This window comes from Muntiacus reevesi, chromosome 1 (genome assembly GCF_963930625.1).
Source record: "Muntiacus reevesi chromosome 1, mMunRee1.1, whole genome shotgun sequence".
Classification (NCBI taxonomy): Eukaryota; Metazoa; Chordata; class Mammalia; order Artiodactyla; family Cervidae; genus Muntiacus; species Muntiacus reevesi.
The window spans coordinates 274,938,671-275,082,849 of record NC_089249.1 but is presented as its reverse complement, the minus strand read 5'-3'; positions in this window follow the sequence as shown (position 1 = coordinate 275,082,849).

The following is a 144,179-nucleotide window of genomic DNA, read 5'->3' as shown; positions in this document are numbered from 1 at the left end:
GACCTGGGTTTGATTCCTGGGTTGGGAAGATACTCTGGACAAGGAAATTGCAACCCATTGATATTCCAGTATTGCCTGGAGAATTCCATGGACAGAGGAACCTGGCAGACTCCTCCATGGGGTTGCAGAGTAGGGCGTGAGTGAGCGACTAACACCTACACTGCATTTCGGAGTCTTTTGTTGACTATGCGGGCTACTCCATTTCTTCTAATGGATTCTTGTCCACAGTAGAAGATATAATGATCATCTGAATTAAATTCACTCATTCCTCTACATTTGAGTTCACTGATTCCTAAAATGTGGACGTTCACTCTTGCCATCTCCTGCTTGACCACATTCGATTTACAGTGATTCACAGACCTAACTGGAGAAGGAAATGGCAACCCACTCCAGTATTCTTGCCTGGAGAACCCCAGGGACGGCGGAGCCAGGTGGGCTGCCATCTATGGGGTCGCACAGAGTCAGACACAACTGAAGTGACTTAGCAGCAGCAACAGCAGCATAGACCTAACATTCCAGGTTCCTATGAAATAAGTGTTCTTTACGGCATCAGACTTTCCTGTTACCACCAGAGACATCCACAACTGAGCACTGTTTCCCTCTTTGGCTCAGCCCCTTAAATCTTCCGGGAGATATTTCTCCACTTTCCTCCAGTAGAATATTAGACACTTTTGACCTGGGAGACTCATACTCTGGAGTCATATCTTTGTCTTTTCATATTGTTCATGGGGTTTTTGAGGCAAGAGCAGTGAAATGGCTTGCCATTCCCTTCTGCAGTGGGCCACGTTTGGTCAGAACTCTCCACCATGACTCGTCGTCCTTCTTGGGGGGCCCTGCGTGGTATACATGGCTCATAGTCTCATTGAGTTACACAAGGCTTTGATTTGTGTGATCAGTTTGGTTAGTTTTCTGTGACTGTGATTTTCATTTTGGAGGCTGTGTGGTCATAGTTCTGTTTCTTCTGTCTGCCCTCTGATGGATGAGGATAAGAGGCCTGTACAAGCTTCTTGGCGGGAGGGACTGACTGTAGGGAAAACTGGGGCTTGCTCTGGTGGGCAGGGCCATTTTCAGTAAATCTTTAATCCAGGTTTCTTCTGAAGGGTGGTGGTGGTGCTGGTGGAGGGTGCTGTGGTCCCTCCCTGTTGGTTTATTGGCCTGAGGAGGCCCTGACCTGCAGTCTACAGGCTCCATGGTATGGATGGACTTGACCTCTAAAAGGACTGATGCCTCTGCATGGCCCCCAGGACCGCTGATATCAGTGCCCCGTCCCCCTGGCAGGCCGCTGCTGGCCCACGACTCCGCGGGAGACCCTCAGACATGCACAGGCGGGTCTGGTTCGCTCTCCTGTGGCTCACTGCTCCTTTCCCCTGGGCCCTGCTTCACACAAGGTTTTGTCTGTGACCTCCAAGTGTCTGTTTCCTCCAGTCCTGTGGAAGTTCTGTAATCAAATCCCACTGCCCTTCAAAGTCAGATTTCCTGGGTATGCCTGATATTAAATTTTTTGTTTGCTTTTCTCTTATTAAGCTGTCTTATGTCAAATTAATTCTTAGACCAACCAGAAGAAACCAGAGAGAAAGAGGAGAATTCCTTCCTTCCTGACAGAATCATCCACAAATTCAAGTATAATCAATAAATCTGTCCTAAATACTATAATGCCAAAAGGTAGATGGTTTCCACCTAACAAAACATGTAATAATCATTGAATTACTGTCTTCATTCTAATTCCAAGAATTAATCTAACTCAAATTACCTCCAAATGCTGCTTTTATTTTAGCATATGTAGAAAACTTGTAGCAATTTAACAAAGTCCAATTTGAAGAAATATTTGAATTTTAAAAGGGAGGCAACATCTGGAAGAGTCAAAAACAAGGAGAAACCTTACAAATTAGATGTCTGCAACTGGAAGACTTTCTTTTGGCCAATATTTTTAAATGTTTAAAAGAAATCATAGGCTAATATTAGATGTATTCTGGAAAGTAAAACATCACATATGCTTTTATGTACAGAAAATTTAGAATTACATGTTTCATGAAGACCTTGTCTGTAGAGTTGGAAGCTGATGTTTATGTGTTCCAGTGGTCTATATGTCCAGAGTAGTTTTACATTTATAAGGAAAGGAGATATTTTTCATACATAAATCCATACTGGAGACAAGTCAACCATATGAATTTCAAGTTAATGTTTGTAATGAACATAGTTTTTTTGCCTCATATTATTTGCACTGTATCTGTTTTGGATTATATATTATATTTGTATACTTATATAATGATTCTTTACATTACAGAGTTCATTTGCATTACTCACAAAATATAATTTTAAAAAGAAGCAGCTGAGAAATGGAAATAATATACTGAGATAAATTTGCGACATACTTGACAGATAAATGCTTGCACTATTAAAGATATTTTTAGAATCGGAAATAAGCACATCTTGAATACCTAAGTTGTGAGACAGGCCAAGATCACAGATAGAAATTAAAAATTAAGTATTAATGTCAAAAGAGAATTTGGAAACATTATTCTTCTAGACAACAAAGAAAGCTAAATGAGAACTGTAAAATATCATTTTTTATCCATCATGTCTGAAAATATTCTAACTCAGTAATTATACCAGTATCTGTAAAAATGCTATAAAACTGGAATTTCCAGACATTTTTGATGAGAGTGTGAAAAGACAGAACTTTTGATGAGGAAAATTCAAATATATGCATCAAAAATATAAAGTTGCTTTTCTCCTTTCATTCAATTATATACCCCTAATAATTTCCCCCCAAGATAAAAAGGTATATGATACATTTTTGAAAAGTATGTTTACTAAAAATATCTTTTAATAAAAGGAAACTTTAGAAATACAACAGGGGATTGAATAAGAGTATTTTTGCCACTTTACGGTAAACAGAGCTAAAATTACAAATGCTTTTCTTTTTAATAGTTGTTGATATTCCAATATTTAATTTAAAATTACAACAGAAGAGTACTTCATTGTGGAGGTAGCATTCATCAGTTCTCTGTTGAGGATCAATTTATGTTACTTTTGTAGGGAACAAAATGTGCCACCTCAAAATGTATCTCTTTGACATGTAAATGAAAAATTATCACTAGTTGATTTTAGAAATGGAAAGTTTTGTTTAAGTGAACTTGAGGATTATAACCCAAGAGACAGCCTTCCACAAACGTCTAAGGACCATGCTGCCAATTAGAAGTCCATGGACATGAATTTGAGCAAACTCCAGGAGATAGTGAAGGACAGGGAAGCCTAGCATGCTGCAGTCCATGGGGTCACAAAGAGTTGGACTCGACTTGGTGACTGAACAACAAGATTAAGAAGGAAAGTTATCTTGGAGGCATAATACATTCTAAAAGGGAGAGAGGAGGCCCAAGAGGGCAGCAAAAAATTCTGTGTTTAAACTTTTCTCCTCTTCCCATAAAATAAGACTTGATTTCATCATGCATTAAGAGTATTTCAAGTTGAAAACAATCAGGCTCCAAAAGACTCAAGAAGAATCTTTGGCTTTCTCACTAATTGCCTAAAAGAATTCAAAGGCCCTGTCTGGAGAACAGAGGTATCACCAGAGGTATCAGCAAAGAATATGGGTCAGGTGCAGTGAGAGTGGAATTTCAGAAGGGCCTAGAAAGGCCCTATGAATGATAATTACCCAAGATCAAAAGAACTGCAGGTGAATGCAGGGGTCTCAAGAACTAAGGGACGTACGTTCCTGCCCTGGTTAGGCGCTCCTTCTAGGCGGTGGCACAGGCCTACAGTGGTACCTGGAGTGACAATCTCTGAGCAGTCAGCTCTGCCTGCCAACGCCAGGAACTTGGCTCCCTAGCAACATGCTCTAGCAACAGGGAACTTTAATTTTGTTCCAGCAGCTCAGCCAGCTCCGGGTTGGTAAAGCCTACTCACCTGAGAAACCAGCCTTGTATAAAAGGCACACCTCAACTTAATTTGCACTTTGCTTCTGTCATCTCCTCTTGCCTAGAACAATAGAGTAATTAATACATCGGTGGTTTTGATGTTGTTTCTTTATTGGCTTAATAAGAGACAATTTCCCTATAAGCTATTGGCTTGTAAAATTCCCACTCTGAACCTGTGTTAAATAAAAATATTGGCAAGGACCAAAAAGAAAAAAAGAAAAGAAACTGCAGCTGAATGTTTCCCAGTGTTGAGCATAGGTGAATGAGTCTCCAAAGTTATTTGAAAGCCCAAAACTTGATAGAGCACCAGCAGTAAGCACTTGATAAGTGCTGACGAATACATACAGTCCAATAACCACTACTACAGACACAGAAACTTCCAGTCATCCCCATCCCTCAGTGGCCTTTGCGATCAGTCTTTCCTAAACTGTGGCCCTAAGCTGCTAATGATCTGGTTTCTCTAAACTTAGATTGTTTCTGCCTATTCTAAAGCTTTGTATAATAGAAGCCTGCTAGATTCTCAGTCAAAAGAAATCTAAATTGTGTAGCAATCCACTGTCTCCAAGACTTGAGGCTTGCATGGGGGGAAATGAAATGCACAAGACAAAGATTCTATCAGTCTAGGTGTTGTGAGAGAATGAACAGTAAATGTGTGTGCAGACCTTACACATAGTGACATGCCAGGTATATTGAGACACAACATGCCCAAACTGTTGGACATAAGAAACTTTCTTAACATTTTAGTTACATAAATGATTCTTTCACCTATTTGCTAAAATACATCCACCTTCTGGACTTCACTTCTTCCTGAGTTTCACCTCCCATGGCACTCATATAAATATAGGATAAATAAAAATAGTATATTTGCATCAGGCATGATCTAATTCGCTGATTAAGTTCAACAAAGATTTAGAACATAGTATACTATAAAAAGAGACAAACTGGGGTATAAATTATTTATGTATTCAAGATGAGTCCTTTGTTACACACAAGGTTTGCAAGTATTTTCTCCATGTCTGTAGCTTGTCTTTTCATCTCTTAATTTGGTCTTTTGCAGAAAAAATGTTTTGATGCAGTTCAATTTAATGATTTTTTTTTCTTTTATGAATCAGTCCTTTGATGTACTAAGAACTGTTCATCAAGCCCTGGATCCAGGAGATTTTCTCCTATGTTATCTTCCATAAGCTTCAAAGTTTCATTTTGTGCATTTGAATCTATAACACATTTTGAAGTCCTTTTTTTCCCCATGGATAGCTAATTACTCCAGCCCCATTTGTTGAAAAATGCTTTTCTTTCTTTCTTTTCATTAAATTGCACATGCATTTTTATCAGAAATCAACTGACCACACTGCAGTTCAGTCCAGTTGCTCAGTCATGTCCGACTCTTTGCAACCCCATGGACTGCAGCACGCCAGGCTTCCCTGTCCGTCACCAACTCCCAAAGCTCGTTTAAACTCATGTCAATTGAGTTGGTGAAGCCATCCAATCATTCTGTTCCCCTCATCTACCTTTCTATCCCTCTGCCGATATCATATTATTTGGCTTTATAAGTCTTGGGATAAGATACAGTAATCTTACTAATTTATTCTTCCTTTTCAAAGTTGTCTTGCTGTTCTAGTTCGCGTAAATTTCTGTATGAATTTTAGAATGACCTAGGCTACATCTGGGCTTCTGTGGCAGCTCAGTAGTAAAGAATTCATCTGTGATGCTGACATGGATTTGATCATTGGGCCAGGAAGATCCCTTGGAGAAGGAAATGCTAGCCATCTTCACTGTTCTTGCTGGAAAAATCCCAAGGACAGGAGTCTGGCAGACTACAGTTCATGGCGTTGCAAAACTGTCTGGCAGGGCTTATCTACTAAACAACAACAACAGACCATATCTACAAAAATGGTGGAATTTTGATAGGAATTGCATTCAAATTTTATCATTTGAGAATTGACTTTTTAGTATGTTGACTCTTTCAAACCGTTTACATGATTTTTCTCTCAAATTCAGTTCAGTTCAGTTCAGTCGGTCAGTTGTGTCCGACTCTTTGCGACCCCATGAACCGCAGCACGCCGGGCCTCCCTGTCCATCACCAACTCCCGGAGTTTACTCAAACTCGTGTCCATTGAGTCGGTGATGCCATTCAACCATCTCATCCTCTGTCATCCCCTTCTCCTCCTGCCTTCAATCTTTCACAGCATCAGGGTCTTTTCCAATGAGTCAGCTCTTCGCATCAGGTGGCCAAAGTATTGGAGTTTCAGCTTCAGCATCAGTCCTTCCAATGAACACCCAGGACTGATCTCCTTCAGGATGGACTGCTTGGATTTCCTTGCAGTCCAAGGGACTCTTGAGAGTCTTCTCCAACACAACAGTTCAAAAGCATCAATTATTCGGCGCTCAGCTTTCTTTATAGTCCAACTCTCACATCCATACATGACATACATTTCACTAGTATCTTATAATTTTCAATATGCAGTCCTGCATGTGTCTTGCTAAATTTACCAAAAATATTTCATATTTTTTGAATTATTTTAAATGATAATATATTAAGATCGTGGATGTCAGCTGGCCGCTGAATGCCCCACTCCCCCTCAGACCTCACAGCAGCACCCCAGGCAGCTCCGCCTGGCTGCCCCAAGGGCATCAGCGCCTTGCTCCCACTGATGAGAACATGTACACTCACACTCAGGGCACTGACGCGCCTCGTGGTCGGTTCCAGGGAGCTCTGGAAGGCACCACCTCCAGGTAAGATGCTGGCGCTCACACTGATATCTCTAGAAAGCCCCTCCACGGGACCTTGGGTGTGCTGGGACTTGCCTTCTATGCTCAGGATGCTTCGGTCTGCTTCTTACTCTTCTCCTCCCACCCAGCGATGAAGGTACTTTCTCATTCATTAAATATTCATTTATAGGATCTGGAAATTTGACAGATTTTTGTATGTTGATCTTGTATAATACAGATTTGCTGAATACTTATTAGTGTTAGGAGGTTGTTTATAGATTCTTTGGAATTTTCTACATAGATTATATCATCTGCAAATTGAGGTTGGGGTTTATTTCATCTTCTCTGATTTGTTGGCATGTTATTTCCTTTCCTAGGCTTGTTGTGCTGGTTAGAATTCCCACAAGTCTCCTAAAGGCAAGTGGTGATTGAGGGCACTTGCTTTCTTCCTGATCATTGGTGGACAATTTTAAGTGTGATATTTGCTATTATTTTTTGTTTGTTTGTTTTTTGTTTTTGGTAGATGTTTGTTATCACTATGCAGCAGTTCCTCTATATCCTTATTTCTGTGAGGTTTTATCAAGAATGGGTGTTGATTTCTTCCAAATGCTTTGTCTGCATCACTTAATACTGTCATGTTATTTTTCTCCTTTTTCCTGTTGATATGATGGATGACGGGGTTTCCCAGGTTGTGCACTGGTAAAGAATCCACCTGCCGATGCAGGAGACTCAGAAGACAGGGGTTCAATCCCTAGATTGGGGAGATCCTATAGAGTAAGAAATGGAAACCCACTCTAGTATTCTTGCTTTGCCTGGTGTTGGGTAGCTGCAGTCCATGGGTTTGCAAAGAGTTGAACACGAGTGAGCACACACACGCTGTTACAAACAGTGTGTGTGATGTAAACATAATGGATTACATTAGTTTTGCAACTTTGGACTGGTTTTGTGTACCTGTATTGAAAACCACTTGGTCATCATGTATACTTTTAAAACATATTTTTGAATTATATTTGCTAACATCTTTAGAATTTTTAATCTTGGTTAATGAGAGATGTGGGCTGTACTTTTCTTTTTATGTTGACTTTTTTAGATTTTGATAAATAATACTGGCTTTAAAATAGGAAAGTGTTTCCTGTTATCTTTGAAAAGATTGTGTAGAATTTATGTAATTCTTTAAATCTTTGGAGGAATTTGTGACTGAAATTATGTGGACCTGGAAGTCTCTTTTTGAGAGTGTTTAAAGTAAAATTTCAATTTCCTGAATAGTTATAGTACCTTCAAACTATCTATTTTAAATTGGGTGCATTGTGGTAGTTTGTACTTTTCCAGAAATTGGCCCATTATGGTTAAGTTGTCAGTTGTGAGTATTTGTTTGTATATTGTCATGTGCTTTTGTTGTGTGTAGGGTCTATAGTGGTAATCCTCTGTTTTATTCATTTTCTTTATTACCCTTTTCCTTTTCCTTTTCAGTTCCATTGCTTTCTGCTCTTACTATTATTGTTGCCTACTTTCTGCTTGCTTTGTATTTTTAATTTACTCTTCTTGTTCTAGTTTATTGAGTGAATTAGATGTTTTAATTTTTTGTTTTCTAATGAAAGCATTTAATGCTATAGATTTCTTTCTCAGAATTATTTTAGCTGCCTTTGAGAAATATTATTATTTTCCATTGTCATTGAGTTCCATATATTTTTTAAATGTTTTTCTTTAGACTTTATCTTTGACCCTTTAGTGTGTGTGTTGTTTAGTTTCCAAGCAACTGGAGATTTTCCTGTTATCTCTTTCCTGTTTGATTTCACTGTGGTCAGAGAATACATTCTACGTGACTTTAATTCTTTGAAATTTGTTGAGTTTGCTTTAGAGCTCAGTTTATCTTGATATTTGTGTCTTGGATTCTTGCAAAGCATATGTAGTATTGTGTTGTTCATTAGATTTATCTAATATAGATATATATAGAGAGATACATTTATATTAAATTTATAAATATATTAGATCTATAAATCTGTAAATTTATAAATCTGTAAATCTATAAATATGATTTCATCTTGCTGGTTGATGATATTGTTGAGATAGTCTATATCCTTGCTGATTTTCTGTCTTTTGTTCTAACAATTACTGAGATAAGGGTTTTAAAGTCTCCAAATATAACTGTGGAATTGTTTACTTGTCCTCTAAGTTCTGTGAGTTTTTCCTTTATATATTTTTTCAGTACTGAATGCACATTTGTGATTGCTTATATGGATTAACACTTTTATTATTAATGCCTGTCTGTCCTATTAGATTTCTTTATTTGGAAATACACTATTATCTCTTAAAAATATGCCCATTCCTTATTTATTTGATTAATGCTTTCCTGGTATAGTTTTTCCCATCTTTCTATTTTTAACCTGTCTCAGCCTATATCTATCATTATATTTGAAGAGAATTTCTTGTAGACACTGTATAGTTGGGTGATTTTTAATAATTAGTTTGGCAAATCTCTGTCTTTTGCTTTACCTGGTTTATTTTAATATGATTTTGATAGGTTAGGGCCTATTTGGGCTTCCCTGGTAGCTCATCTGGTAAAGAATCTACCTGTGGTGCAAGAAACCTTGGTTCAATTCCTGGGTTGGGAAGGTCCCTGGAGAAGGGATAGGTTACTCACTCCAATATTCTTGGGCTTCCCTGGTGGCTCAGATGATAAAGAGTCCATCTGCAATGAGAGAGACCCGGGTTTGATCTGTGGGTTGGGAAGATCCCCTGGATGAGGGCATGGCAACCCACCCCAGTGTTCTTGCCTGGAGAATCCTCATGGACAGAGCTAAGTGGCGTACTACGGTCCATGGGGTCACAAAGAGTCAGACACATCTGAGTGGCTAAGCACAGCATAACACAAAGGGCCTAAATCTGCTATTTTATTTTATTTTCTGTTTCTTTTTGTGTTTTTTCTTTCTTGGTTTTTTTTTTTTTTCCTATATCCTTTTATGTTTATGGAACATATGTTTAGATTTTTGATTTTTTGATTCCATTTTGATTTTTTTCATTTTGGTCCATAGTATTTTAATGTGTATCTCTCTTTATATAAGGGCTTCCCTCATAGCTCAGTTGGTGAAGAATCCACCTGCAATACAGGGGATCCCAGTTGGATTCCTGGGTTGGGAAGATCCACTGGAGAAGAGATAGGCTGCCCACTCCAGTATTCTTGGGGCTTCCCTTGTGGCTCAGCTGGTAGAGAATCCACCTGCAGTGAGGGAGACCTGAGTTTGATCCCTGGGTTGGGAAGATCCCCAGGAGAAGGGAAAGGCTACCCACTCCAGTATTCTGGCCTGGAGAATTCCATGGGCTACAGTCCATGGGTTTGCAAGGAGTTGGACACGACTGAGCAACTTTCACTTTCACTCTTTATATATGTTTTTGTTGTTTAGTTGTTAAGCTGTGTCTGATTTTTTTTGTGACTCCATGGGCTGTATACCACCAGGCTCCTCTGTTCATAGGATTTTCCAGGCAAGAATTCTGGAGTATATATATATATATATACATATAGTATTGGCTGCTTACCCCAAGTCACTGGAGTCAGTATTTTAAAAGTTCAAGTGAAGCATACAGATTTTTCCTTTCTTATGGCCTTTTATCCTTCACCATCTGCAATCTAATTGTCTTAAATATTTTATTTGTATACATTGAGATACATGTTGAAGAGTTGTAATTTTTGCTTCAGTCATCAAACATAATTTAGAAACCTCAAAGGGAGGAGGAATGTCTCTTGTATTTCTGCATGCTTTGCTCTCTTCCTTAATTTCTCTATTTTTCCAAGTGTTATACTTGTATTGTTTCCTTTTTGTTTAGAGAATTTCTGTAAGACATTTTTTTTAGTATGAGTCTCTAGGCCAGCATTTCTTTAGGTTTTCTTCACCTGAGAATATCTTAATTTACTCTTTTCTTCCTTTTTTTTGGTAGCCTTTTCCAATATTTCTCTAACCTCCTCTTCCCCTCACAACTACCATTCTGTTTCCATGCATTCAGCTTTTTTTAGATTCTACATATAAGTAATATCATATAGTGTTTGAGGTTTTTTTTTTTTTTTTTGGTCTGTCTTCTTTCAGTTATTTCCCACATTAAGCCTATACATGTTCTTGCAAATGACAAGATTTCCTTCTTTCTCATGGCTGAATTCTATTCCACTGTGTTTGTGCGTATGTTTGTATATATGCACATATATTCCATTGTGTGCATATGTGTGTATATGTGTGTGTGTGTGTGTGTGTGTGTGTGTGTTCTTTATCCATTTATCCATTGATGGACATTTTGGCTATTTCAATATTTTGGCTATTGTGAATAATATTGCAGTGAACATGAGTGAAGGGTAAAATTCCTTTGACATACTGTTTTCATATCCTTCAGGGTTCTCTCTGCTATATAGTTTATTTTTAACTTTTCCAAGATTGGGGAATTTTCAACCATTGTTTCTTCCAACATTTTTCAGGTGCACTATCTTTCTCTTACTCTTCTGGAACTCTGATAATATGAATGGTAGATCTTTATATATATATATATATATATATATATACCCACATGTCCCTGAGCCTCTGTTCATCTTTTTTTTTAAATCTACTTTCTCAGTTGTTCAAGTTGGATAATTTTTATCGTTTTACCTCGTTCATTAACTTTTTCATCTTTCTTGTCTTTTCTGATGCTGAGTGCATTCATCGAGTTTTAATCGATGTATTTAATCACTGTAATCTTCACTGTAAAGTTTCTGCTTGCATCTTGTTTCTACCTTCAAATTGTTGCAGAGATTTTCTATTGTTTATTTGTTTCAAGGATATTTGTAACTACTTGTGGAAGCATTGTCATAATGGCTGCTTTAAAACCCTTGTCAGTTCTCATATTGGTGCCAACCTGTTGTTGCCAGTTGCTGGTTATTTTTACTCACTGACATTGGGAATCTCCCTTATTCTTGGCATGATGAGTGATTTTTTTTTTTTTTCAAACTTCTACATTTGGAGCATTATATGCAGACCGTAGATGCCATTTAAATCCTGTGGTTTAGCAGACTTCTTGTGATACAATTCCGAGTAAAGGAAAACAAAGACAGTGTCTCACTACTGGATGTGGTTAGAATCGAGGTTTCCTGCCTCCCTTCCTCGATAACCAGGATCGCGCAGAAAAAGATTCCTCTTGAAACATGTATATTACCATAAGTGGGGGGGGAGGGAACTACATGGAAGTCTGGTAGTTTATGGCTCAGTTTATCCATGTCTGTTATAAATTGTATGAGATAAGGAGGCAGACTTTTAGATCTTACTAGCTTTTGGAAGTGGGTACAAGCCCAAATAAAACATGTTTTAAATGTAGTTAATTTATTAACTTTTCACCATTGATTAAAAAAAAAGAAAGATTCCTCCTTCTCACGGCTGGCGGGTGGCTGGATAGGCTACTGTGCTGATTTGCTAATCCAGGCTTTCTGCTAGACGACCGCTGATAGTATCCTCTATGAGGACAGGAGGTTACTCATTACTGCTGAGCACTGCTGGAAGTCCTGATTTTCCCCAGGCCTCCTCTGAAATGGCCCTTTTGGAGTAAGGAAGGACACCTCCTTGCTGATGCATGGGGATAGGAGCATGAGCTCCCGAGGTGATCTCCACTGACTTCACAGAGGGAGCGCATCGCCACCCATCTGGGAGGGAAGTTTCAACTCCACACTGTGATACCACCCTGGCAGAAATTTGGAGTGAGCCATTATTTTCTGATTAGTGTGCATGTCTGGACTCTACATTTAGAGTTTCTGGAAGACTGGTATGGGGTCACAGTTCTTTCTTTGGTTCATTCCTGAAGTAGAGTGTTTATTGTTTAAAGTTTTCTGTGTTGTTGCTAGCCTGCCCATCTTCTGGCTCTTGCACTAGAGAGAAGCTTTTCTTGTTGTCTGTCTTGTTTTGCTTTTGTTTTGTTTTTTGATCTACACTCACCTAGAGAGCATATTAAAAAGCTGAGATATTACTTTGTTGACAAAGGTCCATATAGTCAAAGCTATGGGCTTCCCTCATAGCTCAGTTGGTAAAGAATCTGCCTGCAATGCAAGAGACCCCAGTTCGATCCCTGGGTTGGGAAGATCCCCTCGAGAAGGGAAAGGCTACCCACTCCAATATTTTGGGCTGGAGAATTCCATCAAGTCTACAGTCCATGGGGTTGCAAAGAGTCAGACACAACTGAGCGACTTTCACTTTCATGGTTTTTCCAATAGTCATGTATGGATGTGAGAGTTGGACCATAAAGAAGGCTGAGTACCAAAGAATTGATGCTTTTGAACTGTGGTGTTGGAGAAGACTCTTGCGAGTCCCTTAGGCTGAAAGGAGGTCAAACCAGTTAATCCTAAAGGAAATCCCTCCAAATCATTGGAGGGACTGATGCTGAAGTTGAAGCTCCAATATTTTGGCTACCTGATGAGAAGAGCTGACTCATTGGAAAAGCCCCTGATGCTGGGAAAGGTTGAACACAGGAGGAGAAGGGAATGACAGAATATGAGATGGTAGGATGGCACCACTGACTCAATGGACATGAGTTTGAGCAAGCTCCAGGAGATGGTGAAAGAGAGGGAAGCCTGGTGTGCTGCAGTTCATGGGGTCACAAGGAATCAAACATGACTGAGCAACTGAACCACAGCAGCACTGACGTTTCTGGTTTGGAGGATTTGATCTAGTCTTATCTCTCCACCTTTGTTATGATTCTTCAAGAACAAACAAAAATAGGAAAAACAAGAAGACATAAAAACAACATCAGTTCATTAGAGAACGGGCAAAGGATTTGAGATTTTACTGAAGAGGATATACAGATGGAAAATAAGCACGTGAAAGGATATTCAACATTACTAGCCATTAGAGAAATGCAAATTAAGGACCACAACGAGATACGATTACACATCTATTGCAACAATTAAAATAAAACATAATGGCAGTACCAACCACTGGCAACGATGTAGAGAAACTGGCTCTCTAATATATTGCTGGTTAGAATGTGAAATGGTATAGTCATTCTAAAAAAATAGTTTTCAAGTTTTTAAAAAAGTATATAAACATATACTTACCATAGGACCCAGCTCATGCTCCTGAACAATTATCCCTGAGAAATTCAAGCACTTAATAGCCTATCCATGAGTGTTCAGAGCAGATCTGTTTGTAATAGCCAAAATCTGGAAGCAGTCAAAATGTTCCTGAGTAGGTGAATGATTAAACCTCCACCACAGCTACACCATGACTACTATTCCATGATAAAAAGGGGAGAGCTATTGATACATGCAACGGCTTGGATGGATCTCAAAAGTATTACTCTGAGTGAGGTAGTCCATTTCTAAATGTCACATACTGTTTGATTTTATTAATATAGCATTCTCTAAATGACAAAACTGTAGGCATGGAGAACAATCAGTAGTAGTCAAGATTTAAGAATGATTTATTTAGTACAAACCAGGTGCTTAAAACAAGTTGATGCTCACAGGTCTAGAGGTAGAAGTCTGCAATCACAGCGCCATCGGGATTTGCTCTGGAGCCTCTGAGAGTCATTGCTCATGCTTCTCATGGCTTCTGGTGGCTGCCATCAACCCTTGGGTTTCCTTGGCTTGTTGTGTAACTCTGGGCTCTGTTCTCATGTGACTTCTCCATGGGTTTGTGTGTCCCTTTCTCATGAGGACACAAATCACTGGACCTAGGTTTCACTCTAATATAGGATGAATTCATCTCATAATCCTTAACTAACTCTTTCTGCAAAGACCATATTCTTTTATGCAAAGACCAAAGGCATATCCAGATAAGCCCATATTCTTAGGTTCTGGGAAGAAACAAATGTTGAGGGAATGTCATTTAACTCTCTACATATGGTGAGAAGGAATGAGTTGGATGTGGCTAGAGCAGAGTAGAACTAGGGAGGTATTAATGGAGATGAAACAGAGCTGTGTCTTGATTGTATTTAGGTTCCATTAGTCTACATTTGATAAATGGCATAAAACTTTAAACATAAATTGTACCAATATCAATTTTCTGGTTTTGATAATGTATTATAACCATGGAAGATGCAACCATTGGCAAAAAAGAGTTTAAAGAGTACACATGACCTATTTTTACTGTCTTTGTAACTTCTTATGAATCTATTATCATTTAAAGTAAAACTTAGAGAGAACCTGCTAATTTTCTTATAGATGACAACTTTTCCTCTAATTATGTACAAGTATTCCTTGCTTTTCTTTGTGTTTAATATAAGAAAGACTTTTTTTCATCTTCAGAATGGGAGAAATTTATAATTGCTAAAGTGTATCATGCCTCTTGTGTTTAATATTATAACAGATTGCTTATGGTGTCACAGAGTTTATATATCTGCTCAGAGTTCTGTAAGAATGAGATCCAATAATTGCCTTACTGTTTGCTTCTGAACTGAATATCAGGCCTAGAGTGTCATTTTCTTTTCTCTCTCTCTTTTTTCCCTACATAATGAAGGTAAATTAAAACCCAAATTAACAGTAAAATGTCACATTGCATCTTATGTATTCAAATTCCTTTCTACCCTCAAACTGATTTATGTATATTTAATGGGTTTTGTTGAAAAGAAGATGATAGAACAATTAAAGATTTTTAAAAGAACAGAAGCTTTTCCCTAAAGGTAAAAGGGGAACATAAGCAATCTCTGTATTTGCATAAACCTTTTACAAAATAGATGAAATGGATGATGTTCAGAGGAAGTCATTAGCACTGGAAATTTACAAAGAATAGTAAAAGAAAAAAGAAAAGACAATCTTTGGTGGTAAATGTGTCATTTAAAGTGATTTAATTGTTATTACTAAAAGTTACTTGAACGTCATTTTCCTACTAAACTTTTTTGAATTTATAGAATATACAGAAGAATTTCTTCGGGGCTTAAAGCCTTGTGATAGTTATAATTAGGTAACTGACTGGCAGGTGTCTGTTATTGAAAATGAGTTTCCTCCTCCTCTGTCCATCTCAAATTTAACACACAATATGTTGCCAAGTAGAATTTAGACCTGATTAGGAATGGCACTACTTTTCAGAGAAAACTTCCATAAGTGAAATAAAAATGTCATAAGGGAAATAAACCTGTAACAGAACAGAACTGCAAAGAAATGAAAAAAAAAAAAAAAAACAATCACAGCTCAGTTTATGGATCATTTGTAGGAATGATGATTCTAAATTCTAATTAGACTTGACTTTCAAATTTTCTATTTGCAGATAGAAATGAGCCATGAATTATTACTTTGAACCATCATTCTTGATCTCAATGATAGCAGGCTTACAATGAATTTTTAAAATGATACTTTCTCCTACTTAGTATCATAGCATAAATATTAATATCAAGAACAGTAACCTACACTTATCTACTACCTTCAGTGTCAGGACATCCAAAGATATTTTAAAGATTAAGTGCTTCACCTTTGTGGTAGAATTCACCAGGAGTTAAAAAGCAGTTTCAGTACATTGCAAACTGGTCTCATGTGAGGTGAAGTATATAATTTATTTTTCAAAATTGAATCAAGATTAAATAATTAGATAAAGAAGAGTGCTAAATGTATTTTATGACAAAATGTTGAACCAGGTATGAGAATCATTACATTAAATAAACCCTTCAATGTTATCAGGATGTTTGTCAGGATTCACTTACTGTTTTAGTGCCCTTATTATACAAACTTATTGGCTGTCTTGGTCAGCTCAGGCTGCTGTAACAAAATACCATAGATTGGCCTGTGGCTTAAATGATGGACATTTGTTTCTCCTATTTCTAGAGCCTGGGGAGTCCAAGAACAAGGTGCTGGCAAGTCCAGTTCTTGGTGGGGGCCATGTTCCTGGTTTATAGGGAGCCAGCTCCTTGCTCTGGCCTCATATGGCTTTCCTCAGTGCTTGTACTTAGGGAGAGAGAGAGAGAAAGAGAGAGAGCTCTACCTTCTCCTTCGTTCTTGTTGAGTCACTCAGTCATGTCCGACTCTTTGGGACCCTATGGACGGCAGCATGGTAAGCTTCCCAGTCCTTCACTGTCTCAGAGTTTGCTTTAACTCATGTCCATTGCATCGGTGATGCCATCCAACCATCTCATCCTCTGTCATCCCCTTCTCTTCCCGCCTTCAATCTTTCCCATCATCAGGGTCTTTTCCAGTGAGTCAGCTCTTCACATCAGGTGGCCAAAGAATTGGAGCTTCAGCTTCAGCATCAATTGTTCCAATGAATATTCCAGGTTGATTTTCTTTAGGATGGACTGGTTGGATCTTCTTGCAGGCCAAGGGGCCCTCAAGAGTCTTCTCCAACACCACAGTTCAAAAGCATCTATTCTTCAGCGCTCAGCTTTCTTTATGATCCAACTCTCACATCCAAACTTGACTACTGGAAAAACCATAGCTTTGACTATACCCACATTTGTTGCCAAAGTGATGCCTCTGCCTTTTAATACACTGCCTAGATTTGTCACAGCTTTTCTTTCAAGGAGTAAGCATCTTTTAATTTCATGGCTGCAATCACTATCCACAGTGGTTTTGGAGCCCAAGAAAATAGTCTGTCACTGATTGCACTGCTTCTCCATCTATTTACTGTGAAGTGATGGGACCAGATACCATGGTCTTAGTTTTCTGAATGTTGAGTTTTAAGCAGCTTTTTCACCCTCCTCTTTCAACTTCACCAAGAGGCTCTTTAGTTCTTCTTTGCTTTCTTCCATAAGAGTGGTGTCATCTGCATATCTGAGACTATTGATATTTCTCCCAGCAACCTTGATTCCAGCTTGTGCTTCATCCGGCCCAGTGTTTCTCATGATGTACTCTGCATATAAGTTAAATAAGTAGGGTGACAATATACAGCCTTAACGTACTCCTTTCTCAATTTGGAACCAGTCTGTTGTTCCATATTTGGTTTTAACTGTTGCTTCTTGACCTTAATGCAAGTTTCTCAGGAGGCAGGTCAGGTGGTCTGGGATTCCCATCTTTTGAAGAATTCTCAACAGTTTATTGTGATCCACAGTCCAAGGCTTATGCATAGTCAATGAAGCAAAAGTAGATGCTTTTCTGGAATTCTCTTGCTTTTTCTATGATCTGGTGGATGTTGGCAATTTGGTCTGTGGTTCCTCTGCCTTTTCTAAATCCAGCTTGTACATCTGGAAGTTCTCGAATGACATACTTTGAAGCCTAGCTTGAAGGATTTTGAGCATTACCTTGCTGGCATATGAAATCAGTGCAACTGAATGGTAATTTCAGCATTCTTTGGCATTGCCCTTCTTTGGGATTGGAATGAAAACTGACCATTCCCAGACCTGTGGCCACTGCTGAGTTTTCCAAATTTTCTGGCATATTGAGTGCAGCACTTTAACAGCACCTTCTTCTTTAAGGGTGCTCATCCTATCGTGAAGTCCCATTCTTGTGACCTAATCTAAGCTAATTCCACCTTCAATAACTGCCACAGTTGAGGTTAGAGCCTCACCTTATGGATTTTGAGGGGAATACAGATATTTAGTTTATAACATTGACACTCCACAGTGTGATGCTGAAAGCAAATGGTAATGAGTTGATCAATAAAGTGATCTCCTAGTGCCATAGCTTTTGTAAGCACTTTTCCCTCATGAGTCATGTTGTAAAACAATAAGCAGGGAGTTCATTTTTAAAAACGTGCTTTTATGATGCATGTGCCTGCTAAATTTCACATTGCTCCAAGCCATAGAACCAGTTAGAGGCAGAATCCATAGTATATCAGAATGAGACTGTTTCTGTTGTATCATCTCGGCGCTCATGTTTCTTCCTAGTTATTTCTGCTTTGTTCCTAAAAGACAGCCCAGAGTGCTCTCTTGTCTAAAGTCTTCCCTGATTTACTTGTCAGGATATGTAATCTCTTAATTCACAGTGGTTCTGTTTAACACTTGTTTTATTGAAGTAAAACAGCTTAATATTGGTTCTCCCTCTCTAGTCAGTTAGCTCTTTGAGAATAAAGATGATAAATCACTCATGTCCTTCTCCACCTGCCTAGTGCAAGGCCTGCTTCCAGACTACCTCCTGAAGGATACTTTTGTAGCAAACAACCTTGGATGATAGAGGTAGTATCTACTTTCAGAGAAAGGACTTTTTTTTTTTTTTTTTTTTTTTATACTGTTCAAGATAATAAAGATAGTGTCTCCTTCCAGGGCAAAGGACAGATTTACTTGAGGTCCTTTCTAGTTCCTTAGCAATGATTCAGACCCACTGCTGGCATAGTACCTATTTGGCCACTTCATGTCCTCCCTGGGGGATTTGGGGTTAAAGGAAAAAAATGATACAAATGTGAACTTCACATAGTTCCTTATATCCATGAGTCATAGTCTTTTGGTTTTGTCCGAAGAATTTTTTGTGACTTCTGACAACATCCATGGAACCATGTCAGGTTAGCTTCTTAGCTTTCAAGGAGAGTAAAATCTCAGACCCTGCATATTTATTGATATTAGGTACTCAGTAGATATATGTTAAATGCTTTTCATTGAATTATGGATGGCAAAATCAATCATCTAGTCTACATTTCTCTTCACCTACTTAACATATCAGGAATTGAGGTTCAAATAAGTTAAATGACTTGGTATCCAAGATGACTGAAACATATTTTTGTGAACACTTCATCTATGGTTAATTAAAAATTTTGTCATTTTTATTTTCTTTAGAATATCTAATGAATTTTATGATCATGTTCAAAATGGCTGTTAAAACGTTTTTGCCATGTGAAGTCAGTGCTGGTGTTCATTATTTGCATTTACAATCAGATTGGCAGCGATGAGAAATTAAAAAGGAGACTTAATATATACATAATGAATTCTTGATGAGGCCAATTTTCTAGTAGTTTAATTAGAGAAAAATGAAACAACTTTTCACATGGTCCACGGAAAAATAATCATACATAGTTTGGCAAATCTGTATTATCCAATATATTAAATCAATGCTATTGATTTAATTTTTATTGATTTTTAAATTATAATCACATTCAATTGGCAATTTTGATTTTTAAACTTGTGTCAATTATGAACATGATATATCTATAGTTATTTTTACATAAGTATAAGAAATATTCTAAGTAATATTATATTTTAATAATCTGAATTAACAGAGTAGATATGTAATTAAGTTTTCTAAAGAAATCTGTACAGGTTCAAATTAACTTAGATTTCAGAAACAACTCCAAGACATAGAGAAAATATAGATTAACAAGAAGATCTTTCCATTGTGTCATTCTGATTGCCTTATTGTTTACTACTTTTCAAAGAAGAACAATAGAAAAATTTCCCTCTCGTCAGTTAAACATTGATGAAATGAAACTTAATTTCAGAATCTAAAGTTATTTGGGTTTAAAGACTACTGATCTATTGGTCTAGTAAATGACCTATTAGTTATGATTGAAATGTTTCAGTTTCATTCACAAAATGCAAATATAAAGCACTGCCACATTGTTATTTATTTATATTGCAATGCACTTGAATGTAGATCTGTGAAAATCAACATTTAGCTTAATTTTATACAATATTTTCATTTTCTTTTAAGATTATAACTTAAACACATAATAGATATTCTCTGCTGTTCTGGAGCATTCAAAATATTTCAAGTTTTAAGTGATCATTTTAGATAAAATCCCCCCTTGTAGTAATCTTAGTATGTTTTTTCCTTTGGTTTGTTTATTTAAACTGTTGTTTCTCTTGTATGTGGTTAATTATGCCATACTCTTTCTTTGTGATGCAAGATATTTATCTTCAGATTTCTTCTCACATATGTCTATTGTGCTCTTCCTACGTTCTATTGCTATTATGATTTTGACATGACAGAATAAAGTAAGTGAGTCTTAGTTTATGTAAAAATGCATAAAAACATATTTTTAAGTTATGCATGTTTTAAATTGACTTTACATTTTAAATTTAATTCATGGCTTGTGTTAGCATAACTTACCCCACAACAGGGATGACTTTCAGTAGCAGAGTCAGAAATAACTGATCTTTGTCTGCAAATGTTAAACTTTAAAATTTACTTTTCTTAAATGTAGTGACCTTTCATCACCCATAATTAAAATGAAATTCCCTTTTAAACAATATAAATCTCAGCAACAGAACCCAAACAGAGGGGTCTGGATTGGCTTAATGTTGTGTGAAGAATTATTCTGACATTTTTGGGCTAAATTTGGGTTTCTTAAGCCAGATTCTTACTTATTGGTAAGAATCAGAAGACATTTAAGAGGAACCAAAAACCTAATTATGCCTTTGACTAATAATAATATAATAATTAGTAACCAAAAATTCTAATTTTTTGACTTAAAATCTATTTATTTCTCCTTATTGATTATGGAACTCCTGAATCCCAGGGTGAGTAGAAATGTTAGGAATAGTATTTACCAATCCCCAAGATTTGGGAGGTGGCTGGAGGAAAGAAGTGAATGGCTCTGAGGCATCATTTCTCTCATCACCTTGAGAGTTTAGTGGAAAACCCATTCAGTAGATCTGAGTTAGCTCCAGACAAGAACAGGCTGATACCTGTAGCTGTGTTCTAGAGACTGACCCAGTCTAACCAGACCATTTCCTTTACAAGGAATCCTGCATTATCACAATTCACAGAGATTTCTCTCCTCCATCTTGTTTCTACAAAATGTAAATCATGTGGACCCTGTTCCTATAAATATGTAAAACATGGACCTTGTTCCTATGAATATGTAAAGCAGTATGGAACAATATACTCATATAAATAAGTAAAACAGTATGGATTTTTCTCCAATCGGATATTGGCCTTGATACATGTGAATTATTTTTGCCCAGCATAAGATTCAAGATAATTACATTTCCTGAATATATACTTTATACTTCTCCACTGGCTAGTTTGAGCTTCCCTAGTAGCTCAAACAGTAAAGCATCTGCCTGCAATGCAGGAGATCTGGGTTTGATCCCTAGGTTGGGAAGATCCCCTGAAGAAGGAATGGCAACCCACTCCAGTATTCTTGCCTGGAGAATCCCATGGACAGGGAGCCTGGTGGGCTACAGCCCATGGGGTCACAGAATTGGACATGACTGAGTGACTAACCCATACACACACTGTCTGTTTTAATATAATAAAACTCTCATTTCTACACAATATACAAACACATTACCACCATTACCACTGCCATCACCACCAACAATTAATGGTAATTGGTGTCAAAACAGGAAAATGCTGTAAATATAATCTTAATATCCATGATTGAAATTATATGTTGGCTTTATCTAAGCTTAAGTGAGGCATAGCTGATAGGTAGACAGATATAAGTGTATATATACACACACACTATTAAGGGCTTCCCTAGTTGCTCGGTTGGTAAAGAATCCACCTGCAATGCAGGAGACCCTGGTTTGAATCCTGGGTCAGGAAGATCCCCTGGAGAAGGGATAGGCTTCCCACTCCAGTATTGTTGGGCTTCCCTGGTGGCTGAGCTAATAAGGAATCTGACTCCAATGCAGGAGACCTGGGTTCTATCCCAGGTTGGGAAGATCCCCTGGAGAAGGAAACAGATACCCACTCCAGTATTCTGGCCTGAAGAATTACATGGACTGTATAGCCCATGGAGTCACAAAGAGTTTGACACAACTGTGTGACTTTCATTTTTACTTTCACATTCTTGGTTTTGTCTCTCTGGAGATTTTGGTGATGAGAGTGGTTCTGGAGAAACAGAATTTTTTAAAAATAAGTTTTATGAATTAATTTTGAAGTTTAAATTAGTTTTGAGGAAATGGCTCTTTAACCTGAGTATATTTAAAGATCTTAATGACACTGTTGATCCATAGCCTGAACTTGTAATAGAGATACACAAAATGTCTACATTGGATACTTCTAATCAACCACTTACAAGACACAGGAGCTGGTTGGCTATGTATGGTACTTTCAAACATCTGTGGGAAACTAATGAATATGAGACAAAGTGATTGATCCTAATGTGGACAAGGTGGTGAAAGGAAAGGAAGACCTCAGGGATTTTAATTTCTAGCTCAAGCACCACATGTGTGATCCTAAAGTTTCTATTGCTCTCTGAAGGACCCTTTCCTTCTATAGCTTCAGGGCTGAGATTGCTAAAAGTAAATGCAGAATCTCCTTCTGCACTGGCTAAGATACAAGTTGAATTTACAGTCTCAAAGGGTGTTTATGGTTAAAGTGAAGGCAATGATTAGTAAAGAATGAGGCCTTGCAGACAGTAGTATGGGATTTGCAGGAAGATCCTGGCGAAGTTGGAGACATCGAGTCTCTATATTCTGATAAGTTCAGTTGCCAGTGAACAAGGCCTCCCTACCCCCACTAGAAGAGGTCTCCTCATCCTCAGTAGAAGTGGCCTCTTTACCATCAGTGGCATCAAACTCTCCATCCCCATCATATGAGGTGTGAGGGAGTTAGCACTGCGTTGTCTGAGGAAACTGTCCTGACCTCACTCGAAGCATTAGTGTGACCTATGAGAAGGCACAGTACACTTCCAAAAGAACTACTTGAGTTTTCAAATGTATACAGATGAAAACCAAGGGGATATGTATGGGTATAGATACTAAGGGTGTGGGATAACGGTAAAAGAATATAAAATTGGGTTAGTGAAAGTGAAAGTCGCTCAGTTCGGTCCAACTCTTTGTGACCCCATGGACTATACAGTCCATGGAATTCTCCAGGCCAGAATGATGGAGTGGGTAGCCTTTCCCTTCTCCAGGGGATCTTCCCAACCCAGGGATCAAACCCAGGTCTCCCGCACTGCAGGCGGACTTTTTTTTACCAGTTGAGCCATAAAGGGTTAGGTAGAATTTATTGATGTAGGTACACTAAGCAGAAATTCTGCATTTCATGTTGCAACTTAGGGAGTTATAAAGGTCACTAACACTCTGGCTGAAACATGGACTGCTAAATGCCAACAGTCTAATTCTAATAAATTAGAATTGTTGGATCTGTCTTGCTTTAACCCAAAGGAAGGGATTAAAAAACTTAGAGGGTATTGAGTGTTACAGTAGGTTTGTCATTACAGGTCTACTCACCCACACTGAGAGGGTCCAGAAGACATACTTTTCACTTGTGCTGTGAGAGATTAATTTGTGATGGTGCGTCCTGGCATCCTTGAAGAGCTCTGTAATTGCTCTTCTCTGTAGGTCAGACCTCACTGAAGATCCTGACCTGGGAACCCTAAATGCACTGGGAGAATGAGCAAGTTTTTGTAAGCTTTATCAAGTGGTGATTCCAATTGCACCTGCTCTATGATTTCTTTGCTTTAGCAAAGTAATACATACCCTGGTATCTGACATGCACCTCTTGACCTGGAAAATGTCTTTTTGTGCTTCCCTGTCAATGAACTCCACCAGCGGTTTGCTATCTGACAGCAAGGTCAGCAAAACAGAGGTTTATCAATGATCCAGTCCTGTTTCGTCATTTAGTTTGCAGAAATACTGGTCTCCTTTCCCTTCTACAAGAGATCACACTGGTCCATAAAGTTGATCATGTATGCTCATTGGACCTCATGAGCAAGAAGTAGCAACTACTATAGACGTTTTTGTGCCACAGAGTGGGGGATTAACCTGAGCAAAATTCAGAAGCCTTGGTGTGATTTTTAGGGTTCCAGTGGTGTGTGGCATGTCCATTTGCTCCTTCCAATGTAAAAACATAAGCTGCTTTATTTGGCCCCTCTACAACCATAAAACTAGAGATTTCTTCAAGAAAATTCAAGATACCAAGGGAATATTTCATGCAAAGATGGGATCAATAAAGGACAGAAATGGTATGGACCTAATTGAAGTAGAAGATATTGAGAAGAGGTGGCAAGAATATACAGAAGAACTGTACAAAAAAGATCTTCAAGACCCAGATAATCACGATGGTGTGATCACTCACCTAGAGCCAGACATCCTGGAATGTGAAGTCAAGTGGGCCTTAGGAAGCATCACTACAAACAAAGCTAGTGGAGGTGATGGAATTCCAGTTGAGCTATTTCAAATCCTGAAAGATGATGCTGTGAAAGTGCTGCACTCAATATGCCAGCAAATTGGGAAGACTCAGCAGTGGCCACAGGACTGGAAAGGGTCAGTTTTCATTCTTATCCCTAATAAAATCAATGCCAAAGAATGCTCAAACTACCACACAATTGCATTCATCTTACACGCTACCAAAGTAATTCTTAAAATTCTCCAAGCCAGGCTTCAACAATATGTGAACCATGAACTTCCAGATGTTCAAGCTGGTTTTAGAAAAGGCAGAGGAAATAAAGATCAAATTGCCAACATCTGTTGGATCATCATAAAAGCAAAAGAGTTCCAGAAAAACATCTATTTCTGCTTTAGTGACTATGCCAAACCCATTGACTGTGTGGATCATAATAAACTGTGGAAAATTCTGAAAGAGATGGGAATACCAGACCACCTGACCTGTCTCTTGAGAAACCTGTATGCAGGTCAGGAAGCAGCAGTTAGAACTGCACATGGAACAACAGACTAGTTCTGAATAGAAAAAGGAGTACCTCAAGGCTGTATATTGTCACCCTGCTTATTTAACTTATATGCAGAGTATATCATGAGAAATGCTGGGCTGGATGAAGCACAAGCTGGAATCAAGATTGCTGGGAGAAATATCAATAATCTCAGATATGCAGATGATACTACCGTTATGTCAGAAAGTGAAGAAGAACTAAAGAGCCTCTTGATGAAAGTGAAAGAGGAGAGTGAAAAAGTTGGCTTAAAGCTCAACATTCAGAAAACTAAGATCATGACATACAGTCCCACCACTTCATGGCAGATAGATGGAGAAATAGTAGCAGACTTTTTGGGGGGTGGCTCTAAAATCACTGCAGATGGTGACTGCAGTCATGGAATAAAAAGATGCTTATTCCTTGGAAGGAAAGTTATGACCAACCTAGATAGCATATTAAAAAGCAGAGACATCACTTTGTCAACAAAGATCTGTCTAGTCAAGGCTATGATTTTCCCAGTAGTCATGTATGGATATGAGAGTTTGACTATAAAGAAAGGTGAGTGCCAAAGAATTGATGCTTTTGAACTGTGGTTTTGGAGAAGACTCTTGAGAGTCTCTTGGACTGCAAGTAGATCTAACCAGTTCATCCTAAAGAAAATTAGCCCTGAATATTCATTGGAAGGACTGATGTTGAAGCTGAAACTCCAATATTTTGGTCACCTGATGCGAAGAGCTGACTCAATTGAAAAGACCCTGATTCTGGGAAAGATTGAAGGCAAGAGGAAAAGGGGATGACCGAGGATGTGATGGCTGAATGGCATCACCGACTCAATGGACACGAGTCTGAGTAAACTCCAGGAGTTGGTGATGGACAGGGAGGTCTGGCACGCTGTGGTCCGTGGGGTCTCAAAGAGTCAGACACGACTGAGCGACTGAACTCAACTGAATAACCATAAGAGAGGCACGGCAGCTAGTTCGCCTTTTTGTTTTTTTGGAGACAATATCTGGTTTTGTCACTTTAGCCCACTTACCAAGTGACCTGAATAGTTGTTTGTTTTGAGTGAGGCTCAAGCCAGGAGAAAAAGTTTTATGTCAGGTCCAGGATGCTGTGGAAGCTGTTTGGACCACATAAATAGATCCGATGGTGCTTGAAGTGTCGGTGACAGATGCGGATGCTATTGACGGCTTTTGGCAGACACATATACGTGAATCATATTGCAGGTCTTTAGGATATTGGAGCATAGCCTTACCACCCTCTGCATATCACTGTTCTCTTTTGAGGACACATTTCTTGGCCTGATACTGCGACTTAGTAGAGATAGAATACTTAACCGTGGGCTCATTACTATATGACCTCAGCCTGTCCATTATGAACTGTGCTGTTTGGTCTATGAAGCCACAAAATTGGGCATGCACATCCTTATCGAATGGAAGTGGTATACACGTGACTGGGCCTGAGCTAGCTCTGAAGGAACAATGAGCACCATGAAAAAGTGGCCCAGATGCTTTTGGTCCTCACTCCACTGCCCCACACTCTTCCTTCCTGCATTCGTGGCCTCATGGGGAGTTTCCTACAATCAGTTGACAGAAGAAGCAGAGACTTGGGCCTGGTTTGCTGATTCCGCATGATAGTCTGGCACCACCCAAAAGTGGCCAGCTGCAGCACCGCCGCCCCTTTCCGGACATCCTATGGAAAGGGTTTGCTTCTGACATAGCATTTTCATTCTCTGATGAGGGTTTCTTGGTCAACATTAAATAGTGTGAGCTGAGAAATCAAGCTTACTGATTAAAAGGCAAAACAAAAAAACATACACACATTCATTGACAAATATCTAGAAGTATTACTACCTTTATACATATAAACTGTTTCATAAAATGTGGGCTTGATTTTTTACATGGACTTACATCTACAAAGTTACTTATTAATTTCCCATTAGTCCCTCTTTCTGCACAATTATTCCTAACTTAGAGTAGCAATTTACAATTATTCTTCATATAATTTCAATTGAAACTGAAATCCTACAACAACAACAAAATCAGTAAATGTTTTATTGAAACATAGAATACAACTATGGCACTTTCAGTGTTACTAGGAAAGGAATAAAATTCCCACTGTAATTTATACTGAAATTTTTTTGTTATAACTACTAGAGGAAGGATGGTCATACATTTAATGGAACTGGAAAACTGTATGAGTGATTTATCTGGCCAAGAAGGTGTCAAATGATATAACAATTCTCTGTAAAAAATAAAAAACAAAACAAACATGGTAGAGATTCAAACTTTTTGTTTCTTTTCAAATTCTGCAAAAAATGTAATATTTGCATTTTAACTACTATTCTTTCCTTTATCTGATTAAGAAGTTGGGTATTAGCACATTAATCTCAGCCTTCCCTCTTCCAAGAGTGGCGGACACTCATGAATTTAGGAGAGAATAGCAATCAGAAGAAATCTTCAGAAATATATATTTTCTTCTCCCAAATATGCAAAACCTCAGTATCTTTTGTGCCTCACCTTACATCATCTATATGTGGTCAAGGGGCAAGGAGAATGCAACATCAGGCATGCGTGAGTAGTAGTTTGTTCCTTACATTATATGCAAGGTAAACTTCCAAAACCAAATAAAAAATTGGTGTAACACCATGTATAACTTATGAAACATGATACCACCCTAGGAATGTTAAAACTGGGATTTCATTTAATTGATCTTGGGTATTGTCTGGGCATCAGGATATATAAAAGCCTTCCAGGTTACTCTACTCTTCATCCAAGGATGAGAACCACTGAAGTTATATTTATTTTAGATTATTTCAGTTTCAATTCAAATATTTTAGATGAAAGATAAGTAGTTAATTGTAAATAGAACATATCTCAGTTTCACATGTACTTCAACTGGGACCTAAAATATGATTAAAAATAAAGCCTCCAATGAAAATGTAATGTTGTGTCTGTACAAATGAAATGTATTTGATATAACTTCACAGATCCTCAAATTTTAAAATATTGATTTCTACATGAAAACAAATGTGATCCTATTTGAGATTATTTCTTCCTAAGGGTTGAATATCGATGGTTACTAATTCATAATTCTTCAGATACAAAGATATTTGTGACACACAATGGTAAAAAAGAATATAAAACAAAAGAAGCAGCAAGTTTAAATTGGTTAGTATTGAGCATTTTCAAAGAGCTATTCTTTGTACTTTTTTAAAGCAGTGTATATACTAGCTAAGCCCTCTATCAGAGAGAGAGGTCAGTAAAATACCATGAATTTTAATTTTGATTTTATTAAAACAAATTGGGTTATTTCCTTACAGCTTTCCCTGCACATATAGGCTGTTTTACTTGATTGAAATTATATGCTACGTACAATTTGCATCCTGATAGAATAGTATTAATATATATTACACAATACATTTAATTCTCCAAAAAAAATGCAGCATTTTATTGAAAAGATTGGGTCATAATTGTATACGTAATTTTTCACCTACAGGTTCCCGTAGGCTAAACTACTTGTAGATAACTTTATGTATAAAAGGCTTTGTGTGTGTGCGAAGTTGCTTCAGTCGTGCCTAGCTCTTTGTGACCCCGTGGACTGTAGCCCACCAGGCTCCTCTGCCCATGGGAGTTTCCAGACAAGAATACTAGAGTGGGTTGCCATTTTCTTCTCCAGGGGATCTTCTCAACCCAGGAACTGAACCTGCCCCTCTCACATCTCCTGCATTGGCCTTGGCAGGCAGGTTCTTTACCACTAGTGCCGCCTGGGTTTTATCAAAGGGTATTTTCAGAAAGTTCTCTTTCTATTGCTTCTCATATATTTACTACTGTTTTCTTTATCATTAGAACAGAAGTAAGTGGCCAACAGAAGAGAAGAAATAACGTTGCAGAAAGAATGTATTTACTTAGCTCTTAATGATCCACGAACCACACCAAGTGACTTAGATGTCTATATTACGAGTGTATTTTCCTTGAATGGGTAGCTTCCTGTCACCTGTCTTCTGGCAAAAATGTGAAAGATAAATGTGTGAGTAAGCTAGTGTGTGTTTGCATTTTTGAATTTTGCCTTAAAATAGAACATGAATAGCATTGTGTGGAGAATAATACTTTGATGCCAGCAGACATATAATATTTTAAATAGGTTCAGTTCAGTTCAGTTCAGTCGCACAGTCGTGTCCGACTCTTTGCAACCCCATGAATCACAACACTCCAGGCTTCCCTGTCCATCACCAACTCCCGGAGTTTACTCAAACTCATGTTCATCCAGTCGGTAATGCCATCCAACCATCTCACCCTCTGTCATCCCCTTCTCTTCCTGCCCCCAATCCCTCCCAGCATCAGGGTCTTTTCCATTGAGTCAGCTCTTCGCATCAGGTGGCCAAAGTATTGGAGTTTCAGCTTCAGCATCAGTCCTTCCAATGAACACCCAGGACTGATTTCCTTTAGGATGGACTGGTTGGATCTTCTTGCGGTCCAAGGGACTCTCAAGAGTCTTCTCCAACACCACACTTCAAAAGCATCAATTTTTCGGTGCTCAGCTTTCTTCACACTCTAACTCTCACATCCATACATGACCACTGGAAGCTGGCACTAAAATAAGCATGACTTACAGGCTATAATGATAAAGTAGCTTAGGGGGGCAGTAACTTCACTGATCATTTTTAGGGCATGTAAAGTTTTGTACTTAGTTACTATTACAAAACACATTGATTAGGAAATTAAATTATTAATTCCACATCATAATCAAAATATCAAACATAATTTTAAAACACACACTTTCACCCCACCAGGTTAATGGTGTTTAAATTAAGGAGCTTTCCGTTGGGAAGGAAATGTTTTGTTATTCATTTCAGAATCTTCTTGTCTTGGGGGAAGTCCTGGCATTATTTTTGCTTGTAGAATGTTTTTAAATGTACTTAGCGAACTTCTCTTGCACACAGATAACTAAGATACTGACTGAGTCTTAGATATTTACCTTTCAACGTACCTCTTTTCATCTGTAGGTCTATAGATCAATCTATTTATAAGCTTTTTTATGTTTTAGCTCACTTGAAATAGAATTTTTGTTGATTTGAATAAATAACAAATTAGGAAGATAAAATAATTAGTATAACAAAGAGATCATCCAACTGTTAATAAATGAATGGATCAATAAATATATAAGAAAGAGATTTTAGTACCAGTATATGTGCTAATAATTTGTGCATGCCTAAGGACATGCTAAATATTTGGCTTTCACTTTTTGAGAGGACAAAGCAAAGAGGTGAGTGGAGTATGTTCAATGCCTATAGGACGAAAACAGATGGTTTAATTAGGAAAAGCAAATAACTGCTTGAAAAAATTTTATCTTCTAAGACCTTATAATATTAGCTAAAGTTAAGGAAAATGTTCTTAATGTTAAAGTGCAATATTCAGAGTGAAATATGAATGTCACACAAACATAATATTAAAAAGTCAAATATCTTATCCCCAAATTAATTTATGGAGAACGAATAACATGTTATGATGGCTTGAAAGACCATTTGAAATGCTAGGCATTGATATGTATTGTTAGGTTAAGATTTCTCAGTTAGGTACAAAACTGGATAATATCCTATGCATCTCTACCATGCTATCTATTTCTTCCCCTGAAGAGAAAGTGTTTGCATCTCTATCAGACAGATTCTACAAGTTAATCATAAGTTGAAAAGGTGTGAAATAACCCAGGAGATAGAAAAGTCAAGATTGTCACTGCACTGAAAATACATCCAGCAATCTCTTAATAAATTGTTAAGGCTCAAGAGACTACCACTGAAAAATTAAAGAATAAAAGGGAAAAAGTGCTGAAATATAAATAATCTATAGCAAGATAAATAAAGAAAAATAATATAAAGTGTTGAAGTTAAAAAAGAAAAAAAATATTTTCAAAAAAATTTGAAGTTTCTTTCCCTTAGTTGAAAATTGCTTTAATTGTAAATTTTTCTGTATTTAATATAGCCTATTAAAACAAACTATGCTGTAAATATTATAGAGGAATTTGTTTAATTAAAGGCAGCTTCTCATACATAAAATCATTTTCCATAAGAATGAAGAGAACTCTGTGTTTAAAAACACAGAGTTTTGTTTTTATTTTAATCTAACAATTTAAACTCCCTTCAGTAGTTTGAAAGTTCTAATCTCCAGTTGTATTTACCTCATTATTCTTAGAACTTTGTTTCTGTAATTGACCTCTGTTTCGTAAATAGGACAGAGTTTCACATGGATATGTTTGAGGATATATTTCATGGATAGGCACTCAGTTGGTATTCTTTAACACTGGAGTACTAATAACAGTATAACTCATATAAGCTCTGTTCCCTCCCAATTTTTAGTAAAATGGTCTTTTGAGAGAATAAATTATTTCCTCTTATTTCTGCAAATTGTAAATATGTCACTGACTGATGACTTAAGTTAGATCTGAACTGAAGACCTTGAGCTAAAAGGTTTAACATGCCATTATAAATCAACCCCTTGAGTCTTCTTGCTTCCCATTTGTGTTTTGTTGTCATGCGCATGCCTGAATACTGTTATTTAGAGATGCATTAGTGCTCTTAAGCACATTCTGCTAAGTAACTATATATTAAATATTTATCATCGGAATAGCAAAAACTACTTACATTATAATTGTGATTATCCCCAAATAATTCTTATCACACAGGAGTACTTAACCATGTGTCAGCACTCAGAGATTTACCTCCAGATTAAAAACAAAATTGTTAATATAGTAGCATTTTTTTAATATGATTTCATTCAAAGAACAAGATTTTGTGCTGGAGAGAGTATGGAGAAAAGGGAACCTTCCTAAACTGTGTATGGTGTATCCACTGTGGAAGACAGCATGGAGAATCTTCAACAATCTAAAAATACAGTTGTCATGAGTGAGTGAGTGAAGTCGCTTAGTCGTGTCCCACTCTGTGGGACCCCATGGACTGTAGCCCACCAGGCTCTGCCATCCATGAAATATTCTAGACAAGAGTACTGGAGTGGGTTGCCCTTTCCTTCTCCAGGGGATCTTCCCGACCCAGGGATCGAACCCGGGTCTCCCACATCATGGGCAGATGCTTTACCGTCTGAGCCACCAGGGAATCCCAGAGTTGTCATATGACCCTGCAATCCCATTCCTGGGCATATGTCTGTATAAAACTATACTTCAAAAAGATACACACACCCCTATGTTCATAGCAGCACTGGTCACAATATTCAAGGCATTGAAACAACTTAAATGTCCATCAACAGATGAATGGATAAAGAAGGCGTGGTGCATATACACAATGGGATATTACCCAGCCATATAGAAGGATGAAATAAAGTATATAAATGTTGCTATTTACAGCAACATGAGAGACAAATACTGTATTACATCACTTATATGTGGAGTCTAAAATATAACACAAATGAACCTATTTATGAAACATAAATGGACTCGTAGAACAGAGTTGTGGTTACCAAGGGGGAGGGGTGGATCAGGAGTTTAGGATTAAGAGATGCAAATATATATATATATCAGGTCAGTTTAGTCACTCAGTCGTGTCTGACTGTCTGTGACTCCGTGGACCGCAGTACGCCAGGCCTCTCTGGCCATCTCCAACTCCCAGAGTTTACTCAAACTCATGTCCATTGAGTCGGTGATGCCATCCAACCATCTCATCCTCTGCCGCCCCTTTCTCCTCCTGCCTTAAATCTCTCCCAGTATCAGGGTCTTTTCAAATGAGTCAGCTCTTCCCATCAGGTGGCCAAAGTATTGGAGTTTCAGCTTCAACATCAGTCCTTCCAATGAACATCCAGGACTGATTGCCTTTAGGATGGACTGGTTGGATCTCGTTGCAGTCCAGAGGACTCTCAAGAGTCTTCTCCAAAACCACAGTTCAAAAGCGTCAATTCTTTGGTGCTCAGCTTTCTTTACAGTCCAACTCTCATATCCAAACATGACTACTGGAAAAACCATAGCCTTGACTAGACGGACCTTTGTTGCCAAAGTAATGTCTCTCCTTTTTAATTTGCTGTCTAGGTTGGTCATAACTTTCCTTCAAAGGAGTAAGCGTCTTTTAATTTCATGGCTGCAGTCACCATCTGCAGTGATTTTGGAGCCCCCACAATAACGGCAGCCTCTGTTTCCATTGTCTCCCCATCTATTTGTCATGAAGTGATGGTACTGGATGCCATGATGTTTGTTTTCTGAATGTTGAGCTTTAAACCAACTTTTTCACTCTCCTCTTTCAGTTTCATCAAGAGGCTCTTTAGTTCTTCTTCACTTTCTGCCATAACTGTGGTGTCATCTGCATATCTGAGGTTATTGATATTTCTCCCAGCAATCTTGATTCCAGCTTTTGCTTAATCCAGCCCACCGTTTCTCATGATATACTCTGCATATAATTTAAATAAGCAAGGTGGCCAATATATAGCCTTGACGTACTCCTTTTCCTGTTTGGAACCAGTCTGTTGTTCCACATCTTTTTCTAGCTATTGCTTCCTGACCTTCATACAGTTTTCTCAAGAGGCAGGTCAGGTGGTCTGGTATTCCCATCTCTTTCAGAATTTTCCATAGTTTATTGTGATCCACACAGTCAATGGGTTTGGCATAGTCAATAAAGCAGAAGTAGATGTTTTTCTGGAACTCTTGCTTTTTCGATGATCTAGCGGATGTTGGCAATTTGATCTCTGGTTCCTCTGCCTTTTCTAAAACCAGCTTGAGCATCTGGAAGTTCATGGTTCACGTATTATTGAAGTGTGACTTGGAGAATTTTGAGCATTACTTTGCTAGCGTGTGAGATGAGTGCAATTGTGCAATAGTTTGAGCATTCTTTGGCATTGGCTGTCTTAGGGATTGGAATGAAAACTGACCTTTTCCAGTCCCATGGCCACTGCTGAGTTTTCCAAATTTGCTGGCATATTGAGTGCAGCACTTTCATAGCACCATCTCTTAGGATTAGAAATAGCTCAACTGGAATTCCATCACCTCCACTAGCTTTGTAGTGATGCTTCCTAAGGCCCACTTGACTTCACATTCCAGCATATCTGACTCTAAGTAAGTGATCACACCACTTGTGATTATCTGGGTCTTGAAGATCTTTTTTGTACAGTTCTTCTGTGTATTCTTGCCACCTCTTCTTAATATTTTCTGTTTCTGTTAGGTCCATACCATTTCTGTCTTTTATTGACCCGATTTTTGCATGAAATGTTCCCTTGGTATCTTGAATTTTCTTGAAGAGATCTCTAGTCTTTCCTATTCTATTATATTCCTCTATTTTTTTGCACTGATCACTGAGGAAGGCTTTTTTTAGCTCTTCTTGCTATTCTTTGGAACTCTGCATTCAAATGGGTGTATCTTTCCTTTTTTCCTTTGCTTTTTATTTCTCTTCTTTTCACAGCTATTTGTAAGGCCTCTTCAGATGTATATAATGATAAGGTCTTACTTGTATAGTATAGGAAACTATATTCAATATCCTGGAATAAACCATAATAGAAACAAATATAAAAAGAAATATTTATATGTGTATTAGTGAACCATTTTGCTATACAGGAGAAGTTAGTAGAACATTAAAAAAAAAAAAGGAACAATATTTTGTCATTCTTTAGACATTCTCAAGAAAAATTATGAAAATGTTCATTTTCTGAAGAGTAAAGTCAGATCATATAAAATTTTATTTTTAAGAGAATCTATCCATTTGTTCATCCATTATCCATCTGTCCATCATTCATCTATACATCTGTTCGAGAAGTATTTGCTGAAACCTGTGTGTGTGTGTGTGTGAAAGTCACTCAGTCATGTCTGACTCTCTGTGTCCCCATGGACTGTACAGTCCACGGAATTCTCCAGGCCAGAATACTGGAGTGGGCAGCCTTTCCCTTCTCCAGGGGATCTTCCCATCCCAGAGATCAAACCCAGGTCTCCTGCATTGTGGGCAGATTATTTACCAGCTGAGCCACAACGGAAGCCCTACCATGTCCCAGATCCAGTTCCAAGTCCAGAAATAAAACAAACCTCCATTTGTATGGGAACATTATACTTCCTATAAATTTAAATTCTGATTCATTAGAGTAGACTTCTGTTCCTTTTAATATATAAAATGCTATCTGACACACAAGGGTATTGAACATTCAAGATTTGGTTTATATTTTTATCTTTGCTGTCTCCTCTCACTCTCCTCCTAAGTTACACTTTATTATTTATTTATTTACTTCTTACTTTCCAAATATTTATTTCTGATAAGAAAAGGACAGTGAAACAAAGAATGGAATACATTCCCACATTAAAACCCATGTTACAATTTTTATCATTTTCATATGCCTTCTATTTGTATGCCTTTAACTCACTTCCTATTATGCTGATTTATTTTACTATTCACATCATGAGCAATCGTGTTTCTCTTGCCACACAAAAATTTCCTTATTTCAAATTTTTTTGTTGTAATTTGAATTCATTTTGTTGGAAGTATAAATACTCCCATTAAAGTATTTTTATTTTAAAGCTTATATGAAAGTATAATGAATACACTTTAAACAAATTCTCCTTTTATATTTTTTTCACTGTTTTGCCTTCACTTCAAAGTATTTTCTCTAATTTCCCTAGGTCTCTATTTTTCAGTTGTTCATTCTCTTTATTTGTCAGTGTTAATTTTTAAAGTTGTCTACTTATATTAATAGAACATGATATGCACTATCTGGTGTTAGTCGTTAGTATGGACTCTTGACACCAAAATTTTTTTTTCAAAATTTGATTTTGAAATCATGATTACATCATGCTCGCTTTTGCTCTCCAAGCAGTGGACTGTTGGGCACCTTCTATAAGTCAGTATCAAGGTGCTGCTCCTAAGTGGAAGGAAAAAAAATGGCCTTAAAGAGAGCCTACTCTTCAGCTCAGCTGGAGGCTGCAGGGTTTGACAGACAGAACCTTCAGTAATCCTCTTCTGACAGCAGAAAGGTGGTTAATAACTTCTTTTTGAGCACATTAATTAAAGTAAAAAGCAATAAGTCTCCTTAGCATGGGGAAATGGATGCAGAGATTTCAAGCCTGGGCACAGAGCAGATTCTTTCGTAACTCTTTCATTAGCACCTCTTGAATTTCTAGGTGGGGCTGATACTTTCCTTTTGCATTGGCCACTCAGGAAAGTTAGGGTAAAGGGGCATGTTCATATGCTTAGGTCACCTTCTCAACCCTTTCTTACTATAGCTGCTAATTTTCAGAGTTCTTTCTAACATTAAAAAAAAAGAAACTATAATAAAAAAATACTGTACATTTTTAGTTTTAAAAAATAAGGACAGAGAAATAGAGTGGTAAAAAGTGTCTAGAGGAGTACGTTTCTTAACAATATTTTATTGTTAAGCATGGCGCGAGATTTTCTCCAATTTATATACTGCTATCAGATAGCTATGTGTTTCAGAACAGTGAACTCATGTGTCTTTGCAATTGGCCTTGAAGGCAGGCCTATTAAGAATGAGATGAAATTCACCAATCATTTTCAGTGCCATATTTCCCTGCTGAGAATGTTCTAGTCATGAATGGCTTTATACCATATGGCATTTTACTGTTTTAGTTGAGAACAGAAGACTCTTCTACAAAAGAAACAATTAAAAGAATTTATTTTGGAGCCTCTATGCCCATTAGACTCATAAGCCTTAATGTTGCTCCCCAGTACACATATATATCACTAAAAAACATTAGTAATATTTGCAAAATTTGACTATTAGGTATGTCCAAGAAAAGTATGAAGGCCAAATTTAATTTACTATTCAAAAATTCTATACTTATGTAGAATTTGTAAGAGGAGGACTTAAAAGATAGTATAAGACTTAGTAAATCATGTAATTTTAATTTCAAAGAAAATCCATGTTAGCTTAAACATTGTATTTATTCTAATAGAAAAATGTGTCAATTTTTCAGTATTATTCAACATTCTATTTATTATCTTCTTTGGGATGTTTACTTAGCCCTCCGTAATTCAGATGTATGAAAGAAGCATCAGTAAATTTGTTGATTAGGTTGAAGCACAATGTTTGATTTTTTAGCTGTGAAATAAATTATTGTTAGAGAACTACATTTTGGTTGCCATTTTTTTTGTGTTAGTGCATTGATTCCTGCATAGCACTTTATACCTATCTTAACATGACATTATATGATGCTTTAATGTCAGCTGATAATTTACATTGTAAACATATGACCTCCACATCACAAAGTACTAATGCCAGATTTGTCTGTGCCCCAAGTCCTAAACTTATTGTCTAGCCAAGTTTGCTTGATAAAGTAATGTTCAACTAAAGTAATGGCCAACTCTGAAACTGACTTTTGTACTAAATTAAACAGATTAGCTTTTCACAATCAGTTTTCTTTTCTTTTGGATGTACATCTAGCCAGCATTTCTTAACTGCCTTTGCTGTTTGTGTAGTTGTTAAGTTGAATCTGACTCTTTTGTGACACCATAGAATTTTTAGCCTGTCAGGTTCCTCTGTCCATGGGATTTCCCAGGCAAGAATACTGGAGTGGTTTGCCATTTCCTTCTCCAGGACATCTTCCTGACCCAGGGATCAAACCCTCATCTCCTGCATTTCAGGAGGATTCTTTACCACTGAGCCACCTGGGAAACCCACTATAACAATTTGTAGTTGTCTTTGAGTTGCTAAGTCATGTCTGACTCTTTGCAAACCCATGGACTGCAACATGCCAGGCTTCCCTGTCCTTCACTATTTCTGGAAATTTGCTCAAACTCTTGTCCATTGAGTTGTTGATGCCATCCAACTATCTCATCCTCTGTTACAGGGTCTTTTCCAATGAGTCAGTTCTTCTCATCAGGTGGGCAAAATATTGGCACTTTAGCATCAGTTTTTCCAATGAATGTTCATGGTTGATTTCTTTTAGAATTGAGTGGTTTTATCTCCTGCTGTTCAAGAGACTCTTAAGAGTCTTCTCCAGCACCACAGTTCAAATGCATCTGTTTTTTGTCACTGAGCCTTCTTTATAGTCCAACTCTCACATCTGTACATGACTGCTAGAAAAACCATAGCTTTGACCATATGGACCTTTGTCTGCAAAGTGATGTCTCTGCTTTTTAGTACACTGTCTAGATCTGTCATAATTTTTCTTGCAAGAAGCAAGCATCTTTTAATTTCACGGGTGCAATCACCATCTGCAGTGATTTTGAAACCCAAGAAAATAAAATGTGCAAATATTTCCATTTTTCCCTATTTGCCATGAAATAATGGGACTGGTTACCATGATCTTAGATTTTTGAATGTTGGATTTTAAGCCAGCTTTTCACTCTCCTCTTTCACCTTCATCAAGAGGCTCTTTAGTTCTTTGCTTTTTGCCAGTAGGTTGGTGTCATCTGCTTATCTGAGGTTGTTGATATTTCTCTCAGCAATCTTGACTCCAGCTTGTGATTCATTCAGCCCAGAATTTCATATGATGTATTCTGCATATAAGTTAAATAAGCAGCGTGACAATATACAGCCTTGTTGTACTCTTTTCCAAATATTGAACCAGTCAGTTGTTCCATGCAAGGTTCTAACAGTTGCTTCTTGACCTCAAAGCAATAAGAATTGAATGTTATTTCAAAAGCCCCCTAAATAAATTATTTTCCCTCTTTTCCAACTTGGTGCAGATAATTGCATGTACTCAGGAGATGGTGGAGTCCCTAGTTGAAAAGAATAGGAATCTCTAAATTACCCCATGGTAAAGAACCACTCAGTGATTTACAACACTACAATTACTACGCAAATGAATAATGACCTTTTGTTTTGTTTGAGATGTTGGACATTTTTGAGCTATTTTCTTATGATAATTCAGCCTATTCAGATGAGCATAGAATCTTTCTGGCTGAGGAGAAATTCCCTTAGGAGTTTGAGTTCAACTTCATGACTGTTTTAGTCTGCTTTTTGTAGTCCTTCTGCTTATCCAGCTTTTGGGCTTCTAAGAGGACTCAGTGAATTGAAGTGAAGTGAGTCACTCAGTCATGTCAGACTCTTTGCAACCCCATGGAAATATAGTCCATGGTATTTTCCGGGCCAGAGTACTGAAGTAAGTAGCCTTTCCCTTCTCCAGTGGACCTTCCCAACCCAGGAATTGAACCAGAGTCTCCTGCATTGCAGGCAGATTCTTTACCAACTGAGCTGTCAGGGAAGCCCAGGAGGACTCAGTGAGGAATTTTAATCTGCTTTCTTGCTACTTCCCTGGTTCTTAAATGATTGTCTCACTGTGTGTCTTGCATGCTACTGACTGTCTTCTGGTTGCTGAATAATGGGCTGCTTTTTCTTTGATCACTGTACACCTCTTGACTTTTTAGCTAGGCCCTGATTCTGAACTCCATAATAAATGCAGATTCCTGGGATTATCTTCTATCTAGCCAGCTCTTACATATAGACTCTATCTACCAAGCCTCACAGTCTGGTCTTCCCAGTTTGTTTTGGATAGAAATTGATGTATCATTGCATAAATTTCCTGTGGGAAGACTTGCAACACCAGCAGGAAAGTTGGGCTAGATTTCTGTTAAAATGTATCTCTGGCCAAATCAAGGTGCAGGGAGGGACTTAGCAGAGTGTTCTGCTTATTATTAAGAGAATAAGCATTAAGTCAGATCGTCTTAATTTCAATCCTGGATTCATTATGTACTAATTGTAAGCTATAAGCCGTAAGTGACCTATGGAAAGTGTCCTGACTGACTTATTACCATAACTGATAAATATCTGAGTTTTATTATCAGCAAAATGTTGTCTTTTCCAAGAAGGATCTCCTCCTTATCTTATTATCAGAAAAATGTGTCTGGGAAATTGCTTTAGGCACTCAAGAAGCCTTTACTGAAAGAGTTCAATGGATATGCAAGGTTTCTGTCAGCTCAGCATTCTAGAATATATTTCATTTGAGCCATTCTGATAATTTTTACTATTACCTCCCTTTTTAAGAGTAGTTCCTATATTATCTTAATCATATAATATTTGGATAAAATAGTGACATAGTAATGAGAAAATAATACAACAGTTGGAAATGCACATTTTTATTTTTAACTCTTAGAATTTTATATATCTCCTTTGGTGTATTCCTTTATGTTTAAAAGAAATACTGTGTCTAAAACTCCTAAGGAAATTGACTGGCATGTAATTGGTACCTATTAGAAAGTAGACTAATTTGTAGAACAACAACAACAAAAAAAAAAACGAAAGCCAAACAAAACACACATGAATAAAAAAGTCTCCATAAAATGGTTTGAGGTTTGAAAGTAATAGAAATTTAATCTTAATGCTTGTAATAGTGCTGAGCATGAAAACAGGTTGTCAGCATAGCCCTCCTTCAGGTGATTCTGCAGGATTAACATAGGCATTCTGGACGAAAAGCTATCTCTGTTCTAGCTATTGAGAAAGACAAAAGATCATGAAAGAGCTTCCAGAGGAAGATTTTGGGTCTGGACCTGGAAGAGCTGTGTGCTACTTCTTATATACCACTATCAGATTGCCACGTTTCCACAAGTAAGTTCAGCAGAGCCTTGGAAATGTACTTTTTTCCCAGAAAGTAGAGTAGCTCTTTGGAGAGTAAATAACAATCTTTACCACAAAATCTTATCTCCAGTTCACTTTCTACCGATTCCTACTCTGCAGAAAATCAAACAAGTTAATTTGCATTCATAAACCTTAGATTTATCCTAAAGTTCACAGCAGGTGAATATAAAGATGAAAGGTAGATTTATTTAAGCAGATTAATGTGGTAAGCAATAACGCTCTGCACCTAATTAAGAATCTGTTAACATAAAAATTTTCTTAAATTATGGTAATCATAAATTAATGAGAGATATTTTAAGCAAGTCTTCCATTTTTATTTTTTTAACTATTTTCAATTACTGTAGACAATTTAAAATTATGTAATACTTTCTAAAAACTTTAAAACATGTCTTTACAACTTTGATGAGAGATTCTTCTGCTTTTCTTTAGCAGTGTTATTGAAAAATGCATGTCCATGTGGCATTTCACTTTAGTGGAGAAATGAATTGTTTACTAAAAGTTGCCCAGAAAAGCATTCAAAGACCAGCAAATATGAATAACCAATAATCATAAAATCATATAGCAATAATAGGGAAATCTATTGTAAAGTAACACGTCTCTTTTTCACTTCTCATAATTTCAAAAATTTAACTGTGAAAATACTTAGAGGCATAATAACATAATACATTGTGAATGGCAATGTGAATTGATACAGATATCTTGGAATATTTAGAATATTAATAAATATTATTTATTAAATCAAAAAGATGCTTATGTTCTGACCCAGAAGTCATTTTTGTAAGATTCTATCCTCTGTAAATTAAGCTACCAGTATATAGTATTATAGGAACAGACATATTTATTACAACAGTTTCTATTGCAAAGAATCTGGAAACAGCCTGAAGAGGAAATAATTTAGTATTATGTGCCGAACCATAGAATACTTTTTAGCCACAGGAATGAGTTAAGAGTTGTCTTCTATTTTCTCAGAAGCATTGCAATGATACATGTTTTAAGTGTTAAAACAAAGATATGGAAAGTCATGCATAAAATAAACTGGGTTTTTTTTTTTGTAAAATAACTAGGAATATGTTTTTACTAAGTGACTAATTCAACATGTACCTATTTAAACTATCATGTACCCACTTTGTGGATATTGTGGGAAAAGTGAATCTGTAAGCAGCAAAATAAGTTAGCAGCAAAGTAAGAAATAAAAAAGTAAATTCATGTCAAAATCTGTTGTATTATTTTTTCTGTGGCTGCACAACAAATCACTACACACTTTGGTTGCTGTTGTCCAGTCGCCAAGCTATGTCCTACTCTTTGCACCTCATGGGGTGCAGCACGTCAGGCTTTCCTGTCCATCACCATCTGCCGGAGTTTAGCCAAGTTCGTGTCCATTGAATTGGTGATGCCATCCAACCATCTCATCCTCTGTCTCCCTCTTCTCCTTAGAGGTAGTGAGATTTTTCTTGTTTCTCAGCCAATTGTTACATTTTCCCTCTATGCTTTTTTCCACAGTCTTAAGTTTTTATTTTGATTTAAAGCGAGCATATGTTCTTTACAAAATCAGAAATTAGGTAGCTATCTTTGTTATTAAAGGTAGAAAAATAGCTTATGTTTGGGTTAACAGATAAATGTTTTAGGAACGTATCAAATCAGTATAAATGAGAATATCATGAGCAATATGCTTTAGTAAGTTGCATAATAATATAGATGTTGTGTGCATGCTCAGTCACTTCAGTCGTGTCTGACTCCTTGTGACTCCATGGACTGTAGCCCGCCAGGCTCGTTTGTCCATGGAATTCTGCAGGCCAGAATACTGGAGTGGATTGCCATTTCCTCCTCCAGGGAATCTTCCTGACCCACGGATGGAACTAGCATTTCCTTCATTGGCAGGCAGATTCTTTACTGCTGAGCTACCCTGTTTGGTCTTAGCAAGTCTCCCTGAATCTCCGCTAAGGTAACAAAGTTGAAGACCATTAGAACATTGTCCTGATGGCCCCTTCGGGCATTCATTGTCCTTTACTTATTGCTTCTCTAGTTTATGTGTTTTATGACAAGCCTGGCTCTTTATCTCTTCCTTCAGTGACCCTATATCTATAACTCCCCTTTTGCCTACATTTTATACTTCATTTCTTTGTTTTTAAAAAAGAATCTTAAATAACAGAACAGGCTATGCAGAAGATAATTTGGGTTCAAATAAAACATGTCAACTTGGAAATACTTGTATACTTCTGAAACAAAAGTGATCCGGGGACTAATTACATTTGTTATACTATGAGTTTGCCCCAGTCCTAAATGAGCCTTTGTACAAGGTTTTGTTTCCCACAAGTCTGTATATATTAACTCATTGTAGTTATCTGCTCTGTTATCATGTATAGGAATTACAAAGTGATACTAGGACTCCTGTGGTCCAAATATTTGTGGTTAGAACTTTATGTAACCTCATCTGATTGTCTTAAAGTTTTATTTTTTTACTATGCTTCAGGGTATTTAGTAAATACTCAGAGGCATGGCAATCTTCAAATATGTCCCCTCGGGGTGCTTTAAATATCTTGTATTGCCTTCTCCATCTCATAATCATTTCTTAGATGTAGCACTTAGTAAAAAATCAGGGTATCTCATTTTATTTCAGAATATTGGAAAGTTTAACGCTTCTTTTAGAAAAAAGTTTAAATTCAACTGATAGTATTTCAAAATTTCTCAAGATCCATGTCAATGGACATTTCAAGCGATTACTTACACAATTAACTTTAAGTAATTTTACAGTCAATCACACACAGCAATAATATTATTTACATAAAAATTAAACCATGAAAACAAGCTCTTTTGAAAATTAAATCCTCAGTAACCCTCTACCTACTCATTGTTTTAGCCAGGCTTTCCTATAGAAAGGAATATAAATATTTCTGGTTGTTGTCCAGAAAAATGAATCTATTAACAAGAGAGTGTTAACTTTATATGTGTGAAAGAAAGATGAGACAAGCAAGTCCTGCCATAGAAATTGCAGAGTAGCTTATTTTTATAATACTGTCTTCCTTTAGTTGTTTTCTTTTAAAATTTCTCATAGGTCATTGGATCAGTTGATTAAAGAAAGGTGTTAAAGTAGAGACTGCTGAGATCCAATTCAAGCTCAGGCTTCTATTGGTATGTTTATCCTTGGTTTAAGGTCCTCTCCTAATATATAGAATAATCCTGCATGCATCGTTCTGAGAAAAATCTCTTTCAGAATTTATCAGTCAAAAATAATAAATAAGGAAATTTGGGTGGAGAAAGGAAAATAAATGCATATATCAGTGCATTTTAAAAATACATTTGTTTGCTTTGGGAGGCATAATAACTCTATTTTGTACTCTCCATTTCCTCCATCATCTAGTTATATCTTATCTCGGAGGATAATCAAGAAGCACAGAGTTAAAGGAAGAAGAACAGAGCAGCATTAGCAAAAATGGTTTAATGTATTTCAACAATTCATTCAAAAGTGTGTTCTTAATCTTTAGCTGTAAAATGAGCAGGAATATTCTCTATAATGCAAATCAACAACATGTTTAAAAAAAAAACAAAGAATGGTATTGTATTTAAAGGTATTTATTCAGACATAGTCATTTTCCATGAGCCTTGTCCTCAAACTGTGTAGCACGACAATATTTTTAGAAAATCTGGTCACAAAACAAGAAATAAAGAACAAACACTAGGTAAACACAGGTGATAAAAAGGTGTGGACATTTTGAGAATTCATGGTAATGACATAGCCTCACTCTGGGTAACTGACCCTCTTTGATTAGTGGGTTCAATACTCAGAAATTATATTAATCACTTGTAATCCCAGCACTATAAATTTTAGCAATGTGATGCTATAATTCCATTTACTTTCCAAGTTATTCTTAATACGCCTAGTCTGATCCAGTTGTTAGTGTGTGAATTAAATATTTATGGTGCATGAGAAAAAACAGGCTTTTATGTTCTCTAAGCTATTCAGAAGAGAGGTGCTACTTCAGGTGAGTTTAAATCATGTTTGTATGCATGTTTTACTGTTCCCTTATCAAAACTTGAAAAAAGCAAAACCATAATTATTTGAACATATTTTCAGAATTGTTACACAATTTGATACCACACTTTCTAGTTTTCAAAATATCACCTGTTTACTTTTAGTAATAATTTTTGCTGATAAATATTCAGAAGGAAATTTTTCTGACCCTCCTTTTGACAGTGCCAAAGACTACAACGTTAACTCTGGTGAGGTTGTTTTATAGAGGTTTAAATAGCTTCTTGGTCTTTAATGAGAGGAGAAAGCATCTGTGGGCCAGCCTGAGCTTACAGCAAGGAAAGATGGCTGGGACTACCACCAGAGAAGTTTTTTCACTCCTAAAGCTCCCGCGCGGACTGTTCTCCTTTCATGACTTGCGGATCTTTCTGAAGGCAACAGGCATTAGAGCCTAGTTGGAAGCCACCAGTTCGAGGGGAGTAATACTGGTTGGAACCAGGAGCAAAATTCTAGTTCTGATTGAGAACAATGATAGAGAAACCTGACCCAGGAGTCCCTCAAGTGGCTCTGTGAGTTTCTTTATTCTAGTATTTTAGTCCCCGTCACTGTGCAATGTGATGGTCTGGATGAATCTACTATGAGACTGTGGGAGTATGGGTTAAAAGTGAAATATACAAGGCCTTGAGTCCTTTAATCTTTTTTTTTTTTTTTTTTTTTACAATTTGTAGTGAACACTTTAAAATTTTGCTGTCTATCACAAACTGCATAACATCGAACAAAGTAGTGTGAGCTTCTCATGGGTTCAGGAGTAAGGGTCTAGCATTCTCAATGATTGTGAATATGCATTAGTTTTCACAGGCAACAGTAAGTGCTAACCTTTTTACATATTTTAATAATAAATCATCCATATGAAATAACCTTATTATTTTTATTGAAATTTTCATTCCAACAAGATTAACTGTCTCCAGTAATCCTCACAAATGTCAAGTTATCAACTGTAAATAAAGATGTGGAGAGAATGTGGCAGTGATTCACTGCTTATACGCCAGTGCAGTTTTTATTTGTGGGTGGGTTTCAGGGAGAATACCAGAAGGAGTCACTCTGATGAGTATCTCGGTAATTGTGTTTCTAATCTTGTTTCATATATCTCTGTGATATGTGAGGTGAGATTAAAGTATAAATTATGAAACTGAAAACCAAAAGGACAAATAGAAGTAAGTTGTGATAACCACGGTGGTGTTTCCCTTTAAAAGGTGTTTTTGGAGTCTTTGCATCTTTGAGAATAGATTTTTGGATGTGTTTATGACGCTTTGTAATCAGCAGGTCCCCCAGAGAGAAGAAGCTGTCTCCGCCACAGTTCTCTTCCTCCTTTATGTGCGATGCTTTGACAACAACGACTCACCCTTTTCTTTATATTACTTTAGCGAAGGATCTCTTGATTACTGATCTCTTGTCATCTTCTGAAATGGAAGCGCCATCCATTTGCTTTCCCACATAAGTAAGCCATCCTTGAAATGTGGTCAGAGTTCTTTATGCTGCCCGTGCCTCGTTTGGGCCAAGGCATGGAGGAACATAAAACGAAAAACTTAGCTTGCGGCACAGACAGAATGGGTTTCAGTTTTGTAAGAAATTAGAAATTGCTGTAGGGTAGACGGATTTTACACAGATAGGAAATTAATATCCTCGGAGAAGAACCTCCTGGTAGAGGGACTAGGTATAAAGTGTGAGAAGAATGTTGAGAGAAGGGACAAACACGCAGAATGAAAACAGCAAAGAGGTGCGTGTGTGTGAAATGCCATTAAGACCGAATATTATGAAAGCGTGCATGCTAAAACAAAAAACAAATGCAGCACTAGTCGTCTGGAGGGAAATATTGCTCGTATATCTGGCTAGATCCACAATAGGAAATAAATTTGAGAAAGGCAGTCATCGAGTATGTATGCAAAACAAAATAAGGCAGTAAAATCTGTGACACTTGGAATCACACGTACTTCGTTACATGTGTGAGACTGTGAGAGTGGCTTAAATGTGACAGAAACATAAATAACTGGAGTATCAATATAGCAAAGTATAGGCTCCTGTGGAAATACTCAGAGGAGCAGTGAGAAAATAGAACTCAGAGAAGCATATACTGTGCCTGTGGCTGTTACTTTCATATAAGAACGTATATTATACTTGCATTTCTACCCAAATGCGTGCCTTACTGAATACGAACTGAAATTAAATTATATTAGTGTTACTGGTCAAGGTCAGACAGTAAAAAAGAACCAGTGCTCTAAGCATACTTTTAATAGCGCTGCATTTTTAGTGCTTCCAAAATGCACACTGTAATTTTTCCTTTCCTATGGACTGTGAACATTTCTTTTCTTCCCTCCCTCCCCTCTTCTGTTTTCCTCACTTCTGCCTTTCCTTCTTCTCTTTCTTCTCCAATCCCAAGACCGACTCCAAAGATTCTGCTCGGCCATGAGTTTTTAAAGGGTGAAAAGGCAGGGGCTGGGGGAGGATCTCAGTGAGTGCTCTAGGCAGTAGACTGGTTCCATGTCAGTCTCTGCTGCATAAAGATTGGCCTACTCTCTCTTCAGGTGTTATCTTGCCCATGTGATGTGCCTGCAGGATTGCTAAGAGAGCTGTTATGGTAGACAGATAGTCATTAGTTCAGTCAATTCAGTCGCTCAGTCGTGTCCGACTCTTTGTGACCCCATGAATCGCAGCACGCCAAGCCTCCCTGTCCATCACCAACTCCCGGAGTTCACCCAAATTCATGTCCATTGAGTTGGTGATGCCATCCAACCATCCCATCCTTTGTCGTCCCCTTCTCCTCCTGCCCTCAATCTTTCCCAGCATCAGGGTCTTTTCAAATGAATCAGTTCTTCACATCAGGTGGCCAAAGCATTGGAGTTTCAGCCTCAACATCAGTCCTTCCAATGAACACCCAGGACTGATCTCCTTCAGGATGGACTGGTTGGATCTCCTTGCAGTCCAAGGGACTCTCAAGAGTCTTCTCCAACACCACAGTTCAAAAGCATCAATTTTCTGGCACTCAGCTTTCTTCACCATCCAACTCTCTCATCCATACATGACCACTGGAAAAACCATAGCCTTGACTAGATGGACATTGATAAAGCAATGTCTCTGTCTTTTAATATGCTGTCTAGGATGGCCAGAGATAGTCACTATTTAACTATTATTATTGAATTCTTCTCTTTTATTATTATTATATTTTTTATTGAAGGATAATTGCTTTGCAGAATTTTGCTGTTTTCTGTCTAACTCCATCATGAATCAGCCATAGGGATACATACATCCTCTCCCTTTTGAACCTCCCTCCCATCTCCCTCCTCACCCCCCACCTCTAGGTTGATACAGAGCTCCTGTTGGAGTTTCCTGAGCCTGCAGCAATTTCCCGGGGACTATCTATTTCACATATGCTAATGAGGTGGATGAACCTAGAACCTATTATACAGAGTGAAGTGAGTCAGAAAGAGAAAGATAGATACCATATTCTAATACATATATACGGAACCTAGAAAAATGGTACTGAAGAATTTAGTTACAGGGCAACAGTGGGGAAACAGACATAGAGAATAGATTTACGGACATGGGGAGAGCGGAGGAGAGGGTGAGATGTATGGAGCGAGTAACATGGAAACTCCCTTCTTTTTTAAAAAATTATGTCTTCACTCTTACTTTGTATCTAAGAAAGCAATCAACAGTTTAGGCGAGGTATGGTGTGCGTTCAGGAGAGCGTTAAGTCTGGAGTTAGTTTAAATTGCCTAGTGATTGCGTTTCTATGATTTGATTCTTTCAAGGTTAGTTGTGGGGCAAGCATGGGCAAGCAGGAAGGGATCAAAAGAGCCACTTTCGGTTGTATCATTTTTCTAATTCTATACACACAGATCATATGCATAGATTGTTGTTTAGTTGGTGAGTCGTGTCCGACTCTTTTGGGACCCCGTGGACTGTAGCCCTCAGGTTCCTCTGTCCATGAGATTTCCCAGGCAAGGATACTGGAGTGTGTTGCCATTTCTTTCTCCCCACCCAGAGATCAAACCCACATCTCCTGCATTGGCGGTGGATTCTTTATCACTAAGTCACCATAGGAAGCCTACATACATAGATACTTATTTATTATTTTAAAACTTTGTCTTTTCTAGGCAGGTTGAGAGACTTCTAAGCTCTTTGTGTAAAAAATTTTAAGAACAAGAAGAAGTTTCTGGGTTTCCTGAAGTAAAGTTACCTTATGAATGAGACCTTACTCAAATTCACCACTGTCTTTGTTGTGTCTGGCCACGAAATGGATAAACTTATTTAGAGGGCTATAAAATACACAGGCTGATTTTGTGGTCACACTGCACTTTCTGATTACCTGATAATAGATCTTGATCATGCTTACAAACCTGTCTCAGTGCTTTCTTTGAGTAAGAAAGTGAAAACCTGTGTGTGTTAATGAAAACCTGTATATGTATATGTTAGTGAAAACCTGTATATGTTAATATATATACACATATCATTTTTATTTTTAGTCTAACATGGTAAAATCTTGGTTACAGCCTCTAACCCATCATCTTTAGTTGTCTGAATGAGGCAAATAACTTTACTCCTCTGAGTGTCTGGTTTCCTCACATGTAAAATATGTATAATAAAAACTGCCTTGAATTATTTTTAGTAAAATAATAAATACAAGTGTTCACCACAACACCTGACATATACAAAGTACTTAATGAAAGTTATCATTACCATGATAATTACAGAAACATACATAGTGAAATTATAAAGTGATTCATACTAAAATTTCAGAATATTCCACCTAATACAGAAATGAGGGAGATAATGAGATGTTTTGCATACTTTAGAGAAATGCTGTCTAGACAGGGTAGATAGAGTTGACAACAGCAGGAAAAGATTGTGGGGCATTTACAGAACTACAAGTTGACGGTGCCTTGGAGACCAATTTTAACATATGGTGATTGTAGAAGAACAGAATATGTAGAGTGCTTTGGTTTGTAGCTTACTTGATTGCTTGAGATAAATTACATTTTGAATATAAAAATTGTTTGTATCCTGAGAATCTTGAATTTTTATTTGGGACTGAAATGTTGCTGTGAATGAAGCTGGGATTCTTTGCCTCTGGAGGAGAGAATTTTGATCTGGGGTCAGAAAAGAGGCTTAATCACTTGGAGCTTTTGTGCAGCAAAGTTTTATTAAAGTGTAAAAGGGACAGAGAAAGCATCTGATGTAGACGTCAGAGAGGGTCAGAAAAGATACCCCCTTGCTAGTTTTTAGAGAGGCCTTATCTACCTGTTGCTGTTCTTGGTCCCTCAGTCATGTCTGACTTTTTGTGACCCCATGGACTGCAGCCCACCAGGCTCCTCCATCCTTGGATTCTCCAGGCAAGAATACTGGAGTGGGTTGCTATGCCCTCCTCCAGGGGATCTTCTGAACCTAGGGATCGAACTCAGACCTCCCACATTGCAAGCTGCTAATCAGATAAAAGAAAGCCTCAACTGAGAGAGTTGCACCAGAGAGTTCTCGCCTAACATATGCATTTTGAGACAGCATTGGCATGTGGAAAATTCTGAAAGAGATGGGAATACCAGAGTACCTGACCTGCCTCTTGAGAAACCTGTATGCAGGTCAGGAAGCAACAGTTAGAACTGGACGTGGAACAACAGATTAGTTCCGAATAGGAAAAGGAGTACGTCAAGGCTGTATATTGTCACCCTGCTTGTTTAACTTGTATGCAGAGAACATCATGAGAAATGCTGGACTGAATGAAACACAAGCTGGAATCAAGATTGCTGGGAGAAATATCAATAACCTCAGATATGCAGATGACACCACCTTTATGGCAGAAAGCAAAGAAGAACTAAAGAGCCTCTTGATGAAAGTGAAAAAGAAGAGTGAAAAAGTTGGCTTAAAACTCAACATTCAGAAAACTAAGATCATGGCATCCAGTCCCATCACTTCATGGGAAATAGATGGGGGGAACAGTGGAAACAGTGGCTGACTTTGTTTTTCTGGGCTCCCAAATCACTGCAGATGGTGGCTGCAGCCATGAAATTAAAAGACACTTGCTCCTTGGAAGGAAAGTTATGATCATCCCAGAGAGCATATTAAAAAGGAGAGACATTACTTTGGCAACAAAGGTCCATCTAGTCAAGGTTATAGTTTTTCCAGAAGTCATGTATGGATGTGAGAGTTGGACTATAAAGAAAGCTGAGCACTGAAGAATTGATGCTTTTGAACTGTGGTGTTGGAGAAGACTCTTGAGAGTCCCTTGGACTGCAAGGAGATCCAACCAGTCCTTCCTAAAGGAGATCAGTCCTGGGTGTTCATTAGAGGGACTGATGCTGAAGCTGAAACTCCAATACGTTGGCCATCTGATGTGAAGAGTTGACTCATTGGAAAAGACCCTGATGCTGGGAGGGATTGCGGGCAGGAGGAGAAGGGGACGACAGAGGATGAGATGGCTGGATGGCATCACCAACTCAATGGAGATGGATTTGGGTGGACTCCGGGAGTTGGTGATGGACAAGGAGGCCTGGCGTGCTGCGGTTCATGGTGTCGCAAAGAGTCAGACATGACCGAGTGATTGAACTCAACTGAACTGAGTCACCCCAGGATATAAAACAATTGACCTGAATCTTGAAGAAAGACAGATTTCCAAGCAAATGCAATTTCATTAACATAGCTTAAGTAAAACATTTCCATGAGTGAGAGGTATCGGTTTGCTGAGCCATTAGCAGCTCAAGGTTTGGAAAAAAGTTAAATTCAGGTGGAACCAAGTGCCATCACGGCAGCACAGGATTAAAAGCAGGCTCCTTTAATCTTGTGTAGAGAAAAAAAAAACAGCAGTCCAGCACCTGCAGTGTATTTCCTCCTGCCCCTTGGAGACCCCGGGCCTCCCTACAGAGGCGTATCTAACCTCAACCCTTTAAGGACCAGCTGGGATATCTTGTAGCATGTTTGATAATATGCTTTGACCTGAGAGGTAGGTGAAATAATTCTCCAATTGTTGAAACAATCAGATTTTTCTTTTCTTTAATAGCTTATGGTCTGATGCTATCTCCTCAAACAGGCTATTTTTCTTTGCACTATTGACCACCCCCCAAACTAAGGGAAAGGCCACATTTAAGCTTTCTCTTACCATTACTTTTTCTGTCGTCTTGAATCTCTCCTAGGACATGTCCTAGGGTTTTATTGAAATCCATTGTGTTGTGAAAGTGATCTTTGTCAGCAGTGAGAATCAAGAACAAAATGCTGAGTGTTGGCAAATTCTTGTCTGTTTATAATCTCATCAGATGATGCACACTGTTCGGAAAAGATGTAAGCAGCATTTAGTAACTACCATGAGACTTTCTGCTTCTTTAGTTGTAGGAAAAAAGCTTTTTTTGCTGTTTCTTCAGAGCAATAGAGCTTATGCCACATACCCCTTCTCTCAAAACTTCAGAAGTTCACTTCTTTGTGGTCTGTACTTCTGTGTTACATTAGTTGCAAAAACCTTAAAGTTGAAAGCAAATTGAGAAGTATTGATTCAGCCTAGGTTTACAGACAGTAGCTTAGAAAAAGAAAACCATATGGTTGTATTGTACATCTTTTTTATAAAGCAGTAATGTCTTTCTTTGAACCAGTGCATTTTCTAAAACAGGTTTGAAATAATTCTTAAATCAGAATTCATAGACGGCTTTTCTCAAAATGAAGACATGCTGTGTTACACTGAATAGATTACTAATGTTTAAATATTTAAAATTTTTTTTAGCAATTTGTATCTTATCTTTCAAATAAAAGTGATTTCTAGAATGTGTGGTGACCGACTGCCCCAATTTGCCTAGAATTGGGAGATTTCCTAGACTGGGCTTTTAGTGTTCAAATCAGATAGTCCTAGGCAAATGGATGACCCAAAATGTATTACACAGAAAAGTAGGTAGTGTACACACAAAAAACAGATGAACACTTCCTATTCAGCCTGCCTCTGTCATATAATCACATTTCAACATCAACCAACAGAGAAATTAGTTCAGATTCTTAGAAAGGATCCAATACATTTATCTTCATGAATATTTGTACACAGAACAACTACTTTTGGATATTTATGGTCATATGCATATGAAATATATATGTACCAAGAGACTCATCACTTATTATTAATAATAATGTTCGTAAAGTTCTTACTACTTTAATTAAGGTGAGATCATAATTGAATTTTAAGTCAGATTAAAAGGGAAAACAAATAACTGTGATATGAAATTGAGCAGATGGTAGTTGCAGATAATGAAAGAAAGAAGTAATAAAGAAAACCATGGAGTTAAAATATATCCTTTTCCTGTTTATCTCTAAACTCCTATTTCATGTCTAGAGTTCATTAAATTTTAAGGTAACAATTTAGGAAAACCCAAGACAATCAGATGCTAATCTAGGATAATTTGTTTCAGGTGGAATATTGATTGACCCATACAATATTTGTTGTCAAATACCTTGCAATATTAATGAGCATTAGCCAGTAAGCCTTTTATATATTACTTCAACTATATTAACAGGAAAAATAATACCAATAGCAGTAAACAGATGCTTAGGAAGTTCTCTGAAGTCATTTGGGACAAACTTTTTTTAATATATATAAAACCTCTAAATCTCCCCTTGACATCAATTAAATATCCAGATATTGCTGCGTTTATTTGTTTCCCCTCCCAGCAGGACTTCTTATATGAAATGCAGTTCATGTTTTCAGTCTCTACCTTCTTGCATACATTGTTCCTATGTGTATATCTATTTGTATTTTTAGCAATGGTTTTTTCCAGTGTGTACATAAGAAAATATCCATTAACATCTTAACTTTTGTACTTTGTTGTCAAGGTATTTCAAGCATAAGGAGGCAATATACACTTTGGTTCTGATCTGAGCTTTTCTTTCTCAATTCAGTAGCATGCATCATCAAACCACCTACCAACTCAACTGAAAATCCAAAAGGCATTATTGATTCCTCTCCTCTTTCCTAGAATATTATATAGTACTTAGTTAAGTACTATAATTGTTAAGCCTATTAATAAAAATTTAGTTATATTTAGAAAAACATAAACGAGAAGTTGAAAACCATTCCATATCAAGTACTTCCTCTGAATAAAAAACTTTAACACTTGTATTTTTTATAAGTTTAGTTGATTTACAATATTGTATTAGTTTCAGGTGTACAACATAATGATTCAATATTTTTATAAACTATAATCCATACAAAGTTATTTTTAATATGTTGGCTATAATTTCTGTTCTATACATTAATTCTTAGTAACTTATTTATTTTAAACGTAATAGTTCGTATCTCTTAATCTCCTTCACTTACCCCTACCCCCTCTGGTTACTACTAGTTTGTTCTCTGTGAGTTGGTTTTTGTTTTGTTATATTCTTTCATTTGTTTTACTTTTTAAATTATGCATATAAGTGAAAGCATACAGTGTTTGTCTTTTTCTGTCTGTTCTTATTTAACCATAATACCTTCCAGGTCCATCCATGTTGTTGCAGTTGGCAAAATTTCATTCTTTTTTATGATTTAACAATAGTCCAGTGTGTACATGTTTGTACACACACACATATTTGTCTTTATTGAGGCATACCTTGGAGATATTATACGTTTGGTTCCAGATCACCATAACAAAGCAAATATCACAGTAAAGCAAGTCACACACTTTTTTTTATTTCCCGGTGCATATATAAGTTTTGGTTACATCATACTATAGCCTACCATAGGACTTCCCAGGCAAGAATACTGGAGCCCTTTCTTTCTCCAGTTAAGTGTACCATAGCATATCTAAAAACAAAAGAAAAACAAAAAAAACAGTGTTCATACCTTAATTTAAAAAGCGTTTTATTGCTAAAAATGCTAGCCATCATCTGAGCTTTCAGGGAGTTGTAATATTTTTGCAGGTGGAGGGCCTTACCCAGATGTGGATGGCTGTTGGCTGAAGGTTGGGGTGGCATGACGCTTTCTTAAAATAAGACAACAAAGCTTGCTGCATCAGTGAGCTCTTCCTTTCATGAACGCTTTCTCTATAATATGCAGTGCTGTTTGAAAGCATTCTATCCACATTAGTACTTCTTTCAAAATTGAATTTAATCCTCTTAAACTTTGCCACTGCTTTAGCAACTAAGTTTATGTAATATTTTAAATCCTTTTGTTATTTCAACAGTCTTCTCAGCATCTTCACCATCTTCACCATCATCGTCTCCATTTGAAGAAACCATTTTCTTTGTTCGTCTGTAAGAAGCAACTCCTCATCCATTACAGTTTTATCATAAGATTTCGGCAATTCAGTCATACCTTCACACTCCATTTCTAATTCTAGTTATTTTGCTATTTCTACCACATCTGCAGTTATTTCTTCTGCTGAAATCTTGAACCCCTCAAAGTCATCCATGTGAGTTAGAATCGCTTTCTTCCAAACTCACTCATGTTGATTTTTTTTACCTCTTCCCATGAATCATGAATGTCCTTCCTGGCATCTAGACTGGTGAATCCTTTTCATATTTTCAATTGGCTTTGCCCAATTCCATCAGGAGAATCACTGTCTATGACAGCTATAACTGTACAAAATGTGTTTGTTAAAGAACAATAATTGAAATTCTAAACAACCCCTTGATCTGTGGGCTGTACAATGGATGTTATGTTTGCAGACATGAAGACAACATGAATAACCCTGTCCATCCTCATCAGAGCTCTTGGGTGACCAGGTGTATTGTCAATGGGCAGCAATATCATGAAAGGGAATTCTTTTTTTTTTTTTTTCTTTTTTGAGCAGTAAGTCTTAGCAGTAGGCTTAAAATATTCAGTAATCCATGTTGTAAGCAGATGTGTTGTCATTTGGGCTTTACAGAGCACAGGCAGAATAGATTTTGAAAAATTCTTAAGGGCCCCCAAATTTTCAGAATGGTAATTGAGCACTGGCTTCAATTTTAAGTCTTGGGCTGCACTAGCCCCTAACAAGAGATTCAGCTTGTCCTTTGAAGATTTGAAGCCAGGCATTGACTTCTCTCCAACAATGAAAATCCTAGATGGGATCTTTCAATATAACCTTGTTTTGTTAACCCTGAAAATCTGCTGTTTAGTGTCGCCAACCATTATTCATTATCATAGATCTTCTAGATAACTTGCTGCAGCTTCTATCAATACATCATCACTTGCTGCTTCATCTGGCACTTTTACTTTATGGAGGCAGCTTCTTTCCTTCAACTTTATGAACCAGATCTGGCTACGGACTACTATTGCAGTTTCCTCACCTCTGTGGCCTTCATAGAATTGAAGAGCGTTAATGCCTTGCTCTGGACTAGGTTTTGGCTTAAGGGAATGCTGTGGTAGATTTTATCTTCTATCCAGACCACTGAAACTTTCTCCATATCAGCAATAATCCACTTACCATTTGTGTGTTCAACTGGAGTAATTTCCTTCAAGAAGCCCAATACTTTGTAATTTTAATGAGTATATAAATAGTAAAAAAACAATTTCTTATGAAGTTAAAATAGACCACAAGATCTGCTACAAAGAAGTAAAAAGAAGGAAGAAATAAAAACTGAAAAAAATAAATATGCTAGAAAATTGACTAAAATGGCAGTGGATAAATTAATCATCAGTTAAAAAAGAAGTGACAGTCATTTTTCTTTAATATATTTTATTTATATTTCTTATAAATTATTAAATTTACTTTATAAGCTCTTACTGCTTGCAGTATCTCTTATCAAACTTCTATCACAAAAGTAAACTAAACCACACATTTGCTGCTATTACCTCCCTGCTGAAAAACTTTTGAAGCCTCCTCTTGTCTTGAACGAGCTCAGCAAAAAGGTTTCTATTCTTGGCTTAAATACATTGTTCGGACACCATATTGCTTCAGTTTGAGAGTTTGCCTTGAAGGGTGACAAAATAATTAAGCCTGTTCAGTTTATTTAAGAAGGTAGTGATAGTATCAGTGCAAGTTTATGCCATCTTTGTCCTTCAGGCATGGATTTGGCTCCTTATCAAGGGAAACATAGCCAGTCAATGTTTTGGATAAAATCTGTTTGACTTAAGCTTCCATCTCCAGAAATATCCTGTTTGGAACATATCACATGTGGCATCTCTCACCTCTCAGGCTTCATACTTTGGCCTGTGCGCTCCACCCAATGTAACACCGCTGTTATCACAAATACCCCACCCCATCTTGCTTTCACTTCAACCTCACCCTTCCCAGCAAACTTTTGACCAGCTAATTGAGCTTATCTTTTGATCACAACTTAGACAACTTACATTGCTTGCCATTTATTTAACAGAGTGTCTGCTAAACTATATGCTAAATAGTATGGTTGACTCAGGAGCTAAAGATGTTAAAAAATGGCTATTCACCATCTTCATGAACCTTGTAATTTAAAAATAATGAACTTATATAAGTAATTATATACTTAAACTTGAGATAGATAGTTTTATTGATGAGAAAAAGTTATATAAAAAATATCCTGAAATTTTCCAGAGTAGGCTCAGAGTCCCTCTTCTATGCTTTACATAATCCTATTTTCTCACTGTAATGTAATCTTCAGGGACAATTCTAAAGTACTGAGTACAGAACTTCAGCCCTACCAGGTATTTAGTAAATGTCTCTTTAATTTAAAGATGTGAAATGAGAATCCATAAATCATCAGTAAATTGACTTCCCTGAAATCTTGTTTAAAAATGTTTATGCCTCAAATCTTCCCTCTTAGAACGGCTTTTGCTGCATCTCATAGGTTTTGAGTTGTTGTGTTTTCATTGTCATTTGTTTCTAGAAATTTTTTGATTTCCCTTTTGGTTTCTTCAGTAACCTGTTGGTTATTTGGAAATGCATTGTTTAATCTCCATGTGTTTGTGTTTCTCACAGCTTTTTTTCTTGTAATTGATATCTAGTCTCATAGCATTGTGGTCAGAGAAGAAGCTTGATATGATTTCAATTTTCTTGAATTTACTGAAGTTTGATTTGTGGCCCTAGATGTGGTCTGTCCTGGAGAATGTTTCATGTGCACTAGAGAAGGTATATTCTTCTGCATTTGAATGGAATGTCCTGAAGATATCAATGAGATCCATCTCATTTAATGTATCATTTAAGACTAGTGTTTCCTCATTAATTTTCTGTTTTGATGATCTGTCCATTGGTGTGAGTGGGGTGTTAAAGTCTCACACTATTATTGTGTTACTGTCAATTTCTCCCTTTATGTCTGTTAGTGTTTGTCTTATGTATTGAGGTGCTCCTGTGTTGGGTGCATGGTTACAATTGTTGTCTTCCTCTTAGATTGATCCCTTGATCATTATGCAGTGTCCTCCCCTATCTCTTGCATTTTTCTTTATTTTAAGGTCTATTTTGTCTGATATGAGGATTGGAAACAAGAAAAACATCAAATAGACAACCTAACTTAACACCTAAAACAACTGGAAAAAGAAGAAGAAGAACAACAACAAAAAAACAAAATTAGTAGAAGGAAAGAAATAATAAAGATTCAAGCAGAAATAAATGAAAAAGGAGTAAAAAAAATAGTAAAGATTAATACAACTAAAAGTTGGTTCTTTGAGAAGATAAAATTGACAAACCTTTTGCCAGACTTATCAAGAAAAAAAGAGGGAAGAATCAAATCAGTAAAATTAGAAATGAAAAGGGAGAGATTATAACAGACAATGCAGAAATACAGAGGATTATAAGAGACTGTTATGAACAACTATATCTCAGTAAAATGGATAACCCAGAAGAAACAGACAGATTCTTAGTGACGGCACACACAAAAAGAAAACTACAGGCCAATATCACTGATGAACATTGATGCAAAAATCCTCAACAAAATTTTAGCAGACAGAATTCAGCAACACATCAGAAAGCTCAGATACCATGATCAAGTTGGGTTTATTCCAGGAATGCAAGGATTCTTCAATATACACAAATCAATCAATGTGATACACCATATTAACAAACTGAAAGATAAAAACTATATGATAATCTCAATAGATACAGAAAAAGCCTTCAACAAAATTCAGCTCCCATTTGTGATTAAAACTCTTCAAAAGATTGGTATAAAAGGAACCTACCTCAACATAGTAAAGGCCATATATGATAAGCCAACAGCAAGCATTATTCTTAATGGTGAAAAACTGAAAGCATTGCCCCCAAGATCAGGAACAAGACAAGGATGTCCATTTTCACCACTATTATTCAACATAGCTCCGGAAGTCTTAGCTACAGCAATCAGAGAAGAAAGAGAAATACAAGGAATCTAGATTGGAAAAGAAGAAGCAAAGCTCTCACTGTTTGCAGATGACATGATACTAAATGATACTCCAAAGTCACTGCAGATGGTGACTGCAGCCACGAAACTAAAAGATGCTTGCTCCTTGGAAGAAAAGTTACGACTAACCCAGACAACATATTTAAAAGCAGAGACATTACTTTGTCACCAAAGGTCCGTCTAGTCAAAGCCATAGTTTTTCCAGCAGCCATGTATGGACATAAGTGTTGGACTTATAAAGAAAGCTAAGCACCGAAGAACTGGTGCTTTTGAACTGTGGTGTTGGAGAACACTCTTGATAGTCCCTTGGACTGCAAGGAGATCCAACCAGTCAATCCTAAAGGAAAACAGTCCTGAATATTCATTGGAAGGACTGATGCTGAAGCTGAAGCTCCCATACTTTGGCTACCTGATGTGAAGATCTGACTCATGAAAAGGCCCTGATGCTGGGAAAGATTGAAGGTGGAGGAGAAGGTGACGACAGAGGATGATATGGTTGGATGGCATCACCGACTCGATGGACATAGTTTGGGTAAACTCCGGGAGTTGGTGATGGACAGGGAGGCCTGGCGTGCTGTGGTTCATGGAGTCACAAATATTTGGACACGACTGAGTGACTGAACTGAACTGAACTGAACTCTACTATGCCCAGTTCACTTAGGTATGCAGGCAACTTAACAAGAGTGTGGAATGAAATCAGTTCAGCTTCTTAACATAGTTCAGAATATGATCAAATATTTGCCTGATATTTAATTGGTTCTTGCTTCTATCTCCATGTTGGAAAGAGGCCTCAGACCAGGAGATAAATGTTGTCCCTCAGATTAGAGTATTAGGCAGAAACTACACCTACAGTAGTTGGCATATTTCCCACAGCTATAGGGCTGATTTTTCTATGATCTTTTCATTTCATTGTAAAATCGAGCACTTAGGGCACACCAAAATTTAGTACTGTAAGCTCTACAGACTTGTTGCAAGATGTAAACTAGTCAAGTTTGCTATAATTTAAAAATTTTAAGAGCACTGAAGATGAGATGAAAATGTTATACAATGAAGTTTACTATATTCTTATATTATGTGGCAAGTGATATATTGATAGTTATTGCAACTACTTGACTAATAAAGGGCAAACCAAGCATATAATGACCAAATATATAGGAAGAATATCTGCTACAAGATGCCAATTTTTATGTGGCTAGTAAAAACTTTATTTTTTGACTCTGACATATGTGTTGGCCTTCTAAAATGATTAATGCTACTTTCATAATAGTTTGTGGCATTGCTTGAGTTTCTAATATACAGTGAAGGTTTCATTCTGATCTGGTTAGCAGACATAAGTTTTTAGATTAATTTTTAACAGTGTTTCCAAAAGACCTCTTAATACATATACATCCATGGAAAACATTTATATATCTATTCTGGACTTACCTTGAGTCTCCAAAGTGTAGATTTCACCTAAACTTGGAACATTTCATGCAGTAAACCTGAGCCTTAGATTTTTTACTCTCTCATCTGCTTAATGAACTTTTTCTTTAATTTGCAGTGAATTATGACATTTGGTCAATTTTCTCACTTATATTCTATTTTATAGACTAAACAAAATCTGACTTCTCTTTCATTGCTCCATAAATAAAAAGTCAATAAAATATTAATTAAATATGTATTTAGTGCTTGTTATGTAGATCCTGGAAAAAGTGAGTTTTCATTCCAATCCCGAAGAAGGGCAATGCCAAAGAATGTTCAAACTACCGCACAATTGCATTTCTGTCACACACTAGCAAAGTAATGCTCAAAATTCTCCAAGCCAGGCTTCAACAGTACATGAACCAAGAACTTCCAGATATTCAAGTTGGATTTAGAAAAGGCAGAGGAACCAGAGATCAAATTGCCAACATCCACTGGATCATAGAAAAAGCAAGAGAATTCCAGAAAAACATCTACTTCTGCTTCTTTGACTATGATAAAGCCTTTGAATGTGTGAATCACAACAAACTGGAAAATTCTTAAAGAGATGGAAATACCAGACCACCTGACCTGCCTCCTGAGAAACCTGTATGCAGGTCAAGAAGCAATAATTAGAACCAGACATAGAACAACAGACTGGTTCCAAATTGGGGAAGGAGTAGGTCAAGGCTGTATACTGTCACCCTGCTTATTTGACTTATATGCAGAGTCCATCATGTGAAATGTTGGGCTGGATGAAGCACAAGCTGGAATCGATATTGCTGGGAGAAATATCAATAACCTCAGATATGCAGATGACACCAACCTTATGACAGAAAGCAAAGAAGAACTAAAGAGCTTTTTGATGAAGGTGAAAGAGGAGAGTGAAAATGTTGACTTAAAATTCAACACTCAAAAAACGAAGATCATGGCATCTGGTACCATCACTTCATGGCAAATAGATGGGGAAACAATGGAACCAGTGAGAAACTTTCTTTACTTGCAGATGGTGACTGCAGCCATGAAATTAGAAGATGCTTGCTCCTTGAAAGAAAAACTCTGACAAACCTAGACAGCATATTAAAAAGCAAAGACAGAAAAATAAATGACCCAATCAAAAAATAGGTCCAAGAACTAAACAGACATTTCTCCAAAGAAGACATACAGATGTCTAACAAACACATGAAAAGATGCTCAACATCACTCATCATCAGAGAAATGCAAATCAAAATCACAATGAGGTACCATTACGCGCCAGTCAGGATGGCTGCTATCCAAAAGTCTACAAGCAATAAATGCTGGAGAGGGTGTGGAGAAAAGGGAACCCTCTTACACTGTTGGTGGGAATGCAAACTAGTACAGCCACTATGGAAAACAGTGTGGAGATTTCTTTAAAAACTGGAAATAGAACTGCCATATGACCCAGCAATCCCACTGCTGGGCATACACACCAAGGAAACCAGATCTGAGACACGTGCACCCCAATGTTCATCGCAGCACTGTTTATAATAGCCAGGACATGGAAGCAACCTAGATGCCCATCAGCAGACGAATGGATAAGGAAGCTGTGGTACATATACACCATGGAATATTACTCAGCCGTTAAAAAGAATTCATTTGAATCAGTTCTAATGAGATGGATGAAACTGGAGCCCATTATACAGAGTGAAGTAAGCCAGAAAGATAAAGAACATTACAGCATACTAACACATATATATGGAATTTAGAAAGATGGTAATGATAACCCTATATGCAAAACAGAAAAAGAGACACAGAAGTACAGAACAGACTTTTGAACTCTGTGGGAGAAGGTGAGGGTGGGATGTTTTGAAAGAACAGCATGTATATTATCTATGGTGAAACAGATCACTAGCCCAGGTGAGATGCCTGAGACGAGTGCTCGGGCCTGGTGCACTGGGAGGACCCAGAGGAGTCGGGTGGAGAGGGAGGTGGGAGGGGGGATCGGGATGGGGAATGCGTGTAACTCTATGGCTGATTCATGTCAATGTATGACAAAACCCACTGAAATGTTGTGAAGTAATTGGCCTCCAACTAATAAAATAAAATTAAAAAAATAAATAAATAAAATAAAAGTATGCGATAAGCTAACTCAAAAAAATAAATAAAAAGCAAAGACATTACTTTGCCTACAAAGGTGTGTCTAGTCAAAGCTACGGTTTTTCCAGTAGTCATGTATGCATGTGAGAGCTGGATCTTAAATAAGGCTGAGTGCTGAAGAACTGATGCTTTTGAACTGTGGTGTTGTAGAAGACTCTTGAGAGTCCCTTGGACTGCAAGGAGATAAAACCAGTCAACCCTAAAGGAAATCAAGCTAGAATATTCATTGGAAGGGCTGATGATGAAGTCCCATACTTTGGCTACCTGATGTGAAGACCTGAGACATTAGACAAAACCCTGATGCTGGGAAAGATTGAAGGCAGGAGGAGAAGGGGATGAAAGAGGATGAGATGGTTGGTTGGCATCAGAGACTCAATGGACATGAGCTTGAGCAAGCTCCTGGAGATGGTGAAGGACAGGGAAGCCTGGCATGCTGCAGTCCATGCAGTTGCAAAGAGTTGGACATGACTGAGTGACTGAACGACAATAATGTAAGTACTAGTCACTTACATAGTTTTGAAAGGCTAAACAACTGTGAAGGCATTCAGTGACACCCTTCCTCTCCTGAAGATCTTTTTGCAGACATCTTGTATTCTACTTGTAATCATATGCAACTCACATCATAGTCTTCATATTAGTGTCATTCATTAACTTGTATATATCAAAATTTGCCCTAGAAGTTGTTTAAAGTATGAACTCTTAAGGATCTAGTTTAGAGTTACATAATCACAACTTCTGAGAATGAATTCTGAAGATACTTCAGTTAATGACCATTAACTTTACATATATATGTATATATATATTCTGATATATTTTTATGTGTATTGTAAATTTTGTATAGAATTATTTTTTAATTATTAAAGTATAGTTGAGTTGATTTATAGTGTTGTATTATACTTTCTGTGTATAGCAAAGTGATTCAGTATACATGTATTTTTTCTTTTTTGGATTTTTTCTCAAACAGATTATCACAGAATATTATATAGAGTTGCCTGTGCTATACAGTAGGTCCTCATAGGTCATCTTTCTTTTGTACAGTAGGTTGTGTTCATCCCAACCTCCTGATTTACCCCAAGTCTTTCCCCTTTGATAATCATAAATTTCTTCTCTGTATGAGTCTGTTTCTGTTTGGTGGATAAGTTCATTTGTATTACTTTTTTAGATTCCACATATAAGTGATATCATACGGTATTTGTCTTTGTCTGGCTTACTTCACTCAGTATGACAATCTCTGGGTCCATCCATGTCGCTGAAATGGCATTATTTCATTCTTTTTTATATTTTATGTTGTATATATGTACCACATCTTCTTTATCTGTCCCTCTATTGATAGACATTTAGGTTGCTTGTATGTCCTGGTTTATTGTAAATAGTTCACAGTTGAGAGTGAGGCGCGTGCATCCTTTTGGATTATGGTTTTCTCTGGATGCATGCCCAGGAATAGGATTGCCAGATCACATGGTAGTTCTATTTAAGTTTTCTAAGGGACCCCCATACTGTTCTCCATAGTGGTTGTACCAGTTTACATTCCCACCAATAGTGAAGGAGGGGTCCCCTTTCCCCATACTCTTTCGCTAGAGCATCATTTGCATTTTTGGTGACTGCCAGGGCTTCCCTAGTGGCTCAGATGGTAAAGAGTCTGTCGCAATGCAGGAGACTGGGGTTCGATCCCTGGGTCGGGAAGATCTCCTGGAGAAGGAAATGGCAGCCCACTCCAGTATTCTACCCTGGAAAATTCCATGGATGGCACTTGCGTCCATGGGGTGGCAAAGAGTCGGACACGACTGAGCGACTCACTTTAACTTTCATTCTGGCCAATGTGAGCTGATAGGTCATTGTAGTTTTGATTTACATTTCCCTGATGTCGGTGACTTTTCATGTGCTTTTTGGTCATCTACATGTCTTCTCAGGAGAACAGTCTGTAAGTTAAGTATGGACATTAATACAACATTTATATAAATTGCCTCATGTGTGTTACAGCCTATTACCCAACTAGACACTAGGATCTTGCAGGACAGAGCATGGTTTATGCTACTAAAATATCTAACCTAACCAACATTTCAATTCTGTTTTATCTTAATAATTTTTCTTAATCTTCTGATGCACTTTTTCTTAATAATGAACTATATTTGCCCTCCCATTTCTCTGTCCAGTTTCTCCCAAGGTGACATTCATATATATAGAGATGAGACCTCTACAGCCAAAGTATACTGTCTCCTTAAGTAGTGGTTTTCTAGGCAAATTTTCAAGGGGAAGAAAGCAATAACTGTTGATCATCACTCTCAGAATATTTACATAGTTGATATTCAGAGTTATTTGGAGGTTCTGCACTATGAAAACAAAATGAAGGATCTAGCACTGTGGCTGAAGTATAATGGATAAAAGGCCATTTTTGATACTATTGGTACAGAAGAAAGTAAGCTCTAAATTGTCTTTAAGGTTTTGAAGAGCTCTTTTTCCATGAATGATCAAATGGGCAAGTCTGCCCCAGAAAAGTTTGCAGACCCTCATTCCTTTATGGTTGGAGTTAAACCACAAAATCACTTTAAAGTGGTTAAAATCACTTTCAATAACAAACAGCAACATGAATATTAAGGTCAGATATTTAATAGTACATCACAGGCCAGGACTTGTTGAGTCCTCTATATACACTACAACATTTAATTCTGATACTATGTGGTAGGCACTATTATAGCTTTTATATTATGACTGTTTGTTCATATGTAATAATGATGTTAATTTTATAAGCCTAATTGGTCATAAATGATAGATTTTTCTGAACCTGTTCTACAAGCATTCACTGAGCCCTTTATAAGTAATACACAGAAATAGTGATTATAAAGCACCAAGGCAACCTGAAATATGTTCAGTACCTTTATCTGATAAATCAGCCGGTGTTTACAGAAGAGCAGCAGGGTGAAACATGTTGGTAAGTGTGGCTCAGTCCCTCTGCTTTAGTCATTTGGGGAAAAATGAGAACTCAGAACTGACATAAACACTGAACACACAATATCCTTGTGTCAATACAAAAAGATTACAGATTAAATGATTGGAATGTGTAAACCTTCATCAAAATAATCTGAGTGGGGTAATTGGAGAAATTGGGTGGGTATTTAGGTGAAACAATATTCGCCATGATTTATTAATTGTTGAAGCTGGATGCTTGGTGTATGTATATAATTTTTCATAATAAAGTATTAAAAATTAGAAAAAAGATCAATATGCGGTCTAAAACTCTAATGAGTTCACAAGGGACCAAATAGTTGTTTTGTCTTAACACTGTAGTTCAATTTAGCAAATGCATGAATTCCTCTTCCTCATCCAAGATGCAATTACCATCCATGAAATTGTACAATTTTCCATTTGCCTTTGCCCACCTATAATAATTGTGGCTAACAGCCATCTAAATTATTCATTTTATATGGCAAACAAGTGATTATTCTTAAAACAGATCCTGTGCTGTTTTAAATTACTTTTCTGCATTCTCCAGTTGGCCCAGACCATTACTGAGTTAAATGTTTCTTAATGAAGAACACTGCCTCACTGAACTTTGCTATGTCTGCAAATCAAAGGAATAATTTGAAATTCCTAAAGTCCAGAACTGTATCTCAAAATGAGATTGCAAAATGCTAAAGTTTTTTTTTTTTAATCTGTTCACTAATGGCCTTTTTCTGAAGTGCCTTTTCATTTTCTTTAGAAATAATACACTCAGAGGATATACTTAAAATCTATAAACCTGGATACAGATAGTCTGTGGGCTGATTATTCTAGGAAGTTAGTTTTATCAATTAAGACATATAAAACTTATAAAGTGAGTAGAAATGAATAGAAACAGGATGTATGAGGGCAGAGGGGCAAAAATAAAGCTTAGAATAATGTTTCTATTTCCTCCTTTTACCACTCCCGAGCACTTCCTTAGAGAAGAAGCTACTGATCAAATAGCTTGAGTCCAAGGCATTGATAGGGCTATACTTTTTAGAAGATGAGATCATTGTGCTAAATCTGTTGTTCTTCCTCCATTCTTTTTTGATTTTCCACTTTGTGTACCATCCACTTTGATATAGCCAAGATTTCCAAAGTTGGCTGTACATATCTGATGTTCTCTCTTGCCCTGCTACTTTGATTCCTGTTAGGGAGGCAGATGAAGAAAATAAAGCCAAAGTTTAAGAAGCCAGGAAAGTAAGGGTTTCCATTAAACTATATACTGCATCACAGTTTCTACAAGACTTTGTTTCATGGTGTGGATTTAGCCTATTAGCTAATACCCTGAAATTTTAATTTCTATATTGTTTCTTTTCTGTACCCATCTCTTCATGGTGTGTGTGTGTGTGTGTGTGTTTTCAAGTGAGGGCCATCAAAGGTGGCCCAGTATCCTGGGTCAAATAGCAAAACTGCTAGCAGAAAAGCTTAATTATACAGACTGACCATGCACACTTAGCAGTGGCATTATTTTAACAGTGTATTATTTTTTTGGTTTAAAAGCTGAAGACTTGGTTTATTTTATGAAATTATTTCAGCGAGCAAATAATTATTTTTAAACTTGTGGGCCTGACTCAATGGCTGTGTAAACCATTGGTGCAAACAGACCAAATGAGAACTTGAAAGTTACAAAATCCAGGAACGTTTACTTTTATATCACCTGGGTTTGCTTGAGCTTCTGGTGGACACAGCACGTCTCTAAGATATGGAAATCCCTTCTCCTCCTTTGCTCCCTTCAGGTGCCAGGAATTGATTTTTGCAGCCAGCAGGAGCATCATATCCAGCTGTGTCTCTTTTCATTTTTGCCTTTCCCCTGACTTTACCTTATAGTTAGTCAGAAAGCAATCACATAACCCCAACAGTGTCAAAATTGTAGTATTCTAAATGTCTCAGCTATGTACTTCCAAACTTCCAAAAACACCCTATTTTTATGATCATGGACCCATATATACCTAATTGTGCCTTCATACAGAGACACTCATTTGGCTAAACTATTATGTACTGTAATCAAAAAGTAATTATTTTAATGAAAAAATTATTTACTACAGTGATAAATTTATTCATATAATACTTAAAATATGAAGTAAAATTAAACTTGCACAATATATTGTAACTCATGAATATAATAAATTACCTTTCTTTGATTATACAACTTTTAAGTGAGAGCTTTTCCCTCTGCTTTGATAGTGCAGGTAATGGATTTAAACTTTCGGTAAATGAATAAATATGAAGGTCTGGTCAAATATAAAGTTTGATTTCTAAACTTAAAGTTTTTATTTCATAAACTTTTTTACTTATTGTTAACTGGTAGAACTCCCTGAGAAAAGAGACTTGAAATGAACACTTTATCAACTTATGTGGATAATAGTACAGGCATACCTCATATGTATTATAGGTATATTACTAGACCACCACAATAAAGCTAATACATGTTAAAGAAAGTCACACAAATTTTTGGTTTTACCAGTGTGTATGAAAATTAAGTTTACAATATGCCATAGTCTATTAAGTGTGCAAAAGCATTATATCTAAAAAATTACATACCTTAATTAGAAAATACCTTGTTGCTAACAAATGCTATCATCTAGCCTTCAATGAATCAGAGTGTGATAAAACAGTTTGTATGCCTATACTGAAAATCTAGTGGTTGACAAATGCATTGGAGTGTGGAAGGTACTTTGTAGACTTATCTGGAGGTGGGATATATTCTAGGAATGGGAATATATCTATCCCCATTTTAGCTATCCCCAGATTTTAGCTATTTCAAGTGTACCAAGACCATGTATAAATGAACTGTACTAGTGGAGGCTGTAAATTCATGGCAAAGGGAGCCACAGCCTCTAATTCCAGTGCCTCAAAATATGACAATAAATCTTTGTCTCTAAATCTACTACTCTTGATGAAAGTGAAAAAGGAGAGTAAAAAATTTGGCTTAAAGCTCAACATTCAGAAAACTAAGATCTTGGCATCTGGTCCCATCACTTCATGGCAAATAGATGGGGAAAGAGTGGAAACAGTGGCTTACTTTATTTTTCTGGGCTCCCAAACCACTGCAGATGGAGACTGCAGCCATGAAATTAACAGACGCTTACTCCTTGGAAGGAAAGTTGTGACCAACCTAGATAGAATATTAAAAAGCAAAGACATTACTTTGCCAACAAAGGTCCATCTAGTCGAGACTATGGCTTTTCCAGTGGTCATGTATGGATGTGAGAGTTGGACTATAAAGAGAGCTGAGTGCTGAAGAATTGATGCTTTTGAACTGTGGTGTTGGAGAAGACTCTTGAGATTCCCTTGAATGGCAAGGAGATCCAACCAGTCCATCCTAAAGGAGATCAGTCCTGAATATTCATTTGAAGGACTGATGTTGAAGCTGAAACTCCAGTACTTTGGCTACCTGATGTGAAGAACTAACTCATTTGAAAAGACTCTTATGCTGGGAAAGATTGAAGGTGGGAGGAGAAAGGGTCAACAGAGGATGAAATGGCTGGATGGCATCACAAACTCAAGGGACATGAGTTTGGGTAAACTCTGGGAGTTGATGATGGACAGGGAGGCCTGGCGTGCTGGAGTCCATGGAGTCATAAAGAGTCAGACACGACTGAGCAACCGAACTGAACTGAAACCTACTACAATTTCTGAGTAGGATTTTGTGCTTCATTCTTATGTGTCTTCAGTTTTCAAATAAACCCTGAGAAAGCCCGAAGTCTGCACTTTTTAATCGTGATATATCCCATTTTGTAAATGACGGCAACAAGTTTTTTCGGAAAGCTATTGTCGAGACCAGCTCTATAGAGGTAAAGGTAAGTGTATATTTCAGAGCAATTCCATCAGTAAATGTTGTGTTGATACCAACATTCTATTGTAATTTATTTATTTGATCAGTTTTCCACTTAAAACCTTTTGAAGTGTGGACTATAGAGATAGTCCACCAATTAAATACTGATTTCTCAGCAAACCATTTTCTGTTCTCCACAATATAGGTCCAACCTGTATTAAATCCTTATATCCTTCTTTTCCTTTATTTGCAAGTGCTTTTCATCATATCATTTCCATAAACTTTTCCATTTTTGTTTCAAGGCCCACTTGAAGTGGGCCTTCTTCAAAAAGCTGTTTTTCTCTCTGACTCTGTAATCGGATTTTATCTTTCCTTTTCCCGGAAGCACCAGGGGATATTTATCTTCTCAAATGACATTTTAAGTCAGCTTGCTCAATGGTCACAGGATTACTTGGGTATTCCACAGACAAAGTGTCTACACCCAAGGGCATATTCTAGCCTCAGAGCATACCTGGCTTTGTCATGGAATACTGGGGTTTTTCGTTTTGTAGGTGTTATGGAAAGTAAGAGAACTATTGTGTACTGAGTACTTATACAAAGCTGGGCACTTGGTCTTATCACTGGGAAATATTCAAGTTGTCTCTATTCTTCTAGTGTTTCATAGCTTTAATTAAAACAACCAGTGTGTTTGTGATAAGAACTGATACATATTGCCAGGAAACATCTGTCAGAGAAGTGATACTTGAAGGTGTACCTCATATCCATTCATTTGCGTGTTACCCTGCCTGTGTCAGCTGGGAAATCTATTATAAATCTAACATTAAAGCATTAAACAAAATGACAGCTGTGAGCTGTAATAGAAAAAAAAAAAAAAAACACCCTTGTTGTTGGTTATTTTTCTAATAGCATTAAAACTAGTTGCCTGCCTGGTGCTTGAGAAAGTGCTGCTGTCTCAGAGGATTTTCTTTTATTCTGTTGTGATGGATTTTGGTTCCTACAGCTTTCATTGGATCAAGCCATTCACTTTCAGTCTAGCGTCTTTCCATTTCTTCCACTCACAGTTTCCAGAACCATCTCCTTAAAATATGTATTGATCATGCTCCTTCTCTGCTGAAGTGGCTTCTCATGAATTTTAGAATGAATTCTGCTTCCTTACCAGTGCATTTAAGAATCTCTATAATCTAAATCTAACCTAGCTCTTTATCATTATTTCTCTCCTACCATCAGTCTTTGTGGAACAGATTTATCCCTTATCAAAAATCTTTTGAAGCTGTATCAGTCAGGGATTAGTCCAAGAGATAGAAAAAATCCAATCCTAGAAAAATCTCTAGGTATTTTAACAAGAAAGATATTTGGTACAGGGAATTAAGTGACTCCACAAGTGATAGAAATGCTGAATGCCAAACCAGTTTCCGCAGTGAAGAAATGATTCACTATGACAGCCACTTCCTCTGAAGTCATCTTAGAAGCTAGTGCCAGAATCAAAAGTCCCCACCAGAAGTGACATCTGACTTCCAGAATACTGAAAGATAGGTTATGGAACAGAACTACAGAGAAACTGCCACCAATTTTGGACTGAAAATGGTCTCTGCCATATTCCTGCCTTTCAATCATGCTTTTCATCATCACTTTGGGGAACACCATTTCCTCCTTGGGGAGGGTGTACAAAGGCTCTGGGAGAGCCTTTAGAGCTTTTCTTTCCTAATGTATCAGCATTTGATTGAGTGAGGTTCTCAAATGTTTATCATGCAGTGTCATTACTTAGAAACTGAGAAAGTGTTCTCTGGTAAAACATTTAGAGCACAGATAAAGATAGCTTGAGATTGAGAGTTCAAATATCTGAAAATCTGAATTTACCTTAAGGGATTTAATTTCTATTCCCAATACAGAGCAATATAGGAAAGATCTTTTGTAGTTGACCACTTTATACATGTCATCTCTTAATCTTTTCAGCCATTTTCCATCCACTGCCTTTCTAGGCATCCTTATTCCAACTTAATAGACTAAAAAAAAATTAATCTCAGAACGTAAAAAGATTTTCCCAAGTTTAAACAGAAAGGCGTATTCCAAGTTAATTATGACTGTGATCAATGCTCTTTCTTCTGTAAACTAAAGCTCATTTTTTAATGTTTATATTTATGTCAGTAAAGACATTAAAAACTTCTTGTGATTTTGCATTGTTTAAAACTGGGGAGGGAAGGTGAATGGAAATAAACATGTTTCAGTGAAACTCCATACAAAGGTAATTCTAACTATATATTATTGTGAAAGAGCAATTTACATTATTTAAGTGGTGGAGAAAGGATTATGTGGCAAGTATTCAAGTAACTCATGGGGAAAAACAATATATTTCACATTGTGGACATTTATTGTTACCACGTGTATGTTTTTCTCCTTATTAATTGTATATTCCCTCTTGTCACATCTGCACAAGACAGAATAATTAACGTACCTTGGCTGCATTGTGGAAGGGACATTTGGTTTTAATTAATATTGGACCATAAGAAAGGCAATTTGCTTTATATTACCATTCATTGTTTGATGAACACACATCACATAGTCACAAGTATGTGGAGTGTTAGAAAGGCAACCATGTGAATGTGAGACCGCTTCTCTCTCTGGAGTTACACAAAGCTCACCTAACAATACACAAATCTTTTTCCGCAGAATAATCCTTTGTTCTCTTTCATGTTTTAGAGAAGTGTGTAGCATTTAATGTAAAATGATTTAAAACCAGTAGTTGGTTGTATGGAGATTATTCCAAAGGTGAACTGAACAGTCAGCAAAGCCCCTGGCACTGATATGGCAAGAGCAGTAATCCAGAACTCACTGGAAACTAAAATCACAATGTATATTCATTTTAAACTATAACTTGAAGATCAAGACTGATACCTCTGACTTGTCTAATATATTTTCGTGAAAAAGTTTGTCTTATAATTGAGTGAAGTGTCTATTAAACTTATTTCATATATAACAGGAACGCATTTAGATTAGCAGTGTGGTAAACCCTTAACCTTATTCTTTCCTCAGGAGGATACTGACCATGTGTATCAGTTTAGCTTTTTTTTTTTTTTTAATTACAAATGTCTCCAAATCTTAGTGGTTTAACTCCTGAGTCTCTGATTGCAGTTGGGCTGGCCTTATCTGGGCAGTTCTTGTGTTGGTGGGCTCACTCATGTGTCTGAGCTCAACAGTATTGTCAGCTGGAAAGTGGCTAAGTGGAATTAGTATAGCTGGGAGGATGTATCTGCTCTCTGCTCTCTCTCATTCTTCAGCAGGCAAGCTGGAACTTATTTACATGACAACTGAGAAGGATTTCAATAAAGAGAGGGGAAGGGACTCTGGACTCAAGCCCTACACTCAGAATTGGCAAGCTGTCACGTATGCTACGCTCTATTGGCCAACCAGCTCACACAGACAGCCTGTATTCAAGAAATGGTTTAAAAAAAAAAAATCGCTCCTTGATAGAAATAAATGTAAAGCAACATTTAAAGGGTGTGAGCATAAGGAGGACTGAGAGATTGTAGCCAGTTTTTCAACCTTCTCTTCTACATCAGGAAACAAATTTTGTGGGTGAGGTTGTTCCTTGATAATGCAGTGTCCTAGGAAAAAAGTAGGCTTCAGAGGTGTGATGTGTATAAACTACTCTTCCAATCTTCCCCAAACTTATTCACTGTCACCTCTTGCTCAACTAAGCGTCTCCTGTGACTCCTCATGAGATTCATCCCGTGCACTTTAGACAGCTGTCCAACAGTTATGCTTCTGTGAGTTTAACTTATTTTAACACCCAAATCTTATACATAAATATTTCTACGTATGGCCTTTCTGCTCTCCAAATGTTGATTCCCCGAGAATCTCAGGAAACTCAGATTACTCTGTGTTTCTCATATAGTGTTTTCATGTAGTACAGTTGTCCCGTGGTACCCACACGGGATTGGTTCCAGAATCCCCTCCACTCCTTGGCGACCAAACTCCTTGGAGACCAAACTCTGTGGATGCTCCATCCCGTATAGAAAATGTCATCGTTGTGCTTATAACCTACACAAAGCCTCCTGTATACTTAAAATCATTTCTGGGTTACTTATATTATCTAAAACAATGTAAATGCTGTGGAAAGAGCTGAAAATACAATGTAAATGCTACATAAATTATTGCTGTTGTGTACAAATTCAAGTTTTGCTTTTCTGAAGTTTATGGATCTTAAAAAAAAAAGTATTTTCATGGTTGAAACCATGGATACAGAATCCATAGATATGGAGGGCCAACTGTGTTCTGTGTTTCTCACTTCTGTAGTATTATTCTCAAATTAACTTCTTGTTTTTAGATACATTCTCTATATCTGAGTTCTTCCGTGCACAAGACTCATTGCCTAGAAAATGTATGCTCTGATAAAATAAACTTAATCTTTATATGCATTTGGATATAGAAATTACCAGTATCACATTTATTTTAAGTGTTTGCTGATAGTAAGGATTTTATCTACCTAATCTTCTATCACCATTTTAATACTATGTAGGGTATGGATAACATTGTTTCCTTTGTATCATTTATACAGTTTGCTACTCTAGGTATCTAATTATTATTGGGGCTAAGTTAATGTATGATGTCTATCTTCCTCTGTCTATATGTGTGTATGTGTACGTGGGTGTAAATATGTAAATATACATATACAGTGTACATACACATATATATGTGTACATGTGTATATAAAGGTGAATATAGATAGATGGTTATATAGATTAGATCAAAAATTGACACTTGAATTGTCCATTTGAATTGAGATAAAATAACTAACATTCTTAAAATGTTAGTACATTCATAAACTCAGATAAGGCATTCTATTTTTCCTCTTTTCATACCTTGATATGTTCCGGATGAAAACTTATCAGTTATATGTATGCGCACGATTGTTTCCATGGTGAAATTTTAAAAATTATTTTTGACAACAGTGACAGTAGGATTCACGTCCTGAAATAGTAAGGTAATAAAGGACAATGAGGGGCTTCCCCGGTGGCTCAGTGGTAAAGAATCCGCCTGCCAGTACAGGAGACATGGGCTCCATCCCTGGGTTGGGAAGACCCCTTGAAAAAGGAAATGGCAGCCCACCCGGTATTCTTGCCTGGGAAATCCCATGGACAGAGGAGCCTGGCAAGCTACAGTCCTCGGGGTTGCAAAAGAGTCAGACAGAGTTTAGCAATTAGCAACGACAGGACAATGAAATGTTGAATTAAAGTAGTAAGACTCTTGAACAAAAATGTACTGGTTTAAGTTTCCAAATACTTAATTTTCAGTACACAAAGAGAGCTAAAATTATATTCCTCTAGATTCTGCCATGAAAAAATATTAGATAACAGAATATAGTTATATAATAGTCATCACTTTATTATGCTTCAGTGCGATAGGAATCAAACTCTCAAATCCTTTGACTATCTGAGAGATTAATTTTTTTTTTTAAATCAGAGGGAGCCCCTTTGTTTATCTTGATGTTTGGTAGTTACACATCAAACAAAACTTAATCTGTAACCCTTGCCACCTTGAGCTATACTAGTAAGAGTAGCTGTTAGGAGCTAAAGATCTTGTGTCACTTGATCTTGGGGTTAAAACCTTATTTTCTACTGGTTACATAATGTTTTTGATATTAAAATAAATTACGCTATTTAGTGCCCAGTTTTCTCACCTGTGAAATACAAGTAAGAATCACACTAATTTTTCTGGTATGATTAAGTTAAAAAATGCATGCATTATAAACATGATGAAAAGAAAGTATTCAACTCAGGATGTTGATACAAAAATGAGATGAACTCCCCTGTTTCTTACTCCCCATGTGTGTTTGTTGTAAGAAAAGTGAATTTTTCTTAGGCTTGTTTTATTTGTGAAATTGGAGATTAAAAATAACTACTTTGCGGTATTATACATCTTCATTAACAATATGTATGCATGAGCATAGAATGGTTTGTAGCAAATCCGCATTCAGTAAATGTAGCTTCCATCTCAAAATATCTTAAGGCTCAAATGACATTAGCAGGGTATACAATGAGAACAAGGTCAAGTGTCTACAAGCTGCCTATGGCATGCGCTATATCCATTTGTCACAAAGGCCATGAGAGTTGAAACATGATACACTAGCTAGAGTCACACACATGAGAACACTGGTAGGGATATATTCTATTTAAAAAATGAAAAAAATCAAAGGTCATACATTTTGGCATACCCCAGGGTGTCCAATTTGGTCTTCTGATCTCAAAGCTCATGAAATTTTCTCTTTGGAACAAGATAAACAAAGTGCACACACACACACACTCCTTAATTAAAACACTTCTGTTTGAAACAGACTTTAACACTAAACAGAACACTCCATTTAAATTAACCTCTTAGGACCACCAATCTCTATGTCATATTGTTAATCTTTCACCTATCAGTATAAGACAAATAATTAGAATGTTTTAAAATAAACACGTTTCAAGTAGGCTTTAGACATTATTAAATTAAAACATCTACCACAGTGTTTACAAATTCAAATAAAATGGAAACTACTATAACTCCCAAATGATAGCCCTTTTATAGAGCATTTTTGAGATTTAATGCATACTTCGACACACTCAAGTTATTATTTTAAGTTACATTTTAATAATAAGCCCTGTTAGGCACTTGATTCTAAGTCTAATATGAAAGAGTTTGTCCTTTCTGTTTTTAAAAATTACTTTTGCTTCTACTTTGTTTAATTAGTATTATAATTCACAAGACAAACAGTGCTTATAAAAAGCATGCATTGGAAACCTCAGCTCCTCTAGGCCGACGAGCAGCCTTCAATTTTCATCCATCCCTGACAGTGCGAATCCCTGCCTCCACAACAGGGGGCGCTCACATCACCATGCCCTCCTCTGTTTTTCCGCTTTCCCCAGCAGCTTTCTGGCTCCATGTTGCCGTTACGGCCTGAAGGCAGCAGCAGTAGAATCCCTCCCACGGGGCACCCCACCTGCAGCAGCCTTCTGTTGGCCAGACTGCAAATGCTAGACCCATGCCAAGCAGTCTCAACCCTGAAACACAAGGGCCATGAATGCATGCGTGCATACATACATAAAAAGAAGCTGTGATTCATGGTTTGAAATGCAGGACGGCTTCTTCATTATGGAAACCCACAGGTAACCTCTGAGGGTAAGGTGTTTCACAGATTACTGTGTTTCAAGGAAAATGACAATGACTCAAGATTTACCATAGCACAACTCGGAACGTGCATGACCACAGGTTCCTAAGTCAGAAGTGAGAAGTAGATCATACTCAAAAGGAGATGTGAATGATCAGCGTGCAATACAGGAGAAAAGTAGCTCATTAAATTTTGTTCAAATGTCAGAGAATATGTTGAGTGAAGAAGGAAGATTCTGAGGAATGGACTTCCAAGTGGGTAGACTGCCAGCTTCTCCTGTGTCATGGTTTATAAACGGAAGCTGTCCGCAAAATGATAGTGCCTTAGGAGGGTTTTCATTCACTCATGCTTGAAGGGATCAGAGCTTCAGGTTCAGGGGTTTACTCAACTATTACCATGAACAGAACAGAGGAAGCTACCTTTACTGTGTAGCTGAACATTCTTGCAAGAGAACGTAGAACACTGATATTAATCTACAAAACACTGCTCAAAGAAGCTTTAGGGGGAGACTCACTAAAGTCAGAACACCAGATCTCACCTGTGCCTCCTTTGAAGGTGTTCTGGAGAAGAAATCATGAAATGGTTAAGTTCAGCACTGGCTGAAGAAGTGGATAGCGTGATAATTATAGATTAATGATAAAAAAATATAAATAAGGAAGATTCTGGGTAACATACAGTTACTGAAGCTAAGTTGATGACTACATATAAAACCTGAAACGTAATTTTTCCTATAAGTTTGAGTTTTGTCTTCTTTCATCTCTATTCACAGTTCTATTTTATTTTTCATCAGATTCATTTTTTGAAGAAAATACTTTTTAGAGAGCGTTATGAAAGTGAAAGTCACTCAGTCATGTCTGACTCTTTGCAACCCCATGGACTATACCATCTATGGAATTCTAAATTGTGTTAACTTTTGAAATTAAGAAAGCTAACCGAGGGAGATGAAGTATAATCACACAGTCAATAGACATCATCTGATTCTTCGATTTGCTTACTTCTTAGAGATATAACATCAGAATGCTACCTTTTACTTTTCTGCAAAAAAAAAAAAAAAAAAAAAAGATATATATAGTTGATTTCTTGAAATCTTTAATTACATATTTTTGCTAATGTCTAATTCCTAATTGATAATGATGCCTAGCAAACAGAACAACTTATGTTTTAACTTCCAGAAGAGAAAATGAGTAACATTTTAATATTTAATTAGCAAGTCAATATGATACTTTACATTTGCTATCTTCTTTGGCTCTTAAAAAACTCTCTCAAGATGAAAATCATCCCCACGTTACAGCTAACAGAGACTTAGAAAATTTCAGTCACTTGTTCAAGAGGATGTGTCTATAACTGGGAATCTAGGATTGTTTCCTAGCTGTCATGAGTCAGAAATTAGTGATCTGATGTCTTGCAGCCTTCTTAAGATAGACATTTAAAATTGTTAGTTTGGTTATTTGAAGTCATACTTTCAAAATATGGTGACAATAGTTACAGCTAAAATTCAAAGAGCATTACGACAGCCAGTAGATTGATGAAGATTCATTTTTAAAAATTGCATATGTAGGTAACTTATGAAACTACTCCCAGCTTCATGAAAGGCAAGATAATTGGTTCCATTTCTTTTGGGTACAGTGCAAAAATAATAAAAAGGTGCTTTTTAAAGTGTCTCCCTTATTTTCTTTTGTATATGAAATAGAATACCCTGTTTCTTAAGCTCAAGAAGATGGAGTTGAGGTTAGCAGGGCAGCAGCAGAGACAAGGAACCCTATTCAGTTTTCCAGAACCTTTCTAAGACTGGTGAAATACATGAAATCCTTAAATAAAGATAAAATGGATGAAGGTTAGTATTAAAAGAAACTTTCCCAATGATGAGTATTAGTTGTTCATTTTCAACTAAAAATTCAAGCTAACCTAAATAGAAACATTTTTTTTTCTGAAGGAGACATTCAGATGGCCAGTAGGCACATAAAATGATGTTCAGTATTGCTATTTATTAGCCAAGTACAAATTAATACTGCAGTGAGGTACCACATCCCTCTGGTCAGAATGGCTACAATTTAAGTGTAAGTAACAAATGCTGGAGAGGGTGTGAAGAAAAGGGATATTCTTATGTCGTTGGTGAGAATGCAAATTGGTGCAACCACTGTGGAAAACGATATGGAGGTTCCTCGGAAAACTACAGGGAGACCTGCTGTTTGACCCTCCACTCCCTCTCGTGAGCATGCACCCAGACAAAAGCAGACATCAAAAAGATGCTTGCACCCCTCTGTCCCAGTAGCAAAATTCACCATCTCCAAGACGTGGAAACCACCCAAATGTCCATGGAAAGAGGAACGGATAAAGAAGATCTGATACGTATACATAATGGAAGCTTGTTCAGACGGAATGTTACTCAGCCATAAGAAAGAAGGAAATAACGCTATCTGCAGGACCCAGTGGTTATCATGCTAAGTGAAGTGAGTCAGAAATGCCTTATGACAACAGTTATATGTGGAATCCAAAATATGGCACAGATGAACTTGCCTTGGACACGCAACTCTAAGGATGTTTTTAGAATGGTAATTGTGGTTCACTAATTCATTTTTTTAGGTCACTATATACATTGAAATAACTGAGAAAAACCTTTTTCATAAAATGAGTCTTTTCTTTAATCACTGAGGTTGAATCCAGCCACAAGGTGACGTGAAGAATTTTGTTCTTATACTTCCTATGTATTAATAGTTTAAATGAATCTAATAGTGGGTTTTGATTTCAACTGTCTATTTGGAATGTAGGGTATACATAGCAAAATATCACAAGGTGAAAAATAAGCCAAAGAGTTCATATGTCCATTTGATAGCACTTAGGGTTTTATGTCTTTCAGTGTGAAAAGTAACTTATTCTATTAACAGAGTTCACAACCCCTGAATCATCTGTCAGCTTTCAGCTCAAATCTTCTCATTGAAGGAAGACTATCATTATTATTCTATAGCTTTTGAGAGATTTCTTCAAATTATAATTATGACGGTCTAAATCTTGGGACATGGGAGACTAAGCAATTTCATGGATCAATGAACTCTGAACATAAAATCCATTTTTTAAAATTACCCTCTTGAGGCTTCTTTTTAAAAAGTTTATAAAACCGTGTCTACATACATCTGCTGGAAAAAATGGATAGTTTCTGCCAACCATATTCTGTAACTTTGACACATTTTGAAAAATCCTTATATTCTTTATTTCTGTATTACCTTCAATTTATTTGACCTTTCCCCCATGCCAGTGAGAATGAATCGTTATTTTTTTTATTCCAATGGAATGTTATTGGCACTTCTGTTTGTATTTATATCGATGTGCTATAATCATTTGTGCATGTTCTCTTGTCACTTGTTTTACAAAGGTGAACTTGTTGAGGGCAAGGGCATTATGTCGTCATTCTTTTTTCAAGTATTCATTTCATTTACAAGGTGAACTATGCCTCAATCAATGAATATTTTTCAAGCAATTTTCCTGAAGCAGTTTTTAATCCATAATAGGGAGCTTACTTTATTTTTGTTGAGTGGACTGGATGCCTTTGTTCTCTTATTATCTTATTTTTAATCTTTATTTTATATTGGGGTATAGTTGGTTCACAATGTATTAGATTCAGGGGTACAGCAAAGGGATTCAGTTATACATATCCAGGTATATATTCTTTATTTCAAATTCTTTTCCCATTTAGATTATTACAGAGTATTGAGGAGAGATTCCTGTTCTATATTGGAGATCTATGTTGATTATCGATTTTTAATTAAGTAACAGAGTTTACATATCAGTCCCAAACTCCCAATATGTTCAATCCCCCCATCCTTCCTCCTTGGTCATCATAAGTTCATTCTCTAAGTCTGTGAGTCTGTGAAGGGTTTGTTTCTTATTGAACAAAATATTACAAAATTAGAGAACAGTCGACTACAGTAGCTATAAGTTTTAGAGACAATTTTCTTCTAAGGGAACAATCTTCTAGCCTATCCTGTAAGATGCTATCTTCACATACTCTTTCTTTCCTTGAAATTTGTGTCCTTTCAATTCTATGGCAAATCATTATGTGCATAAATCATGTTCATTTTCTTCTTTCTGAATAATGCCAACCCATTTGGGGTGGGGGGACAACTGTGTCTGGGTAAGTTTCCTGATCTCCCAACTTTCCTTGCTTAGCACTGCATAACTGACATTGGGATGTAAGCAGCAATTGTTAGCTAGGGCTCTAGAAATCAATTTCAAAAGGACAAAACCAGCTTTGGCATTTGTACTTCTTATAGTTAAAGATATTTGAATAGGAAAATGAAAACCCACATTGTGAAGCTGTCATATCATCCCTGAACTGCTCTATATGTTTATTTGGTAAGCTAAGTAAATCCAGTTGGGTTAAACATGATTCTAGTTCATGAAAATAAACCAAGGCAAAATGTTTTAGTGAATAGTGCATTTTATAGATTGAGATACTGCAAAATCCATTTTGTAATTTTTAGCATTAAAAAGACAGAAATATTTTCAGTGGTGTTTTTATGATATTTGATAATAAGAAAAGCTTATCTTATATTTTTGATAACATTATTCATAATAATAGGACTCAAAAGTAGCATTGGATGTATATTAGAACACTTAAACTGAATATATAGATGTTTAATTTATTGAAATAATCCAACATAGCTAATAGCAAAAGAATAAGTTAGGGGACTTTATTTAATAGAAAAGAACCAATAGAGCACTAATCACCATCATACAATTAAATTGTGCAAGATATTACTTACAATGGAGAAGCTATTCCAAAATCAATAGGAGACAAACTATTGTGTAATACATGAGGCAATTTTCTGGCCATACAAATGAAAAAGGAACCCATGGAAATATCATACTAGATATTGTCTGAAACATGGATGGTGAGGTGAGTTTCTAAAACATCCAAGGAAGATGCTGTATAGCATCTTCATATATCATAAAATATTCCCTATTATGAAAGTTTCACAACCATTTTCTGAAGTCTGTCCAGCACTTAAAAATTAATAAAAGTCTATTTATTTGCTCTAGCAGAATACTTGCCATATTGTTTGAACCCATTGTCATATAGGAAATATGAACAACCAGTTTTGTTCTCAGGATAAACCAATTTGAAAATCATAGCAAAATATTGACCTCTTGGTTATATTTTTCAAGATTATATAAATCTGAATATTTTCTATAAAAACTGTGTTATTCTATTAGCTGTCAGTGTTCCTCCAAAAAACTTTCTAAACATGAGACTAATAAGGAACCATAAAACTTTGAGTATTATAATTTTAGGATTAAGCATAACATACTATCACCAAGCTATTATCAATAACTAGTCTCTAGCTTCTGTGTGTATTGTCTAATGAGGGATTATGTATTTTTCTCAATTATAAATGAATAAAATAAACCTTTTGCCTGTTAGTTCCTAGATCCTGTTTTTACTCACTTTTTTTTACTTGATAACCCTCCACCTATTCAGAGTTGTTATGCTCCCTCTGAAGATTTCTTACTGTTCTTTTAGGCTAAATGTCAACCACATGAAGTAACTTTAAAAATAAGAGTGTTTTTCAATGTAACAGTAGCCCTTTTGAAATCAACATGCATTATGAAACTTTTTCTCTCTCTCTTTTTTTTTTCTTTATTAGTATGTCTACTTCCACCTCCACAACTAGAAAATTGCATGCTTACAGTTGATTGCTTGAACCCAAATATGGTGCTTCACCTGAACCACACTTTTGTTTTTTGACAACTCCAAATCTTTCCTCTTGCCAGCACATGGAAAGCCTTCAATAGACATTGCAGAGGTGAATAGATGAAGGAAATTAGTTTTTCATAACCATATACAGATAAAATGATGTTGGCTTCCCAAACTCTTTCTAAAGAGAATAATATTTTAAATTATTCATTATATAACTCTCCTTAAGAATAATCCTAAGGTGAGCTCTCTGCATTTTGGAGGATATAATTTGTTTTAATCAGGATTATTTTCCTTCCTCTCCAGTCTTCATTCAGCTCTTCTACTCCCTATTTCCCTCTTAGTTCATTGTCATCAATCCAGGGATCTTATCTGTACATATAACAGCCCTGTGGGAATGTAACATGCCCAAGTCCAAGTGTTAAAATCCATGTGTCCCTCTTGCTGCTGAACAACCATTGACAGGAGAATGTTGGATTCCACCAAAAAAAGATTCCCCACATCCAAGGGCAAAGAAGCCCCAGCAAGATGGTAGGAGGGGTGAAATCATGTTTAGAATCAAACCCCATACACATCAGAGACACTCAGAAGAATCGAACAAACCTAGAGTGCACCAGGACCCAGAGACCCTACAGAGACTGAGCCAGAACTGTGTCTGAGCATCTCCTGTGGAGGTCCGGGTCAGTAGTGGCCTGCCGCAAGGGCTGGGGCTCTGGGTATGGCATAAGCCCTCTTGGAGGAGGTCGCCATTAACCAACCACAGAGCTGCCAGAACTTACATAGGACTGGGGAACAGACTCTTGGAGGGCACAAACAAAACCTCGTGTGCACCAGGATCCAGGAGAAAGGAGCAGTGACCCCACAGAAAGCTGACCCAGACTTGCCCAAGAGGGCCCTGGGATCTCCGGCAGTGGCGTGGGTCAGTGGTGGCCTGCTGCAATGTCTTGGGAACTCAGGGCAGCAGAACACTCATGGGACCTTTTGAAGGAGGTCACTGTTATCTTCATTACCTCCACCATAGTTTGGCCTCAGCTCACATAACGGGGGGGATGGAGTCCCACCCATCAACAGAAGATGGGATTAAAGATTTAATGAACATGGCCCTGCCCATCAGAACAAGACCTAGTTTCCCCTTCATTCAGTCTCTCCCATCAGGAAGCTTCCATGAGCTTCTTATCCTTATCCATCAGAGCCAACAGAATGAAAACCAGGATCACAGAAAACTGATCAAACTGATCACATGGACCACAGCCTTTTCTAACTCAATGAAACTATGAGACAGGCCATGTAGGGCACACAATACAGACGGGTCATGGTGGAGAGTTCTGACAAAACGTGGTCAGCTGGAGAAGAGAAAGGCAAACCAGTTCAGTACTCTTGCCTTGAGGACCCCATGAACAGTAGGAAAAGGCAAAAAGATAGGACAAGGAAAGATGAACTCCCCAGGTCGGTAGGTGCCCAATATGCTACTGGAGGTCAGTGGAGAAATAACTCCAGAAAGAATGAAGGGATGGAGCCAAAGTAAAAGCAACACCCAGTTGTGGACGTTACTGATGAGGAAGTAAAGTCTAACACTGTAAAGAACAATATTGCATCAGGGCAAATTGGAAGTGGTCAAGTAGGAGATGGCAAGAGTGAACATCAACATTTTAGGAATCAGTGAACTAAGATGGACTGGAATGGGTGAATTTAACTCAGATGACCATTATATCTACTACTGTGGGTAAGAATCCCTTAAAAGAGATGGAGTAGCCATCGTAGTCAACAAAAGAATCTGAAAAGCAGTACTTGGATGCAATCTCAAAAATAACAGAATGATCTTGGTTCATTTTCAAGGCACACCATTCAATATCAGAGTAACACAAGACTATGTCCCAACCAGTAATGCTGAAGAAGCTGAAGGTGAATAGTTCTATGAAACCTACAAGATCTTCTAGAACTAATACCCAAAAAAGAGATGTCTTTTTCATTATAGGGGACTGGAATGCAAAAGTAGGAAGTCAAGAAATACTTTGACCAACAGGCAAATTTGACATTGGAGTACAAAATGAAGCAAATCAAATGCTAACAGAGTTTTGCCAAGAGAATGCACTGGTCATAGCAAATACCCTCTTCCAACAACACAAGAGATGACTCTACACATGGACATCACCAGATGGTCAATACTAACATCAGATTGATTTATATTCTTTGCAGTCAAAGATGGAGAAGCTCTATACAGTCATCAAAAATAAGACTGGGAGCTGACAGTGGCTTAGATCATGAACTCCTTATTGCCAAATTCAGACTGAAATTGAAGAAAGTAGGGAAAACCACCAGACCATTCAGGTCTGATCTAAATCAAATCTCTTTATAGAGTGGAAGGTAACAAATAGATTCAAGGGATAAGATTTGATAGACAGAGTGCCTGAAGTACTATGGATGGAGGTTCGTGACATTGTACAGGATGTTGTACAGTGATCAATAACTACCTGAAGAAAAAGAAATGCAAGACAAAATGGTTGTCTGAGGAGGCCTTACAAATAGCTGTGAAAATAAGAGAAGCTAAAGCAAAGGAGAAAAGGAAAGATATACCCATTTGAATGCAGAGTTCCAAAGAATAGCAAGGAGAGGTAAGAAAGCCTTCCTCAGTGATCAGTGCAAAGAAATGGAGGAAAAAACAAAATGGAAAAGAATAGAGATCTCTTTAAGAAAATTCAAGATACCAAGGGAATATTTCATGCAAAGATGGGCTCAATAAAGGACAAAAATGGTATGGACCTAACAGAAACAGAAGATGTTAAGAACAGGGGGCAAGAATAAACAGAACTATACAAAAAAGATCTTCATGATCCAGATAATCACAGTGGTGTGGTCACTCACCAGAACCAGACATCCTAGAATGTGAAGGCAAGTTGGCCTTAGGAAGCATCACTACGAACAAAGCCAGTGGAGATGATGGGATTCCAGTTGAGCTATTTCAAATCCTCAAAGATGGTGCTGTGAAAGGGCTGCCCTCAGTATGTCAGCAAATTTGGAAAATTCAGCAATGGCCACAAGACTGGAAAGCATCAGCATTCATTCTAATCCCAAACAAAGGAAATGCCAAAGAATGCTCAAACTACCGCACAATTGCACTCATCTCACACACTAGCAAAGTAATGCTCAAAATTCTCCAAGTCAGGCTTCAATAATACCTGAATGAGAACTTCCAGATGTTCAAGCTGGATTTAGAAAAGGCAGAGGAACCAGAGATCAAATTGCCAACATCCATTGTATCATCAAAAAAACGAGTTCAAAAAAAAAGCACATCTACTTCTGCTTTATTGACTACGCCAAAGTCTTTGACTGTGTGGATCACAACAAACTATGGAAAACTCATAAAGAGATGGGAATACAAGACCATCTAACCTGCCTCCTGAGAAACCTGTATGCAGGTCAAGAAGCAACAGATATAACTGGACATGGAAGAACAGACTGGTTCCAAATAGAGAAAGGAGTATGTCAAGTCTGTATATTGTCACCCTGCTTATTCAACTTATATGCAGAGTACATCATGTGAAATGCCAGGCTGGATGATTCACAAGCTGGAATCAAGATTGCTGGGAGAAATATCAATAAGCTCAGGTATGCAGATGACCTCAACCTAATAGCAGAAAGCGAAGACGAACTAAAGAGTCTCTGATGAAAGTGAAAGAGAAGAGTGAAAAAGTTGGCTTAAAGCACAACATTCAGAAAACTAAGATCATGGCAACTGGTCCCAACATTTCATGGTAAATAGATGGGAAAACAGTGGAAACAGTGGCAGAATTTATTTTCTTGGGCTCCAAAATACCTGCAGACGGTGATTGCAGCCATGAAATAAAAAGAAGCTTACTTATGACCAATCTAGACAGCATATTAAAAAACAGAGTCATCACTTTGCCAACAAAGGTCTGTCTAATCAAGGCTATGGTTTTTCCAGTAGCTATGTATGGATGTGAGAGTTGGACTATAAAGAAAGCTTGGTGCTGAAGAATTGATGCTTTTGAACTGTGGCATTGAAGAAGATTCTTGAGACTCCCTTGGACTGCAAACAGAACCAGTCAGTCCTTCCTAAGGGAAATCAGTCCTGCATATTCATTGGAACGACTGATGCTGACGCTGAAACTCCAATACTTTGGCCACCTCATACAAAGAGCTGACTCATTGGAAAAGACCCTGATTCTGGGAAAGATTGAAGGCAGGAGGAGAAGGGGACGACAGAGGATGAGATGGTTCAATGGCAACACCGACTCAATGGACATGAGTTTGTGTAAACTCCGGGAGTTGGTGATGGAGAGAGAGGCCTGGTGTGCTGCAGTCCACGGGGTCTCAAAGAGTTGGACACAACTGAGGGACTGAACTGAACTGTCCCTTTTTAAGGCCTTCTATTTTCCCTGTGTCTCAAGCTCTATCAAGTACTGCTTGTTATCCCCTTTACAGCTTTTTAAATATTCTGGACCCAATAATCAGAGTGAAATGGGAGTTGAGGAACTAGTTATGTTTCTCTTTTTTGTTTAATTATGTTTGCTTCTATTACAACATTTGTCCCAAGCTGCAGGCAAATGAATTCCTTATGTTTCTGCTTTCCAGGAGGATAGCTTATCATACATTTCAATATTCCCACTAGGTTTTTATGTCAATTACAGTTTCAGATGGAATATGATGATCAGTCTCTGAGGTTTGACAGTACCTCATGCATAGTATAGCTAAGCTACTTTTCATGAAATATCATATAATGTATGGCTTGCTTGCCTTTCACCCTTATGGCTTGTGGGCTCCAGAACACATAAATGTATCTCTATATTCCCAGTGCTTAGAACTTAGAGCTGATCCTCAATAAATTAGTTTTGACTTCCCAAATGAATAAATGCTTATGTATCATAATAAACAGTTGGGGTAGACATCATTGATAAAATTAATGGTTTATCTTCTTCTGCACAAAGGTTTTGCTTGCTTTTATTTAGCATGAGTTCTTCATTTAGCTCATTATCATATTTTAATTCATCCATATCATATTTAAGAAATAACCTTTACATTTTGTAGAATAGAAATTTGTGGATTTAAATTTTCACTTTTTTGAGATATGACAATTTCTCCCTGAATTAATCCTGAGAGATTTCGAATATCTTAGTTTCATTTTATCAAATGATCCATTTGATTCATAAAATGATTCATTTTATCAAATTATGATTTAAATTATTAGCTGTGTATATTTACAGTTATATGAGTCTTACTGAATCAATATTCTCTTTCACTACTGTGAGTATCATGACTGCCATTAAAAGATGAATGGAGGTCTCATATTAATATCATGATATTAATTTTTATTTTAAGAAGAACCATCTAACAGTTTTATAATAAAACCTCCAGATAAGCAGAAGGCCCTCTGTACTCTGTCCTGAGTTGAGAAATGTTCCCCCCAAGTTTTTTATCTCAGTAATTGCATCATTAAGTTGCTGGCTCAAACTTAACTTGTCACTCTGTGTTTTTATAAATGGCCCTGTGGGATGTACTTTTGCAATTTTCTGAGGTACATGAGTAGAGGATTCCAAAAACTATAAATAATCTGCATGGCTTATTATCTGTAAAGATCAAAAATGAAAAATTACTAAGATACACAAATTATTTTCAGCTTTTTGTGACTATAGATCTAAACAACATATTTTAATTCCTAAGATTTAATTTTTTCCAGAGTATAATAAGCAAAATGAAATAATGCAGATTGATTCTAAAATTCAACTGTGCTGCAGATTAAAAAAAAAAAGAAGGTCCATGGGATTTTTTTTATTTCTAGCCTCTTTAAATATTTATAGGTATACACCTGATTATTATCATTGGCAAAGCAAGATATCTGGATATCCTGAAGCACTGACTGAATTCACCAAGTTTCTGCCTTGCTACATTCGGAAATCAGTATCCAAGGATCAATAGAGAGAGGTACTTTGGGTTCGTGATTTTCACGAGCTCAAAGGGCTTGGAGAACTACTGGAGTACCAAGAACTCTTGAACACTTGGTTTACTTGTTGACCAGAGGGGCTTTTCTCCTGCCATTGGCAGCCCTTGAGAAAGTCAGTAATACCTTAAGAGAGCGACTGTAGGAGACTGAAATCATACATTAGATTAAGAAGAGCTGATGCAAATAGATCGTTTGCATGTCTAATTCCTTATCCAACTCTGAGCGCAGTGTTCTGTCTAGCAGAAATGAGTGATCAAGTTTGAAGATAATTGAACATTTTCTGCTGCTGGAAGAAATGATCAATTCATGGGATAACGTACCACCAAGTGTGTTCCTATTTTGAGATTTTGACAGTTACAAGAGATACGTTAATTTTAGGCAGATTTCTAAATAACAGCTGCCTCTGTAGCAACTCTCCACAAGTGTGACATCATAGCTCTTGCTGCACATCTATAGCTCAAAGTTTGAAAAAGCAATGTATGCTATTTTCTTTTTGTTGTTGTTGTTGATGACCACATTAGGATAACTGTTAGAATTTACCTGATCTCCATTGAGAAATCATGTGTGTGTGTGTATACATACTTCCCAGGTAGCTCAGTGGTAAAGAATCTGCCTGCCAATTCAGGAGGTGCAGGAGATGCAGGTTTGATCCCTGGGTTGGGAAGAGAAGGGAATGCAAAGTCCATGGAGTCACAAAGACTCAGACACGACTGAGAGACTGAACTGAACTGAACTGCTCTGTTTATTTGCAGCTTCCTCCAGAGCTTCCTGCCTGTAATCTGAGACTGACCCCATTCACAGAGGGCAGGGAGAGATCTAAGAAATAGATCTCAGATCTATTAGATCTTAGAAATGGAGGGCACATCACTCTACATTGGAAGGTGGCAGGTCTAATAAGCAAGATAAATTTTTGTACAACAAGTATGTTTCTGCACCTGCCCATCAGAACCTTGGAAGTTTGCACAGAGGTCTTACCTGGGTTTAGTCATGTACACAGTCCAGACCATTTCATCACCACATTGTTACCTCAAGGCTGTGTCCTTGAGACAGCTTCTGGGAGTGAGCAAGGCAAGTTGAATGCACAGTCCAAGGACAGAGGAGGTGATGAGCCTCCAGGTGTCTGGGTGCAGCTTGAGGGCCAGACTAGAGACTTTCCTGACTCTTTGATGACTTTCCACAACAAGCATCTGCATCACAAGGGTGTTGTGGAATGAGATAAGAAAGGTAGCATGCTTTATGTATTTATTTACTTTTAATTGCAGGATGATTGCTATACAATGTTGTATTGGTTTCTGCCACACAACAGAGTGAATCAGCCAAGTGACATCTGTCTTCTCCCACACCTCAAGGCTGTCACAAAGCACCAGGCTGAGTTCCCTGTGTTATATAGCATCTTCCCACTAGCTGTCTCTTTTACTCTGGTAGTGTGTACATATCAATGCTGCTCTTTCAATTTGTCCTTCCCTCTGGGCTCCCCTGGTAGCTCAACTGGTAAAGAATCTTCCTGCAATGCAGGAGGCCCCAATTTGATTCCTGGGTTGGGAAGATCCCATGGAGAAAGGGTACACTACCCACTCCAGTATTCTTGGGCATCCCTGTTGGCTCAGCTGATAAAGAATCACCTGCAATGCAGGAGACCTGGGTTCAATCCCTGGGTTGGGAAGATCCCCTGGAGAAGGGAATGGCTACCCACTCCAGTACCCTTGCCTGGAAAATCCCATGGGCAGAGGAGCCTGGTAGGCTGCAGTCCATGGGGTGGTAAAGAGTCGGACACGACTGAGCGACTTTCACTCACTCCTTCCCCTGCTGTGTCCACAAGTCCATTCTCTGTCTGCATCTCTTTTCCTGCCCTGCACCATTTTTCTAGATGCCATATATTTGCTTAATATTAATATGCATTCCATTAATATACCTAGCAATCCTATCACTGGGAATATACCCTGAGAAAACCATAATTCAAAAAGACACATGTATCCCAGTGTTCACTGAAGCTCTATTTACAATAGTCAGGGAGTGGAAGAAACCTAGATATTCATTGACAGACGAATGGATAAAAAGGTTGTGGTTCATTTATATGATGGACTATTAGTCAGCCATAAAAGGGAATGAATTTGAGTCAGTTGGAGTGAGGTGGGTGAATCTAGAGTCTGTTACGCAGAGTGAAGTAAGCAGTATTTATTGAATAGACTGTACATGCTGAGTAACTGTGCTTTTACATATGAACTAGCTCATTCTTATAACCTCCACATTCAACAAGTACTATAGTAACTCACTTTTGTAAACAAAGAAGCCGAAGATCAGAGTTTTAAAGTGTTTGTTCGTGGTCACATGCTAGGGAGTAGCAGAAAAAAAGTATGTTAATTGCTCAGTTGTGTCTGACTCTTTGTGACCCCATGGACTGTAGTCCACCAGGCTCCCTGTCCATGGAATTCTCCAGGCAAGAATACTGGAGTGAGTAGCCGTTCGCTTTTCTGGGGAATCTTCCCCACCCAGGGACTGTACCTGCATCTCCTGCATCTTCTGAATTGCAGACAAATTCGTTCATCATCTGAGCCACCAGGGAAGCCCAGGGAGTAGCAGAAGAAGGATTTAAATCTGGGTCTTTGAGACTCTAAAGGTAACATTCTTCATCACTATGCAGGGAACTATACAGTTTGACAAGGGCTTACTGTGTCACAGGTATTGTTAAACACCAAGAACAAAAGCTGCCTTCCATAAGAAGGAGAAAGAATAACAGCATCCTTTTTGACAATGGGGAGTCTGAAGGGCTGGCTTTTCGGGCTGGGATCAGTTATAGAGACCATTGGATTCCTTGTCTGAGAGATTATGACTCAGGAAAAGAGATTAAAAGTGTAATTTTAATTTGTTTTGCTGTATAAGTTTTAATGTAACAATCAGGTCTTCTTTGGGAGTAAGTGAAAGTCGCTCGGTCATGTATGATTCTGTGACCCCGTGGACTGTAGTCCGCCAGGCTCCTCTGTCCATGGGATTCTCCAGGCAAGAATACTGGAGTGGGTTGCCATTTCCTTCTCCAGGGGATCTTCCTGACCCAGGGATTGAACTCTGGTCTCCAACATTGCAGGCAGATACTTCACTGTCTGAGCCACAAGGGAAGTCCTCTTCTGCAGGATGAGGGAGTGCCTGTTATTTAATAATAACTAATAATAATAGTCATCATCAATCATGTTAGAAGAAAGACTGTATTATATTTTTTTAATTTCTACATTGACAATAGTATTACAAATTGTTTTCATTTGACATGGTGATCAGAATTAATAAAATAAAAATGTAAGAAAAAATGTATTATAGAGGTGGTGAAACAATTATTTGATAAAAATATTGTATTTTTCTTGATTCTGAATCCTGCCGTATTTGTAGTTTTCTGAAATTTGCTATTGTGATTTATATACTCACTTTTGGACTTAGCAGTGGTAATTATGCTTTCTTTCTCTTACAACAGGCACATCAAATTTTCTACACTTCACAACCTGGATATGCATCTGATTTTCCTCTAAAGCAGTCTGTCCTAGTATATCACACAGTATTTCATGAGCATGTTTTCTCAGGGAAATGGGCAGCTTATAAAAAGTAAGTGGAAAAGGTTTCTGAGATTTCAGTAGGGCTTTGTTAACATTATAATGTTTATAAAGCTGGTGGAGAGCAAACATAATTTTAGGATCAATGAAAGTGGGTCTGAAGAATAGCAGATGGTGGTGGGGATGGCACGCAGGTGCTAGGTAATTGGGGATGGTGTGACATAGTGCTACCCGAGGCTGGTGTATAATGTGAGGCCTGAAGCCTGCACTCCAGATCTAAGATGAAAGGGTGAGTCCATAAGAGGGACAGAATAGGAAGATGAGGGGCAAATCAAAACAATTATATTATTTTAGTCTATTTGGCAGTTTAACACTGGCAGTGGGATTTGTTGCATAGAATGATCCCTTTGTGGCTTTTTTTCAAAATTGAACCCAATTGCATTACAAATAAATGAAGACTTCCCAGAAGTTTAGTCTGGTAAGGAAAGCAGTTTGTATCAGGAAAAACTTGTAAACAAAAAGATCACTTCCACATGTTAATACTATATTTGTCTTTAAAACTCAGTGATTTCCCAGTTTAGAATTTCCCTGTGTTTCATTTTGTTTCCAGTCTAAGACAGTGCAATGAGTAACATACGAAGGAGCTCAAAGGTAATACCATTCTGGACAGTAGTCTATTTGGTCACGAAAAAAAACCAATACAACATTATAATGTAATAATAATGGCCACAGCAAGAGAGAAAACTTGGCAGAAAATGAAAGGATTCTGAGAAAACTCATAATAATTATATTTAAATAAAATTAAACGTCCACAAGTTAAATTGTTTAAAGAACAGAATTTATTGTTTCACTGTCCCTGTATCACAGTGGCAAATAGTCATTGTCAATTTTTGAAATACATAAAATTTGAGAGCAAGTTCAAGTCATCCCATGTTTGTTTCATGTACGGAACATCTTCTTATCTTACTTGTGCTTTAATAATTTAGTTTTTATATTACTTGGGAAAAAATACTGGTTTTAACAAATAGCGCTAAAAATCTAAAATCTTAATGTGTGGATAAATTGATGATTTATCTCATTAGCACATAATTTTACAATAGATTTTTCTTAGTCAAGGAAAGTCTTGCTTGATCTGAAGATCATCTATTACTCTCAAACTCATATCTGATTCTGAGCTAAGAATTACATTATTTTGAGGATCTTAGCAAATCTTGTGTTGCGTATTGGATATAGCACTTGCAGTTCTATGTGAGGATTTAGTCACTAAGTCCTGTCTGAGTCATTACAACCCCAGGGACTGTAGCCCGCCAGGTTCCTCTGTCCATGGGATTTCCCAAGCAGGAATCCTGGAGTGGGTAGCCATTCTCCTCTCCAGGGGATGCTCCTGACCCTGGGATCAAACCTGGGGCTCCTGCATTGCAGGCAGTCTCTTGCATGACTGTAGGCAGGTTCATTACCAGCTGAATAACTAGGGAAGCCCTGCAGTACTATGTAGTTGTATAAAACAGCATGTACAGTACATGCATAGCACATGTACTATTACATGTATGCTAAGTCACTTCAGTCGTGTCAGACTTTTTGAGACCCCATGGACTGCAGTCCACCAGGCTCCTCTGTCCATGGCATTCTCCAGGCAAGAGTACTGTAGTGGGTTACCATGCTGTCCTCCAGGGGATCTTCTGACCCAGGGATCAAACCCATAGCTCTGACATCTCCTATATTGCAGGTGGGTTCTTCACTACTACCTGGGAAGCCCAATAAAACAACTACCAGTGAATTATTAATGAATATGTTTAATGAATAAGCCTAGAGCATTATTGGTGAGTCTCTATATATTTATACATGTATAACTCAAAACACTGTAGATGATAAAACATATTCCTAACACTGGACATCAAAAAATGAAAAAAAAATGTAAAAAATAAATTCATATTTATTTAGATTTGTAATGATTTATGTATTGATAACAAAGAAGCAACAGTATGGTTGCTTCATGGTAGCCTAGCCTATGCACTAACAAATGAATTGTTATATGTTTTTTAGGGCACATGGTATTCATCATACAGTGTTGGAAACATTGGTCCTTTTTGAAAAAACGTTTACCTGTGACAATAAGCTGATAGGCAATTTCTCCAATTACCAGAAAGAGAGAGAAATACTATATGGTAATATAATCCTTTGAAAGCAAAATTTTGAAACAATAAGAAAACTGGCACATTATTAATTTTTCATTAAATATCACTCATGTTTTTCCTATAGAAGGATAGGCTATTCACTTCAATACAAGTCTTACATACGATGTTCCACCTGATGAATACTTAGGCAATGATGTTAATGACACAAAAATGGCTCATTCAGTTCTCGTGGGACAGTTATTACATTTTCACACAAAGATACACACTTACAGAGTAGATACGTTTATAAATGGATGACATGATGATGATCCACTATTTGGCTTTTCTGGTGGCTCAGGCAGTGTTAAATCTGCCTTTAATGCAGGAGACCTGGGTTTGATCCCTGGGATGAGAAGATCCCCTGGAGAAGGGAATGGCAACTCAGCCAGTATTCTTGCCTGGAGAATTCCATGAGCAGAGGAGCATGGCAGAGTTACAGTCCATGGGGTCGCAAAGAGTCAGACACAGTGGAGTGCTAACACACACATAAATGGAAGTGGGACATCATAAAGTTATTCATCCTCATTGTCTTCAGGTTGAGTAGGCTTTGCAAGGGAAAGAAGGCATTGGTCTTGCTGCCTCAGAGGTGGCAGAGATGGAAGAGGTGGAGGAAGGTAGGAGGAGAGGTGGGAACACGTGGTATAATTTATGGAAATGCATCATGATTTCTGCCTGACTTCTATTGCTCTTTCACTTTCACTAGAAGTACTCCTATATGGTACCAATTCTTCTTCCACCATTTGCTTTATTTAGTGGCAGTGCCCATATCATAGAAGAGCCATGCTCATGTCTTTGTCCGTAGTCGCTAAGTCATGTCTGCCTCTTTATGACTGCATGCAGCCCATCAGGCTCCTCTGTCCACGGGATTTCCCAGGCAAGAATACTGGAGTCGATAACCATTCTCTTCTCCAGGGGATCTTCCTGACCCAGGGGTCAAACCTGTGACTCCTGGGTCAGCTGCATTGACAGGCAGGTTCTTTACCCTTAGCACCACCTGGGAAGCCTGAGTGATGTCCCAAAAGAAGTCAAAAGCAGTCTTGAATAATTGGACCCCTTCTACCAGATGGTCTCATGTCAGTGTGCTTCTTGGCACTGCTGCTTCTACATATTCTTCCTCCTCGTCTGGCACTGGTGGAGAAACCTTCATCTTCATCAAGTCTCGTTTTGTTAATTCCCCTGGTGTGGGGTCTATCAGCTCTTGAATTCCTCCAATATTTTGTCGTAACCCATCTCCCCACATCTTTTTTATTGCCAAATATCCACAGAATCTTTCAAGATTTCCTTGATTGGCCCTGGCATAAATCCAGATGCACAACATCTGGACACATTTTCCTTTAGCACGAATTCATTGTTGCAGGCTCCATGGCTTTCACAGATTTTGCTGTAACAACAGCGATGCCTTCAATGATATGATCCTTCCAGGCTTTCATGATGTTTTCTCTTCTCTTCCATACCATTGGCAATCCTTTCCACAGAATACCACGCGTAATGAGACTTAGAGGTCCTTTTGATCTCCTGATCCAAAGGCTGAATTAGAGACATTTGTTTGTGGGCAAATAGACCACTTTGAGGTCTTTGGTGTTGAGATGGGGTTCTGGGTGGCCAGGGGCATTGTACCATATCAAAAGAACTTTAAAAGGCCATTCCTTAATGACAAGGTACTTCCTGGCTTCAGGGGAAAAGCTCTGATGTAAGTAACCAATCCAGAAACTGGTTACAACAATAATCTTGTTGTCCAGGACTTCCTGTTGGACAGGACAACCAAACCCTGGCAGCTGAGGCTTATCTTTTTCCTTCAAGATTTGTGGTCTAGCAGCTTTCTAGTTGGAGAAGGAAATGGCAACCCACCCCGGCATTATTGCCTGGAAAATCCTGTGGACAGAGGAGCCTGGCAGGCTTAAATCCACGGGGTCGCAAGAGTCGGACACAATTTGGCGACTAAACCATCACCACCTGCTTTATAGTTAAGGGCAGTCCTGATCATAAACCTGGCTTTGCACAAAACAGTAGTGTGAGTTTGTCCCTTTCTACCTTAAATCCTAGTGCTCACTTCTCTTCCTTATTAGTAAATGTCCTTTGTGGCTTTATTTTTTAGAAGAGGGCATTTGAATTTATGTTAAAAACCTGTTCAGGCAAATATCCTTTTCTTCAGCGATTTTCTTAATGACATGGGAAATCATATGCTGACTTTGGTCAGCAGAAGCTGCATCTCCTGTTCTCTTAACATTTTTTTTTTCATTTATTTTTATTAATTGGAGGCTAATTACTTTACACTATTGTAGTGCTTTTTGTCATACATTGACTTGAATCAGCCATAGATTTACATGTATTCCCCATCCCGATCCCCCCTCACACCTCCCTCTCTACCCGCTCCCTCTGGGTCTTCCCAGTGCACAGCCTAACCTCTTTCTAAAATTTTCAAACCACCCTTTGCTTGAATTTAATTCTCCAACTTTAGATCCTTCAACTTCTTTTTGCTTAAAGTTTTCTTATAATGCCTTTGTTTTTTCTCAAATCATATTAGAGTCTACAGGTATGCCTTTCTTATAGTAGTCCTACACCCATATGAAAGCTACATTTTCAATATGAGTTAAAAACATATTTTGCAAAAAGTGCTAGATTTTCCTGCCTGCTGGCATGACTGCAATGACAGCTTCATGAATTTCCTTTTCTCTTTTTACAGTGGTTTTCACATTCGATTCATTTATCTTTAAATGTGGGCAACTGCAGCTGTAAACCTCAATCTGTGGTACCCATCAAGCAATTCACCTTTTTCTTGTAATGTTACTTTTCTCTGCTTCTCAGGAGAGCTTCAGCATCACTACTGGCATTTCATGTGGATCCCATGATTTTATTCAAGATATTGCACTAAACATGATGAAAAATATGTGAGGACCACAAAATATCATTTTTTATGCAATTTATTATATAGAGGTGAACTGCTCACTTGGAGATGGTTGGTGTCACCTGGCATTTTAAGCTGATAGTCCCAGCTCAGCACAGTGGCAACAGGAGGTGGCTGAGAAATGATTCCCATAGTACAGTATGTACTGTAGTTAACTTTATGAGGTTATGATTTAGAACTGATCTTTACATTCATGTACATTTTTTCACTATAAATGGTATGGTCTGTAAGTGCTAACATGTGTAACTTTTGATAAACTTTAACTTTTATAATAGATTTGTGTGTTTTATGGTACTAAAATAGACTAGTATATGCACATATTTTATGCATTCATGACTTACCCAATTTTTTGATTTTTTTTTTTTTTTCTGTATTTCCAGGCTATGTTCTCTGATTGTGAGGTTTTTCAAATTATCACAAATCTCCATTTTTTTCCCACTATATTTACTGAAATAAAAACTCACGTGTATGTGGACCCACACAGTCTAACCCACATTATTCAAGGGGCAGCTACACAAGAAAGATGATGTTTGCCAATCAAAAATCAGCCTTAGTGGTAGGAACTGTTAGGAACAAATGTAAGCTGTGACAACCAAGAGGGGAAAAGCCTTGTCTAAAGGGTATAACCTTTGTTAATCTCCTTGCACATGGAGTTTGGGTGTAGACCTTCCAGTTTGTCAAGAAAGACTGGAAATATTAAAATTTAAAGAAGATTTTATCATTGGTAAATCAGTTCAAATAATTACCACCCAGCAGATCAAACAAAAGAGGACTCAGTGAATCTCTAAGTAACTGATCTTTGATTGGCAACCACCAAAACTGATCTTTAAGAAGCAAAGAATCAAAATATCCCTAAATCATGATCATGGATGACTGTTAAAATTTGCTTGTACTATACAGCTACGGTAATGTTTGCTAGTGCTTTAAGCATAGGAAAAAAGCTTTCCAATTCCATTTTAATATTCAACCAGTACAACCAAAAATAATAAGGAAGGAAGAGCCTTGCCTCATCCTGCCTGAACTTTTTCTATTTGTCTTTATTATTTCAAGCTGATGTGATTCCTATGCTTTCGATTATTAAAATACTCTTATCACCACAATTTCACTATCCTAATCAGCTCAGCTTATAGAAGCAAGATATGTAGGAGGGTAAATGCTTGTTAATAATCAAAGGAAATTCTGGAATCTAAATCCACTACTTTGTTCTTGTTTAAGGTTCAACAGTTTTTGTTTGTTTGTTTGTTTCTGTGAGCAGTGACCCCTAAATCAGGGCTAAAATGAATAGATGCGTTCTTTAGAGTTCAGTCATTTTGGAAAGATTTCTCTCTTTTCCTAACTCTCCTCCAGTAGTTTATTTAAACATCAAAGTTGTGTGTCACAGCTCAAAAAGTAAAGATTGAAAGTCCCTTCAAGACAGGAGATGATCATGACAATATGGTTGGAAATGACCCCTTATTGGCAATCATAGCAAAGAATCTGCCTGCCAATGCAGGAGATGTAAGAGATGCAGGTTAGAGTTCTGGGTCAGGAAGATCCGCTAGAGGAGGGCATGGTAACCCACTGCAGTATCCTTGCTTGGGGAATCCGCATGGACAGAGGAGCCTTTCAAGCTACAGACCATAGGGTTGCAAGGAGTCAGACAGGACTGGTGTGACTTAGCACGCACCATGGCTCCCTACTAAACATACCTTTTTCTGTCCTTTGTTCCCTCATTCACAACTATTTTGGCAAAAGATTTCTTACTGTAAATTACTAGCTCCATCTTCTGTGACTCTAGAGGGCAAACTATTTTTCCTACAAAGAGAAAACACAAACTGCTTGGCAATGCGATTTTCAGCAATGCAGTAAGGTTTATAAAGAACAAATTTGCTGGTCTCTAAGCAATTAATATTCAGATTGGCTGTAGAAATGAGAGGTGAAATATTAATTCAATAGTCTTATTTTGAATTGTTAAGAGGCAAAATTCATTTTACAGTGGCAGCATTTCATTTGTTTTGGTTTCAAATCCATTATTCTATTGAATCAGCTTTTATCCATGTGAATACTGATTTGGGTTTTGTTCTTTAAAAAGAGAGAAAGATAATTTCTTTCAAAAAGAAAACAAATAAGCTTAAAACAAATAAGCAAATTCCAGGGCAAAATCCGTTTATACTATCATTGGAAAATACTTTGTAAATGAAAATATAGTATTTATAACACCTGTAGAAGAAAACATTTGTAGAAATTATTTGTTTGCCATGCCTTAACACTTTTGGGGTGGGAGGGAAGCTTATGGATATTTCTCAGAAGGTCCCAGCTGTACAATTCTTCTGTAAACTGTTGGTAATTAACAGACTGTCAACAAGGCCTGTGAAATGTCCATGCCTCTAGTTCCTGTGAGTACCACCCAATATAATCCTTCTATTTCAGAGACCCAGATACTTCCTGCAAAAAGAGCTTTATTTATCTGCCTACATCCTGGCATCTGATTTCATCAGCACTTGTAAAATTATTTTTGGCATATAATTTACAAATACATTTTTTTTTTTTGCTTTTGATTCCAAACATTTATCCATAGAAATAATGTTCTTTTAAAAATGAGTGTTTATGTATTATGTAGGCTTATATTCATGACAAAGCATGAATATATTTATAACCACAAGAATAAAAGAGCCATCTTTCTCAGAATTCTATGCTACTTGCTTTCCTCCCATGTTGATTCTTCCTGACCCACCTGAGGGTACAGAGATATGATAGGGAATAGCTGTAGTCCTAAAGTGTCTCCAGGGGCTGACCGCTATCATCTGCCAGTGACTATGGCAGGAGAACTCTAAGGGGTCATTTTGCCCTGCTCAGCTTCTCAATCATACAAGAGTTTACAGTGCAGACTTTTGACCGTATCTCTTAATATGGCCCAGCTCTGCATGTTAGCAAGCATGCTTGGGTTTGCATGTCATTATTTAAACCTTAAAATAGATCACAATGTGTATAATACTGCTTGATAGAGGGAGGATCTTTTTAAAAGGAAGAAAGACAAGCGGGAAAGAAGGAAGGAAGGAAAAGAGGGAAGGAGTGCAGGAGGCAGCCCAGGTCATTTTGACGTCTTTGAAGTCTTGCTGCTTATATTAATCCTTTGTTGGATATTTTGTTTGGTACTGGATTTTTGGTTTTTATTTCTTTGGTTTCATACCCAAGGCATTGGGGTATTTCATACCCCATGCCTTCTACTTTGAATTGATACATATGTCCCTAAATGTTGTATCTGATTGTCTGGAGGAGTTCTTTCCCAAGATACTACCTCTCAGAAATACCATCCAGCTATTAACTCAAAGCAACATATCATGAGGATATGTTAGGTTCTTCCCTTGTGTTCTAAACAGGCTTTCAAAAAATCATACATGGCCGTGAGCCTTTTCCTCCCTATCCAGGGATGGAGATATTGATACTTTCCTAAGAAATAATAAGTAAAATCAAAGTATAAATTAAATTTCAGTTTAAAAAGTTATCATTGTATTTGAAAAAATAAAGCACAAAAAAATTGAAGTTTTATAAATTTTTAAATAGGAAAGAAATTGAAACCACTTTATGCTGTGTAAGCAAAGAAAAATTTTGTTCCATCGAGTGAGAGCTTATTCTTTAGGAATTCAATACATAAATGTTGAGAAACAAGAAACAATGGAGCCCGATTATAAATGTAACCATCATCTCATTGCATTACTGATCTTTGCCTAAAGTATCAGTTATTTCAGGGACAATAGAAACATCTGATTGGGTAGATTCACAAGACAAGTATGTATAGATAAAATAATAGAAATCAGTTAAACAGCAACTTGGTTCCAATTTCATTACATTTTCTGAGTATGGACTGCAATGCAAGGTGAGCAGCCTGTGATATGATGAGGTCATCTCTTTCAAAACACACAATAAAGCAATGGGATATAACTCAAAACGTGAACACAATAACACAATTACATCCAATAGGATATCTTCAAAGCTTGGCATGCACTGAAATGCTTCTGTTACCTAGGGAGGTGATTAGTATATTTCACATGAAAAATTGACCTCCACAGTTGCCTCACTTCAGAGATAAGCAGTGAAATTATTTAAAGTAAATATTATACTCAGAAATAAAAGAGCATAGTGAGGCAGCATAGAAGGCTGCAGGGGTTGCACAAGAATTTGAGAACAACTTCAGTGTAAGATTATTAAATATGTATTTAATTGATTTGATGGCAGAGGATATACCTTCTCATTAAATTGAACTTTGACTCACGTATACAATAAAGTGCAATCCTGCAGAAACTGCTTAATTAATAGCCTGTAATTCTCCTCTTAAGAAACATGAGCTCTCCCTCTCTTCTCCTTGCAATGTCATCTTACTGGATACAGTTGCCTTCGATTAAGCAATCTAAGGACAAAAATTGAGAAAATTGTCAGTCTCCTCTTGTCCCCTTCTTACAAATCTTTCCATCTTATTTAGACCATTGCTCATGTCTCTAGGCTGTAAAGCACTCTTGGGGGAGGGGTAGACTACCATATGAACAAAAATGTTTTTCTGAAAGAAAAGTCCCTGAATTATGTAAGCAATTTTCCTACTTGTGTTATCTTTTTACTGAAGAATATAATTTACAAAGAAATGAAATATGATGGGTTAATTCTTTTTTTTTTAATGGGTTAGTTCTTTTAGTATATTATATCCACAAACATTTCTCCATTTCCTTTGCTCTAGATAACTTGAAACATTCTATAACAGCTGTTATTAAAGAATTAAAGTATCCTCAAATAGATTGTACCCGTGGATTTGGGGGATCTAGGATTAAAGGAGTCATGTAATTTTCTTGTTAGATATAGGGTAGATTATTAACAGACTATAATTTCAAAGCCTGCTTTAATATATACATTTAGAATGACTTTATCTGGAACAACTGAAAAGTTGCACCCTTTGAAAAATTCCTCATTTCCTCTGCCCACCTAGTCTCTAGCAACTTTAATTCTCCTCTCTCTTTCTGTGTGTGACTATTTTAGATACCTCATACGAAGGGGATTATGAAGTATTTGTCCTGTGATTGGCTTATTTCAGATAGCAGAATGCCCCCTAGGTTCATTCATATGTATCATTTGGCAGAATTTTCTTAAGGCAGAATAATATTCCATGATATGTATATAACTTTTTTCCTTAATTTCATTGAGATCTAATTTACATCTAGCACCATGTGTTTACCACGTACAGCTTAATGATTTGACTTACATGCATCATGAAATGATTGTCCCAACAAATGTAGTGAATATCCATCAACTTATATAGTTACAAAATTAAAGAAATAGAAAAACTTTCTTCCTTGTGATGAGGACTCTTAGGATATAATCTGTTTAACAACTTTCACATACAACATGCAGCAGTGCTAATTATATTTATCATGTTGTACATTCCTAGTACTTACTTATCTTATGCCTGGAAGTTTGTACCTTTTGATTGCCTTCATCTGACTTCCCCTCCACCTACTCATCTCATGACCACAAATCTGATCTTTTCCTGTGGGTTTATTTGCTTGTTTTTGGAGTATAATTAACCTACAACACTATGTTAACTCCTGTTATACAACATAATGTTTTGATATTTCTGTTTATTTCAAAATGATCACCAAAACGTCTAGTTAAATATGTCATTGTATAAAGACAGTGTAGTTATTGACTATACTCCCCACACTGTACAGTTTGTACTGTGACTTGCTTATTTTGCTACTGTAAGTTTGTACCTCTTAATCTTCTTCACATAATTTTTTCCTTCACCCACTTCCTTCCCCTCTGGCAGCCACCTGTTTGATTTCTGCATCTATAACTCTATTTCTCTTTGTTATGTTTGTTCCTTTTGTTTCAGATTCCATGTATACATGAAGTCATATGGTATTTTCCCTCCTCTCTCTGACTGATTTCACTTAGCATAATGCCCTCTATATCCATTGATACTGTTACAGTTCCCATTCTAATAAATGGTTACATATATCATCTGTATATATTTATATATTCATCATTATATAATGGATCATACACATATCACATCTTTATCCATTCATCTATTAATGGGCACTTAGGCTAATTCCATGTCTCAGATGTTGTAAATAGAGCTGCATTGAACTTGGGAGTGAAGATCCATCATAGTGTCTGTAGTTACAAAAACATATTGTACACCTAAAATTTTGTTAGGAGGGTAGGTCTCAAGTCAAGTGTTCTTACCACAAAGCAAACAAACAAACACAAAGAGACAAGAAGAAACTTTTGGAAGGGTGGATATATTTATTAACTTAATTGATGTGATGGTTTTATGAGTATTTGTATATGTTTAAACCCATCAAAATGGATACATGTGCAGTCTTTTATATTAGATTACATTTCAATAAGGATAGTGAAAATAAATGAACTATGAACTGAGGTTCACAACATTGTATAGGAGGGGATGACTCAAACCATCCCAAAGAAAAAGATATGCAAGAAGCAAAATGGTTGTCTGAGGAGGCCTTACAGAAAGCTGGGAAAAGAAGAGAAGTAAAAAGCGAAGGGAAAGATAGTCTCAACTGAATGCAGAGTTCCAGAGAATAGTAAGGAGACTTCAGAAAACCTTCTTAAGTGGACAATGCAAAGAAAAAGGAAAGCAATAGAATGAGAAAGACTAGAGATCTCTTCCAGAAAATTAGAGTTACCAAAGGAATATTTCATGCAAAGATGGACAAAAAAAGGACAGAAATGATATGGACCTAACAGAAGCAGAGTAGATTAACTGGAGGTAGAAAGAACACACAGAAGAACTGTACAAAAAATGTCTTAATGAAGTGGATAACCATGATGGTATGATTACTCACCTAGAGTCAGAAATCCTGAAGTGTGACATCAAGTGGGCTTTAGGTAGCATTACTACAAACAAAGTTAGTGGAGGTGATGGAATTCCAGCAAACCTATTTCAAATCCTAAAAGATGATGCTGTGAAAGTGCTGCATTTAGTATGCTAGCAAACTTGGAAAACTCAGCAGTGGCCACAGGACTGGAAAAGGTCAATTTTAGTTCCAATTCCAAAAAAGGGCAATGCCAAAGAATGTTGAAACTACCACACAATTATACTCATTTCACATGCTAGCAAGGTAATGCTCAAAATCCTTCAAGCAAGGCTTTAATAGTATGTGAACCAAGAGCTTCCAGATATACAAGTTGAATTCAGAAAAGGCAGAGGAACCAGAGATCAAATTGCCAACTTTCATTGGATCATAGAAAAAACAAAGTAATTCAAGAAAGACATCTACTTCTGCTTCATTGACTATGCTAAAACTTTTGACTGTGTGGATCACAACATACTATGGAAAATTTTCAAGAGATGGGAATACCTGACTTGACTCCTGAGAAACCTGTATGGAGGTAAAGAAGCAACAGTTAGGACTGGACATGGAACAACAGACTGGTTCCAAATCGGGAAAGGAGTAAAACTGTGTATTGTCACCCTGCTTATTTAACTTCTATGCAGAGGACATCTTGTGAAATGCCGAGGTGGGTGAAGCACAAATTGGAATCAAGATTGGAATCAATAACCTCAGATGTGCAGATGATACCACTTTAATGGCAGAAAGAGAAGAGGAATTAGAGTCTCTTGATGAACGTGAAAGAGGAGAGTGAAAAAGCTGTCTTAAAACTCAGCATTCAGAAAACTAAGATCATGGCATCTCGTTCTATTACTTCATGGCAAATAGATGGGGAAAAAAAGTGGCAGATTTTATTTTCTTGGGCTCCAAAATCAACTTTGCTGTGAACCTCAGATAGCTCAACTGGTGAAGAAATCTACCTGCAATGCAGAAGACCCCAGTTCGACCCCTGGGTTGGGAAGATCTCCTGGAGAAGGAAACGGATACCCACTCCAGTCTTCTTGCCTGGAGAATTCCATGGATAGAGAAGCCTGGCAGGTTACAGTCCATGAGGTTGCAAAGAGTCAGACACGACTTTCACTTCACTTCATTTTAGACTGCTCTAAAAAAACTGTATTAATTAAAGAAAAACATTTCTACATCCATAGAGCTTACATGAAATGGGGGAAACAAGGTAAAAAAGATGAAAGAGATAATTTTAGACACTGAGAAATGTTAGGAAGAGTATGCTAGTTTAGCTCAAAGAACACATTTGTCAGGTGGTGATGTTAGTTGTTCATAAGAAATGAGGTCCTAGGAAAATCCAAACTTGTGACTACTTAGAGAGTATCACTGCAGGCAGGGAAATCAGGAATTGCAAAGGTTCTAGTGGGAATGAACAGAAATAATGATTCTTGTGCAAAAAAATCTAAAGAAATTTAAAGTATTGTCCTTTATCTGAAATAGGACATTTCTGCAGCTTATGCTATTTCTGATAACAGTTTCCAAATAGTAATGTAATAGATATTACTTTAAGAGTAAACTATTGTGGAGGCAATTCAATTTATTGGTTCACTTCATTTGGTGATATTGGCAAGCTCAGTTATTGCAACTGCTAAGGGAGTGTTAAGAGAGTAATATTATCTGACTCACTGGAGATCAAATTAAGGTATATAGAAAATTGGTGAAAAAGAAAAACATCACATTGGTTGTACTTGTATTTTAACTTTTGTTGACTTTATTTGTATTGTCTATTTTAGCTCATTTATTCTCTGAAAATATGTTATAGATGCTGTGTGAGAGTTAATCAAGTTTTACAGACTCAGATATTTTATTACTGAATGGAATTATATTCAAAATTTTCTAGCGTAGAATTTTGGGTTCACAGCTTTCTTAAATGAAATACAGAGTTGTCTTGAATCTCCAGCAGGAAAATTTGAGAAATAGATAGACAACAGCAGGTGTTTACTACCTGAGTGGTTAAATAGATATTTGTAGACCAATTTTCTCTTCACTGTACATCATCAGTAACTTAAAAGGTGTGGCCATCGACTAATTCAAATTGCACGTCAGTTTGAGCAAAATATTATTTTGTCACCTTTAACACTGCCATCTAAAATGTGGAGCTGTGTTTTAAAGAAACTGAAGTGGAATTTAAGGCTATTTTAAGATATTTTAAATAGGAAGCACTTCTTTTAAATAGAATATTTTTAAAAAGAAATTCAGATCTTTGAAAATTTTAAATGGGTTTTTCTCAAGTAAAGGCAATAAATTAAATATGTAGTCTGATTATGTTCTTTTTTAATGTATTAAATTGTAAGCATATACTTAAGCTATATGTCACATGCATTTATATATGTGTATATATTTGCATTGTACACATTCTATGAATATGTTTTAAATGTTAATTGAATATAAATCTTTTTATTCATATTTATTTATTTTTAAAATCCAGTAAAATGCAAAGCCTGCCACTGAAAATGTCTTAATTATTTCACTAGAAATTACCTGGTGATATAATGAATAGCTGAATTACATACTGAATTTCAAATGGGTGCAAAAATAAAAGATTTCTAGAATAAAAAGTATGTTGTTCTTTATTTTTAATTAGTGTTTAAATCTGGAACATAAAATCTGGGATGTATATAGGGAGTGTGATTTTTACATATACTCATTATTAGGCCCTGTATTTTTTTTTTTAATCTTTGTTATTTGAATTTTATTATAATTACAAAAATTTCTAAATACTAAATACTAAATTTCTAAATTGTTATTTGAATTTTATTATAATTACAAAAATTTCTATTTACTAAATACTAAATTTCTAAATACTAAATAGTAAGTAATACTAAATACTAAACAAAAATTTCTAAATACTAATTAATAGTAAGCTAATATGATAATACAGATGAATGGAGGAACATAAACATATCATTTTAATACATGAGAATGATAAATAATGTCTTACAGTTGTATAGTGAATTTGATTTCATAAAGTCTACTATTTTAATTTATATGCTTTTTGTTTATAGTACCCAGTGGTTCAGAAATTATATTTTACTCCCATAATTCACGTATAAGAACAGAGTGTGAAAGAGAAAGACACATGACTAAAACTTTCAGAAAATACTGAAATCCATAAATGATTTAATAAAATAAAATTATAGTATTATGATCATTTCATTAAAAGAAATGAATGAAGAAGAGTTTGTTGACCAGGTTACAGGGAACTAATTAACTGGTCATAATTTCTGATTTTTATTCAGATTAAATATCAATACTATTTATTCATATTGTGAAAGTTTTTAATCTTCTGTATAAATGGTATTTCTTTCATCTGTGAGAAATGTCCTTGTCTTTGTGACATTCCTTGTCTCTGCTCAGTGATTTTCTGGTAGTCCCATTATGGATTTTTCGATGATCCAACAGATGTTGGCAATTTGATCTCTGGTTCCTCTGCCTTTTCTAAAACCAGCTTGAACATCTGGAAGTTCACGGTTCACATACTGTTGAAGCCTGGCTTGGAGAATTTTGAGCATTACTTTACTAGCATGTGAGGTGAGTGCAATTGTGCAGTAGTTTGAACATTCTTTGGCATTGCTTTTCTTTGGGATTGGAAGGAAAACTGACCTTTTCCAGTCCTATGGCAGCTGCTGAATTTGCTGGCATATTGAGTGCAGCACTTTCACAGAATCAACTTTTAGGATTTGAAATAGCTCATCTAGAATTTCATCACATCCACTAGTTTTGTTCGTAGTGATGCTTCCTAAGGTCCACTTGATTTCCCACTCCAGGATGTCTGGCTCTAGGTGAGTGATCACACTATCGTGATTATCTGGGTCGTGAAGTTTTTTTAGTACAGTTCTGCGTATTCTTGTCACTTCTTCTTAATACCTTCTGCTTCTGTTAGGTCCCTACCATTTCTGTCCTTTATCGAAACCATCTTTGCATGAAATGTTCCCTTGGTATCTCTAATTTTCTTGAAGAGATCTTAGTCTTTCCCATTCTGTTGTTTTCCTCTACTTCTTTGCATTGATCACTGAGGAAGACTTTCTTATCTCTCCTTACTATTCTTTGGAACTCTGCACTCAGATGGGTATATTTCCCCTTTGCCTTTCACTTTTCTTTTCAAAGCTATTTGTAAGGCCTCCTCAGATAACCATTTTGCTTTCTTGCATTTCTTTTTCTTGGGGATATCTTGATCACTGCCTCCTGTACAATGTCACGAACCTCTGCCTGTAGTTCTTCAGGCACACTGTCTATCAGATCTAATCCCTTGAATATATCTCTCACTTCTACTGTGTAATTGTTAGGGATTGATTTAGGTCATACCTGAGTGGTCTAGTGGTTTTCCCTACTTTCTTCAATTGCATATGAATTTGGCAATAAGGAGTTCATGATCTGAACCACAGTCAGCTCCCAGTCTTGTTTTTCTGACTGTAGAGAGCTTCTCCATCTTGGTTGCAAAGAATATAATCAATCTGATTTCGGTTTTGACCATCTGATGATGTCCATGTGTAGAGTCTTCTCTTGTGTTATTGGAAGAGGGTGTTTGCTATGACCAGTGTGTTCTCTTGACAAAACTCTGTTAATCTTTGCTGCTTCATTCTATTCTCCAAGGCCAAATCGCCTGTTACTCCAGGTCTATCTTGACTTCTACTTTTGCATTCCATTCCCCTTTAATGGAAAGTACATCTTTTTTGGGTGTTAGTTCTAGAAGGTCTTGTAGGTCTTCACAGAACTGTTCAAATTCAGTTTCTTCAGCATTCCTGTTTGGGGCATAAATTTGGATTACTGTGATGTTGAATAGTTTGCCTTGGAGATCACCCTGTCATTTTTGAGATTGCACCCAAATACTGCATTTTGGACTCTTTTGTTGACTATGATGGCTACTTCATTTCTTCTAAGGGATTCTTGCCCACGGTAGTAGATATAATGGTCATCTGAGTTAAATTCACCCATTCCAGCCCATTTTAGTTCACTGATTTCTAAAATATTGATGTTCACTCTTGACGTCTCCTGTTTGACCACTTCCAAAATGCCTTGATTCATGGAGCTAACATCCCAGGTTCCTATGCAATATTGCTCTTTATAGCTTTACGGTCTAGTCAATATGGTTTTTCCAGTAGTCATGTATGGATGTGAAAGTTGGACTATGAAGAAGGCTGAGTGCTGAAGTATTGATACTTTTGAACTGTGATGTTGGAGAAGACTCTTAAGAATCCTTTGGATTGCAAGGAGATCCAACCAGTCCATCCTAAAGGAAATCAGTCCTGGGGGTTCATTGGAAGGACTGATGCTAAAGCTGAAACTCCAGTACTTCGGCCACCTGATGCGAAGAGCTGACTCATTTGAAAAAACCCAGCTTCTGGGAAAGATTGAAGGTACAAGGAGAAGGGGATGACAGAGGTTGAGATGGCTGGATGGCATCACTGACTCAATGGACATGAGTTTGAGTAAGCTCTGGGAGTCAGTGATGGACAAGGAAAGGAAGCCTGGTGTGGTGCAGTCCATGGGGTCACAAAACGTTGGATATGACTAAGCAACTGAACTGAACTGAGGTTAGATTTGCATTCTCCGACTTATCACCCCAACACTCAGCTGCCTAGAGGTCATAGTTAGTGACCTGTGGCTTTAAGTACTGGAATTAGAACCACAGCTATGGCTACAGTGTCCATGGCCGCTAACTAGATCATTTGGCTATTAGCTCAGCAATAATAATGTACTCTATTCAACCCTGTTAAATACAAAGCCCAAGAAGCATGTTAATAAGCATTTACCTCTAAATTTAACAAGGCCTTGACTTGTAGTAATAATCTTGACTGATTTGACCTTGATAATCCAGTAAATATCATAGGGCACTAAATAATTATATTTAGTAAAATAACTATTTTTATAAGAAATAGATGGATCTTATTAGATATTTAGCTCTTCTCTTGATGGCCTTTAATTCAATTAAATTAATAATTTCAGTAACCACACTCTGAGAGGCTAATCAAATTCTGTGCAGTTCATCCAAAATAACACAGAGCAAACTTTATATTATAATGCATGGATTTTGAACTTTAACATGAAAATTACTACTCTGAGAAGAGTAAGTGTGGCAGAAATGAACATATGAGATTTTGTTTCTCAAAACCAGTTATCCAAATGTTATATTTTTGGAAACATAGATAAAATAGACAGCTTTATCAACTAGTAGACATTTGGCCCTGTCCAAAATGTCCATTGAAATCTTTAGGCCACACCAGAAAGTCTTTGAAATTTGTTTCTGTCCAAAACATCCAGGAGCATATTCAGTCTAATGGCTACAAAAACAAACAAAAAAACTAAAAACAAAAAACAACACCTTGTTCTGTTGCTTGGTAGTATTAAATCTTTATTTAAACATTCTTAGTGGAACATGTCAAAAATATTATACTCCCACACAAAAACCCCAGTGGTACATTATAATGTTTTGTTACCATTTCCGTTTTTTTTTAACAGAGATAGGAATAAAAGGTACAGGTGCTATGAAGAGGGGACAGCCTGCAATGCCTGATGCACAATGATCAGGATTTGGATAAGCTCACCGGGCTTCCCACATGGTGCTTGTGGTAAAGAATCCAGTGCTCTGTGACAGCCTAGAGGTGATGGGGTGTGGTGAGGGGTGGAAGGAAGATTCACGGAGGAGCGGAAATATGTATACCTATGGCTGATTCAGGCTGATGTACGGCGGAAACCAGCACGATATTCTAAAGCAGTTATGCTTCAATTAAAAATAAATAAATTTTAAAAATATTTTTTTTTAAAGTAAAGGAAAAAAACAGTAATAAAAGACTCCCCCTGCCAATGCAAGAAACACAGGAGACAGGGTTCGATCAGGGGTCAGGGAGATCCCCTGGAGTAGGAAACAGCAACCCACTCCAGTACTCTTGCCTGGAAAATTCCACGGACAGAGGAGCCTGGCAGCCTACAGCCCATGGGGTCGCAAAGAGTCGGACAGGACTGAGCAACTGAGCACACACATATACAGTCGTTTGGGATAGGACAGGAAAACAGTACAATATTGCTTTTGAGGGGGGAGCAAGAAAAACTCTGATTGGGTCAAAAGTGGCAGAAGAACCAAATGTGACATGGTCGCAGGTACTTGGAAGAGCACTCTGTGATGTTCATGATGAAGACAGCCTGTTAATTCTACCAGAAGAAACTCATTAAAGAGGCAAGTAAAAAAAAAAAAATTAAAAACCCACTTGGACTGCCAAACTCAACTTGATTGCATGGAATGGAAATTCCAGGGGTTTATAAAGTAACTAGATGTGAAGAATCTTTTTTTTTTATAAACAATTTCAGAGCTCAAGATGAGAGAAGAATTCTTATTTACACAACTTATGAAAATATTTGATAGTATAAGTACCAGACCCACATTATTCGATGATGGCACCTTCACGATGGCACCAACATAGTTCATTCAGCTATTTACTGTGCATGGTGTAGTATTAGGCTTTGTTGTTGTTCAGTGGCTAAGTTGTGTCTGACTCTTTGCAACTCCAGGGACTGTAGCATGCAAGGCTTCCCTGTCTCCCGAAGAGACTGTCTCCTGGAGTTTGCTTAGACTCACGTCCATTGAGTCAGTGATGCCATCCAAGCATCTCATTCTCTGTTCTTCCCTTCTCCTCTTGCCCTCAATCTTTCCCAACATCAGAATATTTTCCAATGAGTTAGCTCCTTGCATCAGGTGGCCTTAGTATTAGGGCTTCATGTTCAACATTAGTCCTTCCAAAGAATATTCAGGGTTGATTTCCTTTAGGTTTAACTGGTTTAAACAATAAGAAGTTGCTGTCCAAGGGATCTCAAGAGCCTGCTCCAGTACCACAGTTTGGAAATTTCAACTATGTCATTGACCTAGACATTAACAATGAAAAAGCACAAAGAAGACAGATGGATGTACATTTACAAATGTATGTACATTTTTCATGTATTCACACACACACATATATATTTATATATACACTTTCATTTGCCTGAAAAAATCTCAACTTTAACCTTTCTTAGTGCATGATAGATTTCAAGATTGCAAATGTGAATGCAATTTGACTACTCCACCAACCTATATAGCATATTAAAAAGCAGAGATATTACTTTGCCAACAAATGTCTGTCTAGTCAAGGCTATGGTTTTTCCAGTGGTCATGTATGGATGTGAGAGTTGGACTGTGAAGAAAGCTGAGTGCAGAAGACTTGATGCTTTTGAACTGTGGTGTTGGAGAAGACTCTTGAGAGTCCCTTGGACTGCAAGGAGATCCAACCAGTCCATCCTAAAGGAAATCAGTCCTGGGTGTTCATTGGAAGGACTGATGCTGAGGCTGAAACTCCAATACTTGGCCACCTCATGAAAAGAGTTGACTCATTGGAAAAGACCCTGATGCTGGGAGGGGTTGGGGGCAGGAGGAGAAGGGGACGACAGAGGATGAGATGGTTGGATGGCATCACTGTCTCAATGGACATGAGTTTGGGTAAACTCCCAGAGTTGGTGATGGACAGGGAGGTCTGGCATGCTGTGATTCATGGAGTCACAAAGAGTCAGACATGACTGAGCGACTGAACTGAACTGAACAGATGCATGAGTAAAAGGATGCTTGTTTTATTTTTCACAGTTGCTGGGCCTAAAAATATCTTCTCTGTTTCCAACATATGAGTATTTAACAATGGTAGCAACACCCACTTGTGTGCAGAAATATTATAAACAATATTTGAGCTTCCATTTGTGTCTTTGGAAGAAGTAAAGGAAAATTTTGAGTACATTGTGGAAAATGCAGAAAAATATTTCCGTGACCTAATAGATTATGTTTTCAGAATGTATGTCCATGGAAGATATGGCAGAGGCTGAAGACAAGAAGTGCCAAGATTTTCATGAGAAAATCAAAATGTTTATACATCAGTCCTGAATGGCAACCACGTGATGAACAATGCAGTGGAAGGCTGGCATAGCTAATTTCAAAACTGGTGATAGTATTTCATCCTTCCATTTGAAGACTTACTGAAGTGTTAAAGGATGAATCGCAAAGCAGTGAACAAATTGTAATATTCTTTGTGGTCATAGTCAAATATAGTGAGCAACTTCACAATGACACTAACAAAATCAAATTCATATAACAAAAATTGTTAACAGATATAATGAATATAAAGCTAATAACAAGGTCAATACATACTTGACAGCAGTTGCTCATTAAATTGAGTATAACCCTATAGAACTTCATGATGAGAAAGAACAAGAATAAAAGTGAAATCCAAAGCTCATCATGAATTAAAATAAAAATAATGCGAATTAAGTTTGTAAAAAGTTAAATGCTTGCCTTATTTAATGTGAAAGTGTGTGTGAGTAGCTCAGTCATGCCCAGCTGTTTGTGACTCAATGGACTATAGCCTGCCAGGCTCCTCTGTCCAAATTCTCTAGTAAAGAATAGTGGAGTGGGTTGCCATGCCCTTCTCCAGGGGATCTTCCAACCCAGGGATTAAACCCAGGTCTCCCGCATTGCAGGCAGATTCTTTACCATTTAAGCTACCCAGGGAGCCCTGAACCATGGAGCAAATGTATCAGTGAACATATGGACAGGACTTAATTTCAAGGACTTTTGGTGAAGTTAATTTTAAGAACCTTTTTGGCATGTACCAAATGCCTCAATGGATGTTTTGTACAGGACAAAATGTCCTGCAATGATTGCATTGCATCGTTACTTGTGATTAATTTCTTCTTTGCATTTTAAAATAAAATAGAAGTACATTCAAATTTTATTTTAATGATACCAGTATATTTTTTGAAACCACTTCACAACATCGCTAAAGATCAGGCAAACTTAAGAAAAAAGCCAAATTCAATAAGTGAAATTATTCATGCGGATGTATGTGTCTTTCATCCTTAGGCAATACTGACTAAAGTTAGGACTGCCATAAGTGTAGGAGTGAGGGGTTTCACTAAATGGTAAGACCCAGAAGAATCCAGATATAAGTCAAGTAAAAACAATTGATGATAGCAATCAGTCAACTTAAATGACAGATAAATGGAGCATATTGCATTATAACCATATCAACTATAGTTTGGCAAAATTTTCCTTTGTTTCGGAAACAAAGCTTTTGGGAGTTTGGGATTAGCAGATGCAAACTATTGTATATATAATGGATAAACAACAAGTTCCTACTATTATGGCACAGGGAACTATATTCAGTATCTTGTGATAAACCGTAATAAAAAAGAGCATGAAAAAATACATATATGTATAACTGAGTCACTGTTGTACAACAGAAATAAACACATTATAAATCAACTGTAATTCAATAATTTTTTTTAAAAAGAAGAAGAAATCTGTCATTCAGTTTCATATGATGAATTGAAGCTACGAAGCAAATAAAATTTATTTTTAATTCATTTAGAAACAGAATTTCTGTTATTTGTAGTCTACATAATCATAACTGACACACTGTTGAGTTGTTTAAGATAAAAAAAAAAATTAATGTGAAAAAAGTAGCATCTGTATTCTTTTCCCCCTTGAGTTCTACAACTAATCATATGTCTTTCAATGTTTAATTCTTCATGTAGTAAATTAATCCCAGCATAAGGTCAATCTGACAATGTAAAACCACAGTTTTGTATTCATCCACATATTCAGTGTTTGGCTACATATGAAAATCTTGATTTTCTTTTTTTCTTTATAGTCTATTTATTATCTTTTTCTAGGAGAGAATGGGAAGAAGTAAATATCCAACAGATTTCCTTGGTACTGACATATCCTGAACTTATCTTACATGGTGCCCACAGTATGAAAATCTACATTTTCCTGGTAAGCATGAGAAATTTAAATATAACAATGCTTGGAACTCAGAAGGACAAATAATAGTAATAACTTCTGGAAAAACTGGTCAAAAGGCAGTAAGAAAACTGCTAGTGTTGGTAGTAACTGACGGTAACACCAGAAAACTGGCAAGCCCAAAGATCCTCTCCCATCTGTTTTGGCCACAAGACTGGCAGTGGTTTTGGCTTTAAACACTCTGGAGCATTTCCTTCCCATCAGGACTTTATTACACAGAACCTAAATTCTCTCTGTTAGAGAGATTTCGCTACTCTGGCAGAAGGTATATATAGCTTAGCTTTCTTTCTGTTTCTCTTTTTACTTTTCCACTATCAGTGAATCATGAAGGTGCTGATTCATGACACAGATTAAAGGCTCATCTATTAAAAAAAAATCAATAAATTCTAACAGTTCTCACATAAGTAGCATTATACATGACTGATTCTAAAGTTTGGAATGGTGTAGTAATACTTTTGACTGTTAACCTGGTCTCCCCCTACATGCTGAGATCTCTTCTAAACCTGAAATCTTTTACCTTTCATCTCAAAGAGAATAATTAATAAGGGACAATGAAAACCTTGGTATTTCTATGTAAGAGTATTAAATTATTAATAATACTGCAAAGAACAAAAGAACTAAGTTCATTTTGGAAGGAAGCAAAATATTGATTTAATATGGATTTTTTTTAAAGAGTAAATTAATTTTTATATTCAGTATTCTTTATATCTGAACGTAAAGGGTTTCAATGTACATAGGTTTAGCTAGATATTTAAAAGTATTAATAGAGACTGGGTAAAATAAGTTTTTGTGATTATGTGAAACACTAAGATAAATATGAAATGTTTTAGTCACTCAGATATTTTAAAGTAGATACAGTTATGGCCTCACATCAGCTAAATTTTAATTGACTGATGAAATGGTTTACTTTTCAGATGTGTTAAGGTTGTTGGTCTGTATTAACGGATCAACAAAGTATTTTATTTTAAAACTTATTCCAGTAAAAATGGAAAATCAGTATGCACACATAAGTATTATGACACCTCACAGAGTTTTGATTATTGATTTATAGAAAAATATGTTCACAATCTAAATCATTTAGAGGCATTTAGAGGATTAACTTGTTAAATGCATGAAAACTTTATTTGTTAGGAAAATTAATATTTAAAGAGTAATCTGATTTAGGAGGCTTGTTACTAGAATAGAGGACATACTATAAGATAATTTTTTTGTTAATATAGGTTACTGAAGTTATCTATAGGGAACCAAATGAAGTTTTTTAAAAATTCAAAATTAAATGTAATATCAACAGGTATATAATTTTACTCATGTATTATAGCGATTTTCTTTCATATCCTATTTATTAATAGAGAGAGTTAAATATAAAATCATTTCCATATTTTATGGGCATATTTGAAGAGGTAAATATCTTGTTTAATGAAGAGAGTTGGAAAATTATGAAATAATTGCTGTTCCACAAGACTGCAAAATTAACCTGGTTTTATTTTAACCTAATTATGTTGAATACATCCCCTGATTCTTTGGAAATAACTAAATTGCAAATGATTTTAAACCAAGTATAGCAAAATATGAACTCCACACCAGCCTTGGGGACTATACCTTACTCACAAAATTGACTCCTGAATCTTATTATGGAGATAAAGGAATTTCTAACACAGAGATTGTGATTACTCTCTCTTCTGCTGCAACATGTGTTTCTACAACCAGCCATGTGTGGTTGTCAAATGGGAAATGATGCTGGTGTGGCAAAAAGGTTGTGTTGGTTCATCAACATTCTGACTTAGGCATAGGGGGAATTTAATTATCTCCTTTGATAACAAAGGGAAAAACTTTCAACTCTGTACACAGACATGAATCCTGTTAACTAGAATGGGGCAACTGAAATAGAAAATTTTAAGCTCAATTTTTATGAAAGTAAAAATTAGTGCCTATTATACCTGTTTCCAGCTATGATCTAAGGTTGTGCTCATCATATGAGAAAACACTAGGTAAGCAAGCAAAATAACACTTAACTTTAAAGCCTTGTAAGTGTATTGGATGCAGCAATGTCTAAAGGACCTAATTCAAAAGAAAAATGAGCCTTTTCTAAGTGAGAAATGACTGGGTGCTACATGTTAAACAAGAATAAAGGGGGAGGTGTACCATGGAAGGAGAAACTTTTTCTGGGATGAGGAGAAGCAAGACTAAACTTTTAATGAAAGCTTGGGCTACTTTGGAATCTGGAAGAGCCCCAGTATAAAAATAAATCTCTTGGCCAGACAGTTATAACCCGCAAGAATCTGCTCAGTGAGCATCTGTGGGTATAGAGTAGAAAACATAGATATCACAATATTATCAGAAACTTAGGTTCAGGGGTGCAGCTGGAATTCAATTCAGAGTTGAATTGGAATTAAATAAAGCTTCAACCTAGTCCTAGCTCAGCAGGACTTATGATTAGTTTCATCTTAACGCCCTTGCAAGAGGAAAGGGCAAGCCCTTACTGGGAAAACTAAAATAGAGTAAAAGCAAATATACTAAACATATTTATTGCACCTTTGTAACACACACACACACACACACACACACACACACACACACAGATCAAAATTAAAATGCATGTAAAGATGTAAAATGAAAAAAGAAAAAAAGATGTAAAATGATATGACCCTGCAGTAAGGTTAAAATAATAAAATAATAATAGATTCTTAGCTTCAGCTTAGGATATATAAAGCTAGAAAGAATGCTGCTTATTGTTATAATATGTAAAATTCAGAGACCTGAGGTCACAGGACAGCCAAATCATCTGAAACCCAAGGAAAGGCAGGTACATGACCACTTTCTTTCCTGGGGCAAGAATTGGGGAAAATGCTAGTTTATAAGACTTCAGTAAGATTGGAACATATTGCTGGAAGGCAATGACAGGCTGGCGTATGGGTATAGAATATGTCGGAGCAACAGATACAACCAAAGGGTGTTTGTTTGCATTAGCAAGCTCTTCTCCACAGGCTGTCTGGGTCCTCGAGAGAAAGACTCAAGTCATGGGACAGCTTGGAAAAGCCTTACCTCCAGGAAAAGCAGGTGTGACCCAGCTACTAGTGGCGGGTCACACTCCCCCCCGATGCCATCTCCCCAGCAGCCCTGGATCCAGCGGGCTTAGCTGGCTTTTTATTTGGGGGGGTGGGGGGTGGGGGTGGGATAGGGCACAAGTGAAGACTGCTTGCAACTAGAGGAACTGAACAGAACAAAAATAAACCTCCTCTGTTACTGGGGGAGAGAAAGGAAAACATCACGATTCCAGACGATTAAAGTTTCTCTACTACTTGGAGGCTTTCCTGGTGGCTCAGATGGTAAAGAACCTGCCTGCAATGTGGGAGATCCCTGGGTCGGGAAGATCCCCTGGAGAAGGCAATGGCACCCCACTCCAGTACTCCTGCCTGGAAAATTCCATGGACGGAGGAGCCTGGTGGGCTACCGTCCGTGGGGCAGGAATGCAGTGCCTCCCTGCTACTGAGGGGACCAGAGCAGAGGGCCCTGTCTCCCAGCTCACACATCAGGCGAGCCAGCTCAGCAAGAGAAAATATCAAAAAGTTTCTAGGGCAGGTAGGGGTGAGGGCGCCGAGAGACCTGGAGGAGGCAAGAGTGTGAAGGGAAGTTTTTAGTTTTAGACAGGGGGAAGACTGAGAAAACAGCCCCAAGGTGACCAGCCCGCTTCCCAGGTTCAGGGTGACAGGAATAAAATTTTGAAACCTGGGGGGCCAGGAGAGGACGTGTAAGGACAGGGGAACTCAAGCACAGCTCAGGTTCTGGCTACGTAGACTCAGCTCAGCAAACCAAAGGCAAGTCGTAGCTTTGAGAAAGATAGCATCATGGGACAAGCTTCAGAGCACATTGGATACAGCATTTTTCTATGTCCTGGCCATTGAATGCAAAGACAGGTCAATAGAAAATACCCAGACTGAAGTACTGCAAGGAGAATGATCCCAGCAAATGAACAGGGATTCAGCGACGTGAGGGAAAATGCCATCTGGTTAACACACATGCAGTAAGAGTTCCGGAAGAAAGAGACCAAGCAGGAAGGGTATCTGAAGAGAGAGAGGAGAAATTGGTTCAAGCAGGAAAAAAAAAAAAAAGATAACCCAACGAAAAGGAAACACATATCAAAAAAGCTCAGGAACCTCGGGTGAACAAACAGTACAAAAATGCACACCTTGGCCCACCCTAGTCATATGGCTAAAATCTAAAGAAAAAAATAATTCTGTAAAGGTGGCAGAGACAATTTACATCCAGGGGAACAATGGTACCCGCTTCTTATCATAAACAAAGGATGACAAACATAATGATTTAGTGATACATTATTTAGTGATACAGTGATATCAATATAGAATTCCACATTTAAGGAAGGTATCTTTAATTTTTTGTTCTCCTGGGTGCATATGCATCATGGTTCAGTTTATAGATGGAATAAAGCAAGACAATATTAACATATATTTGTTTCAGACTTTAAAGACATTACACCCTTTATAGGAACCCATGCATTAGGCTTTTATAGATGCCATTTGAGTAGGTGCTAACAGAAGTTAAATGAAAGGTCAAATATGAGAATTTTTATGACGTTATGGAACACAGGGCTTCCCTGGTGGCTTGTATGGTGAAGAATCTGCCTGCAATGCAGGAGACCTGGGTTCAGTCTGGGTTGGGAAGATCCTCTGGAGAAGGGAATGGCTACCCACTCCAGTATTCTTACTAGAGAATTCCATGAACAGAGAAAACTGGTGGGCCATAGTCCATGGGATCACAAAGGGTCAGACATGACTGAGGACTGATACTTTCATGTTCAACAGAGGGATGGCCATTATTGATACACATAATTTTGCAAATGCCTCTTCATATACTTGTTTAGAACTTCCCTGAGGATATACCTAGGATTAGAATAACTAGTGCTATAGAGAATGAACTTTTAAAGCTGTAGTAGATGATGAATACCTTGTTTTTTTGAAAGTGTTTAATATCCTCATCCATGGGGTTGCTAAGGGTCGGACGCGACTGAGCGAGCTCATCTCACTTTTCACTTTCATGCATTGGAGAAGGAAATGGCAGCCCACTCCAGTGTTCTTGCCTGGAGAATCCCAGGGACAGGGGAGCCTGGTGGGCTGCCGTCTATGGGGTCGCACAGAGTCAGACACGACTGAAGCGACTTAGCAGCAGCAGCAGCAATTCAGTTCGCTCTAAAACCCTTACCACCAATTGATATGGTGAAGTTTCTTCTTTTAATTTCTAACAATGACATGGATGTAAATTACATAAGATTGCTTTAAATATGTGATTTTTCTGGTTGTCAATTTGTGCATGTTCTTTTATATAGGTACTCTTATCTTCTGTGTGGTACTTTTTCAAAACATTTATTTATTTATTTTTGTTAGGTTCTTTATGTGTTTTAATGCTACCGTTGCATTTGTAGCCATCTTTTATTTTTATGGATGTAAGTCCATTAGGACTATTATGTATTACAGATGTCTTCCTCCAGTTTTATTTTGCCATTCCACTTGTTTTATTGCAAATTTTGAGGAATAGAAATTTTTTAAATTTTATATCTATATTCTCATATAAGTTGGTAATGGTGGAAAGGGTTTGTGGTATGTGTTTTAGCTTCCAATTTCTCTTGGATGTCTTAGTATTATTTATTAAATATTAAAAAAAAAACTCCTTCATTAAACTGTAGTGCTCTTTGTACCATAAAATTTCCATTAAGTTCTATTGATCCTTAATCTATTCTTGTTCTACTGTTCCACTTAATAAATTATTATAATTTTATACAAATTCAGTCTTACTTCTACATATTGTTCTAATTGGTTCCTTGAATATTCCATACTCTTACCTTTCCATAATATTTTAGAATATAGTTTTGAACTTTCAGTCATGTACACACAAACCCACACCATTATTTACTAGGATTTTGCTGTATTCATTGAATCTATATATCAGTTTTGGCAGAGATGAGAACTTTAGGAACATCTAATTATGAATATTTCTCTATTTGTTGGCATTCTTTGTTATATGAAATATTAATACAGTTGTATACTTTTCCAGAAAGTTGTACCATATCCTTTGTTAGATGTGTTTCATTTTTAGTTTTCACTTTGAAGCTTTTTAAAGTGGTAACATTTCAACATTTATATAACATCAAAATGTGAAAAAGAGAAATCTGATAAAATATTTCTAGAAAGACCCAAATACTAAAAACTATAAACACTGCTGGGAGAAATTAATGAATTAAATGGTGTCTAACTCAATGTGATATGTACTGTTTATGGGTCAGATATTCAATATTGTAAAGATGTTGATTCTCCCCCAGACTCTCTATAGTTCAGTTCAGTCGCTCGATCGTGTCCAACACTTTGCGACCCCATGGACTGCAGCACGGCAGGCCTTCCTGTCCATCACCAACTCCCAGAGTTTATTCAAGCTCATGTCCATTGAGTTGGTGATGCTATCCAACCATCTCATCCTCTCTATCGATGGAATGCAATCTCAATGAAAATATCCAACAGGCTTTTTTAAAGTAGAAATGTGCAAATTGACTATAGTACTTATTTGGAACTCCAAAAGATTAGGTACAATAGCCAATACGACACTGAAAAGAAGAACAAAATTGAAAGAGTAACACTATCTGGTATCATTATTATGTATCAAAAGCTTCAGTAATGAAGAGAGAGTGGTATTGGGGTAAGGGTAAAAATATAGTCTAGAAATTCACATATAAGGGACCACTAATTTTTAACAAAGGTGCAAAGACAATCCAGTGAAAAAGAGGGTCAGTCTTTTCAAAAAAGATTGCCATGAAGTTTACATATCTTTATATAAAACAAATAAATGGAAAATAACTTAGTTCCATATCTTGCCCTAGACACAAAAGTTAACTCAAAATCTATTGTAGAGCAAACAGGACAACCTCGTTTATAAAACTTCTAAAAGATAAAGATACCTTTTGTAAACTTAAGGTCAGGTTTTTTTTTTTTTTTTAATATAGGATGCCGAAAGCACTGACCATAAATGAAAGAAAATAACAAACTGGACCTTATCAGATTTCTGAATGTCTAATCTTTGGTCAAAAGATTAAGACTTTTAAGACAAAAGAGCAGCCACTGACAGCTGAAATGCCATTTTTTTTTTTTTTTTTGGAAATGTCATCTTTTTATAATTTATGTGTCTACTAAAGGAATTGTGCCCAGAATATATAATTCTTAAGACTCAATAATGAAAAAAGCAATTAAATTAAAAATAGGCAAAAGGCAATAGTCACTTCATCAAAGAAGACATATGGATAGCAAATAAACATATAGAAACATGGACATCACCAGATGGTCAATACTGAAATCAGATTGATTATATTCTTTGCAACCAAAGATGAAGAAGCTCTCTACAGTCAGCAAAAACAAGACCGGGAGCTGACTATGGCTCAGATCGTGGATCCCTTTATTGCCAAATTCAGACTTTAATTGAAGAAAGTAGGGAAAACCACTAGAACATTCAGGTATGACCTAAATGAAATCCCTTACAATTATACAGTGGAAGTGAAAAATAGATACAGGTATTAGATCTGATAGACAGAGTGCCCGAAGAACTACAGATGGAGGGTCATGACACTGTACAAGAGGCAGGGATCAAGATCATCCCCAAGATGAAGAAATGCAATAAGGCAAAATGGTTGTCTGAGGAGGCTTCACAAATAGCTGAGGTAAGAAGAGAAATGAAAGTAAAGGAGAAAAGGAAAGATATACCCATTTGAATGCAGAGTTCCAAGGAAGAGCAAGGAGGAAAATGAAAGCTTTCCTCAATGATGCCAAGAAATAGAGGAATACAGCAAAATGGAAAAGACTAGAGATCTCTTCAAGAAAATTAGAGATACCGAGGGAACATTTCATGCAAAGATGGGCTCAATAAAGGACAAAAATGGCATGGACCTAACAGAAGCAGAAGATATTAAGAAGAGGTGGCAAGAATACACAGAACTATACAAAAATGATCCTCACAACCCAGATAATCACGATGGTATGATCACTCACCTAGAGCCAGAGATCCCAGAGTGTGAAGTCAATTGGGCTTTAGGAAACATGTCTACAAACAAAGTTAGTGGAGGTGACAGAATTCCAGTTGAGCTATTTCAACTCCTAAAAGATGATGCTGTGAAAGTGCTGCACTAAAATTTGCCAGCAAATTTGGAAAACTCAGCAATTGCCACAGGACTGGAAATGGCGTTTTTCATTCCAATCCCAAAGAAAGGCAATGCCAAAGAATGCTCAAACCACTGCACAATTGCATTCATCTCACATGCTAGTAAAGTAATGCTCAAAATTCTCCAAGCCAGGCTTCAACAGTATGTGAACTGTGAACGTCCAGATGTTCAATCTGGATTTAGAAAAGGCAGAGGAACCAGAGATCGAATTGCCAACATCTGTTGGATCATTGAAAAAGCAAGAGAGTTACAGGAAAACATCGATTTCTACTTTATTGACTATGCCAAAGCCTTTGACTTTGTGGATGCCAACAAACTGGAAAATTCTGAAAGAGATGGGAATACCAGACCACCTGACCTGCTTCTTGAGAAATCTGTATGTAGGTCAATAAACAACACTTAGAACTGGATATGGAACAACAGACTGTTTCCAAATAAGAAAAGGAGTACCTCAAAACTGTATATTGTCACCCAGCTTCTTTAACGTATATGCAGAGTACATCATGAGAAACACTGGGCTGGAAGAAGCACAAGCTGGAATCAAGATTGCCAGGAAATGTCAATAACATCAGATATGCATGTGACACCACCCTTATGGCAGAAAGTGAAGAGGAACTAAAAAGCCTCTTGATGAAAGTGAAAGAGGAGAGTGAAAAAGGTGGCTTAAAACTCAACATTCAGAAAACTAAGATCATGACATCCGGTCCCATCACTTCATGACAAATAGATGCAGAAACAGTGGAAACAATGACTTTACTTTCTTGGGCTCCAAAATCACTGCAAATGGTGACTGCAGCCATGAACTTAAAAGATTCTTTTTAATTTGGAAGAAAATCTTTGAGCAACCTAGACAGCATATTAAAAAGCAGAGACTACTTTGCCAACAAAGGTCTGTCTAGTCAAGGCTATGGCTTTTCCAGTGGTCATGTATGGATGTGAGAGTTGGACTATAAAGAAAGCTGAGCATTGAAGAATTGATGCTTTTGAACTGTGGTGTTGGAGAAGGCTCTTGAGAATCCCTTGGACTGCAAGGAGATCCAAGCAGTCCATCCTAAAGGAGATCAGTCCTGGGTTGGTTCATTGGAAGGACTGATGTTGAAGCTGAAACTCCATTACTTTGGCCACCTGATGCAAAGAACTGACTCATTGCAAAAGACCCTGATGCTGGGAAAGATTGAAGGTGGGAGGAGTAGGGGATGACAGAGGATGAAATGGTTGGATGGAATTACCACCTTGATGGACATGAGTTTAAGTAAGCTACGGGAATTGGTGATGGACAGGGAGGCCTGGTGTGCTGCAGTCCATGGGGTCGCAAAGATTCGGCCACTACTGAACGACTACACTGGACTGAGACATGTTCAGCATCATCAGTCTTTATGGAAATATGAGTTAGTTTTGCAATTTAAAACTACTACGTAGTAGTTGGTGAAATTAATTTAAAAGACTCACCATACTAAGAATTGATAAAAATGTCCTGTAACAATTAAATTGATGGCAAACATATTCAGTTGCTCCTTTTTAAATGTTCTGATTGTAGTACAATATTCATTTAAAACATTTTGACTCATTTTTGAAATAATGGTTTTTAATTTGACAGTGCTATAAACTGATTATGTTTTCCACTTAAAGAGATGTTTGGCATCATTTACTGACAGTTCCTTTTCATCACCAACTAGGTCAGCAAATTTGGAACAACTGTTTTGAATGGGATATTGAACAGATGCTGTGCGGTGCAACTATTTTATGGTCCATCACCATTTCAGGGGAAGTACTTCCATGATTATATTCCACTTTAAATGTCTTGAATATGTAAAATCAATAGCATTGATGACAATGTATAATACATTGAGAATGCTGGTTCACTTTCTTCATCCAGGAGCATCATTTCTTTTATGAATCATTTAGTGAATGAGAAATGCTAGTAGTTGAAATTTAGTATATTTATCACCGAGTCACTGTAGTACCAGTCAAATCTACCAACACGTCAGTGGTTACATTTTATCAGTTTTTTCATGAAGCATCCTATTCATTTTTAAAAAGTAATTTGCAGGTTAGTATATATCTTTCAAGGGCTTGCCTGGTGGCTCAGATGGTAAAGAATCTGCCTGTAATGAGGAGACGTGTGTCTGATCCCTGGGTTGGGAAGATCTCCTTGAGAAGTGAATGGCAACCACTCTAGTGTCCTTGCCTGGAGAAATTCATGGGCAGAGGACCTGGTGGGCTACAGTCCTTTGGGTCACAAAGAGTTGGACATGACTGAGTAACTAACACTTTCACTTTCATAGTCATTATTTATATAAAATATGATAAGAAGTAATTATGTATTAAACATGTCACATATGAAGTTAAAATATATTGCATAAGATACAATAAATATAGAATAATTATATTTATATACTAAATATATTTTGGGCCTTCACAGTAGCTCAGCAGTAAAGAATCCACCTACAATGTAGGAGACGCTAGTTCGATCCTTGGATTGGGAAAATACCCTGGAGGAAGTCATGGCAACCCTCACCAGTGTTTTTGCCTGGAGAATCCCATGGACAGAGGGGCCGGGTGGGCTGCTGTCATGGGGTCACATGGGGTGACCCCCAATGGGGTCCAAAGATGGTCCGGAGATGGTTGAAATGGCTGAGCACACACACAAATATAAATGAGATATATAATCTTAATATCAGGTATGACCTAATTGAAATACCTTATGATTATACAGTGAAGGTGACAAATAGATTAAAGAAACTAGATCTGGTAGAGAGAGTGCTTGAAAAACCATGAACAGAGGTTTGTAACATTGTGCAGGAGGTTGATGAAAACCATCCCCAAGTAAAAGAAATGCAAGAAGGTAAAGTGGTCATCTTAGGAAGTCTTTCAAATAGTTGAAAAAAGAAGAGATGTGAAAGGCAAAGGAGAACAGGAAAGACATTCCCAACTGAATGCAGAATTCCAGAGAAAGCAAGGAAGGTTAGAAAGCCTTCTTAAGTGATCAGTGCAAAGAAATAGAGGAAAGTAATAGAACGGGGAAGACTGGAAATCTCTTCAAGAAAACTGGAGATACCAGGGGAACATTTCATGCAAAGATAGGCACAATAAAGGACAAAAATGGCAAGGACCTAACAGAAGCATAAGAGATTAAGAAGAGGTGGCAGGAAAACACAGAACTGTACCAATGAGTTTTTAATGACCTATGACCAAGATGCTGTGATCACTCCCCTAGAGCCAGACATCCCAGAGTGTAAAGTCAAGTGGGCCTTAGGAAGCATCACTATGAACAAAACTAGTGGAGGTGATGGAATTCCAGTTGAGCTATTTCAGATCCTAAAAGATGATGCTGTTAAAGTGCTGCACTCAATATGCCAGCAAATTTGGAAGGCTCAGCAATGGCCATAGGAATGGAAAAGGTTAGTTTTCAATCCAATCTCAAAGGAAGGCAATGCCAAAGAAAGTTCAAATCACCATACAATTGTACTCATTTCAAGCTCTACTATGGCTCATATGGTACAGAGCCTGCATGCAATGTGGGAGACCCAGGTTTGATTCCTGGGACAGGAAGATCCCCTGGAGAAGGAAATGGCAATGCACTCCAGTATACTTGCCAGACAAATCCCGTGGATGGAGGAGCCTGCCAGGCTACAGACTCAGGTTGCAAAGAGTCAGACTCTCTCTCTCTCTCTCTCTCTCTCTCACACACACACACACACTCACACTCTATATATATATGTGTGTGTGTGTGTGTGTGTGTGTGTGTATATATATATAGTTGTACTCATTTCACATGCCAGTAAGATTATGCTCAAAATCCTTCAAGTTAGACTTCAGCAATACATGAACTGAGAACTTCCAGATGTACAAAATGAATTTAGAAAAGGCAGAGGAACTAGAGGTCAAATTGCGGACATATGCTGGATCGTTTTAAGAAGCAACAAAATTCCAAAAAAAAAAAAAAAAAAGAATCTACTTCTGTTTCATTGACTATGCTAAAGCCCTTGACTGTAGATCACAGCAAACTGTGAAATATTCATAATGAGATGGGAATACCAGACCCCATCACCTGCCTCCTGAGAAACCTGTATGCAGGACAAGAAGCAACAGATAGAACTGGACATGGAAAAGCAGATTGGTTCCAAATTGGGAAAGGAGTACATCCAAGCTGTATATCGTCAACCTACTTATTTAACTTATATGCAGAGTAAATCATACAAAATTCTGGGCTGGTTGAATGATAAGCTGGAATAATTATTTCTGGGAGAAATATCAACAACCTCAGATATGCAGATGATACCACTTTAATGGTATAAATTGAAGAGGAGCTAAAGAGCCTCTTGATGAAGCAAAAGAGGAGAGTGAAAAAGTTGGCTTAAAATTCATTCAGAAAGCTAAGATTATGCATCTGGCCCTATCACTTCATGGCAAATAGACAGGGAACATGTGGAAACTGTCAGATTTCATTTTGCTGGGTTCCAAAATCATTGTGGGCAATGGCTGCAGCCATGAAATTAAAAGAAACTTGCTCCTTGGAAGAATAGCTATGACAAACCTAGACAATGTATGAAAAAGCAGAGACATCACTTTGTTGACAAAGATTGGTATAGTCAAAGCTATGGTTTTTCCATTAGTTCTGTATGCCTGTGAAAGGTGGACTATAAAAAGGACTTTTTGCAACCCCATGGACTGTACCCCACCAGGTTCCTCTGTCCATGGGATTTTTCGTGCAAGAATATTGGAGTGGCTCCCATGTCCTCCTCCAGGATATCTTCCTCATCCAGGAATCAAACTCCAGTCTCCTGCCTCTCTTGTGTTGCAGGTAGATACTTTACTGCTGAGCCACCAGGGAAGTTCTAAAATGTAATATTAGTTAGTGATAAGTGCTGTGAAATAAAATAAAACACAGGATGAAATGTGTCAGATACCTTTAATAAGTTAGTTCAGGGAAGGATTTATGAAGTGGCCTTTGAGCAGTCCTCTAAATTAAGTATGAATTGGTGCCATGCCAGTATTTGGGAAAAGACTGGAAGAGAGCAAGCTCAAAACTCTGACGTAGGGATTTGCTTGGTGCATTCAGAGAATCACAGGGAATGCAGCGCTGACTGAAAGGACAAGAGCAAGGTGACGGAGAAAAGCCGGCAAGTCTGGGGGTGCACATTCATACATTGTAGCCATTGAAAGGTTGTCATATGTCATACTGCATGTCACAGAAACTAGTGGAGGAGTTTGATGGAGGAGTGTTATGGTAAGATTGATATATTCAGAGAGTCATTCAGATTCTGTGGAAAAGGAGGCTATGTCTGGGAAAAATTGGGAACAGGAGATATTCTGACTGTAATCGTGTCCAGGCAATAGAGGGTATTGAGTAGAACTTGTAACTGAAAAGCAAGAGGACCTACTGATTCATTCACTATGAGACAAAGAGATAATTCAAGTTTGCCAAAACATTTTTTTTGGGGGGTGAGCATCTGGAAATGAGGAGATGTCATGTAGAGAAGAGCAGCTGTGTAGGCAGAAGTGTGTGTTTTAGCTCTGGCCAAGGAATACTTGGCTACTTGGTAGTCACCTGTGTGATGATGTCAAGGTACTAGGATATATGACTCAGGATTTCAGGAGAGTGATCAGAACTGTAATAAAATGTGAAAGTTATTAAAGTGTGACACCTCTACCACACTTTTGAACTTGAAGGAATGAATGACTTAACCTAGGGAGAGATATAAGCAGAGGAGTTACTAAGAACAGAGAAAAGATGCACAGCAACATTTCAAAATGGAAAAGAAGACCTAGTAGATGAGACTGAACAGGACCTGGTGAATGAGACTGTCCTGGTGAGGAACCAGGATAGGACAGTGGTGGAGAGAGAGAGTGCAGAAAGTGTTTAAGAACCAGCAGAAGCCAGCTATAATAATTACCACTGAAAACTTGAATAATAATGCAGATTGCAAGTTGACCTGTGGAATTTGGCACTGTGGAAGCATCAGCGATATTGTCAAGAGCTCTTTAGAAGAATTTGAGGTGTAAAGTTTGGAGTATTTTTTACTTAAAAATAGAATTGAAAGGGCTTCCTAGGTGGCTCAGTTGCAAAGAGTCTGCCTGCCAATGCAAGACATGCGGGTTTGATCCCTGAGTTGGGAAGATTCCCTAGAGGAGGAAATAGCAACTCACTCCAGTATTCATGCCTGGAAAATCCCACGGACTGAGGAGCTTTGTAGATGAGAGTCCCTCGGGTTGTAAGAAGTTGGACAGGACAGCTCAGCAGAGCAGAGAGAGAATGTGGAAGTTGTGTAGTTTCTTCCTATGCCACAAGGGAACATTTTGTGCCATCCTAAAAGATACACTGGCTTGAATTCATGAGGATTTCTTTATGCAAACAACATCTGTATCTAATGTTGTTCGCTTCTACATTTTTATTTCCTGAAATGTTACCATTCAGGAAATGTTGTATGAAATTATGAAGATTATCAATATAAGTTTCTTAACTGCCTTTTATTAATTGAGAAATTATAATATAAGGAAAGCTGATAAGTTTGCATTAAGTAGAAGTTTGAACAACTTCATTTTCAATCCAATTTTCCGAAATATTGGAAATGATATAATCCCCTTGCCCATTTCTTGATTATCTTCTAAGAACTAAGAGTGATTTATCTTTCTTTTCAGTTGGACTTTCAAGTTGGTAATAAGAATGTAAGTAATATTTATAGCTTCTCATGCCACTGTGCCAATAGAGATATCAATACACTTGAATTTATAGCTCTGGTTTAATGACAAATTTGTTATTTTCGAAATGAGATGTCAAAAGAGTGGGTGGGTTTTTATAACCTCTAAAGTAGGGAAGAAGTGATTAACAAGACTGCAGTCAGTGCTTTTATAAAGCTTCAGTTTCACAATCACGTGTGAAATCCATTATGTTACAGTCCTTCGATGCTTGTGACCGCTGTGAAACTACAGACAATACATACGTGTCTAGGAATAAAAGTCACTGACTTCTACATAGTAAAGAACATCTGCTTTGATTCTTTTCCCCTCTGATTTTACATTGCTTCTGCACTGAACACCTCTGCTGCATAGACATTTCCTGATATCACAGATATATTTGACAGATTTGGGGTTGTTTTGTATGAAGAATTCAGGATTTCTGCCATCAGTGTTGTCAGCCAGATTTAAGAAATCAAGTTGGGAGATGAAACCTATCTATTGTGTTGTTAAAAATATCTTTCCTTTCAAGGATGTTTGTGTGTATTTTAAGTGAAGAACATAAACTTATGATAGTCCAAGAAATTATCATAATATTACATTATTAATTCTAATTTTATTCATTAATGCATATGAGACATTATGCATTTGAATGCTGGTATTTCTGCTCCTGAGCAGGAGGGCCTGACTCTTTCCTGGGAAGCTTTTCCCCATGGTGCAGTAGTTGCTAGATCACTTTGGAAATATATGATTTAATGTGTTGCAGTGGGAAAAGATACTTCCGGTGAAGCTTCAATCATTTTGTGAACATTACTTAATTGTATAAAAATCTGAATAGAATCTCTACAGTGAAGGGAAGAAAGATCCAAGGAGAATATTAAATATTTTCCCATCTTTATGTGGATGTTACTCATTCTCAAAAAATTGTCATTTCTGTGCGGCTGTGGATTTGATAATAACCTCATCTTACTCGAGATAAGAACAAGCTTGAGCATTACCCTTGGATAAAGTTAATCAGCCTGTTTGTCATTGTTACTGGTTTGATTGCTTCCTACTTTTAGATAAAATAGCCTCTATCTTTCTATAAAACATATTTTATGAATAAAGGCAACTCTAGCAAACTAAGTCTGTACTTTGTCAAAGAAGTTATTTCTTAGTTTACATGAAGCATTATTTCCAGTGATGTCATGAAAATAAGCTGACTTCCATCCCAAGGTAGGAGATGTAGATATTCCAATATTTTTTTCTGCAGAAGAAATGATTTATTAGCCTACTTTGCTTAATGTAAAAATTTAACTAGGATAAGGAATTATGATATTCTGACATTATTTATTAAAAATGAACAATGTGAGTGGTCAGTTTATTTTTGTGGGTGGGGTTCTTTAAAACAATTTCAAGTTTATTAAACAATGGCATGTAGCAGATTGAATATTGAGGTTTGTGAAAATAAATCAGGGTATTTTTAAATCTATGAATAAGAAAGCTATGTTCACTTTGCGTGTTAAAGAAGAAAAATGAAGTGGTATCTGAATGAAATGGTTTCTAAAATGATGCTTTTAACGAGATTAGAAAATTATTGAATTCTGAAACACATGTGGCCATAGTCACTAATCTTAAAGTGCTATCCATTTGTGACCAAGTGAATCATTTTAAAAATGTAAATTCTATACTTTTGAAAGGATCATTTAACTTAAATATGCTCAAGTTGATGCACTTAAACTTTTAAAGAATTAGATATAAAAATGCAATTATTTAGAACTGGTTAGATTTGGCAACTTTTGAATTCTTACAGAGTTGAATCATGCTAATTAATGCTAATTAATTTTGAAATGTAAAACCTAGTTTTGCTAATTTTGACTTCATTCTGAAAGAAAAATGATAAATGAGGAGCTTTTCTTTCTGGTAACAGCTTCAATTTGTTGATCACCGATATTCCCATAGCATTAGCTGCCAAATACATTTTAGGCCATAGTTAATGAGATCCACCTATCTGGCCATCTATCCAAAACACTGAAAATATGAAAATGAGTGGGTAGATCTCATCACTAAGGGGAAACTGCTTAGCCACTGTGCTGTCTACCAAGGTTACGATTGGGTCAGTGGAAATCTGAGTGTGGTGCTATGGAGGCAAAGACGAGAGACTGCACGTAGAACTCTGAGTACTCTCTCATTCCTGTATAATTATCACCTTGTCTCATTTTGAATAATGTATAATTCTGTCCTCTTACATCAGATGTGTCCATTGATATTCATAAGAGCTTGCTGAAGAAAAATGCAAAACCTGAAAGTTGCTAATTAAGCTTTATTAAGGGATCTTTTTGAGGGCTATACCTGGGGCACTGCCTCTTAGAAAGCTCTGAGGAACTTGTTCCTGAGAGGTAAGAGAGGAGACAGGATATATATGAAGTGGTTGGTTTGTTTGTTTATTTGTTTTCTGGGGAAAAAACAAACAAACATGTAGTTGAAAGTCAGAAGGTTACTACTAATCACAAAGAGATATCTCAGGTTGATGATTTTAGTGGTTTTCTGTGTTTGGGGAGAGGATCTGGGTTCATTGAAGTTATTTCTTAGATATGCATTGCAATTCTCTAGGACCAATATTTAGAGCACAGAATGCATCCTGTTTTTCTCCAGCCTCAGGGTGTACGATAAGTGTGTGGCTGCAGTGGCTAATTGCCTGATCCTTGTATCACAGAGTTGGACATGACTGAGCGACTAACACTTTCACCGTAGAACTGGAATGATAGACCATGTTCTTTGTTTACTGGAAAGACAGGCAATATTCTCTGCCCATATAAGAAATTTTTAATAAAGAGTAAATACTGCTACTTTATTATTTTAAAGAAAAGAATTCATGCAATGAAATTTATTTTAAAAATATATTTTTTTCTTTCAAAGAAATTAAATACAATAGTCGGATAGAGTTACCAATTTCAGCAATTTTTCATGGCAGCTGTCATCAAGGAGATGAATCATTTTGTTACCACACAAGATAACCTATTCCTCTTTCAGATTCATGAGGAATTTCAGAGGAGAGCTCTAAAATCCAAACTTGCATATAATGATCCTATACACATTCTTAACACTTAGTCTCAAGATTCTTTCAAGTTCTAGTAAATTGTCCTTCAAAGTAAAAAAATAAAACCTGATTCTTCATGCATATAGGCTTCATAATTATCTTCCTCATATGTTTCAGTTTTATAAATACTTTCAGATGTTCCCAATAGCCACTTATCACTAGATGCCCAGTTAAACCACTAAAGGGATTTACATAGAGGATCTCTTGGTGGACTTCTGCTGTAAAACTTCCTTAGATTTATATTTTAGTCTAGAATAAATTATTTCCTTTTCAATACACAGGTAGCTTTAGGGTATAAGAGTTTTGGGAAAAAGAAAAAGGAGACATTTTTCTCTATATTTTCCTTACATCAGGGAAGCCCTAACTTGCCATAGTCAAAATTTATTCATGTATGGTTTATTTGTTTGTTCTAAAGTGCTAAATAAAAGCTGAATTGGATTTAATTCCTTATTTATTTTCCAGTTGAATTTAAACTTCTCTTAATATCCATAGATTAGAAAACAACCAATATGAAAAAGAGATAAACTAATTATCTAAAATCTTCACAGATAGCCTGATTTAAATTCATATCATAGTGCAATTCACAGTAGTCTAATTTATAGTATGTTCTGGGGAGACGTTTTGAAGGGTTGCAGGCTCCCTCCTTCAAGATCAACCTTGATGAAACTAAGTAAATGAGAAAGTTTGCAAGACATAATTAATTCAAAGGACAGCATATTAAAAACCTTTGGGGATCTGAAAGTTCTTGTGAGCATTTGTGTGTATGTATGTGTGTGTGTGTGAGCGCACATGTGTGTGTGTGTTGGGGGAAAGTGTTCATGGCTGCAGCCTAGAATGAAACACACCTAGGGTCAGCAGTGAGAATATTGAGTGAAGATAATTCTTAGAAACTGGTTCTGGCCTTTTCCCCATAACATCATTGTCATCTAACAATAATTTCTTGCCTACTCACCAGAGAAATTGGTAACTGACGTTCAGGTCTCCCATGGAGAACCTATCATGCAGGGTAAAACCATGTCAGAATGAACAATTCTTAAAAATGTTTGAAGACTAGTGAAACTCACTTTCATTCTTGCTCCCCAAATGCTTTATTTTTCCTTCACCTTTAGGGAGGGATATTGGTTTACAATCTAAGGTGACTATTTCCTTCCATTTCTTCATATTTCTAAGAATTTAGTAATGAACATGTAACCAGGAAAGGTTAATTTTGAACTGTCACTGTATCTGTGTCTGTGATTTTCACTCCCATTTTTGCCACTCTTGTTATTATAAAGCATACACAATGGCCTGCTTCAGGGAGATAACCTCAGCCGCCCACCTGGGAAGGACTGTAAGGAAGTGAAGCTAGCACATCCTCCTGAGGCCTGCCATTCTAGGGGACATTTGTAAGGACTGAAAAGTCTTTACTTTGTTTCCTCACCACCCCCACCCATCTCTGACCCATAAAAGGACCTGGCAACCAGGCCCCAGCAAGACGGTTATTTTGAGGCGCTAGTCTGCCATCTTCTCAGTCAGCCAGCTCTTGAATAAAGTCTCTTCCTCATCCCAACAGCTGATCTCAGATTCATTGACTTATTTTGCAGCAAGTAGAACAAGACTGGGTAACAAACAGAGAAATAGTCTGTTGAAGTGAAAGTAAAGCAATGTGACCACTGAATCTGTGGTGGCTGGGATCCTCATCCTAAGACTGATTACCTCTCCTCTCCAATTCAACTGAAAGGGTGAGATGTATTCCTAGCTTTAATCCTTCCTCAATATATTCTCTGTGTTATAGTAGCTGATGTCACGGTTTGCTAGAACCAATTTGTACCTATTCCTTGATAATCAACTATGAATCTTGCTTCTCAACTCTGAATTCAGTGACAACACTTGAGTAGTTTGTTATTGGCCTTGGTGGCAATATTTAAGAACAGAAATTAAAGAGCACTTTAAATTATACTGTTTCTGGAAAAAAGATTGCTGGCTTACAAGGATACTGCCTGTGACAGTGAACTCACAGGTAAAAATAGTCAACTGAAGAATACAAATATAATAAAGCAAAAACAACAAATGGACATAAAGAATAGATAGTCTAAAAAGAAAAATAAATAAACTTTCTGGAGGCAGGAAGTCAGTGGATTATTATTCTCAAAAGTTTAAAGAAAATGTTCATACAGATAAAATTTTTAGAACTATTTTGGACCTACAATTTTGTATTCAGCCAAAAATTATTAAAATTCTATAGTAACATAATGATATTCTCAGACAAATAATGCCCTAGATTGTCATATAATCATATTTTGAAATATTCTTGGAAGAGATATTCTTTAAGAAGAGGAATAAGTTCAAGAAGAGGGTAGCAGAAATTAAGAAAGTAAAAATAATAAGATGCTTCATGAATATATAGTAGGAGTTTACTTTTTATATGTTTTATGGATGACAAAACTAGATCTAATAAAGAATGGCAAAAGAAAATGTATCTAAGAACTCACTGTTCACATTTCCATAAAAAAAAAAGAAAAAGGAGGTGTCCTAATTGAAAGATAGAAATTAATTTCTCATTATTTACAAGTGATTAATTATGTGAAAAAACAGTGAAATTAATAGTATTCAGTTCAGTCAGTCAGTTGTGTCATTTTTTTGCAAACCCATGGACTTCACGCTTACCTGAAGTCCATAACCCATGGACTTCAGACCTCAGGCTTCCCTGTCCATCACCAACTCCCAGAGTTTGCTCAAATTCACGTCCATTGAATTGGTAATGCCATCCAACCATCTCATCCTCTTGTCATTCTCTTCTCCTTCTGCCTTCAATTTTTCCCAGCATCAGGGTCTTTTCCAATGAGTCAGCTCTTTGCATCAGATGGCCAAAGTACTGTAGCTTCAGCTTCAGCATCAGTCCTTCCAATGAATATTCAGGATTGATTTTCTTTAGGATTGACTGGTTTGATCTCCTTGCAGTCCAAAGGACTCTCAAGAATCTTTTCTAACACCAGAGTTCAAAAGCATAAATTCTTCAGCTTTTTTTCCAAAAAAAGTATGATTTAAAGTGTTTTTTAATTTATATTCTTAAATATTGCCACCAAGCCAATAACAAACTACCCAAATGTTGTCACTGATTTCAGAGATGAGAAGCAAGGTTCATAGCTGGCTATCAAGGAATAGGTACAAATTAATAGTATAAGCTATTTGAGATAATTATGTCATTCAGGGACATTGACAAATACATGATCAAATGAAAATAGCATTTTTATATGTTAGCAATAACTAAAAGTAGATGAAATGATATATAATTTGCAATGGGAACAAGATCAAAATACAGCAGAAATCTATATAAATTAGTGGTAGGTAAACTTTATCATAGAGAACAGTTTAAAATGAATGACTTTATTGATTTAATGATCTGCATAGTTGGCAAGATATCCTATGTTCCAGAAAGGAATTGCAAATAGACTTAAAATCATCAGGGATAGGGAAGACTTGTATAATACTATCAATGAACTTTAGTAAATTGACTCATAGACCACTCCACCAACAATAGCAGCAAACCTCTTTTTTTCAAATATACATGAAAATTTTGCTAAGGAAAGCTATATTCTGGGAGTCAAAAGAGTTACACAAAATGTGTTTGCTGATCACAATAGAATTGCATTAGAAATTAATATAAGTGAGATCTTTAGAAAATGCCTAAGTATTTGCAGAGTAGACTACACAGTTCTAAATGAATCATGTGTCAAAGAAGAAACCAAAAGGGAAGGTAGAATACATATTAATCCAAATAAAAATGGAAACACAACTTATCAGAATATGTGAGATGCTGCTAAGACAGTGCTTAAGAGATTATAGTACTAAATATCCGGAAGGCAATGGCACCCCACTCCAGTACTCTTGCCTGGAGAATCCCAAGGATGGAGGAGCTTGGTAGGCTGCAGTCCATGCGGTCGCTAGGGGTCGGACACGACTTGGCGACTTCACTTTCACTTTTCACTTTCATGCATTGGAGAAGGAAATGGCAACCCACTCCAGTGTTCTTGCCTGGAGAATCCCAGGGACGGGGGAGCCTGGTGGGAGATGATGGCACAGAGTCGGACATGACTGAAATCAATGAGATAGAAATCAGAAAACAATAAAGAAACCCAGTAAAATTAACTGTAAATTTGGAAGTCTCTAAAACTGATAATCCTCAAACCCCTAAAAATCATGGCAACACACTTCATAACTTATATGAAATTAACCTATTCTTTGAAAGAAACAAACTACCAAAATTCACTTACAAGGACACAGATAAATGAGCAGCCCTATATCATACAGAGGCATCTGATGTTTTAGTAAAAAGCCTTCCCAAGAGAAAACTCAGGATCATATATGTCTTCACTTAAGCATTTGTCAATATTTAAAGAAGAAATAATAAGGAATCACCTACACACAAAGATGCTAAGGAGAACACTTCTCTTTACAGGAGGGGATGCAGATCAAAGGAGCTGGGGAATCCAGCTAAAAGAAGTCTTTCTGCAGTTTCCCTCCTGTTGACTGCTGGGAGAGAGAAAGAGCCAGGTAAGATTTGTAACTGGATTGAGTGGGGCCAAGATGGCCAACAGGCTCGAGGAAACAAAGAGAAATGGATCCTTTTTTCTTTTTTCCATTGGCTGGTTGAACATGAGTTATATGAGAATTCTGACAGTTGGGTATAGATTTTTCTAGTTACTGTATCACAGAAACCATTGCATATGTGCCGTTAAATTCCCAAGGGACATAGCTGTGCACGAACAGTGATGGTTGGCAGCATGAGGTATTCACAACTTCTGGCAGAGTGTCCCTCTTTTCAGCTCCTTCCCTACAGTCTCCTTGGAAATGATAAAGGACCAGATTCTTTATCACTCTCACTCCCACTCTCTCCTCTGGGAATTTTGGAAAGCATAAAAAATCTTGCATGCTGTCAGTGGTAAGATATCTAGAACAACAAAGAATATGGAATACATGCCAAAGTCTTAGGAGTGGAAGGGGGATCGCAGTGTGGGAGGCTGATAGTGGAGTTAAGTAGCCAGGTCTGTTTTTGATGAATTTCCCGAAAAAATTAGCTAAAATATAATGTGCAATATTGGAAATTATTAAAAAGGACATAAACCAGAGTGTTGGGCTGTGTCACTCAGGTTTTAAATGGTTAATGAGCATGCTGTGAAGCCCATGCTCTAAGTCTCCTTTCTTATAAGCAGCAGTATTCTGAAGAGTTCAACATGTGTGAAAGTTTTGAGAGCTGATTTGTTTAAAATTATCATTGAGGGAGATCGGAGAATACAGAGTACCTAGGTTTGAACAAGGCACAAAATTTCTGTCGGGAAAATTAAGCAAATTCCTTTATAAGTATTCAGTTAAGACAAACAAGAGGGTATGCCAAATAAAGTGGGATATTTGATAAGGATATTTGAGAAATCGAAATACTTTATGCTATTTCCAAGTTGCTTATTATACTATAGTGAAATGGTTTTGAAGCCATTCAGTTATATTGTTATATACATATTAGGTTAAATCATTTATTTTTGTTTCTAGGTAGATATATGCAACTGATCTTACTTGATTAAAACAGATGTAGGTTATTGGAACTGAGACTAGTGGGTATAACTAAATGACAATATGAAATTTATAGAGAACAATGAATTTTTATCCAAAATTCAAGTTGTTAAACATCATCTTTTGATTCACTTTGATTTGAGGCTACAAATTCTGAGCTGAGACGGCAAACTGAACAAAGTTCTACTCTATTCTTGGGCCATTTTTACCTAGATGTATGTGTTTTAACATAATTTCCTTTCTGGCCTTAAATACAGAACCTTGAATTTATGCCACATTTAAACCCATTGTCAGATTTAAGAGAGAAGTCTGAGAAGGCTTTTCTCCTGTCTTTGATATCCTCTTGGTACCCCTTCTGCTTTCTTTCATTACCTTTCATTTGGGCCTTATTGTTACATTGCCTCCTCTATACCTTGACATAAAGGTGATTTCTATTTTCTGAATGACATGTTAGAGTCCACAATCTGCAAACATCACTTTCTTCCTTTTCATATGTGCTGGCAAAGATGGGCTTTACATATCTGTATATGTACAAGACTATTATTTCAGCAACAATAAATAAAGTGGTTCAAATGGTAAGGAATCTACCTGCAATGTGGGAGACCCAGGTTTGATGCCTGGGTCAGGAAGATCCCCTGGAGAAGGTCATGGCAAACCACTCCAGGATTTCTGCCTGGAGAATTTCATGGGCAGAGGACCTCATGAGTGATATAGCCCATGGGTCGCAAAGAGTTGGACATGACTGAGCCACTAGCACTTTAACTTTCACTTTCAATTGGTCAAATGTGAATAAAACGTTCTTTAAAAAAAATCTCCTTTATGCCAAAAAACCAGTGATGCTTAATTTTAATTCTGGTCATATATTTTTAGGAATTTATATTATGGGTATTAAGAAAATAAGTTAAATTGCAAATTATCAAGCTTTAACCTACTTCTTCAGTTAATAGATGACTATCTTAAATTTTTAATAGACCTGGGATACAACAAATACTTGAGGATGTTAAACACACTATGCAAAGAAAAATATGTTTCTGTATTTCTTTGGAATCACTTAAACCACTTTGTCCCAGGAATAAAATAGTAATTTCTCCCATTGATAGACGTTTATATAAACACATTAATATATTGGCTAGGTGACTTACTCTGTCCCCATCTAAGGATATTAACATAATTTAGGTTAGATCTGCAACTAGTTCACTACTTTTTCTTCCTCGATTTCTAGTTAATAGGGTTTTCATACTTTAAATAGCCATGATATTTCTGTGAATTCTGAATATGATTACATCTTACCATCTCTGTTTAGTGATTCTGATAAGATTATTTCTTGTGTTTGCATATAACAGTAGAGCCAGTGTATCGAGAGCCATATTTGAAGTTTCAATTTAAAGTATAATTACCTTGTAATTATTTTACATGTCATCATGACAATTTTAAAAAGTATATAAAGCTATAAATTGCTATATGAGTTTTTAAAACTATAATGCCTTTAGCTGATATTATTTTATACTGTGTACTTATATATATATGTATGTATATACATATATGAGTATATTTATAGCTAGATAGATAAAGATGCAGTCTTTATTCCTTTGCTTCTAAAGAAAGTGGCTTTTATTGCTACTGTTTTATTCTTGTCATTCAATAATATCTTGTATTAATGGATAAAGTGTGCTAGTCGCTCAGTCATGTCTGACTCTTTGCGACCCCATAGACTGCCAGAGCTTTCCAGGCAAGAATCCTGGAGTGAGTTGCCATTCCCTTCTCCAGGGGATCTTCCCAACACAGGGATCAAACCCAGGTCTCCTGCATTGCAGACAGATTCTTTATCATCCTAACCACCAGGTAAGCCCTATTAATGGATACTGAATCAATTATTTAACTAAACGTGCCTATCTGCTAGCATCCTTCAGCAATAGCTACAGGAATAGGAAAATTAAGTTTGATGGTAACAAAAGAGGAGGTACTTGCTTAGTTTCCCCAAATTAACATTTCTGAAATATCCATGCTTAACTGAAAAACAGTAGAAGGAGGCATAGCAGGAGCATAATAAATAAGCAGCTGGGGAGAGCTTCTCTATAAGAGGAATCATAGACCCTTAGGGTACCTGTCTATTTTTCAGACTTACCCACCTCCCTCTTCCAGGAAAATCTGATATCACAGTCACCAAATGTGTTCACATGTGAGCTCTGCCTAACCCATGCTATATAACTTTGGGCACATTTCTTAACTTCTATATACCTTACTTTTCTCAGTTGCAAAATAAGGCTAATGATAGGTCCTACCCTCTAAATGCTACCTTGAGGATTAACTAAGACAGAAAAGCACTTAGCACAGTGGTTATCATGGCAGAGTGCTCAAAAAATGGCTATAGATAGACCAATAGATCTCCTCGGCAGCATAAAATATATGATAGATCAGTAAGTCATGAAAATCAGAAAACATGTGGGAGATTAAAATAGGGGCAACAGAATTCCTAAAAGACAGGGAGAACTTGATGACAGAGTGTAATAGAGATTCAGGAAACATTTAGTGAGCAATTGTGCATGTCAGGAGCACCATGGTGGAGCCTGGACATCCATCTAGTTAAAGGAACATAATCACAGCTCTCAAGGAAGCAGGGCATCACCTGGGCTGTGATTTTGGCCCAAGGCGGATTGATGTGAACCAAGTGGAGACTAGAGTTAAATATTTTATTGTAAATTTATCAATATGATACTCTTCGATGTACCAGACTAGATACTAGCTCTTTACAGCTAAGAATTCATTTCGTTTTTATATAACCCTGTAAGGTTAGCATTATTATTAGTATCCCTAGGTTACAGCGAGAAAACCAGATCCAGGGGGATTACGTGACTTGTCCAGTGTGGAGCCCAGCACCTCTGTCACCCTGCTGGGCTCCTGGATACCACAGCTGGATTTCTAGACCAGAAGCAATTGCACTAGGCGGCGAAGTGACATTGGCTCAAGATTTACTTTACCTCTCAGCAGGATTGAATTTAGAGGTGGGGTTGCTCTCTCAGTTATGTCTGACCCTGCGCTCTCATGGACTGTTACCCATCAGGCTTCTACGTCCATGGAATTCTTCAGACAAGAACACTGGAGTGAGTAGCCCTTCCCTTCTCCAGGAGGTCATCCCGACCCAGGGACTGAACCCAGGTTTCCTGCTTTGCAGGCAGATTCTTTATTGTCTGAGCCCCCAGGGAAGCTCTTAGAGATAGTGGGCAGAGGTAACTGCACGTTAAAGGCCGGGTGTCTCAGATGTGTAGAGAGTATGTTTCAAGAATCTGTAAACACTGCAGGACGTGGGAAATATATTGTCAGGCCACTGAGAAATATTCTTTCATTACATAGGTAATTCTATGTTATTATAATTTTTAAAATAACTGTACATGTGTATTCTCTGCATTAGTAAGTGTTGTTTTTTTTTAAATCCTGGAAATATTTTTGTAGCAAGCAATTTAATAACAGTTCATTAATTGATTGCCTTTCATGAACTATGCACAGTTCTACCAATGACATATGTACTAAAAATAGAATTAAATGTATTAAAATTTATAAAGAAGGTCAATCAGCATGAAATTGATGCCTACTGTCATTCTTTAAAAATTAATCTAGTTTCTCTGTAATTGTGCTTATATAATAAGGAATAATAGAAATCATTTTCAAACCCCCAAATGCTTGCATTTCCATGAGTTCCATGGCTAACTAGTACTATAAAATGTCATCTTTGGTGGCCCATTATATTTTCCTTTACTCAGACTTTTGGAAATACCTGAGTTAAGATTTCTGAAAACTCCATTAAGACTGTAACAGTAAAAGTTTGATAGTGTTTGCCAGAAAGTAAATGGAAAGCTAGTAAATGGTACAAGGAGGGTGAAAATCTGTTCCTATTCTGAGTTTAGCAATGCTTTTTGTTCCACTCAAATTGCTGTCACGCCTGGGTAGTTTTAGTTTCTCTCTTCCACTCCTTGTAGACTCCTGTCTATTCACATTCTCTAGGGGCTTGATAATCTGAATCGACTTCAGATCAAGTGAAATAGGAGAAGACTCTGCTTCTCTTCTGGTTAATTCTAAAAGTTATATCCTGGCCCTGTAACTTAAGGGAATAAAGAAAAAACAAAAACCTCATCAAAACTCAAAAACAAGTAATAGTGGATATTTTATTGCATGAAATAATCTTCTTTCTAATGCAATATAATTTCTTTTTCACTTTCCCATTTTGTGGACAAAGAATCACTTCCATTTTTGTCCTAGGCTTAATTAACTAGTTATTTGTTCCCATTCATATGCCTTTGAAATTTAGAGTCAGGTGGATGAAAATGTAATCTAGGTTAACATAGTATCCTAAATCAGACATTTTATTTAGGACAAAACCAGAGGGCATTAATTTATCAAATCCACGGTTTTGTCATGAATAAAAGCCAATTATATTTGTTGTTGTTCAGTTGCTAAGTCGTGTCTGACTCTTCAGGAAACCATGGACTGCAGTGCACCTGGCTTTCCTGTCCTTCACTGTCTCCCGGAGTTTGCTCAAACTCATGTTCATTGCGTAGATGCCATCCAACCATCTTATCCTCTGTCGTCCCCTTCCCTTCCTGCCCTTAGTGTTTCTTAGCATCAGGGTCTTTTCCAATGAGGCAGCTCTTCACATCAGGTGGCCAGAGTACTGGAGCTTCAGCTTCAGCATCAGTCCTTCCAATGAACACCCAGGACTGATCTCCTTTAGGATGGACTGGTTTGATGTCCTTGCAGTCCAAGGGACTCTCATCAGTCTTCTGCAGCACCACAATTTGAAGGCATCAGTTTTTGGAAGTCATCCTTCATATGATCCAACACTCACATCCATAAAAGACTTCTGAAAAAAACCATAGCTTTGACTATAGGGACTTTTGGCAGCAAAGTGATGTCTTTGCTTGTTAATAGTCTGTCTTGGTTGGTCATAGCTTTTCTTCCAAGGAGCAAATGTCTTTTAATTCCATGGCTGCAGTCAACCATATGCAGTGATTTTGGAGTCAAAGAAAATAAAATCTCTCATTGTTTCCACTTTTCCCCCATCTTTTTGCCATGAAGGGATGTGACTGGATCCCATGATCTTAGTTTTTTGAATGTTGAGGTTCAAGTAGGCTTTTTCAGTCTCCTCTCTCACCCTCATCCATTTCTTTTAGTTCCTTTTCTATTTCTGCTGTTAGAGTGATATCATTTGCATATCTGAGGTCATTGATATTTCTCCCAGGAATTTTTATTCAAGCTAGGAATTCTCCCAGCCTGGTATTTTGCATGATGTACTCTGCATATAAGTTAAATAAGCAGGGTGACAATATGCAGCCTTGACGTACTGCTTTCCCAATTTTGAACCAGTCCTTTGTTCCATGTCTGGTTCTGTTGCTTCTTGATCTGCATACAGGTTTCTCAGGAGGCAGGTCAGGTGGTCTGACATTCTCATCTCTTTAAGAATTTTCCAGTTTGTTGTGATCCACAATAAAAGTCAAAAGTCATAGTCAATAAGGCAGAACTAGATGTTTTTCTGGAATTCCCTTGCTTTTTCTGAGATCCAGCTGATTGGATATTGGCAATCTGATCTCTGGTTCCTCTGTCTATTCTAAACACAGTTTGTATATCTAGACATTCTCAGTTCATGTACTGTTGAAGCCTAGCTTGAAGGATTTTGAGCATTACATTCCTAGCTTGTGAAATTATGTGGTAGTTTGTGTGGTAATTTGAACATTCTTTGGCATTGCCCTTCTTTGGAATTAGAGTGAAAACTGACTTTCTTCAGTACTATGACCACTGCTGGATTTTCCAAATTTGTGGGCACATTTAGTGTAGCACTTTAACAGCATTATCTTCTAGGATTTGAAATAGCTCAGCTAGAATTCTGTCATCTCCAATAGCTTGTTTAGCAGTGATGCTTCCTAAGTCCGTTTGACTTCACACTCTGGGATATCTGGCTCCAGGTGAGTGATCACACCACCATGGTTATCTGGGTCATGAAGGTCTTTTTTTGTATAGCACTTCTGTTTATTCTTGCCCTCTCTTCTTAATCTCTGCCTCTGTTAGGTCCTTGCTATCTCTGCCCTTTATTTTGCCTGTCCTTGCATGAAATATTCCCTTGATAAATCCAATTTTCTTGAAGAGATCTCTAGTCATTTCTGTTCTATTGTTTTCCTCTATTTCTTTGCATTGATCAGAAGAAAAGTCTTTCTTATCTCTCCTGCTATTCTCTGGAACTCTTCATTCAGTTGGGTATATCTTCCCTTTTTCCCTTTGCCTTTCTCTTTTCTTTTCTCAGCTATTTGTTGGGCCTCCTCAGACAACCATTTTGCCTTTTTACATTTCTTAAGGATGGTTTTGATCACTGCCTCCTGTACAATGTCATGGACCTCCGTCCATAGTTCTTCAGGCACTCTGTCCACCAGATCTAATCCCTTGAATCTATTTGTCACTTCCACTGTATAATCATAAGGGATTTGATTTAT